Source organism: Asterias rubens, chromosome 13, assembly GCF_902459465.1.
Source record: "Asterias rubens chromosome 13, eAstRub1.3, whole genome shotgun sequence".
In the NCBI taxonomy this organism is placed as follows: Eukaryota; Metazoa; Echinodermata; class Asteroidea; order Forcipulatida; family Asteriidae; genus Asterias; species Asterias rubens.
Window position 1 is genome coordinate 1,271,371 of NC_047074.1, and position 108,659 is coordinate 1,380,029.

Here is a 108,659-nt window from a genome sequence, read left to right on the forward strand (position 1 = left end):
GTAATTTTCCTCAATCATTCCGCGAGCGTTCAGCTTGCCTCTGTGCCTTGCCGAAATCATTTACACCGGCTAACTAATTAGGAATACCGTCCCCAGGTGTTGGCAAAATGGGTTAAGTACAGTGTGCCTCCAGACTAGATTCAACAGAACGAGGTTACGTTTACGCCAATCTAAAGGAATTCTATAATATTTCAAAACCGCTCGTCCGTTAAATGATACCTGTGATCAAAAAATATATAGTTGTTAAACCTTGGAAACAATTGTTTTTTTAACTAGAGAATGATATTGTTAAAGTTGTTCTGAAAAGGTGAACAAATTTAACCAAAGGCACTGGATACCTTCGGTATTGTCAAATATGAGTATTCTCACCTGGTGTTATGCCAACGAAACAGAACATGCCTGTGCAAAGTTAAACTCAATTGGGCATCAAAGTTGCGAGAGAATAAAATGAAAGAAAAAACACTATTGTTGCACAAATTTGTGTGCTTTCAGTTGCTAAGAAAGGCTTTAGGCCTGAAGTATTTTTTAAGCGACAAAATTATCTCTTTCTCAAAACTATGTTTCTTCAGAGGGAGCCGTTTCTCACACCGTGTTATACTAGTATCAGCAGCTCTCTATTGCTTGTTACAAAGTAAGTTATAATGCTAACAATTATTTTGAGTAGTTCATAGTGTCACGTGCCTTTAACTAATACCTGATACACTGAAGGTACAATAATTTCACGGGCGGTATCTGGGTTGGCTCTAAACAGCAACCAACCATAAATAATCATGTATCAATTAAGGAGGATAACACTCTGATAAAAAAACAAGATAAACCGTTTTTACTTGAGGGAGGTTCGATTGCTAGCAATCTTGTTACTGCCTTATGTGGGACCGCTACGATGATGCTTAATGGGTTTGCCCTACGGGCATCAGAATTAAAGGAAGGGGAAATATATTTCTACGGTTGACTGTCTTTACCTGACATCGCTGAGAAGTGTCACTTAGTGCAATAACGATTACCCCGCCCGTGATACGTTTACTTAAAATTACAAACCGTCAGATAGAAATTATGAAATAATTATTGTTAGTGAAGATTGTATTTCCTAACAATTGTTACATCGAAGCTTTGTCTATGTGGTGTTATGTTTATATATTAACATGATATTATCAAACTCTATTCTTCATTATTTTTAAAGTTATTGTTACTTTTGATTGTTTGTATTATTTATTTACTTATCTTTCTTTCATTGAAGTTTTCTGGCTTGTAAACAGTGCACTGGTGGGGGCCAATTGATAAAAACCACATCCCAGTTTGTAGATAATGCTAGGCAGTGGACACTATTGGTAATTACTCAAAATAATTATTAGCATAAAACCTTACTTGGTAACGAGTAATGAGGAGAGGTTGATAGTATAAAATATTGTGAGAAACGGCTCTCTCTGTAGTGACGTAGTTTTCAAGAAAGAAGTAATTTTCCACGAATTTCATTTCGATACCTCAGATTTAGAACTTGAGGTCTCGAAATCAACCATCTAAACACACACACCTTCGTGTGACAAGGGTGTTTTTTTTTTTCTTTCATTCATATCTCGCAAGTTCGATGACCGATTGAGCTTAAATTTTCACAGGTTCATTACTTTATGCATATGTTGAGATACACCAACTGTGTAGGCTAGTCTTTGACAATTGCCAATAGTGTCCACGGCCTTTAAGCGGATTGTCCTCTTTACTTGATAACAAATTTACGTATATCGTGAGATGTGATTGTAACTAATCCTGCAAGATGCTGTTACACAAACAGTCACTCATAATTACACAAGATCCTCACCACGCTTACACTTCCACAGACTAACTCAAGTGAACACAAACAACAAGGAAGAGTCATACGTTGTCATCACAGTTCCTTACCAAATGATTAATAATGTTTAGGAACAAGTGCCGCTGTACAAGGCTGTTTGACAATTGTTTATATGTATTTCATATTCAGAACCAAAACCAACAACCTGAAATCCGAAATACATGCACACTTTTGCAAGATGATGTTTATTCTTAGTGATTAAAGGGGTTGTATACTTTTGGTAATTGGAACTCAATAATGGTTTTACTCATAAAGTGTTTTAGACAATAGTATACCATAAAACTAACCTGTGGACATTTTATGTCAAAGGGTGGTAGCGGTTTTGAGATATTGCCGTAAATCTGGACCTCAACGCAGGAATAGTTCTCGATAATAAGTATACACTATCTGAGAAGCATAACCGCGGTAACGCTTCTTACATTCAAATGTTAGGGGATAAAACTGATACATGTGGTCCAATACTGCAATAGGCCTATTTTGAAGTAAAGTTTTGTTAAAAAACGCATGAAAATATCCAAAGCTCGAACTTCATACAACCTAAGTTTCTTTTGGCCTTAATTTTCAGAGTAATTTCCAAACGAAACAGACCCTTTAACAACTTATAAAATGCTTTTTAACAAATTTAAACCAAACCATCGAAGCGTAATAGACAATCTTGTTAATTTGTTCATCTTCTTCTACCCGGATCTTCCGTGTCGCTCCGGGTAGGTCCTTCAATCAAGCACGGCGTAATTTCTCAGAGGGGAACGGCGGAACGTTTAACGGGGACGGATATTTGTGGTTTAGGCCGCTATTTGGCTATTGGGCACGACCCCTCCGACACCTCCCTGGACCCTTGGGTTAACATTTTGTAGTTTGTTATAAATATGAATATAGAGAATTATTTCAATAATACGTTACTCACAAGTGGTTCTACATGAAATATCAACGTACATATTAAAACCTGTGTGAAAAGCTGTCGTTGCGAACAATAACTGAAGTCATGTATACTAACATGACTAACAAATAAATTATTGTTGCATCAAGTGTGTTAATACATTAGCTAAAGCTTAAAAAAATTGCTGTTGATGTATTTGATTTAAGAGAGTTATAGCAGCTTCAATATTGCTTTAAAATATCATTTATGTTGATCTTATGTTAGGTATACACTTCACACAAACTGTGTTGAAATTGACACCAATAATGATGTATCTAAGTGATGAAATACCTAAGTGAGAGAATCAAAAGTAAAAACATATGGTGTTAAAATAACCCAAGTATATCTTTGGCGGATTTATAAAACCAGCAACTGCATCATTATGGTGTCATTTAGCCTTTAAACGCTTTCGGGTCTCATTGTCAATTGCATTCTTAAGTAAACCAATGCATATTTATGTTACCTACACTCAAACCAACATGCATACAGTGAAATGTAATCACATTATTCAAGTTTCTAATCGCAACTCGAATCGAGCTCCCTAACGCTGACCAGTCAAGTTGATCTTTTAATTCTGATTTATGTGTGGACCAGAACCTGCCACTTACAGACGGCATCGATATCAATAGCTCCAAGGAAAACAACAAAAACACAAATGAATAAACATTGAGTCAACTGATCTTACGATTCTAAAAGACCGTGGGTGAAATTTCAAGAAGCGCAATCTCAGCTTTTGAGAAAACACAGTTGGCAAGAAAGTAGGCAGATTCGTTTCGAATCAAGTCATTCGGTCTCTGTCAACCGTGTAAGATTAAAAGCATGCAGATTGAATCGGGACCACGTTGCTATTCTCTCGTATTTCACATTAGTTCTTCGTTAAAACATGATAAATCTAGTGGAAGACGTGTTACTCTATATAAAGCACTGCTTTTTTTCTCTCTCTCTTGTTTTCTCTTTTGTTTTCTCTTTTTTTTCAAAGCAGCGATAGCCATGAATAAAATGTCTGTCCGTGTAAATTCATCCAGTGTCACAGAGTGAGACCGACTCCACTCAAATCGCTTCACGCGCTGTCTGGCTAAGCAAACGCCGCGGGGCAAATTTATAGCTTTTAAAAATAAGAGTAAAAATACATTGTACTTAACGATTTCTTTATTATTATTTAAAAAAGAAATCCTGTTTTTGTTGTTATTACCTTGATGTGTGTATGCGTATGCAACTCGTGTGAAAATAAATGAGGGTAACTATTAAGTCCTCACACGTGACTGGTTTAAGTGATCACGTGATTGGATACGTTGTTGACATAATAAAAAAAGGTCGTCGAATTTATGCATAACTGTTTCTTGGTCTCAAGTTGAAAGGGTAAATACGGTTCGGCGGCCTCATCAGACTTCAGGTTTTTTGTGAAGTTTCTAAAGACACCGACACACATGCAGATTGAGCAGTATATCTCATCTATCAAAATGAACTAACTGTATAAGAATATTATGTTTCAAGTGTATAAAACCTAGTAATGGAGATGGCCATAGCTTTCGATCCGAACCGGACCTTCGTCGGCGGCATAACAACAAATTGATTTGGTATCAGTTATTTTGGCTGAAGTATTAATGACCGAGTATGAACGGAAGACAAAATTGCAATATTAATAATGACAAAAAATAAGCAAGTAATAGAACAAATTAGGAATCAAAAGATACAAGTGCACCAGGTAAAACTCAATCCCCTCTATTTTCGGCACTGCCTCGATTCTTGGTCAAGGTATATGAAGATAACACAAAATAAACTTTAGGAAATATAATTAGCAATTTTACACTGCTATCTTACAAAAAGGACCTACGGTATAAGTGAAAACAAAATGGTTGACGTCTCAACCTTTCTATATCATCTCAAACATTACGAAAACATGTATAATTCGTAGTGATATGAAGGTATGCCTCGTCCTAATTCTGCACTCAAAACAATCCCTGACAGTCTTAATTAAATAATTGATAATTTCCGATGAGCATCACGGTTTATTGCTTTAAGTTGTCAATTAGTAGACAATCGCCAGCTCAATCATTCATGTTTTCATATCAACTGTTTAGGGTATAACAAGTAGATTGATTGCAAGCTTGACTTCGATATTTGTTCATCACTGTCAAATTCTCTGGAGAAATTCAGAAGGAATTGACATTCTTTGACGTCTTGTCAGACGGTAATGATTTCGCTCTCTGATTTAATCTCTGCCCACAGTGATTTAATTAATTAAGCTGATGGCTGCAATGCTCGGGTAAATTTAACGATTTTGGGGATGTTAATGTCAATTTTGGAAGGGCTGTCAGTTCCAGTTGAATGAAAGGCTTTATTAATTGCATCAGAGACAAAGAATGTTTGGTTTTAACATTAAACTAATATCTATCAATAACACTGTATACAACAAGCTTGTCAGTATAAAGTCATGTTGTTATGACTAAAGAACGGTGTAATTGATTGGGATTCGAACCCGCGACATTTGCGGATTTTGTGCTCGAAGCTGACAGTAACAAATCTTCGGTTTTGCATTGATGCGCGACAACAATGCTACTGTCCTGTTATTTGCAGTGGTGTCAAAATAGTAGGCCCATAATTAATATTTAAATTAGTAGGGGGATAGCCCTAGCTTTCGTTCCAAACTGGACCTTCGCCAGAGGCATAAACAAGTACAAGCAAACACATATCCATAGTACGAAGATAAAAAGGCTCTGCCGTACAATGATTATATTTTATGATATTTTTGTGCTCAATGTATGTTTCGTCTAAATGTAGACAAAATATGGAAATCAAGTTTCAAACAACCTGACGCGAGGTTAAACAAACTAGAGCTATTATGTTTAATTGAACAAACTGTATACGAGTTTTAGTTGTTGTGGTTCAGAAGCAGTTACCTAAAGTGCCCATTCCATTTTGAAAGTCCAGTCCTACAAAACCTTTTTTTTTAGCAATGTGTGCCAAACCAACGCAAAGCGCAACCGGTACTGGTCGTCGGTCACTAAATTGTTCTTTGCAATGCTTGACGCATATAGTGCCAGCAACACCAAGCTTTATATCGGGTGATTAATGATGTTTAATTGCGATGCCATGATTGCCCCAGATACACAAATGGCGCAAACACAGAATAAAAAAAAAACTCTTCCGCAAACATTTTAGGACATACGAGGCTGACACGTATACTCAAAGCCCCCCCCCCCCTCTCCGGGTCGTCTCAACAAGTAGCCATTACAGGAGTTTATGGTTGAAGTTTGTTCCCTTCCCGTCCAGTAAAGAGGGATCCTGTTGTCATACACACGTTTCGTCATCAAGGGGGGTAGTATGTCTTCATACGGGCGCAAAGACGTAGCACAGCGGGCCTCGTCGCACGTTACAAGTGGTGTCCTCCGACTGTTTGCTCTTTCACCGACCCTCGCCTCGACGGCAGTGCATTTTAGCTGTTAGCGCGTCAAGAGCAGACACTACAAAAGGCTTTTAAAGAAATTGATAAGAAACAAAATGAGACAGAGGAGGAAAACAAGGACAGGGAGACATCTCGGTTAGCTCTGGCCATTTCGATAAATTAGAACCCAGGTAGTCCGTATTTGGTGAAGAATTCGTCTGACGCAGCCGTTCAATTACGACAGGCACGTCAGATGCTGTCGCCAGGGTTTGGTTATAAACCAAAACCAAACGTGGTCGTTCGTGTTTCTGCTACACCTTTGCGTTCACCAGAAGGGGGGTGAACGGTTTTGAATTTCATGGAAGCCTATTTCTTTCTTCTTTATGTTGGTGATAGATTTAGTTATCAAACCAGCGGTTGCGCTTGAGGCGTCCATCATCACCACAGCCAATTCATGGTACAGATTGAGGGCATGGCACCTGTCTAATCACAGTTAGTCCATACACGGAAAATCGTGTTTGGTGCCTAATGATAAATATCACTCCACCAGAGTGCTCACCAAGAGCAATAGCTTCCCTCGATTGTAAGTGATGACAAATCATAATCTTCCATAACTCAATTATTGGTCTGTGTTAAAGACACTGGACCCCAATAGTAATTGTTCAAATTATTTATTAGAATAAAAAAACATATGTGGAAACGAGCAATGGGGAGTTATTCATAGTTAGAGCACTGTGAGAAACGGCTACCTCTGAAGTAGTGTAGTTTTTGAGAAAGAGGTAATTACTACTCCCATTTCAATATGATAAGACTTCAGCCCCTTTTAAGGCACCTGTAAGCACACAAACTGTGCAGCGAGTTTGGTTTTTCTTTCATTATTATCTTGCAACTTCGATAACCAATTGATTCAAAACTGTAACAGATTTGTTAGTTGTATCATAATTATGTTGGGTAACATCAAGTGAGGATACTGGTAGTTGACAATTTTTTTCCTAAGCTGTCCCGTGCCTTTAAAGTAATAAATATAAATGGACGGTCATTGCGAGTGATGACATATCATAACCGCACCATGTTTTAATTATTGAAACTGTTTAGTAGTAATAAATATAAGTGGACGGTCATCGAGCCACTGTTTTTTGAAGGATTAGATGTATCTATTATTTATTTTCTTCATTTGTTATTTAATCTGTATAGACCTTGAGTTTAATTGAAGTTTGCCTTTTCACTGAACGCAGAGAAACGCACGTTTATAAAAAACAAATTTAATCCACGCTCAATGACGCATTGGCTTTTTAATTTTGAATAGTAGTTTTTCTCTATTTTCAAATTCATTTAATAGTTTATAACAAAAATTGATTGATTCAGTTTTACATTTTTAGAGTAGTAAGGAATGTCGTTTTTCTCCGATTAGTGACTGATTGTCTTGCGGTTAGCGGAGAGGTAACTTTAACATTGTTTTCTTTTAAAAATACTATACAACTGTTATTCAATACTTTACTTGACTACTTAATGCAAATCACTTATCTGAAACAAAAACAATTTCATTTCTCCTACGCATCTTAACGTCAGGCCTATGCATCAATTTAATAACGAAGTAAAAGATGATGCTTTTTTGTTAAAAAAAAAGATATTTTTATAAAATCCTCGAACAATAATCCGCACACAATAATAATAATAATAATAAGACATTTGTAAAGCGCCTAATGCAAAAGCCTCTACGCACAATGGTGGGACGCGATGTACATCAATGAATACTTAATTTATTTCCGTTACCACGGTTACCAAACTGTTTCGCTAAAAATAAAAAAATAAAATAATGCATTATCTAAATTTGGGAATCGTGAAATCCTTATCCTCCGCTCGTGGGCTTGAAATTGAAAACCTTAAACCTCGTTGGGAATTCGAACTAAATACTTGACGCGTGACGTAGGTTTTAGGAGTTTGTAGTTTAGTCGGTTGAATTTTATTTGGTAACTTAAACTAGTTGCGACCTAGGGGTACTTGGAAGAGCACCACGATTACGAAAGCTGTAGGGGGACAACATTATAGATAAGAATGTAAGTCATTAATGTTTCATTTGTGTGTATCATCCCCAATCTAGTGGCATGTGGGCGTTCTTAATACAGTATGTTGAACCTGGAGGAAACCGCAAAGCTTTGGTAGCAACTCGATACGCCCGAATGGGGAACAATCAACTAATGAGTAATGTGAAACCACAAAGCACTTCATCATCCCCGACCTAATAAACAACAAATCCATGTCAAACTAAGTAAAATATTACAGAGTATTAAAGACACATGGACACCTACGGTAACTGTAATAGACCAGTCTTCCCACTTGGTGTATCTCAACATATGCACAAAATAAAAAACCTGTGAAAATTTGAACATAATTGGACGTCGAAGTTGTAGGATAGTAATGGAAGAAAAACCTACCTTGTTACACGAAGTTGTGTTTCAGATGCTTGAATTCAAGACATCAAAATCAAATTCTGAGGGCTCGAAATCAAATTTAAATATTTTAGAGAGAAATTACTTCTTTCTCTAAAACGACGTTACTTCAGAGGGAGACGTTTTTCACAATGTTGTATGATATCAACATCTCTACATTGATCGCTAACAAGTAAGTTTTTATGTTAACAATTATTTTGAGCGATTACCAATAGTATTTAGTGCCTTTAAAGAGACGCAGACTCTCAAAAAACAAAAATTTAAATTGAGTTTAAAATAATGTTGAAGCCATCATCAGTTCGCTAATAATACAGTAGTGCTCATGTTGAACTAGATGTGAACAATGCGAGGCTTGTGTAGCAATTTGATATGCCCCGATGACATCCATCACATGAGTAATGTGAAACCACAAACCACTTCAATCTCTGACCTAATTAATAACAGATAAAAATCAACAAAACCATAAAAATAACACTTAATATTAAGGCGTCATTACCGAACCGTTGAGAGTTGTTTCTCGTTAACTCTAAAAACCCACAAATTAAAATTAAAATAATGTTCAGGCCATAATCATTTTCATTGCTAATTAATCAGCGGATCCCTTTGTTCCTCGCCACAGCAGAAACTCCGGTACAAATTTAGGGGGAACCAAGAGATATCAGAATTAGTCTAGGGTCAACTTCATGCAAACAACACTGTAAGTTGAGTTTGCATTTCTTCTAAAAGAACTCATTTCAGCTCTCTTTTTATAGCATTCCATATGTTTTGTAAGACGATCTGACTTAAGCGTAAAAACTACATTGTCTGCATGGAAATCGAGAGATAAAAAAAAAAAAAAACGTTGACGAAATCAAATTAAAGCTTATAATAATTTACATTTTCTCTGCTGAGTTTTGTAAAAAGTCTTATTTGAAATTGGGGCAACCGATAGGGCACGGTCAGTGGGGTAGGGGCACGTGCTCCCAACCCGCTAGTTTACGCCACTAATGATATAGCCATCACAGATAATACACCCTCACATAACGGCAGTCGTTCCATAAACTCAGACGTCCAAATCACCAGAGTTTCTTTTGTAGCTTCATTTAATCAAATCTAGGTATGAAACCGACGGGGATCTTTCAAAGTGATCGGTGCTGTACCCCGCGGCCTGGACTTCATGTCTAAAGTCAAAGACGAAGACGGCAAAATGAAATCAGGAAGGAAGGAAAATCCTTAACAGGGATAAAGCCACGTAATCAGGGAGTAGAGACTGAAAGCTTCAATCCAAGCGGGAAGTCTTTGATCTGACAAGGGATTCGAACCGGGGTTCACAGAGGTGAGAGGCAGGTCATTACACCATGAAGCCAACCTCTTGAAGTGGAATAAACTGCTGCGTGAACATTTCACGATGCATTTTGTTTTTGAATAAGAGTACTGTCCGAAAACGAAGACAGTCATGCATACATTAATTAATAATTACGGCTTCTTATATAGTGCTCATATTCGCCACTCAGTGAAACTCAAGGCGCTTTAATATTCAGTATTTTCATAAACAAGTTTTGTGGAAATACGCTATTGAAGTTTGAACCCTATTATTTTACTCAGCACCATGTTTTACAAGGTGCTGTGGTGCTGCCGATCGAACCAGGAACACCTGGGCGAACCAGGAACACCTGGGCGAACCAGGAACACCTGGGCGAACCTCTTCTCTTATCTTATCAATGTAAGTGCACGGTTTGTGTTTACCTGCATAACAAAACACACGGGACCAACGGCTTTACGTCCCACGCGAAGGACGCAGCAGTATTGAATATGTGTCTTGCTCAAAGACACAAGTGTCCAATTGAAATTAGACGATGTTCCTTTTGTTTACCATACTCATGTTGAATGAATGAGGTGGGTAGAGTAACACGTTGAAGTGATACGGCCCTCACGATGTAACATGTTCCCTGTCAAACACATTTCATTCATGATCTTACATGCATGTATATTCATGACCCTGAACAGCACCAGAGACTGTAACTGATACGCATACGCTCATCACCATCTGAATTACACTTAAAGGGGCACGTCGTCGTTAATATGCCAGCTATCTCACATTGGCGTACTTTCCTTTGCCTATAGTTGTATATATTAATGTAGTTTAAGTAGTTTTCTTTGTATGGTTGTTATCATGCCTGTACAGCGTATTGGGGTCTGTCTTTGACGGAATACGCTCTACAAGAGTGATTTATTATTGTTATTATGTCTGTATGTGGCTGGGCATTGAAAACGTGACCCCTGACCTACTTAATTCACGCGCACGCACTGACCATCACTTCAGAAACATAAGCTGTTATTAAGGGCGCCTTCATTATTATCGTGCGCAAACGAGCGTTGGACGATCAGTTTGGAAACGACCCTATGGTGGGACCAGTAACTATTTCGGACTCTTACTATGAATTTGTGGAGCGACGCGACGCGTACAATTAGTAAAGATAATTATGGTCAAATAACGGACGGCACGTGACGCGTGTAACAATCAAATAACAAGGTTTTGTGTATGGGGTAGAGAGATTAGGTCACCCACCCTGTGACAATCGTCTTTTAGTTTTATGTTGATTACTGAAATATTTGAAATTATTCCTCAATGTCCAGGCATTTTGTTCCTCAAGCCCTTTTGGTCTCTGCTCAAAACATTTAACCTCCAGTTCTGGTAAACCCACAGTTTGCAACATTTTCAATCCTGAATATGCCAAACTTGTAACTGCATATGGTTACCTTTTTCTTCTGAATGAATTGTACTTTTGTACATTGTTTTGACTAGCAACAACGAATTATTCTTTCATATTGTTAACTCTCCTCTATACAAGTGTCTCCAGGCAAATAATTTGACACCAGAAATAGAGAAACTTAAGGGAAAAGAATCTAGCGTATCTTTAATTTAATGATCGCCAGCATTGAGCTCCAAAATGTCATCACATCCGCAGGGAATAAAAACGGGTAAATCGCCACAGTCAACACTAATATCAGACAATTTCATGCATTATGCGCAAGGCTTAATCAGACAAAAAGACCTGACATGAACAGGGAGAGTGGTGTAGTTTGCTTAACCACCTTAAGTCCACAACGTTCAATTCTCCTCGACAAATATGCGTGTCGTATTCTTGTCGCTCAGGTTGCTTGAGAGTCTTCGCAGACGGTATCGTTCCTGCATCTTGTGTTTCCCGCGCGGAATACCAATCTGTTTTCTGACCCCCCCCCCCCCTGTGTGTCCCCTTTTCTTCGTTTTTGTTCGCGTCGGGATATCGATTGCATGAGAAACACATGGGCACTAATATACGGCTAGGGTTTTTGCTACACACCTAGGCAGGGTGTCCCCAATTGTAGCCAACGGTTTGTTTGCATAAGGACATTCATAGAACGGATCCACCGTAGGGTGAAAACTATTAGCAAAAGGGAAATGACCGGATATTCTGAACATTATGTCTCAGTGTGACTAAGGCTCAAAAATCAGCAGAAGCAGCAGCAGCTTGAACAGTACAGAAACAGCAGCATCAACAGCAGAAGCAGCAGCAACAACAACAACAGCAGCAGCAGCACAGCAGCAGCAACAACACCAACAACAACAACAACAACAAAACGACAACAACAACAACGACAACAACAACAACAACAACAACAACAACAACAACAACAACAACAACAACAACAACAACAACAACAACAACAACAACACCGACGACGACGACGACGACGACGACGACGACGACGACGACGACGACGACGACGACGACGACGACGACGACAACGACGAAGACGAAGACGACGACGACGAAGACGACGACAACAACAACAACAACAACAGCAGCAACAGCAACCACAACAAAAAACAACATAAAAAGCAGCGGCAGCAGAAGAAGCAGCAGCAGCAGCATCAACAACAACAACAGCAACAACAACAGCAGCATCAACAACAAAAACAGCAACAACAACAGCAGCATCAACAACAACAGCAACAGCAGCAGCAACAACAACAACAAAACCAAAGAAACAAAGAGAGGGTGAGAATCATATGGGTGGAGATTTACTTTACATCCCAAACATCCTGGCGAAATGATCCTGCTGATAATGATGCACAACACGTATTATTACGCAAACTACTAAAACGCCTGAACGTTTACATTGGGGGCGTGACTGCAGCTGCAGACAAATGCAAAACACTGCTTTAAACAATCTTTGAAAAAATTGTAATTTGAAATACAAAAAACTAAAACTTAGCGATCAATCAAAGATGTAAATACAGTCTATCTGCCAGCACTCTTTCCGTAATGTTTTTTCGGTTAATTCGTTTTTCCAAAAGTAGTGTTTCTGGTGACAATTTTGCTCTAAAACCGTTGATCAAACACTTATAGCCAAGTGCTTTCTGTTTCCACCGTTCATTTCAACCATTACTTTCAATTTTCACAGAGAGAGAATATTCCCTGAAACCTTGTATAGTCCGTTATTCCCAATTCCTTTAGGATACCCTTGTGATTTATTACACACCACGATAAAAGATGATATCTCAAAAGGAAGATTATGAAAACTGATTGGAGACAAGGGTTTATATGTCTTGGGATAAAAACAACAGCACTAGCTGCCCTTCATGTCCGTCTTATATAGTTGCTAACCACCCCCTAGCTAGCAGAGCAAAGTCATTATCCATCTTCCCTAGCTACACGGTGAAACAAATTGAGTAAGTGTGAAGAAAGAAAATGAGAAAAAACACCGTAGGCGCTATGAGGATTAGATATCCACAAGAAATCATTTCTGATTCCTCTTTCATCAACACTGGTATTATGCTAACCACGAGGGGACGTTGAAAAACAAATGAATGGCTACATATAGAGAGAGTAGATTCAAAGGGCTACATTTGCTGGGCCCAATTTCATAGAGCTGCTTAGCACAAAAATTCGCTTAGCATAAAATGTATTCCTTGACGAAAACAGGATTACCAACCAAATTTCCATTTGTTGTATATTGCTTGTTGCTGGTACTCAGCTGTTGTTTGCGTACCGGGAAAACCACGTGGAGGTTTGTTTGGTATCCTGTTTTTATCTCAGCAAACATTTCATGCTTAGCAAAACAAATTGTGCTTAGCAGCTCCATGAAATTGAGTCCTGGTCTGATAAACGACTATTTACATAGGTCGTTGATCAAGGTACATTGATTGGGTGAAGTGTAGTTAGAATTGGGTGAGGAGTAGGTATGGCTACACACACTACACCCTGCACGTAAGATGCGTGGGTGTGTTGAGATCAATATGAGGTCTTGTTCAGAAAATGGCGGTCTTGGGTTTCGATGTGGCAGGGACACAAGATGGGACTCATTACAACTGACATTACGACGTATTTGGTACAATGAATAGCCTTAAAGGCACTGGACACTATTAGTAATTACTCAAAATAGTTGTGAGCATACAAACTTGTTGGTAAACGAGCGATGGGGGGGGAGGCATAAATGAATACGAGCAAGCATCTGAAAGCACTCAACTTCGTGCGACATGGGTGGTTTTTCTTCCATTATTCTCTCGCAACTTCGACGACCAACTGAGTTCAAATTTTAACAGGTTTGTTATTTTGAGACACACCAAGTGAGGAGACTGGTCTTTGACAATTGCCAAAAGTGACCAGTGCCTTTACGACAGTAAATTATTCATCGGGCTCATGACTTTGTAATAGCAAGACGATCCACCGTAAAGAAGAGGGTATACCCTACAAATTAAGTCATTTCTAGTGGGTAAAAAGTAAATTGAAATGGACTCGCTGACGCATTCTGAGCGGGCGCTGATCAGCGATCGTACCGGGTGATCTGATCAAATATCCGGGCGTGATTTGGGGCAACGCACGTGAGCAGGCATTTTTAACGTGGTGCAAATTTGGGCAATTTATCACAGCAATTTGAAGAAAATAAGGGCTTACAATGCTTGTGGAGGTCATGATTAAATCGGGTGGACTAACTCGGCTTTGGGTACTACGTGGGTTTGTTTTGCAGCAAGTCGCTTGAAATTGCTTCTGTATATATTGGAAAATAGGTACAACGAAATTATTTATATTTGAATCAAGGGGTATCGCGATGACGCTCGATGTGGGGGTCGGGAAGGTTGTTATACTATTTTGTTTACGATGTTTATTTTAACTGATCGAGAATAAAACACAAGGCCGATAAACATTATAAATCAGTTCACTTAAAAGGCAGCTCAAATAAATAATAGTTCACAGAACTCCAGAAAGTACTGAGCATACTGTTCTGAAAGCACATCGGTGTAACTAATATTCTTGATCCAGAATGCAAAAGTAACATCTATTAAACATTTTAGTAGCCCACAAATTAGCTAGGGACTGGTATAAATGCAAAAGAAAATAGTTATTGGTCTGACGTTCAAACCCTGACAGAGTCTTCATTTAACACAGACTCTACTAGGGTCGAGACATCAGGCCATCTATAGTGTGTTTTATGGTATTAACAGCAGCGTTGTTATAGTATTTGACTTTTTAAAGACATTTCTTAGAATAACACAACTCCACGACAATTCCCGGTGTCACCTTGTATCCAAAAGACTGCGAGGTGTACTCCTACATCCTCGATGGACACAAATAATTATTGTTCTATAGCTACTTGCCCTTTGAAGAAGCCCAGCAGTTTGAATGCCCTGTATGCTAATTTGGGATCCTATGGCCACTACAGAACATGGAAGGACCTCAGGCGAATTCTAACGAGGTAGACTATTGGCCTTTTTCTACCGTATTTAGAAAAGGTTCGGGGCCGTTGATGAGTGTACGATTCCCCGGTGGATAATTTTACTCGAAGTCAGTTTTGGCGAGATACCAAAGTCATCAACGCCCGTCTGTTGGGAAAACAACGATCGACTGTACAGTGTATAGTTACGTGGGTTCTCGCGTCAGGGGAACGCAGATAGTTTCCGTTTTTAAAATAACGCCGTGTAGCAGGGACCATTGCCTGTGCCCACTCGTCCACCCTCCCACCATGATTGCCACTACTAGGGTCCGTGTTTTTGTTGTTCTAGAAAGAAGAATTCAAAATGTGGAGCGATATCTATAGATCAGAACTTGAAACTGTTTTAACCTCAAGGGAAACTAAGAAAATTACTACGCCATGAATTTATAATGTGATGATTTAGCACGTGTTTGTAGTTAGCAGAGATTAAATTACTTGGTTGAATTAAGAGCATGAACGAGAAGAACATGGTCATATCATTATCTTTCAAATGAGCAGTGATTTACACTAGTTGAACAGTGATTAATAACTGTTTAACATGGTCAAGGTCTCACAGTACAACCAAAATGAACAAGACTCATCTGGTTTGTACTTTTTTTTCAACACCTTTCGTTACAGTGAAAAAAAGTAAAATTACTGGGACCTTTTAATTTGTTATTTTCTTATATATTTTTGTACGTCACCTGTTTCAGTCGTGTATACCTTCACATGACAGCTTTACCCTTGGACTGGGCTTATAATAATATTAAGAGCTTATCGTGACGTACCCATGTGATCAAAATGAAATAAGATCTCCCCCAAAAACAGAATCTTAATACCGAGGATAATTACCCAAGGTTGGGAGGGGTTTTCGGTTACATTGGTAACGCAAAGTTCTTCTGCCGAAGAATGCACGTGTTGTATTCAATATGTTCGTTTGAAAATTTCTTTGCACAAACATTCGTTTAAGTCAGAGAAATGGCTATTCAAAAGTAGCTCTGAAGAACACAATCATGTTGATGGACCCAAGACAAAATTATAAAGGCTGGAGACCAGTCATTCTCATGCACTGCTCCTACACTCTGGAACTCAATACCTCGTTCTATGGCCAATGTGACATGCACTTACCAATTCGAAAAGCATCGTTTATGAAGAGATGCGTGTTTTTGTGTGTGTTTTTTTTCTATCGCTTTGCAACCGCTGGAAAAGGTGCTTTACTACTAAATACGGCCAATGACAATAATTATTTTGTTTGCTGATTCAGTTCTAGGTCACCGTCGTTTGTGGTTGACACGTTGTAATTCATAATAAATAAGTCACCATAAATAAATACATTATAAATTTACATGATTAGGACTAAAATTACATAAACGAAATAGACATGCCTCGAACTCCTATACGCATGGGTTTTTGATTAGTAGGGGGCTTGTACACGAAAATCACCGCGCCTCGCAAACCATGTCTTTATATCTTTGCCACCATTTTGTTCTCGGACATTTATTTTTGTTCTCTTTCAATGAAAATAAGATTTATTTCCATTGAAATTGTTTGGCTTCAATTGTGTCGTGTTGTGAAACAATTGATTGATTGATTTTTGTTACATTTTCCCCAGTAAACCAAATCCCTCATTTACCCAACTATTGCAATCATGCATCGGAGTGGCCCATTACTCTGGTATCAACTTTGTTGGATTGTATTATGGCCCAGCTTTAGGTACCACCAAGTGGTAATGCTATAAGTCCAATCCGATGCATGTTCAAAAGTGAGTTCGACACTCATCCGTTTGCTTAAATCCACGCTTCATGTTTGATTCAACGGGTTGGTTCAGTTAGGGTGTTCCCTGGGGTGACATCGGCCTTGCGTTCACACGAGCAAGTCCACAGTGAAATTCACCTGTGTGTGTTTTCACGGCAGTTATGTTATCCTTGCTCCTAGTTGTTTACTATTATATTAGTTACCACGGGCTGGTAAACAAAAACGTACTGTGAATTACGTGGTGTGTCACATTTTGCTTTTATCTGACCGACCGGGGGCAGGACTGTGGGTTAGGAGTCTATGAATGATGTGTGAAAGGAAAATAGATGTGGCACATTTTGAATTGGAAATTAAGCTTGTGATGTTATGGAAATCGATGGGCGAATGAATGGGGGTGGGTGAGATGGGTTGAGATTTGCTTCGACCGTCAATCTATTAAACATTGACGCCATGGTTTTACTGCGTTGAGCCACTATGATTGATCGATGTCTTGTAACCTCGAGGGACCCACCATATCAAATCAGTAACAGAAAAACAGGTGTCAATGTAACAGTTATATATGTATCTGTAATAATTGGGTTTTATGAGTTCACCGGAAAAGACTGTTTGAATCTTACCATAAGATAGCCCAGGGAGATTTAAGAGGTGACAGCGATTTTTATTTACCAATCTTTATTAAATCCTGACAAGACTAAAAATGGTGGATAAAAAAGTTGGACTTACGTCACTTTGGTGTACACATCACGCATGTCGTCATTTGTGACGTCATCGCTCGACTCGTCCGTCGCGTTTGTGTGAAGTCCAGACCGGGTGCAGTGGATACAATATTACGAGAGTGTAAAACCTGCAGTAGTGTCAAAAAAAAAATCAATTTGAAATGGTGAAACAATTTTTTAGCTCTGAAATAAATCGAAATTTCATACAGGCCTGTTTTATTTAGAGAACACCAACCTACACGTCTTATTTGATAAACATCAAAGCCACATATGTGTCATCGACGATTGGGGGCGAGTGGCAAAGTAAAAATCCAATCAACTCATTTTGCCCCAAACTTAATTCACCAAAGGATACAAGAATGTTACCTTATATTATGGGATCGACGCGTGGCTTGTCGTGGGCGAGCGTTCAAGCGTATACGTACTCAAGATCAGGCCCAATTTCTTAGAGCTGCTTTTAAAAGCAACAATTTTGCTTAACAACTCTCTCTGTTAAGTAGAAATAAACACGGATAACAATCAGAAATAATACATGTGACATGATAGTTTGGCTGGTAACCTTATTCTGGTAACCTTATTTTTGTTGTGCTTAGCATATTTTTAAAATTTGGCCATTGTGTTTCTGATCAGTAGAGTGTGGGTTCGAGTCCCAACCTTTGTGCCTAAGTAAATTTAAACACCTTACCATCACTGCAACTTCCATAAGGGCCCATTTTCATAAAGCTTGTTAGCACAACGGTTTGCTTAGCATGAAACAAAAGAACAGGATTACCAACCAAATTTCCACGTGATCTTCAGGATAAGCAAACAACAGCTGAATGCCAGTAACAAGCAATATGCAAGCATTTAAAATTTGGTTGGTAATCTTGTTTTCATCGAGGGAGAAATTTCATTCTAAGCAAATTTTGGGGCTTTCAGGTTTTTTTTAAATTGGGCCCAGATTGGACGTGAAGTCGTCCAGTGTAAACCAACTATTCTTAGAGTGCTATAAGTTCGCCCTTGGGTGTTCCCTCGTATTGGCTGCTTTAAGTTGGCGCTGAAGCAACTTTATATAATTTTACATGGTGATGAAAATCTTATAACTTTATTATTCTTATAACTTTCAAACATCGCTCCATTTACCTGTATAATTGAACTATCACTTAGGCGCGCCGCGCCCTCTGGGTTTGAACACAGGGGTATATGATTCGAGTATTATTAATATTGTGTAAAACGATGTTAGACACCAACAAGTAAAACCAGTAAAAGTGGTAAAAAGAGTTAAAAACCGAGTTTTATTTTCATGTTGCGTAATGTTACACATCACCAACAAGTAAAGATAGTAAAAGTGGTAGAAAGAAACATGATTTGTGAAGTTTACTTTTGATGCAATCGCAAACACCTCATTGCAATGGTTTATTAATGAGCGTATGTTCAACCAGGGAACGTTCCACGGTGTTTAGACGTCGCTCAAGCCGTTCACGTTCTCATTATTTGACAACCTTTTCTCCCGCGTCATTAGACGTGTCACAAAGTCGTGGTGCGTGACATAAAGGTTGTCTAGAGACTGAACAAGTGTTTGTTTTAAGACTAATTCCGTGTCGGGGGAATGTCACCGATCCATGTGTTCGTTTTTGAGTTCATGGCGAACGTTGGTCCCTCGCCGTGACCACCACCAAGTCGAGACAGTGTGTCTAAGGGCTTCTTTTACTGCCATGATAGTTAGAGCTTAATCACAGGCAGAACTTGTCAAACTGAGTATGACGGCGCTAAGATCAAATCGAGAGAAAAGAAGGTCTTAAAGGAATCATACCTTTATTTAAAAGTAATCATCCAATATTGAAATTGCACCCCGTGTGTTGAGCCCATGATCCTGCCTCCATTTGATCCAGTATTAGATTGTGGGAATCGGCTGCTCGGGCAGACGGCTATTTTGTGTATGGCTGTTGAGGTAGTTTTGCAAGGCAGCAGTGTGTCTCTTCTAGTGTAAATTAATCATTGAATGGTTCAATTAAACATTCTGTGAGCTTGAACTAAAGTTGTGAGCACTTATCACTAGTCAGCAATGAGGTGTTAATTGTAAGAGTTGAAACGTTGCAAGGTGGGAGTATTTGTTGGTGGTTTGCGGTAGCACCGTGTGTATACTCTCCTTTGAGTAGTGTTAGTAAGGTGAGACAAGCTAGTGTTCGACAACTCGACGTTTCGATCAGTATGCTCTAATCGTCTTCAGGAGAATGATACTCGATTGATTGCATTATTGACATGCGTATCTCGTCTGTATTGAAACTATTTGATTTTTTTTTAATTATGCAAATTACTTGGTACTATGTGATCGACAGACGAGTGGATACTTTTGGTTTTGCTGTTCCTGTTAAATACCTCCTGGACAAACAAAAATCGTGATCCAGAATATGGGATCCATGTTCGGTCAGTGACATTTCACAACCCGGACATTAAACAAGGGATCAACGTGAACAAAAAGTTGTAAACTCTGTGTATTTTTCGACAGGATTTCTGTCCCATCGGGTATCCTCAATACGTGGGTAAATTTTGATTGAAATTGGAGGTTATACCCCCCTCTCCAGGGGTGGATTTCACGAACAGTTGAGACTATTCTTATCTCGAGTTTCCTAATATAGGACTAGACTTAACTTTGTAATAACTCCTAAAGAGTATAGGGCTAGGACTAAGCCTAAGTTAGGACTGTCTTTGTGAAATCGACTCAGGATACGTCTATACCCCTGGGTCTAGGATTCACGTAGGGATCTGTGGGGATCGTTTTCCTTGGAGCCCTAGGGAAATATTAAATTCATTTTTCAATTTAGTTTAACGTTTATTCCAAACTCTTCTTTTTGGGGGAAAATAGATCAAAATGAGAATTAATCAGTACACAGAAGGGTAAATCAAAAGCGCATTATAAGTATATATACAATTGATATTGTTAAAGCAAATAATAAATGAATAACTAGGAATTAAGTTTGTAGGCCTATATACAAGAGGGGAACGGGAGCATGGGGATTTTAAAGTAAACCGAGGCTTGTAGAAAACATTCTGTTCACAGACAGACAAACAGAGAATCACAAAACAAGGACAAGTTCGAACAATGACATAATAATACATACAACTAAATAAAACAGTGAGATAAAACAGTCGTCGGATCTGAAGGGCAGCATAGACACTCACAGGTACACTGTAATTCAACAGGTAGCTGGATTAGGACGGGGAAAGCCATCCACGAGAAGAAGCAGTCAAACTGTAACATGCCATTAACTGTTTACCATCCAATGTTCCCAAATTTGATCAAGAGTGGGATGTGGATCGCTCAGCTTGCGGCAATGTGGATTCAAGATGCTTTTTTCTGACAGAAGATGACACAATTTGATTGTTTCTTACACCTCTGCCTCCCTCCTCCTCCATCATTCTTCTTTGCATAGGTCTATTAACTGATGTTATGTGCCAAGGATGTCCAATGACACCGATTGCTCTAAGCGAGAGCGGGAAGTTTGCCTCTTCTTAGGAACTGTGGGGAGGTCTTTGAACTTGGTCCGAACAATTATGATACATTGAGACTGGGGACATAAAGTCAAATGTTAACAACAAACTTAAATTGAAAACCGGTTAATTTTACTTTATTGATTTATGGAGATTCTTTGGTTATTGGTCTCTTGGAAGGAAGCAACCATCATTATGACTGTGACTCACTAACAAAGCGCCGTGCGTCCCTTTTTCGGGCAGCGCTTACAATACACTATAACAACGTCATAAACAACAAAAACAACAGCAACGAAACCAACAACAAAAACAACAACAACAACAACAACAACAACAACAACAACAACAACAACAACAACAACAACAACAATAACAACAACAACAACAACAACAACAACAACAACAACAACAACAACAGCAACAGCAACAGCAGCAGCAGCAGCAGCAGCAGCAGCAGCAGCAGCAGCAGCAGCAGCAGCAGCAGCAGCAGCAACAGCAACAGCAACAACAGCAACAGCAACAGCAACAGCAACAGCAACAGCAACAACAACAACAACAACAACAACAACAACAACCACATGAACAACAGCAGCAAAAACAACAACGACAATAACGACATCGACATCAGCAGCAAAAACAACGAAGACAAAAAACAACAACAACATTAACAACAGCAGCATCATCAGCAGTAACAGCAACAACAAGAGACAACAACAAAAACAACAACAACGCCAACATCGACAACAATCAAGACAACGACAAACAGACAACCAATCCAACAATACAAACACACAATAATCACCCTTTACCGTTCAACTACACCGTGAAACATTCGGGTTACCAAAGCACAGAGTCAAACCTTTACAGCATTACTACAATAATTATATTATAGTTCACTCATACGCAGTTTGCATTCACAACGAGCAGTTGATGTTCCATTAAGAGATGTAAATCTACCGTGTTTCGCACAAACTTTCCCTCCGAGGCAAGATTGAGACTTCCTGTCAGAGAATATAAACGCCCCGTGAGGAGAAATGAAAGTGAGAAGGGCTGGTGTGTGGACGGCGTGGAAGGGCATTCCGGATAGATATCATTCACTACTTAATCTAATTCTCCCATGGTATTATCGGTGTGAAAGATCACTCCGTGTCACTGCTTAAAGATGCGATATAAGTAATTTTTATCTTATAAAATCCTAATATTAATAATAGATAAGTTCAGTTCAAAAATTAGTTAATGAATTAAATACACAACCAAAAATTGTTCGACCCTAGTGGAGTATTTCTCGAAGGCTAAATAAATGACAACACAACAAACATGAACAGGTAACTATTAGTAACATAGCGAATGCAAGGGCTCAACATAAATCATGCTCTCATGAACAAATAAGAATAAGTTACAGGAAGTTACCCCCCAAAAAACTACATTGATTTCGTTTTGGTGTGTGGCGTAACTTTGCCTCCCCTAATATTCTCAGTGACATGGATTCAAATAGTCGAATACCAGAACAACTTTCTAAAACAACCATGATATATTGATTTGAGGTAAAAAAAATTAAAAAGAAAAAACATACACCGTACACCATACATAAGGTTTATAATATTAATTAGGATTTCATATTTTGTTATATACCGGTAGATCTTGCAGATTCAACACACAAAAAAAAAATGGTATCCTCTTAACTCAACATTTAAACCAACTTTTTAAAACCCTTCCTTAACTTGGCCGAAACTTCAAATATATAAGGAGTCCGAAATGTACTTCTTTCACGTGCGCTTAATACGAAGATGACTGATCACTTGTCTAATTTAATATTTTCACAACCGCTCCATGCTCACATAGCGAACAAACAACGGATGAATGACTGGGATTTTTTAGTGGTGCTTTCTTTAGACTTTTGATACAACAACAATCTCTCAATGGATGCCGTGGTTTGAATTAACTTCTCTCTTCTTCCGTCAACATTCGAAAGCACCACAATCCTATTCCCATCCCAATTGACGTCACCATGACGTCATTATTGTTTTGAGAAGATATACTGTTACTTAACAAGGCTATATTATGTGTAAGCTTTGTTTTCGGAGCCTATTGTCAGAAAAGCAAACAACTGTCGTGTCTGTAATTTCAGTGCGCCCCTTATAGACTGACTTGTAATCACCAATTCCTGCATGCGCATGTTTTTTTTTTCTTTCTTACAAGCCCTGCGGGAAAAATACAATGAGGGAATTCGAAACGCAAACCCACTTCATTATGGAACAGTTGTAATGACCAAGGCAAGTGCCGCAGTGGTCTTAAGTGACGTATGGTATACCCGTAAATTGACTTGAAACAGGCGGCATGTTTATTTATTTATTGTATTTTTAGATTAACCTTACACAGTTTGAAGATAATGATATTAGAAGACCTTATTTGAAATATTACTTGCCGAGGCTGCAGTTTTTAGAAACTTTTTTTTTCAAGGGCCCATTTTCAATAATGTCCGGTGGAGTATAATGTAAATTGATGTCCACAATCAAATGTTTTTTTGTGTAACACATCGGGGAAAATTAGTCGAGTGACTGACCGTTTCTGTTATTGGATTTAGTGTCCAAAAAGTCTAAAAACCACTCGTATGGATTCCCGTGAGCAGCGGTGTGGCGTTTGAATATAAATTGAAACTGCGAATTTATTTTCTCAGAACAAATTATGTTCTGAATAAATACCCCAAAGTGACATTTATTGGTGGCTTGGATATTTTAGGTTAAGCAAACTTTAGGAAATCTCGGACAATTTACACTGGAAAAAAAAATGACAGTTTTAATAAATCTGTAAGTGCTGTATGACTATTGGATTCGATGATATTTAATATTGCATGACTCCGTACGTTTTAAGGGAAGGGAAAACAGTTTTGTCATCAAGGACGATGAACCAGTGTTTCATTTTCACAAACTGCACTTTCGAACTGCACTCATTTCCAATACCGAGAGTAACCGTTTTCTCAGGTTTTTTTTTTTTTTTATCAACTGAGCTGGTGATGGTGTCTCGACACGGCGTGATCGAAAAGATGGTAGGAGCCCTAAACAAAATTAACTATGTTAATGTTTAATAACTTGCATCTCACCGCATGAGAACAAACCAAAAGCCTAACATTGAGTGTGAAAAACATTTGGTTTATACAGTATGCCCAGTGAAGTATTGAAATTACTTGTCGCTTGTAGTTAAACTACCCTGACGCGGTGAACGACTTGCGATGGCTCTGTGCCATTTTCAAATGCCGTTGAATTTTACAAAAATATGACTGACTACCAAAAAGGTAGCTAGCGAATAGAACAATGCTTTTGTCTGACGTGTGTGATGTGATATCATGCACTATTAGCAAGCCATAAAACTGACAGTATAAGTCACTACCCATACAAACAATGCAGCAACACTTAGCCATCTGTGTAGGGCGTTGATGTATTATTATGTCTTTTAACATCTCGAATGAAGCGCCAAAACTGTACGCAGCGTTACAAAGCAAGAACCGTAATTTGATCAAGATGAGACGTTGTTGTTGCTGCTTTCAAGCTCAGAAACGCAGTCAAACGAGCCTTCCGCAGGGATACCGTTTCTGAATCGATTATTTTTGTTATTCTGATTTTTGTTTTCATCATTAAAAAGAGCGTTGGTCCCATACAATTCTTCCCGACACAAACGTGTTTTTCCCACAGGAAACAACAGGCAATGAGCAGTCAAAATGACTCCTAAGAAAATAATATGATACTCCTGTAACATTTGTGTTGCTATAGAATTACGTTTTCAAATTCCCTTGAATTCAATCTTTATATAAGGACTTGTGATAAGCAGAAAACTGATCATACTTTTCAGCTCAGTTCTATCAAATGAAATTGCCACATTAGGTAAGGCACTAATTGCTTCTCTTCACCCAGGAGTACAAATGGGTACATGTAAGGGTAAAGACGGTTTATGTGAATGATTAGCAACATGCGAACCAATGTGGCTACCGGTGCAGCATACTCCAAAGGAGTTGATATGTATCAGAAAATATTAAGGCCGAATAAACAGGGATGGTAATAGTATAAAGCCCGGTTCATACTTCCTGCGAGTGCAGATGCGACACGAATTTTGACGTCATTAATTTGCATGAATAATTGACTTGTACCGATCTCCTGCGAAACATTCGCTTCGAAAACAGCTCTGTGAAGTCAAACTCGCTTCACATTTGTAAGAAGTATGAACTGGGCTTTAGGCACTTCGATAATGTTTCAAAGCGCCTAATAATAATTTATTACTATTAACATTCACCCATGGTAATACAATAATAATCCACAGAAATTCATGAGGCATAACAAAACCCCGTGAGACACAATTCGTTCTTTCATTTTCGTGCTCACCCTCAACCCTTCGTTTGTAATTCGGTAAAAGATCTCATGAAAGTAGGTCTTAAAAGTCACTCTAAATTCGGTCATTTTTAAAGTCGTTGGCAATGTGTAGTCATGCTTAGTTTTCCCTAGGGACTAAGAAAGTACGAAATCCACATGACTGGGGTTCCCATGTGTAGTTCCACGAGGAGCATTCGGAATTAAGTCAGCTTTAAAAAATAATGAACGAAACAATCGTGATTTCACGAAGCATCGCTTTTAAAACAAAACACTACTCCTTGTGTCCTTTGAGAGTGGAAATATGAACCAGTCGTTGCAGATTCATAACACTGCAGAACATATCCGGAACATTTTCAATTCTGACTTCGCAGCGAGAAGCTTTGTCTGTGGTATACCGAGAGAGATAAAAGGCACTGGACACTATTGGTAGTAACTGAAAATAATTGTTAGCATAAAAACTTCAACTTGGTAACGAGCAATGGAGAGCTGTTGATAGTGTGAAACATTTTTTTTCTGGCATTATTCCCCTGGAACCAATGACCAATTGACCGATGACAAATTGAGTCAAAATTTTCACAGGCTTGTAAATGTATGCATAGGTTGGGATACACCAAGTGAAATTACTGGTCTTTGACACGTACCAAAGGTGTTAAGCGCCTTTAAGCACAAATTTAATCTGTTTGACTTACACGATTGGCCGATGCCTTTCCATTCAGCAAAACAAAAGAGGGAAAACTGAGGAGGCGTGTTGTGGCTTGTCTGAGGAGGGGGGGCATCGGCAAATCTTTTAAATTCAATAATATTGTGTGTTTTTGAGCGACGTGTACTCCAATGAGCGTATCTTTGATTTATATTATTTACACGTTTTATTTATTAGATACTTTCCGTCTCTCGATTTATCCAAAATCATTAATTGTGTTCTTACGTACATATACCTAAGGCTTATCATGTACAGTAAATAAATGGAGGATTTAAACTTTAATTGGACAACTTAAATTGCAACGTCCGGAAGGTGAACTGTGGAATGGCTTGGGTCACAAGATCTGGAGTATTGAAGTGACAATCATTTGGCCGTAAAGACAGGCTTCTCAAAGTGACGAATATTGTTTCGAAGTTACATCATTACAGAATCAGGAACGTGGCCGACCTATATAGCTATGCGTGTTAATAACCATGCATAGGCGACAACATTGTGGCAGGTTTACGAGCAAGAGTGTTGGTTGTAGAAAAAAAAAAGACCTATGTAACAAATGTTCTATAATAATGACCAATTGGAGATATCACGTTGGCGTAGTGGTATCTTTCCTTTTTTTCCACTTCTATAACCCCGGTTCAAATCCCACCGAGGGCACTAGGTGAATTGGGTTTTCAATCCGTACATAATTGCGTGGACTTGTCTTTGTATAATTCACGGGGGGTTACCTCCAACATCTTAAATGGGAACTTCCTTAAGTTCATTGTCTTCTCTCCATTTGGGTTACAGTGATTTTCGCTCTTCAGAGAGTCCTTGTCTTCACAACCAGAAGTAATAAATGCAATGAAACTACCAGATGCAAAAACAGCAATTGTTCGAGTAAAAACCAACATCCATACAGAAAGAATCGTACAAGATTACAAGTGAAACAACACTCTTGTACTTTTGACACATAATATTCCTAGAAGGAGAGAGAAGGGCATCAGTATTCAGTTACCTTCAGAATTCTAAAAGGTTTGTTTCGTGTTTTGTTCCTGTTTCAGACGGGAGCCAAGCGACCGGCTGGTGCCCCAGCGTTCCACTCCGCTCTGTCGTACGGCAAACGAGGCGACGATGACAGCGCCGAAGTAGAGCGCCGAGCCTACCACTCGGCCCTGCCCTTCGGCAAGAGAACACCCATCGAGAAACGCGCCTACCACACAGGTCTCCCCTTCGGAAAGAGGGACGACGAAGCCGCCGAACAAGACGCCATGATGGAGAGGCGTGGCTTCAACTCGGCCCTGATGTTCGGTAAACGACTACACAGTGCTCTACCGTTCGGTAAGCGCGGCTACCACAGTGCTCTGCCGTTCGGGAAGAGATTGGATACCACTGATGAAGGAGATATCATCGAGAGAAGAGGTTACCATAGCGGGCTACCGTTCGGCAAGCGCGCTACTGACGATGAAGCCGTTAATGACATACTAGACCAATTAAGAAGCGAAGAGAATTGACTTTTATAAAGAACTGTAATCCTTAAAAATCAGCTTATATACTAATCTAACAGTGCTTAGGATACGACAATATCGGTTGGTGATCAGTTTAGTTACCTTACAAAACCCTCTCTCAACTAGTCATATCAACCTTAGCGAGGACAACGCGGGTTACACAATGTTTCGCATACTTAAAAAAAGTTATTAAATACCTAATTTACCATTAACAGTACTGTCATAGTGTTAACACTGCTTTAATTTGAGTGTAATTACTTATTTTCTAAAATGCTTCTAAAACGGCCAACTTGTACGTCACAGGACAAAACATTAAAGGTATTAGGTTAAATAAAGTTCGTAGCCGTAGCAAGTTTATCTATTTCAACAGTTGGGCGAAATCGACACTATCGAGTAACTGCTTTTAAGTTTGATATGAAAACAAAATATTCGTGTAGTCACATTTTGTTTAAGGCACTTTTAGGCAAAATCTGCTTTGGATTAAAACTCAAATGTATAGCTGGAATGATGGCTAGGGTTAAAATGGTTGCAAAGTGTTCATAACCAACCACTATCTGGTTTCAAGCCAATAAATTCAAAAAGAGGAAGTGTTCATAATCCCTCTTTAGAGCATTTAAACACAGAGGAATGGTGTTTGTTTTCGTGGTAAAAAAACAACGAGAAAACCAACCTACGCAAGTTTTTTTTTAAACATCCCAGTAAACTAAACACAGGCAATAAAGAACCCTCTTAAAAACAGAGTTTCCTGGCCTAGTCCTTGTTTCTATAAATAACAGAAGAACTGGAGTCGGGGCCCGTCATAATATTTGTTCCTAAAAATTGTGGTTGGGTATTAGCTCTGCTCAGAAACATGGTAAAAGCAAACTCTACCATGGTGTTAAAACTCCGATCAATCCCAAGGGATTAGAGATTTCAAACTATTATTGCCAGGTTTGGTCGGATGGAGAGTGTTCTTAGCATGTATCATTACCTCTGGAGACAGTCTAATGTGTGAACAGTCAGACACAGCCATAAGGCATTCCCGATTAAAACACACTGTACCTCATTTTCCCATTCCGATGGGGTTTCACTTCAAATCCTATTGGCTAATTTATCATTAAAGTGCTGAGAGTGAAAAAAACACCCTGGAACCCACTTCCCTTAAAGGATTTGGGAACTTTTTCAAAATGTCCATAGATTTACATTAAACTTACAGGGTTTGAAGATAATGATAGTGGAAAGCTTCCCTTCAAATCTTACTTACTGAGGTGCTGTAGTTTTTGAGAAATGAGTAAAACAATGTCATGAAAATACGTTTGTAAATGCTTAAAATAATTTTCGTCTCATGAGACGAAAATTATTTTCATGTCATTGTTTTACTCACCTCCCAACAATTACACCACCTCAGCACGTAGTATTTACAGGGAAGCTTTCTACTATCATTATCTTCAAACTGTGTAAGTTTAGAGTAAATCTGTGCACATTGTGTTTTCTGTGCTACAAAAGTTATATAAGGAAGGTGATCGTCATGAAAGCAAAGTTTGATCCTAATGCTGTGCTAGCTTGACCAGTAACGTTATTTGATCATAACTGTTTATCAGGTTGACCAGTTTCGTTATGGTTTCCCTTCTTGACATGGTCAGACTGCAGCCTTTTCGAGATTATGGCGGACACTATAGGAATGCATTGTTTGGTTTGGGTGTATAATACAGACAAATTTACCCAAACCTTACGTGTCGTATCGTGTCCACCATACCTCACAAAGGCTTAAATACTATATACACCTTTATCATGGTGCAGCAATCTTCGGAATTTATTCCTTTGATATCAACATCACCTAACTGAGGTTGGCAGAACAAAATAGTCTGGTTCCCATTTGCAAAATGATATTAGCATCCATTAGTGTTATTCGATACAAGGAACATGACCAAGATGGAGTTAAACATGATAAAGGTCTACTGCTCAAACAGACCCCAACACCTCGAAAACTGACCCGGTTTCCATTCATACAAGCTAGATCCGTTAAGGTCACCAGCATACTGCCACTCTCCAGCTCAGATATGACGGGGGATTTTTAGAGTGTGGACCGTGGGCTACTCTGTACGATCGATCCTCCATCTGCCACTTAACCCGTAAAACTAACCATTACTCAAACACATTTTGGCCTGGCTACGCAAACACATTGAATCCTATCTACTTGGAAATGAATGCGTACGAACTACTCTGGAAAGTTCTAAATAATTTACAGGTTTTTTCTCTAGACGCTAAGTGGGTGTGGTGAAGACGACATCATCCAAAATTTAAGTTGCTTTTAAGTCAGTTTTTCGTAGAAGCATATTGTAAATAATTATCCGCAAATTAAAATAACATATATATATGTTTATTTCGATAATGTAGGCATTGCACCCTAATTACACGGTCCTATTTATAAATGCACTGCGCCCTAAGAAAACCCTCTAAAACTTATAAGTTCGGTCAAGACGTTGGAATTATTTCCATAAGTTTAAAATAAGTCTCTTTTTATTGAGACATTTGTGCAGATTGCACATTACAGATAAAGTTATGAAACCAGAAAACATTCCAGTGAATTAAGTATAGGTTTAATAGTGTAATTAGAAATTAAATGTTTTGCTTCAATTTCAAGACAATGGGTTTGTATTAATTAACAGCGGATAGAAACAATTGAATATTTCAATAAACATATATAAAATAATCAAATGCTTAAACTTAATTATATATTTTGTTTAGAAGCAACAACGGGCAAACGAACGTCTAAACATTGGAAACAATTAGTTTATGGATGCGTACAAACTATCTATGATTTTGAAGAAAATATTAAATTTGGTTAATAAAATAAAACATTGTTATGAATGGTCTATGGTAATTTTAGCCACTGTTTTCGATTGTTTAGTTTGTGGATTTCATTTTTTTTTTTTTTTTTTTTCTTAAACTGTCGCGGGGGTGTCGTGGCCGAATGGTCTAGGGTGGTGGACTCAAAATCTATAATTTCTAGAATGAGAGTTCGAATCATGGCCTGCTCAGTGGCGACACTTGTGTTCTTGAGCATAATTGCTTCTCTCCGCTCAGGAGTGCAAACGGGTACCGGTGAGAGCTTAGGAGTAACCTGCAACGGACTGACATCCTGACCATGGAGAATACTGACAAGGAAACCGGATATAAACGCAGGCTTGGTGAGCTATAATGGCTCGGGACGGACTTTGTTCTACTGTTCGAAAATTATGGCGAATGCACTCGTTATCGATTACATAACTTCTTCCTAATCAAATGCTAGTAATGTTTGAAGTTTTGCATGGTGTGCAGGAGAGTTAGGGAAAAACCTCTGCTCGTCTTCTCCTGAAGACGAGCAGAATATACTGTTCGAAGCGTCGAGACCAAACCGGTTCTTCTCGGAGCCAACACTCACAAGAGACTAACTCATGGTTGTACCCGCTAAGTTTACTATTTATTTATAGTTTCTCCCTGGTCAAACGTTGTTTAGTTACAGCTGAGTTTGAGAGGGGGAGACCCACGTGGTGTTGTCTTGTAATTCTTGTTTCAAAATTGCTGTCATTAATTTGCCACAAAAATTACCACCAGCAACTCCACACCAAAGAAATAAATTGCATATTTATTGCAATCTGTTTATGTTGGTATTTTGGGGGTGGGAAAGAAAGTTGAAACAAACCTCAAAAACAACAAACAAAATGGAATGAGTGGATGTTTTTATGGTTTGAAAACCAGCGCCGTTGGCAATTACTCCAAAACGAACAGCTGTTTTTAAACTGCGAGAAAAATTCAGACAACCCAGCAATCGCGAAAAGAAAAAAAAAAAAAAACCACGGATAGCTGTCAGGAGCAACAAGAGGCAGTTTGCGAAGTGAAAGGAAGAAGACGCTGGATAAAAAGTAAAAACAACAGCGTCTCTGTGACAGCATTAAAGTCTTACCAATCTCTGATTAGGTTCACAGTGAGATGCAAAATGACTGATTAGGTTCACAGTGAGAAGCAAAATGACTGACGTGTGTCTGGATTGCTGGTGTTGATCACATCTTTCTCGTTCGTGGATGAATTGGTCTCAAGTCCTATATCCGCAAAGGCAAACCACTGATCCGATCGTCTGCTAGAAGAAAAATAAAAGAGACGAAATAAACGTGAAAAACAAAACAACACAATTACAGACAGCTGTGTTAGGGGGGATAAAAGATAGATATGTGTTTACGCCTAAAATCCTAAAGATACCAACTTAATACATTCCAGTTATATACTCCGTCAGTGACTAGGTTTTGTTTTCAAATTGGAAAGCTGGAGTTGGATTGGTTGTATAATTGCAATCTCTGGCGTCATTGCTAGATGGGAATACAGATATACTCAAAACCTTTGGGCAAAATTCCAATGCTCGACTTGATTAAAACGAGAAGAAGTGAAAGTAGTTGTAAATAAATATCCCACCCTGTTCGGTTTTTAGAGACAAGGAGGTTTTCAAAGCAAAGAACATCCACCTCGGCACTCCATACCTCGCCGAACATTCAGACTTAATTTCAAGAGAAAATATATCCCCATCGTTTTTGGAACCAATTGTTTTCGTAGGTTCGACCCCAACGCTAAGAAATAGGTCATGCTTCATGTTATTTCAGTCACAAGCTGTCTCGACTATATTATCATACACATCATCGGGTCATTTATTCCAATTTTGTTGCAGTCTTTCATAACTGGTACGTGCTCCGCGCACCCCTCATAGAGATATAATTGATAATTCGCAATTTCAATTGTTGAATGACCATAGGCTTCCAAACTCTTTAAAGGGAAGCTGTACGTTAGGTAATCACTCTTACAAATAATACCAATAACAGTCATGGTTAGAAGTCGACAGCAGCGTTTTGTTAAAAGCATTTTGAGAACCTTTTATTTCGAAGTAATATGGTTATGTAAGAAGACCAGTTGTTGTGCTCCAATACTTCCATCTGAACGCTTCGCAGATTGTGTATTTCTGCCAGGGATTAATCTTCCTATCTGGACATTCGCAAAATCTCTAAAACGTGACATCCTTTTGAAAACGATTTGTCAGAGGTTAGTTTCATTGTATACATCTACATTTATGAGTTAAAACACTCAAACCGTTACAAATTATAAAGGTATATTTGGTCTTTAAGTTGAAACTGAGACTCCACCAGTGAAAGAGCCATTATAGTCGAAATGAAAGGAGAAGGGCTAATTTGGGGAAATGTTGCCTTCGATCATACAAGCGATAAAGGCATAGTCGGAGTAAGTCATGGAACAAAAATTAGCAAAGAGGCCATCGCAATTTAAATTGCTTGCAAATATTCAATTCAATTCAATTCAATTCAATTCAATTCAATTCAATTCAATTCAATTCAATTCAATTCAATTCAATTCAATTCAATTCAATTCAATTCACATTTATTTCCACAAACACATTTCCAAAAATTACAGAATTACATGCATACATGTATAATAGACAGGAAAAGCGGGAAAGCGCGTTAAGACAATGCCCAAAATAAGCCATGTAGCTTGTAGCGGCTTGCCTTTTCATAACAAAATACATTAAACTATTCTACACCATTATTTTATTAATGTATTCTTTCGTCAACAGCACTTATCTGTAATGGCGCAGTATACAGATTTTCTAATGATATAATCAATTCAATTCACATTCTAATTCAATAATACATTTATTTCCATACTCTCAGAAAATAATAACGACAGTTATATGTATTACGGAGTAAAGCAAAATTAATATCGTTAAGTAAATAGTGTCTGTGCACCAAACTCCATGCTTATAATCAAGGGCACAATCCCTACACCAACCTAACGTACAGGGTATCACGAGTTGATATTGATTACGGTTTTAAGGTCTTTTTTTCATCCTCCTCCACGCCTCCATAAAATACAAAAAAAACTTGACTCTCTATGGAGAAAGATTGGTATCGATTCCCTTAATCTGACGTGCTGTCAGCCTGCACAGACACCTTAAAGAGGCGGTGCTCCTTAAAATAGACATGATGCAATGACGTCATACAGCCGCCATTTTGTAAACTCGATGATGAAACGATGAAAAAGCAATATATATAACTCTATGTGAAAAGGCAATTTTCACACGGCACACAAGACTTTCCAACGAACAATGCCCCGTTTAGCCTGGTGCCCTGCCCTTAACCGCATATTGTATTAAGGGACAGGTATTTATTTATACTATAACTATACGCATGTAAGTATACTTTCTCTGCGAATCTCCAGAACCATGTCATGTGAAATGACGCGAGGTCAAAGGTGAGTATGGACGTTGGCTTAACGGAAGATATCTTGCGCAGTTAACGAGCCTCGAAGTGTGACGTCATATCTGAAAGCAACTAGTACTAAGTATACAGTGCTTATCACACATTGGTGTATAGGTAAAACACTAACTGTCAATCTTAAATTGTGAACATTGTTTGCAGCGAGTATTCATGTGCACGAACGTTTGATCGTGTTGTATATTTCTTGGGTTAAAAGTACGTAAATAAAAATGTATAAAAATATTTATTTACTCGCTAAAAGCACAAGTTGCATAGAAAATATGCGTTTCTATGTGATCCAAAGATAACTTAAGAGCATAAAACATACCAAGATAACCCTACAGTTTATATCTTTAGATAAATATTAATAGTAAAACTGAGATTGATACACAACACAATACCGTCCCCCATATTGACTAATTGGCAATGCGTCTTCTGGAGATATAAAACAGTTACTTAATATCAATCACGAGAACTGGCTGGAAATAAAACCCGTTCGCGACTATGAAGAGGACGGTAAACAAAAGACCCGGCCCTGGACACTTGCACGAACCTGTAGGCGTGTTATAGACTCGCCTCGCTCGCCGGAATTTTTGTTCTACTTTTTCAGAATTTCGAATCCTTCTCCAGAATCGATAAAACGTGAATGGAATGTGATTGTTTGGCGACAACAAGCGTGCAGTTTTTTTAAATTGTGATCACAGAGAGTTTTTGTTTTTTTGCTGGCAAAAACAAAACTAACAGAAGAAGCCAAAGATGCGAGTTAATACATGGCCAAATTTTATAGAGCTGCTTTTATAATAGCACAAAAATAAGCTAAGCGAAACAATAGTTTGCTTACAAGAATAAGGTTACCAGCCATTACCGTGTCACGTGTACAATTTGGTATCCAGCTCCTTATTGCTTAGCAGATGTTTCTCAGCAGAATATTTTGCTTAAGCAGCTCTTTCTAATTGGGGCCTGATCATCGTTGGCCTATATTGGAATCAATCGAGCTCGACTATACGGCTAGCTATGTTTATGGCTGCAACGGTAGCGTACAGTGTTGTGCAACTTGTCTTCATAAAAAACCTCCCTGGCATCGAGATCCTCCGAGTAAACAATAAGACATGACATCTTCTTCTTACTGTAAACAACACCATTTTAATGCTCGAACAGTGACGGAATGTCCTTACGGGAAATTGGACATCTCTGAGCCTGTCAGTTACATTTCACACACCATGGAGACTCACAGTATCAACAACTCTGTCATTTTGAACAATATTTCTTATTGTGGAATAATATTTTGTTTAACACCCTTCAAAAATATCTGAAAGGGACCTGTTTTTGACTATAAACAAAACCAAATTAAAGCTAGACATGTTTGGTTATTGTCAAAGACCAGATTTCACACTGGGTGTATCCCAATAATTATAACAAACCTTTGTAAATTTGGGCTCAATTGGTCATCGAAGATGCAAGAAAGTTATTAATGGAAAAAACACCCTTGTTGCACAAAATAGGAGTGTTTTCAGGTTTATGAGAAAAGCTTCATGCTAAAGTCTTTCTCAGATTCAAATATTTGAGAGAGAAATTATTACAGCATTCTGAAAAAAAAAATATATGCTAATGTTAAAGGTTTCTTTTAATGCTATTAAAATCATTAAGATCTTTTTTTCTAACTGACATTCCTCAAAAAAGCAACACAAAAAATGTGTGTCTTTAATTTAGACAACTGTTTTGAACGAAAGCATGTCATGGAGTCAACGTGGGATTCGGTTGATTGAAAAGGAAAACCTTCTGTTATAATTTTTAATATAACTAAGTGTTCTCTAAACCAGAACAAAGACCCGGTATCAGCCCGCTTTCAAAGTATCATTTTAATATGCATTAGACAATATTTATTTTCATTTCATTTATTAATTTCTCAGAATATAAATACGTGACAAGATAAAAATAGGTGCGTAAAATATCAAGTAATAAAGTACTCGGGAAAACTGACTGCGGTTAGGCCTACATTTATTAATAACATAACAAGAAATGTCAAACAAACAAAGGGAAGATGAATTAAGTAAGACTTGATTGATGAAATCTTTGATTTCATTTGATTTGGGACAACGGGAACCGGTGATTCTTACCCAGGTAATATGGTTAATACTTCAATAATTCACAACAAAATACTTTACGAAAGGGTATGGCCTACACCTTTGGTGTTTAAGCAGACAAATTTGTGACTGTGAAATATTATGTGGTAAGGAGCAGTGGGGGCTGCTGATAATGTAAAAAAAACGTGTAAGAAACAACACCCTTTGAAGTAAATACACTTTTAGAAAAAAGAGGCAATCTCTCACCAATTTAAATTGAATCTCGGAAACTCTTTATGCATGAAAGGATACTGGTCGTTGACGTCGCAATTTAATCAATTACTCCTGCGTTATAGCCATGTTGCTCTTGTTTTAGTAAGTATTATTAGATGCAGAGTCATTACCAAACGTATACAGACCATTAAAGGCACTGAACACGTTTGCTAATTGTCAAGGACCAGTCTTCTCACTCAGTGTATCCCTAACCACGCAAAAAATGACAAGCCTGTGAACAAGTATACTGGTCATTGAAGTGGCAAGAAAATTATGAAAGAAAAACACCCTAGTTGTACATAATAGTGTGCTTTCAGATAGGAATAAAAGGCTTCTGGCCAGAAGTATGTCATTATTTTAGTGAGAAATTACCACTTTCTCAAAAACTAGGTTACTTCAGAGGGAGTCGTTTCTCACAATATTTTATACTATCAACAGCTCCCCATTACTCGTTACCAAGTAAGGTTTTACGATAATAACTATTTCGAGTAATTACCAAACGTGTACAATGCCTTTAAACACCATGCACGTTAACTCATCTCATGACGGCCGGCACATTTCTTTCATGTCTGTAAAAACAATATCTAGATGTCTCAGCGGACGCTTCACCCCTCCTGCTAAGACGTGTCTGCGACTATAGTTTCCCAAAGTCTCATCTGATGATTGTTTATCCTGTCAACCTTAAAGTGCCAGTACAACGCTGGCAAAAACCGTTTTTTTTGTCAATCACTGGTTGCAATAATTATACAGAGAATTTGGCAGAGTAATATGCGTCCTTATCATGGATGCTTACACTCAAAGCACCACGGACAGACATGGGCTGTTTTTTTTCAAAAACGCACCTACTTATGACAAACTATTGAGGGCGGTTGCTATTCTGTTAACATTTGAAGATCAGGTAGCACACATTCTCAAGAAATGCATCCCTGTGAAAGACTTCTTATGTCATTTCCTTTGTCCCTGAACTATAAACCATCTTCCTATAGACTTTGTACACAGAATTCCTTGTGGCGCATCCCAGTCTTTAAAGTTGCACTTAATGTAGAAATGCTCTTTCGTTGTCCTTATGGTTAAACAACCTTACGGATTGGGTATGTGTAGTCCTAAATATTCCCTTGTGGGATACAGTTTGAACAATTGACTCCCTTGTGGGGACCATTGTTTCATTGGTGTATACGACCCCACAAGGGCGCTGTCATAAGCCCCCAAACATCCCTGCGTGGACTTCCAACGTTATTTCCTTTGTCCCTGTACTTAACCAGCTTCCCATTGACTTCGTACACAACATTATTTGTGAAGCACTCTTTAGAAACACCCGATGGAGACAGTCCTTGGTCTCCATCATGAAATGAATAATTATGAGCACTACATGGCAGACCACCACGCTTTATAACACTCGAGTTTACCAAATCAAAGTTTACCGAACAGAAAAATAAAATCCTATATGAAGGACGGTTATGAAGTTGGCACTTTAAGACCACGAGGAGTGTTAATTCCCTTCCCGGTCCAGCCTTCCCGGTCCAGCCTTCACGGTCTCCCGTAGGATCAGCAGGACACATGGCAGATTTAATGGCTACAGGCAACAATCTTATTACCATAAGTACGTTTAATTAGTTTTAACAATTCTTCATCCAGTTCTTGATGTGGAGGGTTTCGTCGAGGGGGTGGTGGGGGTAAACATATTGTGTGTGATTTTATTAAAGGGTGGTGCAAAGGGGCCTTTCTCGGGAGTAAACTTGCTTTGTCTGTTGCCCTGTGTACACTTAACAACAGCAACAAAAAACAAAACAAAAAAAACAGCAACAACACAACGACAACGACGACGACGACGACGACGACGGCGACGACGAGGTCGACGACGACGACGTCGACGACGACGACAACGACGAGGTCGACGACGACGACGACGACGACAACAACAACAACAACAACAACAAACAGCAGCACCATAAATGCCTGCATTTACACCCTCTCTAAAAGCCAATAGTATATAGCATCATATCCAACGGTTTGGCTCAGTCCTTTTGCGGCACTCTCTTCAAATCTAGTTTCTTATTCATACCCAAAACATTCAATTATTTATTTAACAAAATCAAAAACAAAGCTGCAACATATTTACACTCGATAAATCCCCAGCTATCAAAACGAATCTTCAACACTGATTTGTCTAAAAACAACTCAGTAGATATTTTAACTAGGTAAAACGGACCGTTTGAAATCTCACAAAAGAAAAACAGGAAAAAAATACGGGAGAGGGGTGCGTCGCATACTCTGACTAAAAAGGTCACGAAACTTCGACCCTGTATATATCACGTTTTTAATAACCATTTTTCTTGATACTATAAGATGCATATTGGAACAAGCAGTTTGGCCCGTGGGCATCAGCTACTACCGAGGATTGCATGTGACATAAAACCCGTTTTATTGCTTACCAAGATAAAACAAAAAGCCGATAAAATATGCCTGTGAAAATAAAACAGTTTAGGATGAGGCAGTGCCGTAAGCGAAGATGCTTAATATTGTTAAGATCCCGTTGAGGATATCATTCATAGTTTGCATGCGAGAAACGTATAGCTGGTGCTTTCTTAGTGTTTTTGACGATTCGTGTAAAGAATTACGTTGTTTGGGTATGTGAGTGCGCCCTCTAAATCGTCCAACTCTCGCGTAACAGACTTTGCATTGGCCAACCACAACCGTTTTTTTTTAGATCGCCGAATTTTTGATTGCAAGGTGAAACGTTTCTCAAAATGCAATATCGTTTATACACCGCTTCTGTACTTCTAACGAAGTAAGTTAATTTATTGCTATAAATTTTTCAGTAATTTTTTTTCAAACGTATACACTAGACCCTTAAGCATACCCATAGAGTGGCCACAAATCATGTTTTTACCAGCTGAAAATTGAGTTGGTTTAGAGGTAGATAATTGCTTTGTCACCTTTTAGGCTTGACCCTGGCTTTTTAAATACAATCTCAGATACAGTTGAAAGCTCTCAACCCCAGCCTTATCTATTCAATACACAGTTGCCCCCCCCCCCCCCCCCACTGGACGTTTCATAATCAAATTACCCATTACAATTAAAGTGAAAGTACATGAATTATGAAAAGTAAAAATGATAATAAATTAATAACAAATCCTTCAAATTATTATATATCTAAATTATGTAATTTCGTGTTGCATCAAAATGAAGTAATATTATTTTATAGGGTAAAATTACTTCCATTATCTGTATGATGTTCATAATTTTTTTCAAACGATTCATGCCCACCCATCGCTATTGTTACAACTACCACTAGTCTCCGACACCAAAAACAAATCCGTAATGATCCGCCCGGACGGACACCATATTGGACCAACATAAAAAAAAAACACTAGCCCAAAGTCTCCCCGGTGGGTATAAAGCAGGATTATATTCCGGAACCCCCCGGCCATCACCTGTAGTTCCGACCCCCCCGTGCACGCAGCCAACTCGTCCCCACAGGAACAATTTTTACTACCTTTCGTGTTGTTATATTGAGGGAGAGAATGGTGGAGCACGCATTGGGCTCGAGGGGGTTATCGAACGTGGAGGGGGGTTTTAATTCATCAGGTGAGGGAGGAGGTGTCGGGGTCGAAAAATACCGTACTATTTAAAGGGACTAAACATGTTTGGTAATAGTCAAAGACCAGTGTGCTTACTTGGTGTATCACAACATATGCACAAAATAACAAACCTTTTAGAAGTATAGGCTTAATTGATCATCGAATTTGCAAGAGAATAGTGAAAGAAAAAACCACCAATTTGTATTTCTTTATGTGCTTTTTATATGCATAATGAAAGGCTTCAACTGATGGTAACTTACGCTATACAGAGTGAGTAATTACCTCGCTTACGTTACTTCAGAGGGAGCCGTTTCTCACAATGTTTAATACTATCAACAGCTCTCCATTGCTCGTTACCAAGTAAGTTTTATGCTAGCAATTATTTCGGGAAATTACCAAAAGTGTCCAGTGCCTTTTTAAAGGGTTTGGGTACTTTAATACAACACAAAACACAAATGTCCACAGATTTGCATTAAACATTACAAGGTCTAACGATAATGGTGTTAGAAAGCTTCCCTTTAAATATGAGGTGTTGTAGTTTTTAAATAAAACGAGTAGCACAATTTCACGAAGAAAACAATCGTCTCAAAGAGACAAACAATTTTTAGCATCCAACGGATTTACGAGACTCTCCTGAAAACATTTCTGTGATTTTTATGGTTTTCTTCTTAACAACGTGACGACTAATGAAACTGCAACTTCTACATGTAAACTTTAATGCATACCTCTCCATTCACAGTGAGTATGGATTCAGGTTATAGCCACAAACTTAACTACAAAAGGATATCAGCAGCCGATTTCACGAAACTTTACGCAACTGCGTAAGTCCACTTGCGCAACGTGCGCCATAAACGTTGCGCAAGTGGACTTACGCAGTTACGTACAGTTTCGTGAAATCGGCTACTGAACCCTTTAAAGGGGACGGTTTCTGAAAGAGGACACTCAAACGATTTTGATCGTGAGTTACAAACTGAAGGAGTTTTATCCAATTTGAATAGATTAACAGGTAAGTGGACAAGTACCAAGTATTTCGAGGGTGGGAGCTCGGAGAGCAATGGGGCGAGGTTTACGTTGAGATGGGTGAAACATTTCTCATGAATACAACTTGACACAAAAATAAGCAACACTACCACTACCAGGCCAACAACCAACAACAAACACCCACACCGTGGTCCAGTGGTTAGACTGCTGGGCTTGTATGTACAAGGTTGAGGGCTCAAATCCTACCAATCTAACCGCTGATTACACAATGACTAGAATAAGTATTGTCTTCATAGTTACTGATTGAATCACAATTTATCGATTTGCGCAATCATAATCATGTTTGTATGAGAGAGATTGGCTTTTGCCACTTTGGTTAGACTGCTGGACTTGCAATCACAAGGTTGTGGGTTCGATTCCTACCAAACTAACGGCTGACTTCACAAATAAGTAGTGTCTTATAGTTACTGAATCACAAGTGTTCGTATGTGAGAGAGCGGCTGTTGTTGCCAACTTGGTGTTTGAATCTTGTTGGAGTTTGCCGAGTTCCCTTGAAGGGAAGATCATCTAAACAAACAAACAAACGAACGAACGAACGAACGAACGAACGAACGAACAAACAAACAAACAACCAAACAAACAAACAAACGAACAAACAAACTCCAAAGAGGACAAACAAACGAATGTCTCACAATATCTCTCACAAAGAGCCAAACCAAACCAAGTCATATTTAATAATAATAATAATAAAAAGATATTTATAAAGCGCCAAATTGCCAAAAAGGCCTCAAAGCGCTAGATACAAAGGAAAAAAGCAGTTTGCAAAATACAAGATTACAATACAGAGGGTTTCCGATAAAAAAACCATTTAAAAAGACAATTACAAAAAGAGCTACAAGGCAGTTTATGAAAAAAAACAAATCTGGACCAGCCAGTGAGAAAAAATAGAAACAACTCTACAAAAACAGTTAAAAAGGAAACAAAATACAATTAATTAAAATAATATTGCCTAAAAAGGTATGTCTTCAGATGACGCCTAAAAATGTCAATACATAATACTGTTATTCGACGTTTCGATCTGTTGTGAACTGACCGTCTTCAGGGAAAAAATAAAATGAACCTTTTATATTTCACCCACGGACATGGTTGAGAAGAGTATCAAAATAAATAACCATAATATATTAGGCCTAAAGGAGCATTTTCTGGTCTCAGCTGTTGAGCAAAATAATCACAAGGACCAGCCCCGCATCACAGAGAAGGTTGTCAAACTGTTTTTGTATCTCTAATCATTTCTAGTAATTATACCGACATATGATTTTGAAGCCCGGAAATTAAGTTCATGACAAACGCCCTAACCATGATCAGCTGCGTAAAGGGAATAATTGCCAAATTTGGTCCGTCATTAGCGCAAAGCTAGACAAGAATAACAACCGGAAAGAGTGTTCATTGAAATCATGTTTATTTGTTTGTTTTATTCCAATGTGCACCGAGGTATCAATGGGAAAACAAATGTATTTTGACAAATCAACTATTATCAAATAAAAACCACAAGGGAAACTGATTTGGATAAATTTTACAGAGGGAGACCGCCGTTATATGGATAGATAGCTTAGTTGGTAGAGCGCCGGGACTTTGATCAATATCGGAGGTCGTTGGTTCGAGTTCCACTCTGATCAAGTTGTCTTTATTCAACCACAAATCCGATATGTTAACATTAAATTAATAAGACTCGTCTGGCTAAAATCAGAGGTTTTCTACAGCAAGACATGATTTGCAGTAATTTTCGGTAACGAACCGCTTCTTGGCGGCGGCGAAATGAGTGGGCTACATTGCTAACTATATGCTTTCATCACAGTTGCTACGAAAAAAAAGAAAAAAAAAAAAAGGAGAAACAAACAAAGAGGACACAAAACCGTTGGGGAATTAGAAAAACTGTGCCGTAATTAACACCTCGTATCATTGATTAAAATTGAGGCTTTAGGGACAAAATGCACTCTTGAAAAATAAACAAAATTCATGATTTAAAAAACATTTATCGGTGGTTTTACATTTCATTACCAAGTATAACTCGTTATTTGAATACTTAAAAACAAAAAGAAAAAGGACCGACGTCTTTTAGCTTATAGTATGATAATGTCGCATATGTTTTGTATCAAATCCGAGCTCATAAATAATTATAAACACAGAGGTCAGGACTTGGCCTGTATTACAAGCAAATGTATCAGACAGTTTACAGTAAGGCCAAAGTTAAATCTGACATTATTGTTTTGCTGCAAACATTATTATAAGATATAAGAACCAGTGAATCTAAATCACACAATAAAAAGTTCCCCAAAATGTGAGTACAAGTATAATGATAGTTAAAAAACAAAATTATGTGGCGATTATAATAATTATTTGCTGCCATTGGAGTAAACATAACAACACCACTTGCTGGATTTACCCACTAATAATTTGTGTTTTCTCTCAATATGGTTATTTACTAGTATTGAGCCAGTATACAAGTTCCAATCATCGGATGTATTTTTTTTACACCATTTTTAACAATTACAGCGGTCTATCCAATTAGGGAAACTGGGGATTACTGAGGACATTGTGCCCCGGTGTGGGGTCTGCTCTCCCAGCCTTCAAGAACTCACTCCCACGTCGAATGTCATTCGATAGCCCCCCTGTTGTAGTTTTTTACTTTAGAAAAAAGTGAAAGCCAATTTGGCGGCAAATTGGGTTGTTAGTTTCCGATTGGCATGATGGTGCGGCGTAATGCTAGACGATACACTCTCCCTTTGGGACAAGGAGTGCCTATTTCTCCCAGGAGTTTTCTAGAATTATTTCCATACGGCTGGGCATTGCAATCAGTAAACATTTTTTTTCTGCGGCTCATTTCTGTTTTGTTTTTGTTTCAAAAGGCTCGAGTGAATAAACTCATTCAGATTCCACAGGGGAGAGTGTTAAACAAATCGACAATTATGAACGTAGATCAATAGAGGGCGCTACGTTCTGCAGTGCACTATAAGTAGACGATAAAATAAAGAGAACATCTTGCCACAAATTTTATGATACAGGTTTTGCTTCTGTGAATCAAACTATTCAATAGGCACGGTTTATAATGAATTGTTGATAATGCTAAAAAATTAGGCCCTGGAATTGTTGACTTTCAACCGAAAGAGTTGTTCGTATCCTTGTCCCTAAAAATAGCCATATTTTGCTGAAGAGAGATTATTGTTCGGGCCAGTTTATTTGTCCGGAGATGTTTTTATTTTGGAGTAATATACTGAAGAAAAAATAAACAAAAAACCGAAGTTTATCGTTATTTTGATTATTTTTCAGGAGACTGGCTCTCCTACAGGTGTTTTTGAATAAGTGCCGTTCGTTGCTCTTCTGAGCGTCTGTGTGTGCGGTGAACCTATGCCTGTTATGTTTTGCAGTTGACAAGCTTTAAAACAAAAAATACGGAGAACGGAAACAAAAGAGGGCGCCCTATGAATTTATTGTCTTCTGTATCTCACTATTAACTTAGCATAATATTGTGTTGGTAATAAACAAAAATAATAATAGCAGCACATGTGAGATATTAAACTATACACCAAGAGGGCGCTGAATACGACAATAACACCACGGGTGCCATGGATTACCACAGGTATGGGTGCGTTCGTTAAGCTTCCCTGGGTCGACCCCGGTCTGCCCCGGTACGTTCGAATAGCTTTGACGGGGCTCACCCGGGTCAGCCCCCAGTACCCTGCTTGTGGAGTGGGTCACTTGGGGGTGACCTGAGGTGCATGCCGTCACCACGAGAAGGCGAGTGTGATCATTCCATTAGCTCTTGTAAAGGGCTCACCCGAGTGAGCACCGCGGGGGAAGACCCAGGGAAGCTAAACGAAGTTCCCTAAAACAATAATGACAATTCAAATTTAATAGTTACGAGTATGATGCGCAACTGATAACTATGAAATTGGTGAGGTAGGTTGATTAACATACCAGAGTGGAGCTGTAATGCTGGTGGAAGGGAAGTTAAGATTCTGGCCACAAACCATCTTAGCTTGTTTTGTGTATAGCAATCAGACTGCGCTTGCCATCGATGATAGTAGCACAAAAAAGGCACTTCGTAGCATCACGTCGCCCGGGCATTTAGACCCTAACCACGGCGGAGTACACTGCCCCTGCAGCCCAGCTTAGACAACTACTCCCATAATCACTTTGTGGAATGTTCGACTGGGTAGATCGATGTACTTATGGAAAGACCAACAAGTACCAACTGTGTTATTGTTCACAATTATAGCTACATGAAAAGGTTATGCAAGACCAAGAAAGGGGGGGGGGGGGGTGGGTATTGTGCTCTCTTTAGCCATTGCGTTCTGGTCACAATCCATAAGAATAACAATTTAAAAAAACGAGAAAAAAAACAGTTTATTTACACTCTCTTTCTCAGCAATGTGAACATTATTTACAGTCGGCCTATTACTTTTTTTTCAAGTGTCATGGGTGGTTAGTTTTATATAAATTGCGTAAAAAAACATAACCAAACTTGTTTCATTGATTTGTTGCAGTGGATAACGTGTATGAATGGGTCCAGGTGGGAAATTCAAATGAGTCCCTGAATAAAAACGAGTCATGATATCGACGTGATTTGAACTTTTTGTACGGTTCATCCCCTGATTTTATTCAATAACCGCAATGTTTGAAAAGAGATCAGGACCAAATTTCATAAAGCCACTGAAGTAGAAAATGTTGCTGGCAAACTCCGTGCTCAGCAAAAATTAATTTATAGAATACCAGCCCGAAGTGGTGCATGGACGTGATCTTTTGGATGGAAATCTAATTCCAGTAAGTTGTGCTTAGCTACGTATTGTGCTTAAATGAAATTGGGCACTGGTTCCTCTGAAAGTATACAATCCTTCTATACCCATCTAAATTTTTTGTTACGATCTTGTTTTGATGATATCAATTTTCACCTTTTAAATAATAGGTTGCATAAACCCACTAAGTACTCTTCAGGTTTTGCGAAAGACTTGAGATTTGATTTTCAACAAGAAAATGAAGGGAAGGATTTCCCAATTTCCAATCCCCCAAGCAACAAACGAAAGCTCCAATAAATTTAAATGACGGCAAAACATACCAGCGTTAATAATGTTGCGTGTGTAACGTACCGTTCGAAACATTTACTGCATCGCTAGATATGGGCGGGCACATCCACTTCATATGACGTAGGGACGATAATAAAAAAAGGAGGGAACAGTTTCCAGCTAAGCACAATTTCGAGTTTGGGTCATAACTTGTGGATTTCGGCGTGAAATTTTGACAGGTGGTGGGTTATTCAAGGATGAAAAGAGCTAGGGATATAAATCGGTGTTGATGGGGGAAAAAATCATGTTTACTTTAAGGTGTTTATAAGTCTTCAATAACACAATTTACATCGGATTTCTTTGTCTGAAGGTAAAAATCTATTTCATAGTGAAATCGTTGTTTATTTTGAAAGGTTCATCTTTCAGGGTTCTGTTCCTTTTACTTGTTTATGTAAATATCTCGTGCTGTTACGTTTCAATAAGATATGGATGCCGTGATTGGGTCATAGAGAACTGTATATTATGTCGGCCTTTTCAAGGTAATAATTTGGGGGGCTAATCATTCTTACTCGCAGCTAAGAGCTGAGTTGCGAAGGCTACAACGTGTTCGAGAAGCAGGCATGCAAGGGCGCCTTTGGCTGCCAGCCACACCGACCCATTATGACCACGGAGCACAGCCAAGATCAAAAGTGTTTTATTTTTACCGAGGGAGGAAAACCGGATGGTCTTGAAAACCCTCGTGGCACAGCAGAGAACCAACGCACAACTCAACTCACATATGGCCCTAGCCTGGAATCGAACCGGGGTCACCTTGGCGAGAGGCGAGCGCTTTACGCACAAGCCGACCGTGCCACCCTTATATCTTATTGTTTTAGTAAACACACGTCAGAATCAATCAACCAGAATTATGTTTAACGTAGCTTATAAGAACTAAGTAAGAAAAAGCAGGTTTTCGACATCGTGACGTCATCAGGTTTATCGAATAAAATAAATACAATACTATAGCATTAATACAATAAAGTTCTGTGACGTCAGAAACTGACCAAGACGACGACTCTCATTGATCCTCAACAATTCCTGCCTGACTCGGTCTAGCGAATACCAAGTAGTAAGTTGTTTACAAATGAGCATTCGTTATATAAAAACAGAGAAACGTCTACTGCAAACAGAATACATTTCCCTTTAGGAATATAAGAATTATTTATCAGATTTCCAAATCAATATTCAAGCCAGTCCCTTCGAAAGTTGCGCTTATTTTTGACTTTATTTCGTCAAGTTGTTTGTCGGTGTACTTCCCTTTCCAAGTGCCGACTTTACCTGAGGAAGGACATTAAACAAAGAAATACATGAATAAATAAACACATAGTTACACTTCCATTGTCATTTTAAATTGGGGACTTTTGGTACGCTAGGTGGCAGCAGATTTACATGGTAAAATTAATTGCTGTCAATATGTACGCATGCTCTGAATTACGTGCACATTAATTACCTTTACCTGGCAAGTCTGCTGCCACCTAGCGTTCCAATATCTCCCGTTCATCCAACTTGTTTATTTATTTATTTATTTGGTTTAATTTATTCATTCACTATTTTGTTTACTGCGTTTTATTAATTATTTTGTGTTCATTTATTCACTGCATCATGTATTCGAATAATTTATTCAGATAGTTATTTTTATTGATTATAGGTAGTTTTTTGTTTTTTGTATACCTTTATCGAGGAAATGTTTGATGCCATGTATTCGTGTACGAAACTTATTGTCAGGCTCAGACTCCTCCAGTTGTTGGTACGTTTGCACCATTCCTCCGAAGGCAGTCAACTCGACTATGCGATTGACTTGCTCCACCGACAGAGGGCGCTGTAAGAACGCAGCAATCGCCTGGACGGTCGCTCGAAGATCCTGCATTATTTGAAAGAAACCATTTTGTGTCAAATGACTTTTATAGTTTCTCCATATTTCATAACAATAATAAAGTGGCTTCCTAATAATGAAACTTATATCGGTGCCTCAATGACGGTTAGCAGAGATATGAAATTGTACCCCGGTTACTTACCCGATGTGCATCTTCGTATTTCAATAGCAGCACATTTTCTTTAAACTGCTGCTGTTTCGTCCAGTAGCTCAAAACATGACGGAACCAAGTGCCACCTGTGACTGTAACAATGAAGGAGAAATAGGGTGGGGTGCAATAACGTCTAGAAACGCCAATAGAAAAGTCTTATTAGGCAGTGAAAGCTCAAACATTTTGTGCAACAAGGGTGCTTTTCCTTGTATTATTCTCTTGCAACCTCGATGACCAATTGAGTCCAAGTTTACACGGATTTGGTATTTTATGCATTGGGGATATTTTATGTAATGAAAAAAAAGGACGAACAATCTTACCATCATCAGTCATACTGTACTGTATAAAATCAGGCCAAGCTTGAACTAATTCAGGTAACATATTCCCATACAATGTGTGCTGGGAAGCAAAAACATCCAGTGGATTTCGTACCATACTCAACACCTATGGAATAACAAAAAAGGTCAATTTGTACCTTCCATGACCCTCTGGCAGGCAAGATACTGCACTGGTCATAGTGAGCAAATTTACATCTTCACCAACATTTCCACTAAATTAAAAGGTAACAAAGGGTAACAGGTGAGCTCTTTTTTAATGTGCCCCAAAAGTAATGAACAACAACTTTTTAAAAAACCAAAATAGGCTTGTGCAGTCCTAAAAGATCAATATTCACCTTGATGTCTTTCGTGTGCCAAACCTGCGATGGCAAAAACTCAGCAGCCATATGAGTAACAATAACCCTCGGGCAACTCGATGGCCATTTCTCAATCACTTTGTACCCAGCTACTGCTGGTAACTTAGGGTTAGATCGAAAGTTCATCTCAAAGACCTGATCCTGGGTGACCCTGTTAGCCTTGGTAGGGTCTGCGTCTGCGACTATCAGCAAGGCTATCTCGATTAACCAATGGGTACCTTTGATAAAGGAGATAAAAAATGCGTTAGTCACTACTGCACATCACCAAAAACCTTCAGGGTGCCACCATATTATACCTTTGTTGAAAATTAAACATGAAACATAAATAATAAAAAAATAAAATAAAAAAAATGATAAATAAATAACAGAGAGACAAAAAAAACAAAAAAACAAAAAACAAGCAGCTTTAGGGGACGGAGTGCACAATAGTTTCATCACATGGGTGCCACAGAACATGTTACCATTGTTTACACAGGACAGAGGCACTTGTACAGCCCCCCCCCCCCCTCTGCTGAAAATATGCTGTGATGACCAACGAGAAAATAATTTTAAAAAAATTGCGTTTTTAGTGTTTGTAGTGCATGTGTGTATTAAATGTGTAATAAATAGAACATAATTGTATTTGTTTTCATTTATTAAAATAAGTAACAGTTAAATAAACACAAGTTATATTAGAACAAAATAAATAAGTTGCTCCCATATTATGGCAAACTTCAATGACCAGGCCTATCCGGTTGGTGTATGGTTTTGTGTCAAAGCAACCTTAGGCAAAGTGTTTGACCCTCAGGCATCGGCTATGTCATTGTGTCTGTGCATAAACATGACCCTGTGTTCAATACACGTGGGGTGTTTGAATGGCGCACCCGTTGGTTGACCCTAAAAGAGAATTGACCTTGCAACTACAAGATTGTTCCCGAAAGCACAGTCAGTCTTGGCTATAGGTAGACCATTACAGCCATGTACCTTATGTGTACTAGACTATTAGTAGTAGTGTTTGGGCTCGAATAAGCTCCAAATAATAATAACTTGAAATCTTGTAAAGCGCTCATGTGGCGCTATTTATGAATACAAACAATAACAATACACCATGTACAATAGCCAACATTGAAACGTTAGCCTAAGCTAAGAAGAAGATCACATCATGTGTTAGTTCGAGAAATGCAATACAAATACTAAAGAGTCTGATTTCCCCTGCTTGTTAACACTTCCCTCATGTATAAAAACAAAGTGTGCTGTAAGGGAGTTTGAGGGACTTGCACAAAATCGTCAAACGCATTTCATATTAAGCAATAAAAAGTATTTTGAACATTCGAGCTATAGCTACCGCCCGCGTGTACACAATATTGACTCACCACTACGTGGTACAGTTGCAAGGAAAATGTCATCGTGTCTGACCTCGAAGTTCTCAATATCGACCAAAGTCTTCTCATCTGTGATCGTGGAATCGAATACAACCCCCTTTCGTCTGTAGTAAATATCCTTTCCAGTAGGACCGAAGGGAGCACATCTTTCCTCAGTTTGATTACCAGACATCTTTCTTATAGAACTGTAGACTTGATTTCAAGTCTAAGATCGCGGTTATATCAGCACCAGCCACGCAAAACTCTCACACAGATTAGCTATTAAGCCCCAACTCGCAATACGTAGGCTATTATGATGGAGGTTAATCCACAAGAGGGCGCTACCTGTTGCTTGAGTTGCCTTTATAATGAAAATCAGATGCGACTTTTTTATTCAGATATCAATATAAACCACAAGGGACACTGATGGGTAAATTGTAATTGTTGGGGTTGAACAAAGAATTGACTGGAGTGGGATTCGAACCAACGACTTCCGGATTAACGTGCTTTTGAAAGGCGGCAGGTTTTCTCATAATTATTTATAATGGGATGAGGTCAAATTTTTAAGATTTCTTTCTTCAGTCTACAAAAGATACTATGTTCAGCACTTTGGAAATCACTCGATAAAAACACGCAAAACTCACAAGCACTCGACAAACAAAAATTAATAATTGTACATTTTTGCCATTTTGGTCGACTAAATAATAATAAAAAATAAAAAAAAGCGTGAAGGACACATATCGGTATGGAATAATTTAAAGGAAAATAACACTTAAAATATTATATGGAATTACCTCTTCTTTCGATATGATTGGTCAAGCCGTTGGAACAAGGGCGTGTCTTATCTGCACGTGATTCCAGGTGTGCACGCACGATGTCGTTGGTCCTCAGTGCACTAGAAAGTGTTACACATAATTCAAGCGAAGCTTCTGACATTTCAGTCTGACATCTTAGTGTTTATCTGCATCAGCAACACAAATCGCACATCGATTGGACTAGTAACACGCTTAAAATGCCGATTTCTATGGTCGCCCCCTCCGGTGCCGGCCGCGAGAGGCACTATGGACTGTACAAGTCTCGGGCGTATAGACCTTTTCGCAAATACCGGGGCGCGCGCGTAAAGCTAGGAATTAGGTGCATTGTGGTCTAGCTGGTATCCAAATTTGATCCATATATATCCCACAATGCACCTCATTCAACAGTCTGCGCGTGCGCATTGGTATTTGCGATAAGGTCTATTGGACGAGAAAACACGTCAAACGGAGAACATTATCAATTGTTATTCTCAAGATTTATTGTTTTCTATCGAGAAAAACAATGCACAACACACAATATTCATTAAAGATTTTATAAAATCCGGCGTACAGTACGCTTGACGCATTTCATAGAGTTTTATTGTCGTTTTTCTTTTTTCCTTTTTTTTTTTTTTTTGGGGGGGGGGTAATAAATAAGTTTTTTTTTCATATTATGTTATCACTAAGTTTTACATTTCAAACAATCTATATATTATAGTTTCATGGTCATAAACTACGTTGAACTAAAATAATCAAAGAAACAAAATCTCGCCCACGGAAACTCCAGAATGATTGGGACCACAACCAATGGTCCCGGCGACACGTGAATAATAAAATATTGAAACTTCATTAACTGAAGATTTCTTAAAATAAGGATGCGTCAAGTTGCATATTTTTTATCATCTCTAACCAGACATCACCTGGACACAGTGTTGCTGGTATCCTGCCACTCGAAAGAACGAATGATAATGAAAGACACTTCAACTTTTTTTCATTAGAATTCCTCAAAATAGACACCGGATTAGTTTCAAGTGCTCTGTGCGTAAAGTATAAGAAAACTTCAAAGCGAATAAAACTTAATTTCATCAGAAAACAACAACCTCGAGGTGAAGTGTTGCTTTAAACCTCTAGTTCATCACAGGTATCCATAAAGTAGTTACTTTATTAAAATTATAATTATGTCGAAGAGTCATCTGTTTCAATCTTGAAGCTTTAGCATTATGGAGTGAAGGATTTAAGAATATAAACTATAAAAGTACACTAAGTAATAGTACACTTGAGAGTTTAGCAACCATGTAATAATTCTCTTTTTTGCTCTGAAAACCCTTTTTTGTCTCGACATTTCGAACCGTAGGCCTGTACTCTGCTTGTCTTCAAGAAAAGAGCAGAGTACACTGTTCGAAACGTCAAGACCAAAACTGACTCTTTTCTTTCAGAGCCCACAAAGTACCCGTAAGTTTGTAAATGATTTAGTTTAAGTTCTCAAATCTGTTGAAAAAAATAAACTTACAAACTTTCAATTAAATAAAAGATAGCCTCTCTCATAATTGGTTGGTTTTTTTTTTCGTTTTTTGTACTGTGTGATAAGGCCATTTGTTTTTGTTCTGCATTTATTTAAAGTTTTACAACCTCTTAAGTGACGCGACGTACAACGCGACAGAAAAGTCTATCCTTGCAGAAGGACTAGGGACCAGTCTAGATTTCTGCCTGGTGTGAGGGTGGACGTTGAGGGCGCATTCATAAGATAAGTGTGCAAAATTTGACACATTTTTCGTGGTTTTCGTCGTGATTCACAGTCACCGTTCGGTATGTAAAACAGCTGTTATTGTTAACTTATGATCGTATTGTTAGCACACATGGTTTGAGATAAACGCACAGCCTTGTTTCTTGCTTTTATCCAACTGAACTAGGCTTTCTTTTTCAGGGGAGGGGAAAAAAACATTATTACTCACCCATCCATTTTTTTCTTCTTGCCGCCTGCGTGTGCGTAGAAAGTTTGACTCGGAGAAGAACAGTAATCTGTCATCGTAATCTGTCATCTGTCTCGCTACCTCGACATGGTGTGACTTTACTATAATTAGAGAGTGAATATCATCTACGTACATGTATCGTTGTTGTAGAGTCGTTATATCTACTCCGTTCATTTCGCATGCTTTACTTTTTTTTGTAGAGAAACTCAGCACAGTAAAGCATGTTGATGTAAACCATACATTACATGGTCCCTAGAGGGCGCTTTTCTACTCAACAACAAACAAATACAGTTATTTTCTCTTCATCATCAAAAAGTCATTACACAAGCAAAAAGAGTAGTTTGTTGACTTTGGTAATTTTAAAAGAAATTTTATACACTGTTTTTAAAATCCCATTTATTTAAAATAGTTGATAGCGTCATTTTTTTGTTCCAAAAAAGTTGTGAAAGTAGAAACACCAGAAAGTTCGAGAGATGGAATTGAGAATTTTTTTCTTTTAATCAAAGTCAAGTTTTAATTAATTTTATAACTTATATTTGGGACAATTATCTTTCAATGCAACATGTAATTTTAACCTTTTTTAATTTATTTTTTCTTTAGGAAGGAAGGTGCCAACTGCCAATATATATCGAGATGATGGTGTAGGACTTTAATAACCAAGCATGGAGCTCAACACTTTGTGGACGCAAGGCCATACCCAGTCAATACTCTGTGTAGATGCTAACAAAGATGGTCACGTGGCATCCGGGGGCGACTGTGGGGAGATTTGCCTCTGGAGTCCCGACGGAAAAATCGTCTCGAAGCGGACTTTTCAATCTGAGTCGTGTGTCAACAGCATGTGTTTCTCCCCTGCTCAGCCCTCGTTACTTTATATCTCAGTGGGGGAAGTCGTCCAATTGTTTGATATCCGCTGTCCGATGGATTCCTCGATGGCTCGATTTGCGTACAATAAGGATGATATTAACCAGCTCGCCATCGATCCCAAAGATACTTTTCTAGCGGCATGCGACGACGACGGGGTAGTGAAAATCATCGACGTTCAAAATCGTAAAGTGTTCAAGACGTTAAAGGGGCACGATAACATCTGCTCCAGTGTTGCGTTTCATCCACAGGTGCCCCGCGAGATGGCAACCGGTGGATTCGATTGCCTCGTGAACACCTGGGACATCTCTAAAGGGCGCCCTCTGGTGTCCTTAAACATGCAAGAGATGATTTCGGCCGAGGAGAGTGCCGATGAAGCAGCTAGCCCGTACACCATCAACCCACCATTCATTCATTCCGTCAAGTTCTCTAGGGACGGTGGTCTGCTTGTTTGCGGGCTGGAGAATGGACAAGTGCAACTCCTTGATAGAAAGGGACGGCGAAACTTGCAGCCGAGACAAGCTTTGGTTGGACACAGCCTTGGCGTGACACAAGTTTGCTTCTTGCCGGAAGCTCCAGGGCAAAGTAAAGACTTGCTCTTATCGGCAGGAAACGATTGCAAGTTGCTTGTTTGGGATCTGAACGTCAACCCCGAACAAAAACATTCTCAAGATATCACAGCGGAAAAACCTTCAGAGAGCACCGGCGGAGGTCAGACGTCTAATAATCCTGACGTCATTTTGGAAGCTGAAACTGTGGATTCGAGAACTGACAAGTTAAGCGACAGTTCTCATGATGACTGTACGCCAGACTCGCCAAGTAAAAGATCGCCGATTATTAGCCTTGAACACAAGGAGAAGATTAACTGGGTCAGACCAGTACAGTCATCAGGTGGCAAAAGTATGGTTTTTGTGGCGGATGTTTCAAAAAATCTTTCGGTATACCAATGGTAGCGTTAAAGTTATATTAACCCCCCTCCCCCCAGTGCCTAACGGTTAAACCAGCTAGGAGAAAAATCCTTGTGACTAAACCATGTAAGGTTTTACTTATGAAAATCGTGTTGGTAATTGATCAACTGTGACGTGTCATTTAAAAGCACCGAGTTCAAACTCTGGTGATTCTGATCAGCAGAGTATAGGTTCAAGTCCCTGACATGATATCTGTGTCCTTTAAACGCAAGACACTTAACCATGATGCTTCGTACTTCAGATGGGAAGTAAAGTCATTGTTCCCAGGTGTTGTGTACCGCCTGTAAAAGAACCCACTTCACTTGTTCGAAAATAGAAGGGCTTCGCCCCGGTGTTCCTGGTTTGATTGCGCCACATTAACTTGTTAACCATACATAGTGCTATACATGTATGATGTAGTCCGACATACCTTGCAGGAAAATACTTGTTTAAAGCGCCTTGAGCGTCACTAAGTGCATTAAAGTTCACCGAGGGCATTTATGCGTTTATTATATTAATATCTTTTTAACATTTTATCACAACTCTTGAACACAGGTTTTACTTTGTAAATCACCGATTCTTTATTTTTGTCCTATCAAGCTAGCATAATTATTTTTTTCTCGTATATTTGTTTCATTTGTTTACACAATTCTTAGATACAAAGGAAACCCAAAACTAACATACCTTTCTTTAAGCTGCAAGACGAAAAAAAAAATAAAAATATATATATATATAAATCATGCTGTCGTGTTACTTTGTGCCTTTTTTTTCTTTGGTAAAAGGCACTTCTCTGTGAGAGAAATATCAATTTATATTGAAACATTTCAATGTTAAAAGAGGCACCAAAACAAAATCACCAAAACAAAATGACTAGGGGTGGATTTCACAAAGAGTTACTCGTCCTAAGCCTTGGAGGTCTACCTCCATGTCCTTGGGACTTGCCATACATTTTTAATATCTCTTATAGTACAAGTCCTAAGTTAGGACTAGTCATAACTCTTTGTGCAATCGACCCCTGGGCAAAATTTCATAGAGCTGATAAGCACAAAAATTTGCTTGGCATGAAACTTCTTCCTCGATAAAAAAAAGGGATTACCAACCAAATTTAATTTTGTTACACATATATAGCTTGTTGATGGTATTTAGCTGTTGTTTGCTAAATCCTGAAAATCACAAGGAAATTTGGTTGGTAATCCTGTTTTTATCAAGGCAAAAAGTTTCATGCTATGCAATTTTTTTTCAATTAAGCTTTCTTTTCAAATACAGAAAAGATTAAATGAAATATATACGCATTGTTAATGAGGGTACAGAAGAGGAATGTTTGTTAAATATTTACAGTACTTTAAATAGAAAAAGGAAAAACAGTACTGACTCCTAAAAAAAAAAACGGGTAAGCTGGTCAACCTAGTATAATACTGATAAAATAAATGCCTTAAAGGAACATTACAGAATTGGTAGGAAAAAACTTGTCTTAGTTCACAGATTTACATGAAACTGTACACGGTCTAAAGATGATGATAGTAGAAACACCCCTTGAAATATTTCTGTTTGAAATGTGATATTTTGATGAGAAATAAATAAAACTAATTGTCCGTTTAAAGTATATCGCATAGTGAGTGTTTTACTGTTTTTTTTTCTTTTTTTTAATGGATGTCATGCAAAAAATATGTTATAAGTTTTTGCACTACAGTATAATAAAAACTTGTTATTATTGGCTTATTATTTTGACTAAAAATTACGTCCAGCAAACCAAAGAATACTGGTCCCTCCATGTCCAAAAAGTCCTAAATAACAGCTCTGGTCCAAACCAGACTCGTAAGTTGTTTTATGTTAAAGCCATTATACACTTACGGTACAGAAAAGAAGAAAAACAAGTTTACAGATTTACAAATAATTTACAGGGCTTACAGAAGTTACTGGTGAAAGACTTCTCTTGAAATATTGTTCCATGAAATGCTTTACTTTTTGGGAAAACATTAAAACAATATCAATTCTCGATAGCGAGAATTACAGATTTATTTTAAACATTATGTCATGACACAACGAAACGCGCGGAAACAAGAGTGGGTTTTCCTGTTATTTTCTCCCGACTCCGATGACCGATTGAGCCTAAATTTTCACAGGTTTGGTTATTTTAAATGCAAGTTGTGACACACGAAGTGTTGGACTTGGACAATTCTGTTTACCGAAAGTGTACAATGGCTTTAAATAGTTTACAAAAATATAAACCATCATCTTAGTTTTTTAAGTTTTGCATTGAGCCCTGTTCTGTTACCACGGTAACATGTATGCACATGTAGTAGCACCATTCCACACCTAACAAAGTCTGTAAAGAATAGATTTAAACATAACTTTAAAAACAAAAACATTCTCAAATACTATATATTTGGATCACCATATATAGTTTCAGAACACAACTCAACAAAATGAAAGACAGAGTTATAACATTAAAGTACTTGTAAAACATTGCTATATTAAGTATTAGGTCCTATATTTCAAACATAGTTCCACATCTTGCAGGAAATACTGTATGTCACCTGCTAGCACTTCACTGAGTGACGGACATGCGCACTATATAAGAAGCCACTATTATTATCATTAGCATAGGGCTTCAGGTTGCTGTTTAAGCTACGCAAGCTTTTAAATGGCGAGAACCCTGAGCACAGGGTGTACAGCGCTTACCACAGGGTGTACAGCGCTTACCACATGTTAGCGCAAACCAAATAATATTTACAAGTACTAACTTCGAGGATTCGATAGTTCCAAACAAGAACCAGACAGAAAATTTAGAGAAAAAAAAAACAATCTTCTTAAAACTGGCCTTTGAGAGACCACATAAATTTGAACAGAGATTTTTAGAAGTCAGTTGCACTTAAAAAAAGGAAAACAAAAAAACAAACCCAAAAATCAGTTGACTGGCTTCAGAGGCAATAGCATTGTAGCGAGGTACCAATGTTTTGGTGAGGTACCACTTCAATGCTGTTATGATACCGCAGACTCCTTTGCCCTGACTTCACAACGTGGCATCTGTCCATCAGTGGTCTGCTATTTTGCATGCATGAAAAGGTATGATGTACATCTAATGCCTGGGTGGGGCTTCAATGAGGCTTCACAAGCGAGGTTCTGACGTCTGAGGCTTAAATGCGTCTTCTTGAGTGTGATTCTGTCCTTCCAAGGCTTTAGTGAGATGTAGGGCTTAAAGAGGCTTCACAAGTGAGGTTCGGACTTCCGAGGCTTCATAGAGGTTCTTATTCTATAATGAGGTTTCTATACTGATTGTTCTCCTTCCTCCCGGTGAAGCATACAACGAGTGTTTCTTCTCAGGGTCGGACAGTCCGTAAGGGTCGGAGGGATTCCTCTCGTTGTATTTATCTTTGGCAACCTCGACGAGTTTAGCCTCTTCTGCTTTGCCCGATTCCTGAACCATCATCGTGAAGAGGCTATCTTCCTTTTGGAGCAGAATGTAGGGTTCGTCGAATTCTACTAACCTCCCAGCATCGAGGACCTGTAGGATCATAAGAATGGAACTCAACTTGCTTAATGGGGTAAGGTCTCCATTTGGTGGTTTTATTAATGTAAGGAGCACAAGTGCGCCCTCAGTGTTGAAGTTTTTGGAATTAACATTATACGTGTGAGGTTCTTAAACTGAAGACCTGGGCCAAATTTCATAACACTTGTAAGCCGCCGTTTTGCATGCTTACGGAGCGTCCCTTAGTAGAATTTCTATTTCATAAAGCTGTTTACTGTAAGCCAGTATAAATGCTGTCTAACCTGCAGTTCGCACATGAGTGACGTAACAATGCAAATCTGTGGTGATTGGCATGCGCACCTAGAAATGTTCTGCTAACTTGAGAAATCATGGTGAAATACGATTATGCTCATGCACACTTATCTGCTACAGTAAGCACACAAATTTGCTTACCAGTAAACAGCTTAATGAAATAGGGTCTTGAGCACAAGCTCAATGCATAAAATGAAGCGACTTACCAAGACTCTATCCGAGTCCATAATGGTGTTGAGTCGATGGGCGATGGTCAAGACAGTGCAGTGCTTAAAGCGCTCTCGAATGGTACTTTGTATTAAACGGTCCGTCCTAAACAAAATTCAAAGTAAAAAACAATTGTTTTTATTTCATTTATTAATTCTGGTTGTGAAGCCAAGAATTCCCAGAAACTCTAACTTTCTTCATTATACTATAATGAACATACTACTACTAGAAGCTTTATTTAATGACGGTAACTAGGTCACCTAAAAAGATGATTTTCAATGGGCCACCCTTAACAAGTACAATCAATATACATCAAATGAGTACACAATAAGATATGATACTACAAGAAGACAATAACAAGTTGGAGTGAAATTGCAAAGAACAAGCATTAAAAAGGCAACCAATAGTTTTTACTCATTTCTCAAAAATTACAGCACCTATGAGTCAGTAAGTAAAATGTTAAGGAAAGTCTGTGGACATCTGGTGTTTAAGGCAAGTTGACTGAGATTTGTGTTAAGGAAAACTTGTATTAAAATTTGTAAGAAAGAAGGGGGGGTGTTTTACCTGACATCTACGTTAGCAGTTGCTTCATCCACAATCAGGATCTTGTTCTTCCTCAGGATCGCCCTGGCCAGGCAGAGGAGTTGTCTTTGTCCAACGCTGAAGTTTGTTCCTCCCTCCGTTAGGATTGCCTCCAGCTTCTCTGGTAACTCTTCCACTGCCGGCTTCAACTCAACCTAAAAGAAACGACAAGCGCTTGTTTTACAAACTACCACATAATAATTTGGGGGGCTAATCGTCCTTACTCGCAGCTAAGAGCTGAATTGCGAAGGACGCGGCTACAACGTGTTCGAGAAAAAGGCATGCCCGCCACATCAACCCATTATGACCACGGAGCACAGCCAAGATCGAAGTGTTTGATTTTTCCCGAGGGAGGCCCTGGCCGGGAATCGAACCGGGGTCACCTTAGTGAGAGGCGAGCGCTTTACGCACAAGCCCACCCCAATGCATCATGTGCGACTGTATACCAAGGTGTAGGCCTTTTCTGTTTCAGAGGGCGGCTGTGAACAACTTGACTTGTATGTAGTCTATTTAGGAACTTCCATGCTCTCCAGTCCAGCCTATGTCCAGGGGTCAACCAACTAAAGCACAGTTATCCATTGGACATAGGCAAGACTGGAGAACAGGGATGTCCCTCAATAGACTAAGTACAGAGATGGGACGATGCAAGACAACCATGAAGAAATGGGGGTAACAGTATTCAAAATTTTTCACAGAGGAAAAACTGTGAATAATATACGGATTAATGCCAGCAATGTACCTCTTCTATAGCTCTCCATATGTTTGCATCCGAGTGCTCATTAAATGGATCGAGGTTTCGTCTCAGGGTTCCACTGAACAACACTGGGTCCTGGTGACATAGAAACAAAATAATAAATAAATAAATTCTCATAGCTTAATCAACTTTGATATTAAGGGTTTTGTTAACTTTGTGTAGGACACAAAACACAAACGTCCACAGATTGACATTAAACTTACAGGGCTTAAAGATAATGATAGAAGAAAGCTTCCCTGAAAATATTACTTGCCGAGGTGTTGTAGTTTTTGAAAAATGAGTTCCACAATCTAGCCTTTTGAATATGCACAGGAATACTATTCAAAAGAAACGGTGCAGCGCATGAAAATGATCTGTGACCATAACAAATGAAGTTTCGAACAATCTGTGTGCCACTGCAATTTCATTATTCATGTTAGTACTGGTGTAATATGGTGAGAATGAGGCAGACAAGAATGTCTGGCAACGGACTCCTACCTGTGGAATGAAGGAGACTTTCTTGCGTAGATCATGCAGACCAATCTTGGCTATATCGATTCCGTCGATCTTGATGGTACCCGTCGGCTCAGCTAGTCGCATTAAGATGGTCATTAAGGAACTTTTGCCTGCTCCGGTTCGACCAACGATCCCAACCTATAAGACGAACAGTTCAAAACAAATTTAAAATTCTTCACATTTCTCTTGAACCTTGGCCTGTTTCTACAAAGCACTGGAAATCGACAAACAGTGGGACGATCAACGTAATGTATACTGGTTAATAAAACTCAAGTTACCTTCTGCGCTGTGTGTTACGCGTAGTGCCTAACCTGAGCCATGTAACCTTGTATCGCATCACGTGGTAGGTTCTTGACCAATAAAACTTCACAATCTGTTACCACTACAAAACTGTATGCCAAGAAGTTCTTCTTCTATAAAAAAATACAGACTTTCTTAAGAAGCAAAATACATACAAAAGCTCCTCTTTTTTTTTGGGGGGGGGGGTTAACAAAAAAACAGAATTTCCGGTTAAAGGATTTGGGTAATTTTTGTAAACACAAGACACAATGTCACGAAAATATGTTTTACATGCTAAAATAATTTTTGTGACTTGTTTTACTCATTTTTCAAAAAAACTACAGCACCTCATTAAGTTATATTATTAATAAGGGAAAGTTTCTACCATTATTATCTTCATATCATGTAAGTTTAATGTAAATCTGTGGACATTAATTATGTTTAGTGTCCTACAAAAAGTACCCAGATTTAAGGAGCAAAACATACAGTTAATTTTTTTGGGGGGGGGGGGTGGTGGAGGTAAACCAAATTGCTAAGTCTGTTGTCCTTTGGTACTCTGATTACCTTCTCCTTTGCTCTGATGGAGCAGTAGATTCTCTTGATGACTTGCGGTCCATCCTCGCCGTACCTTAATGAAGCGCCCTCTAGTGTTATTAGACCATACTTGGGCCACTCCGGTGGCGGTTTGAGTTCCATCTCTAATGGCGCCTCTGGTTCAATATCGATGTATTGGCAGACTCGCTCCACTGACGTCATCTGAAAAGGGAAAATTTAAACTTAACGCTGTACACTCTTGGTAATTGTTGGCATAAAAACGTTCTTGGTTAAGAGCAATGGAGAGCTGTTGATAGTGCAAAACATTGTAAAAAACAATTTCCTCTATTAAAGTAACATAGTTTTTGAGGCATCTGAAATCATACAAATTTAATGCAACAAGGGCGTTTTGTCTTTCATTATTCTCTTGCAACTTCGGTGAACAATTGCGTAAAAATGTTCACAGGTTTGTTATGCTGTGCATATGTTGAGATAAACCAAGTGAGAACACCGGTCTTTGACAATTACCAGGTGTGTCCAGTGCCTTTTAAGGGTTTTGATACCTTTTGACCATGGCATGAATACCACTCACTGTGCAAGAAGATGTAGATAATATAATTTACTTGTAGAAGTTTCAGCTTCATTGGTCGTCAAGTTTTTGAGAAAAATGTGAAAATCAGATGTTTTCAGGAGAGTCGCGAATGTTCATGTTTGGAAATAAATGCGAGTTTTGAATTTAATTTAATTTAACTTTTCATTTTTATGGAAGCAGGACTTGAACCCACACTCAGATGACCACACCACAAATATCAGCAAAACTGCTTGCGGTTGCCACGTTGATGTTTACTGACCTGATTCTCAACCTCTGCACTTTGTCTTACTCCCCACTGAAAAGCTCCCATCAGATTGATTGCATACGTCAGTGACAGGCCAATCACACCAGAGCTCAGACTTAGAACTGCAACAAAAGAACAAAACCACAGGGTTAGGAGTGCAGGCGTGATGCTTCACAGAGGCAACGATGACGATTGCCTCCATGCCCCCTGGTCATTGCCTTGGTGCCCTTGAAATAGAAGTAGGAATTTAAAATTTCCTCATAGGGTGCCCTTAACAGTTAAGTGGGGAAAATACAATAGGTGTCATTGCCATTTCAAAAATGAAGCATACAGGACTGTGAGTATCTGGAACTTTGGCACTTGCCCTTTAAGCAAAGAATGGTCAAAGAATTTTGACGTAGAAATTTGGCGGTTAGCAGAGCCAAGACAGTGGGCCCTGGGTCTATTACCATAAAGCTTGTAAGCACAAAATAAAATGCTAGGCAAAGGAACAGGTTAGCTTACATTCCATTAATTTTGCATTGCTACAACTGATGGTTCTGCTCAGAAAATAATTTGTTTAAAGGCAGTGGACACTATCGGTAATTCTCAAAATAATTATTAGCATAAAACCTAACGAGTAATAGGGAGCTGTTGATAGTTAAAACTTTGTGAGAAACGGCTCCCTCTGAAGTGGAATAGTTTTCGCGAAAGAAGTAATTTTCAACAAATTTGATTTTGAAACTTCAGAATTAGATTTTGAGGTCTCGAAATCAAGCATCTGAAAGCACACAACTTCGTGTGACAAGGGTGTTTTCCTGTCATTATTATATCTTTATTATAACTTTGACGATTAATTGAGCTCAAATATTCACAGGTTTGTTATTTTATGCATATGTTGAGATACATGTACACCAAGTGAGAAGACTTGTCTTTGACAGTTACAAATAGTGTTAGGTGTCTTTAAGCATTTTTTTCCGAGATGCCCTATTGGAGTTCAAAATACCAGTGACTTACAGTCGGCAGCGAGAACGCTCGAGAAACACACACCACAGATGAACATCATGCTGAAGAAATCCAGCTGGACGCCGAACCATCTAGAGGTGGCCAGAAACATGAACCAGGCCTCAGTGTGTCGATCCTGGTATTCGTCGAATGCGTTAATGAAGCGCTGCTGGGACTTAAAGGCCCTGACCGTACTCAGCCCCGTCAGTGATGCAGACAGGTGAGAGAAGACTGGACTCCGTGCTGTGGAGAGAAGAAGAGCAATTTTACTTTTCATTTATTTTTATTTTTTATGCAAGTCGCCAGACACACAAGGCCTGAAGGCCACTTCAAGGTGTGGGCTACAATTGATTTTTCCAGAGGCCGTTGCCACGTACTCCTAGGGCTGAAACAGGGTTAACCTCTTCCCCAGTCCATAAGGATGTAGGCTTGGGTATCATCAATCAGAAGCCTGGCCGGTAGAGCAGAAAGCACTACCTCCCCAATTTTCAAAGCAAGTGTCACAATCGGAATTCGAACCAACACTCTGTTGATCAAACACCAAAGCTTGAAGCTCTTAACAGCTCAGCCATGACACGCCACAAATAATAATAATAATAATTTTAGGGGGCTAATCGTCCTTACTCGCAGCTAGAGCTGAATTGCGAAGGACCCGGCTACAACGTGTTCGAGAAGCAGGCATGCAAGGGCGCATTCAGCTGCCAGCCACATCAACCCATTATGACCACGGAGCACAGTCAAGATCGAAAGTGTTTGATTTTTTTCCTGAGGGAGGAAAACCGGATAGTCTGGAAAACCTCTGTGGCACAAGCCAACCGTGCCACCATAACTAGATATTAGAAGAGGCAGTGCATGGAAGGACGTGTTGCTGGTTGCGCTGGGAGAGAGAGGCCGAAGGCTTGGTGGACTGACAACATTCAAGCACTCAAAAGAATAACTATGTTGGTTAATTTGCTCTGTATCCATTATATTTTCTTTCATATCATTTTCAATAACCATTTTCCTGACCAATTCTTGATTGTCTTTGACTTTAAATAATTGTACTTCATATTTGTATTGATGTCCTTTCTTTTTACTAATATGGAAATAAATGTTGATTGCATTGAAGTGACTCACCATTTCCCTCTAATCTCTTGACGCTTCTTGAGGAGGCGAGGTAGAATTTCCTGACGCAGTAGAAGATTAAAAAGAGCGGCAGAGTAAAGGCCAAACAGAACGGATTGAAGATTGAGATGACGACAACGACGGATATGGTGAAAACGGTAATCTGCGCAAACAAGAAAAGCATCATTACCAAAGGATATTTATTTTGGTTTTACCCAAACACCGATGTGTGTTAGCACTGTATACTCGGTACTTTCCCAGAGTCCTTTGAAAAATGTCACAGGCATGTTACTCGGGTGGGATTCGAACCCACAACCCTTGCAATACTAGAGCAGTGTCTTACCAACAATACTACCGAGATTGCCCGGCAGCTACAGGCATTTTGAATCCAGTTTTGAGTCACAAAATGGCGTGCCGTGTTTAGTTCACGACTTACGGAAAACCATGCAATTTCAAGGCAAAGTTGTGTGGATCGTTATATTCCACTTTTAAAACATCTCTCTAACCATATGAATTATATAGCAAACGGTTTTAAATGCTTTTCTGAGACCAACTCGCCCCTTCCAAGGCACTGTGTCCCTTTAATATTATAGCATTGATATCGCTCAACATGGACTTCTCTTTCTTGTTATAGTTTCGTACCTGAAGGAAGTCGGTGAGTGTAGGTGGTAGGAGCTCATCCATGTAGCCAGTATCTTTTGCAAAACGGTTCAGAATTCGACCTGGTGGCATAAAAATAGCGAGTTTTTATAAATAAAATTTAAAAAGAAGAAAAAGTTTTTGCTCTTTAGGGTCTTGTATAAACACGAGGCAACTTTTCTAAGCAACTTGGAGTCAACGAACTGTGTGCAAGCTATAGGACCACCTTGGTAGCACAGAAGTAATTTTTCTAACATTGTCTTTCGAGCCGTAAGAAAAATAGGCGAACATTGAAATGTGAATGGTTTTTCTTCTTGGAAATTGCTGAGAGCTGGTTGCCTGTACATTGCCTTGTGTCACACAGCCCTTAGGCTTTTCTCTCACTCTTAAAAAGAGATATAGGTAAAAAAAAATAATAAAATAATTTCCCTGATCATGTTCATTTTCTATGTTATTTTATACAACATCCAAAAGCGCAAGCGCCAATTACAGGACGGATAAAAATATTAAACGTTATAAAACTTTTTCCGTACCAACTGGATTGGTATCGTAAAACTGCATTGGTGCTCTGATGACAGCGGCGAACATTCGGTTATGCAGCACTCTGGCCGCTGTGATGAAGATGATAAAAGTAAGGAAACTACGAAGGAAGAGAGCTGCGATGGTCACGCCGCACAAGATGGCGTAGATCTTGATGTAGCCGAGTTGTTCCTCGTATACTTCGAAGATGAAGTCGTCCTGTACCGCCAAAAAAGGTAGAGTAGATGTTAATAAGAATAATAATAATAATATAGAATCACTATAAATAGGCCAACTATAATAATAATATAGAATCACTATAAATAGGCCAACTATAATAATAATATAGAATCACTATAAATAGGCCAACTATAATAATAATATAGGATCACTATAAATAGGCCAACTATAATAATAATATAGAATCACTATAAATAGGCCAACTATAATAATAATATAGAATCACTATAAATAGGCCAACTATAATAATAATATAGAATCACTATAAATAGGCCAACTATAATAATAATATAGAATCACTATAAATAGGTCTTATCTCTTCAGTCTCCCGACGATGCCTAGAGCAAGCTTGTAGAAACGTTGACACCAATTTAAGAACAGACTCCGCAGTAGTGCATTTAATAAAGGGCCGTTGAGCTAAATTAGTAGTCTCAGCTAATTTTGTATACCTTCTGACCAGGTAGTAGCCAAAAAGCAGGACAGTTCTTTTCAGAAATGAGAAGTCTCACGAACAACCCGATAATAAATCTACTCCGCAGTAGTCAATACAAGACAGTTCTCTAAAGAACAAACTCTACCTGGCAAGTAGATACACACATGGTGTTATGGTGTTGATCTCTTTTTTGTATAGCACCTCATAAATAATTGGTATTAATATATATTTTACTGATAAAAAGTGGAATCACAACAATTAAAAAAAAAAGCATAAATCTCACAAACCTGACTGGTGTTGTTCTTTGCTGCCAGAGACTGATCTTCGGCTGTTGCCCACTGAGATAACCACCACTCCGTCACGGCAAACATGGCCTAGGAAAAAGCACAAAGAGAAACTATTTCATTTATAGATCCAAAGTTTTCCTCCCAATAATTCAAACCTTTAAACCTCAACTAATAATTATAGACAATAAAAGAAGTGCCTCGTATTTATAACAAGAAAGAGCTGCCATAAGAGCACTAAACTCATGCTCTGGTGATTCTGTTCAGCAGAGTGTGGGTTCGAATCCCGGTCGTGACACTTGTGTCCCTGAACAAGACATTTCACTATAACTGTTTCTCTCCACCCAGGGGTAAATGTGTACCTGTGAAGGCAGAGATGGTTCTTGTGATTGATTTAGCCGCATATTTGTTGGACAAGGCTGTATGCTCCCCAGGGAGCTGAGATGGTTTAAGGAATTATTTAAGGCCCAGTGACCAAGGGTAGTAATGTTGGAGCGCCATGAGCGTCACTGCGTGACGGACCTGAGCCCTATATAAGAAGCCGTTATTATTATTAATATTATATTTAGATTGTACTGGGATGAGCTACTCGTTGTGTAGTCGAGCCTCATTTGAATGTTCATGTGCACACAGAATGGGTCCGTTTTGAATTGTACCCAAACTTTTGGATCCAGCTTACCTGGGCACCGACCATGAGAAGGAAGAAACAGAAGAGAAGGAGTTTACCGGCGCCAGCTGTGTAGTACCTCCAGTACACTCTCCAGTCTACGGTCCCGAGGGCTACCTCTTCAGGAACTATGGCCACTGGCTCCTCAACCTAAACAAAAAATAAATAGTATTAAAAAATACTTGAGACAGTTTATCCATTCTGATTGGTCGAGGGGGCAGTTGCCATGTTTAAACGTGCAATATAAACACGGCTGAAAGTTAGGACCAGTAACTCATCCTAACTTAGGAATGGTCCTATCTCTTAGCATTGCCTAGGACTAGTCCTAAGTTAGGACTACCTTTGTGAAATCGCAAAGAGAATGCGTTCCATTGGTTGAAACGCTCATTCAACCAATCGAGGGTGTGCATCTGTATTACATTTGCACTTTCAGCAATGCCCTTCTAAACTTACCTCGTAATGGCCAACAGAGGAACAAAGAGAACTCTTCGAGGTTGTGGACATCTGTCTCTGCAACGACCTGAGCTCTTCTCCCTCCCCATCGTAATCGCCCTCCAAGGATTTCTTCTTGAGGAGCGACGCAAAGTCCACACCGTGCTCTTGTAAGTCCTGATAAGTTCCGTAGCCAGCTACTTTACCCTGCAGTCAGAAAAAATTTACTAAATTGTATGCATTGTTCACAGGTTATCAAGAAAATTAGGCGGTCGGATTGCACAATCATAGTGGGTTTGCATTGTGACTTTGTTAATTGTCGTTTCGGTTTGGGTACTGTTTTGTTGGTGCACAGATTGACAATAAAGTACACAATGTAAAGATAATGATGGTGGATGGCTTCCCTTAAAATACTACTTACTAAGGAGCTACAGTGTTTGTGAAATGACTAAAAAAAATCTTGACAAAAATAATTTTCACCTCAGCACAAACCAAAGATCCCCGCTAATCTGTGAAATACACTTAGCATAAGTGCAGATTTCCCTGCTTTTGCAAGTGCCTTTTCTTTCCCACCATGCAAAGTTTCTAATCCATGACTTGGGTCAGAACAAAACACAATTTGGAGCTTTGGGTTTGGTTAGTTCTCACTACCGTGCGGGTCTTACCTGGTCAAGAATAAGTATTTTATCGGCCAAATCCAAGAATTGCAGTTGATGGGTCACCAAGATCCTTGGCTTAGTTTTCAGAAACTTCAAGATACACCTGCAAATTAATAATATTAGTAGTTACACTTAAATAAATAAGACACTCAGGTCGGATACGCCTGCCTTTTGGGGGGGGGATATGAAGTAAAGTTTTGAAGGTATAGCTGGTATCAACTCATCAACCACCTTGTACATTAAATTAAGACATTTATTACTTGGAAATTGTCAAACGTCTTACTTTTCAAAGAGATGTCTTCCAACAGCTGGATCCACAGCACTGAGGGGGTCGTCAAGTAAATACACATCAGCGTCGCTGTAGACTGCCCTGGCAAGGCTGACCCTTGCCCTTTGACCTCCACTGAGGGTCACACCACGTTCACCGACAAGGGTCTGGTCACCGTGAGGTAATAACTCAATATCCTAGAATAAATGACATAATAATAACAGCTAGTTCTTTAACATCACATTTATTTTTAAAACTAATTCTCAATGCCGTTTATATTATCATTGGGCCAACAACATTACTGTAATCTTTCTCAGCTCCCTGCTTTACTTCTTCAAAACAAATTTCATACTCAAGGAGATTTTGAGATAAATCCTGAAATCAAACAAAAAATCCTGAAAAATCATTGTACAAGCAGATGCACCTACGCCTAACACCCAAATAATAAAAAAATAAATAGAGCCCAAAAAATCAAATAAAAAAAATTAAAAATTAAACTCACTTAAAAAAAAAAAAAGAATTATTCAAATCAATGAAAATCAATATTTTCCTCATTTTGAGTTTGGATGGGTAAGCATAACACACAAGAACGTCCCAACGTGTAACGAAAACTCAACGAAGACTAACCCGTCTGAGAGCACACTGCCTGATAATGCGATGGTACCTCACCGGCTCATAAGGGCTTCCAAAGAGGATGTTGTCTTTGAGTGATCCGGACAGGATCCAGGGTTGTTGGGCTGTGTACCCGACCTTCCCTTGCAGGCTGACGACCCCAGATATAGAAGGAAGCTCACCGAGTAATGCCATGAGAAGGGAAGACTGTAGCCAAATCAATCAATCAAATCAATCAATCAATCAAATCAATTATTCAGTCAATCAATCAATCAAGTCACTTAAATCATCCAATCAAACAATCAATCATACAATCAATCAATCCATCAATCAATTAATTAATCAATCAATCAAACAATCAAGACAATCAATCGAATGAATCAAATCCATCAATTAATCAATCAAATCAAATAAACCAATCAAATCCATCAAATCAATCAATTAATAAATCAATCAGTCAATCAGACATTCAATCAAATCATTCAATAAATCAATCAATCAATCAATCAATACAATTAATTTATAAATCCATCAAATAGTAAAATAGTCAATCAATCATTTAATCAACCAATCATCAGGCAGTTCATCAAGCAATAAATCCTTCGTCAGGCATTTCAATCATCTGAGCTGCTCAAGAAGAAAACATTGCTTTTCATTTTTCTGTGAAGCAAAACTAAGCAGGATACCAGTCCCATTTTGTACCAGACAGTTTGTATTTTAGCTGGTAACCTTATTCTGGAAAGGAAATATTTGTTGTGCTTAGCAACTGTTTATGGTTAACAAGCAGCTACATATGAAATCGGACCAAGACTGCATGCATATATGTCCAAAGAATTTATTGCAAAGACTACAAAATAAAATCTTTACCTTTCCGCAACCAACAGGGCCGATGACGGCTAGCAGCTCTCCGGGTTCCACACTGAAGCTGACGTTTTCAAGAGTACCTCCATCAACATCCTAAGTGAAAATCACAAAGAATAAGAACACCATTCAGGTCTGATTCTGTAATGCTGTGAGAGCAAAGTAGATTTTTTCTCTAATGAAGAGAACGTCTCTATTTAGCCCTTTTGTAGAATGGTAGGCACAATACTACAGCAATAATAGGTTTGGGAAAATCAGTCCGTATACACCCAAACCAAACAGTGCACTCATAGTGTGTCCACCATACATGTATTCAAAAAGGCTAATGAGGTGAAAGTTTACTCTTTTGGGGAGAACTAGGAAAGGCACAGTCCAAGAGCGTGAAGACAATTGACTTCATATCAGGCCGAGTAGATTCAACAGCATGTAAATCTACAGAATATAAAACTCAAAATAAAAATGTATAGAATAAAAAAAGTACAGAGTAAAAATATACAGAATTTTAATCTACAGAATGCAAATCTACAAAGTAATAAAATTACAGAGTAAAAGTTTACGGAATGTTAAGTTATAGGTTATTGTAATGATTTACCCAACTTCAAAAGGTGCCTAAAACTAATTTTCCGTACCTTGGTCCATGAGCCGTTTAAATTATCCACAACAACTGTTGACGAGCCCCCAGCCACTAGGTGATTACCACAGGCATCGGGCCTAGGTTTCTGCATCTCATAGGTGAAAAATTGCTCTTCTTTCTCAGTGGGTATCGGACTGTTATGGGTTAGGAACGCAGTACTCGGCAAGGGCGACTCTACAGTTTCATCGGAGACGCTTTTTGTTGGATCCCTTGCATCCGCCTCGACATGATTCAACGCTGATGTCTTGTTTTCGTCTGCGGTTACCTGTAGGTCGTCTAATCGGACAGGAGAGTTCTTGAATTCCACCTCCGGGAGAGCTTGACCGTTTTCTGTTACCCTAGGTTGAGTCACTATCTCATCCATGAGGAGAAATTTCTGAGAAACAAAAAATAAATTCTAGGTTTGTTGGGTCTGATTTCTTAAAGCTGCTGAAGGAAGTTGTGGTTTAATGATAACTCAGAAAGCCAGAAATGAGATAGGCTGGACTTTTTGTGGTACTCTGGCCAGACGGACAACTGTGCAAAGCTTCTAATATTACTAAGACGGGAACCATTCACAACCCAACCAACAACAGGGGTGTGATAGTCTGTTGAGAAAAAAAAATGAACTCTGAGCGCAAAGTGCAAAAGCATGGAAGCTCAAAAACTAGCAAGCATGAAGTCCAACTATTATTAACATTGTATCCTAAAAGTAATCTGCTTCCTCTGTGCTACATGTAGGACAAGGCAACTGGTACTGACCTTGATTCGTCGAATAGAGACCAGACCTTCCGTGCCGTTCATAATCGCATACGGCAGAAAGAGAGCCGTGCAGAGCCTCGCTGCGTAAAACAGCGGCAGTACGGCGTAAACTTTGGCCGACACGACGGGGTTGCCGAGTATGGCATACATGACAAAAGTGGAGAAAACCATGAGCAATGGAGCCATGAAGAAGAACCCTAGGGTAAAGGCACGAAGGTACGATGTGTGCATTATCTTACGGATCTCTTTCCTAAACAAACAAATAAGACAAGTACATACATGTATAAGCAGATTTTAGCAGAAATTTTCACTTTGACTTCAAGGCACTGGACACTATTGGAAATTACTCAAAATAATTATTGGCACAAAACCTTACTTGGTAACGAGTAATGGGGAGAGGTTGACAGTATAAAACATTGTGAAAAACGGCTCCCTCTGAAGTAACGTAGTTTTTGAGAAAGATTCATTTTGAACGAAATTGATTTCGAGACCTCAGAATTAGATTTTGATGTCGTGAAATCAAGCAAATGAGAGCACACAACTTCATGTGACAAGGGTGTTTTTTCCTTTCAATATTATCTCGCAACTTCAACGAACAATTGAGTTCAAATTTTCACAGGTTTGTTATTTTATGCATATATTGAGATACACAATGTGAGAAGACTGGTCTTTGACAATTACCAATAGTGTCCAGTGTCTTTAAAGGCACTGGACACTATTGGTAATAATATTTGTAGTCACTTCAGGGGGTATACGCGATTTGTTTGCACTATCAACGGCAGTCTGTCACTTCTTTGCGGCGTAGATTTAAGTTGCTTTAAAGGTGGGTTGTATGGGCTCCTGTAAAGGTCTTATTTTCCGTGGTGGAAATGATGTCTGTGGAGGAAATGTGTTCCAGTCTTTAATAACTGTTTAGGGTATGAATGAATCTACCCTGGAAGTGATCCAGCACCCTGAAGCAGTAAAAAATATGGCGCATTGAATGAATTAAAAAGTTTGCAAACATTTATAAGAAAGTACTGAGTATACAGTGCTTACACACATCGGTGTATGGGTAAAAACCAAAATTAATATTTGTTTACTCGTCAAGTACATGTACACACCTTCTGGCCTCTGAGACCAAGCTTCCAAACGATTTCTCCCAAGCGTAGATCTTGATGACTCTAATTCCTGATATGATCTCGTTCATGATTCGTATTCTTGAGTCCGACAATAAGGCTGTCTTTGCTCTGCAAAAAAATACATTCAAAGGACAGTTGTTGGATGTTTGGTTTCTTAATTTTCAACTCAAGTAAATAGCATGTCATCAAACAATGGTTTAAAAAAAACTTGGGTGTAGCAGTAGAAAGCAGGGCCTGCATTGTTTTGGATCACCGGCCCGAGGCCAGTGGTTTGGTGTTTGGGCCAGTAAACTCAAGACAGGACAAGTCCGTTGGTCTTGTTTTTTTTTTTTCAACTTAACATCTTTGTCTCAAAGAATGACGTCCAAATGTTGAATTTGAGTCTCACAAATGTCTTTCAATATAAAAGAGTATCAATACAAAAAACAGAAGAGATATATCTTCTCTAAGTATTTACTTAAAAAAAAAACAGTTTAGTTGATAAAAGTGTGTTCTCATTTTGATTCTAGTCTCTTCTTATTTTGAATCTGGCCTTAAAACCCTGGTCCAGAGAAGATTAGGAGCTACACTGTCCTGCGGCCTCGTGGAATTCCCCCCACAAATCGAGCCCTGCAGCCGGTTTCACGAAACGCTAGGATTACTCCTATCTCGAGTTAGGACAAGTAACTAGTCCTAACTTAGTATTAATCTTGTTACAATGCAAGGCTTGGACTCATCTTAAGTCCTTAGATTAATCCCAAGTTAGGAAGAGTTTGGTGAAATCGATGGCTGGAAAGGTTGGAGAAGGCTTTACCTGAACTTTGAAAAGAGTTTGCCCATGTAAGCCTGCAGAGGGGAGAGCAATAAGAGAATGGACAGCCCTGCTAAGCATGACGGGCCAATCTGCCACCACATCAGGACTGTGACGACCGCCAGCTGGATAGGACCTATCCATAAATAGTGTAGGAAGTTAAACGCCTGTGTGGAAAGAAAGAAAAATAATCATAATATCCATGCTCCAAAGAAAAACGCAGAGATCGACCAGGTCAAGATCCTCTAAACATAGGTGTCCGGATGTTGTAGTCGAGATCGACCAGGTCAAGATCCTCTAAACATAGGTGTCCGGATGTTGTAGTCTTAGATAAGACAATGAAGGTGTTTCATCTAATTGACATCGCTGTACCGGGAGACAGCTTCGAAGAAGACGAAAAAAAAAGATCAACAAGTACCAAGACCTAACTAGGGAACGTAAGATTTGGCAGGTGAAAGTGAAAGTGGAAGTAGTCCCTGTTGTGGTGGGCACCATTCTAAAAGCACTGGGGAAACATCTAGATGAAACAGGGACAAATGTGAGGATAGATCTGTTACAGAAGGCGGGGCTTTGGGAGCAGCGAGGATCCTGAGAAAAACCCTGAGATCTAAAGGCTACTGGACGTAGCCTGACGTAAAACTAGTGGGGGTGGGGGTGGACATGGGTACCACTTACCAGATCGAACCTATTGACATCGTTGGACAAAATATTGACGAGTTGGCCAATGGTAGTTTCCCCGAGCGCCAAATGACTCAGTCTTAACGACTAGAATAAAATTAAAAAACACACCATCATTTAATCAGAGATTGATGTACATACTAAGAGGACCACTAAAGGGCATCCAGTGTTTCTCTTCTTATCATTTGAGAAAGACTCCACTGAGGAAGAAACGGGAAGACAGTTACAAGTTGTTTATGTGACTTTTGTATTTAAAGGGTTTGGGTATTTTTTTGTATTGTCCAAATATTTTTTATAAAACTGACACGATTTAAAGATAACGATGGCAGAAAGCTTCCCTGAAAATATTAGTTTGCTCATTTCTCATTAAAATTACTAACCTTTCATTTTGTAACTGAATAAAGTAAGTGATGTCTTTAAACCGAATAATCGGTGAACAGTTTGAATTAAAATGTTTGCCAACACCTTTGAAAGAAATAAAAAAGAAAAAAATACAAAGGTCCAGTCCTCTTCTTTATGGATCAACTGGTCTTTTTTTTTTTACTTGGCCTAAGTGCACTAGGCTCTTTTACGTGAGTTACACAACACACGGGACCAACGACTATAAATGAGACTAGAACATGGTGTACCTTTCTATAGATGAGACTAGAACAGGCAACTCTGACCCTCATTCCGACCCGACCGAAGCCGAAGAATGCGATGTGATGACACATTAAAATCCCGAAGGCACTCAACGAGATTCCAGCAGCACAGAGATAAGCTTCTAAAGGAGATATGATGTCCGTCGAGAAATAAAGGACCAGGCGACTTAAGAGCACAGGTTGGGCGATCTTGAAGACAACTTCCTACATACAAATATTAACATTAATAACAAGAAGGATGATATTCTCGAGGAGTTGCTGGCACGAATGAAACTGTTATCTTTCATTTGCATGCTGTGATACAGGTACTGTAGGTAAGATGAATTAATAATAGTCAGTTTTTATGTACAGCGCTTTACATGTTCACAGCCAAAGGGCATCTCAAAGCGCTTCCGACATTATTACACCATGTCACTGGGTCATACACTTCATTCCTTTAAACCATCTCAGCTCCCTGGGGAGAATACAGCCCAAATTTGCGCTACTCTGCTAAATCAATCACAAGAACCATCTCTGCCCTAACAGGTACCCATTTACCCCTGGGTGGAGAGAAGCAATTATAGTCATGGTGTAGGTTTGCACAGGGTCAAACAATGGTTTCAAAAGTGCTTTTGCGCAAAATGCTGCCAATCAAACCAGGAACGCCTTGGTTCTTTTACATGCTTTAAAAGTAAAAACACAAAGCCACGGCTTGAAGTCCCATCCAAAGGTACAATACGTATAAAAGCGAAGTTACCTCAAAAAATGCAGGTAGTCCATACCACATGAAACTCCAGCCGAACGTCTTCAGCAACGCTTGTGTGAGTGACGGAGGTTTACCTGTCTTTGTGCTCTTTATCAATTCTTTGTCCCACTCTCTAGAAAAATTAATCGAGTCAACAAATAAATCAATATATAACAAATCAACAACAGAAATCCCCACAGATAAGATGGAAGTGCGAAACAGTGTTCTCCTTTAAAGGTTTTTTTTTTTGTAAGATACAATTGCTCTGTGAACTTTTTTCTTAACAACTTGATTACTAATGAAGCTAAAACTTCTACACCTGTGTACACGTACATCTTCATTCACAGTGAGTAGGGATTCATGTCATAGCCAAAAACTTGCTGTTCAAAAGGTATCAAAACCCTTCCAGTGGTCTGCTGGCCAAATACTATGAAAGCCTAGCCTATAGATCCGTAGTAAACACCCCAGGACCAGTCAAAATTCACTTCAACTGGTCCTACTCGCTTGTTTAGCGTTTGAAAATCTTCCCTAATTCTTCAGATCGGACTTTTGGAAAAAAAGCTGACGGACCAGTGAAATGACTAGCTAGCTGGGCATGTTGGCTAGCAAAGTTAAGAGGGTGATGAGTCAATTCAAGTTGGGCCGACCAACCCCAGTCTTTCTGCATGCTTTATTTTGGCAATCAGACGCAAAAGGAATAGGGATTGTACATGTCGGCCTAAGGGTTAGAGTGCACTCTGAATTACATGTAACACTGGCCATTTTCTACTTAAGCAACTTGTACATAAAAAATGTAGACAAACAACTGTAACTACACTGTAGGCCTAGATGCACAAGGAACACTTCTGCAGCACTCAGCACTTGGGGGCAAGAAGGTGACTGCCTCCTTGCCCCCTGGTCATTGCCTTGGTGCCCTTGAGTTGCTCTACAGCAGAAATTTGCAATTTCCCCATACATCTAGGGTGCCCATTACCACCGAAAAAATGCCTTGGTGCCCTTGCCCTATTCAGAAATGTAGCATGCAGGCCTGAAGAGCTATCTTCTACTTTACCTTTGTACCGCAATACCCCAAGAACATACTGAGAAAAAATGAAATGTTAGGTAATGTAGAGTTGTTGTACCGCCCTCTATTGACTGTAGTTGTTAAGTCTATTAGTTGCAATCCAAGATGTCTGACCAATAATAAACGTATCATCATGAACCAGTCCAATCAAACATGTCTAAGTGTCTCAGTGGTTAAAGCCTAAACACCACAGGTATATTTCTTATTAGAGATTGCCTGCCAAAACTGGTTGTCTGTCCAATGTAAATCACTTCCTGTGACTTAAGCCTTAATTTAAGCACTAGACACCCTGCCCTCCCACTAACCCTAAAACTGTAACCTTACCAAAATGTGCTTTTGGCACCTCCCATCCCCCCCCCCCCCCCTGAATCATGCAACATCACACCATTTGAAAGGAAATGGGAAGTAAAACATGCTAGAATCACATGATTTCAGGAAATGAAATCATTCTGGCTGCTACACGTATGTCAGTGGCTCAAAGGTTACTTAATGGCCAAAATGTTAAAGAGATGCATAAAGGAACAGTACATTATTATTGGTTTTTGCTAACAAAACATTTACTGGAAATGGTGCCAGCACTTGTATGTCATTCACCACATTTAAACTGAAACCTATAGACAATGTGACCTATGTTTACATTCAAACCGCCCTCTGTTGACAGAACACTGTTCACGTCATGTTTTGCCGGGCAAAAAGACGCGCAGTCATGGTAAGACTGCATACACTTTCTAGCTGGCTGCCAAAACACAAAGGTTTTGCCCAGCGGTATGTGCGAATGATGTTATGGTTTTCGAGTGACGTCAGAGGTCTCTTTACCAAATAAGTTTTTAAGAAAATTCATTTGTTGAGTAATGACCAAAAAGGATATACCCTGCCTTTTAGCCGCTTTGTGAAATTTTTCCCAGTTTCTTTGAGTAAAACCTAAGGAATTAAAAAGACAGTTTTAATGTTACAAGACATAAAAACACTAATATATCAGGAAATATCATCAGTTTTTTTTACATCATACCTTTCTAGTTTTTCAGCGAGAATCTTTGACGAGTCTTCTGCTAAGACTTCGTATAAATCCTCTTCTTCTATTGGCTTTCTGTAACCTTTCTTGAAGAATGAGAACATCCAACTGTTTGGGAAAAAAATGCAAAATGCAACAAAAAAAATAATAAATAAATTTAGATGGCTGGAATTATAAACATAACCCTCAGAGGCCTGGTCTTGTAATTTTGGCGTCTTTAAAACTACCGACTTAATTTTAAAAGACACTGGACACTATTGGTAATTGTCAAAGACCAGTCTTCTCACTTGGGGTATCTCAACATTATGTAAAAAATAACAAACCTGTGAAAATTTGAGCTCGATTGTTGGTCGGAGTTGAGAGATAACTACGTGTATGAAAGAAAAAAACACCCTTGTCACACGAAGTTGTGTGCGTTTAGATGGTTGATTTCGAGACCTCAAATTCTAAACTTGAGGTCTCGAAATCAAATTTGTGGAAAATTACTCCTTTCTCGAAAACTATGTCACTTCAGAGGGAGCCGTTTCTCACAATGTTTTATACCATCAATCTCTCCCCATTACTCGTTACCAAGTAAGGTTTTATGCTAATAATTGTTTTGAGTAATTACCAATAGTGTCCACTGCCTTTAAAACTATCGACTTAATTTTTAAATAAAAAGAACTGCCATATTTTATCAGTTTGTACAATATGGGCAGGACTGTATGCTTCGTCTATGGAGGGCGAGGGCAAGGCATTTTCCGCCTGGTAAAGGGCACCTTACACTACAGGCTACAATGTATGACTATGAGAAAAATTTTAATTTCCGCTGTTTTTAAGAGCATTTTAAGGGCACCATAGACCAAGGCAATGACCAAGGGCATGGAGGCAATTACCTTTGTTGCCTACATTTCAATTAAGTATCATTTCTGTACGGTAAATACGAGGCTGAAATAGGCACAAAGGCTTAGCAGGGACAGGGTTGAATTCCCGTGTGATAAAGGCCCTCATCACACAGCAATTCGAACCTGCCTGTTTCAAACGGCCGTGAAAGAAAGTAGTTGTTACCCTTTTGATTCCCTTATTTTTAACTTTAGTTAATGGACAAACATTAAATTAATTGAAATTTGAACAATTATTTTTTATCTGCATACGGTACAGTTATAACGGTTCTGGGAGAATCATTCCAATAATTAAACTCTAAATTCCATCCTGCAATTAGTTACCACCTGCGACTTATCGACACCCATATAAATAACGAACCAGCAAAACAAATTAATAGGCCTACTTTGTATTTTAATTACATCAAGGAGAAATATTGGACTACCTCCAAGATTAATTCTGTTAATCCTGCGGAGCCTGTAGGCCTATCTTTTAATAACACAAATTAACTCACAAACACATTGTAACTTGTATTCATACAAAATAATATTCACAAGTTCTTCATGTAGTGCAGCCACTGATGATGTATTGTAGTGACACCTATTTATTTTTTCTTTCATTATTATCTCGCAACTTCGACGATCCAGTGAGCTCAAATTTTCACTGGTTTGTTATTTAATGCATATGTTGAGCACACAAACTTAAAGTGAGAAGATTGGTCTTTGGAAACTAAAATCAGGGCCCTACTGTTAATTAAAATGAACTGTTACTCATTTTACTGTTGTGTTGCATAAAAACAATAACACAATAGAATAATATAGTTTTTATAGGGCAAGCTAACCATCCTTACCAAAAGAAAAGTTTTGAGAAAACACCAGCCCGTTTCAGTGGATTCTCAATCCTTTGTTGTACATGATCAATAACTCCAGGTTTCACTCCATCATCAATTTGCTTCACTCGCTTGGAAAACTCCTCGGCATCACCGCAAACCGTGGTGTCATCCGCCATGTCTAGGCCCGTGTCTTCACCCATGCTCTCGGTCGGTGTGTCTGTCCCTTCGTCATCGTCACTTTCGTGTTGTGGAAGTGGGGCTGACCCCTTTCTTATCGCCTCGATGGACTCCTTTTGTGACATTGTTGTTTACTTTGGGTCGTTGAACGACCTTTCCTTTTGAACCACACTGAGCTTAAAACAATTTGGGGCACGTGACGGAAAACGTCTATAGAACTTATTGACCCATCAAAGTATGCCGCATGCAAAGTGCGGGTACGGGTTTTGTTGTTGCACAACTGTTAAAATCGCACATCAGTCACTTTTGCTGGAGGGCGCCCTTGCGATAGACCTTATCGCAAATACCAATGCGCAAGCGCAGACTGTTGAATGAGGTGCATTGTGGGATATATATGGATCAAATTTGGATACCAGCAAGACCACAATGTACCTAATTCCAAGCTTTACGCGCGCGCCCCGGTATTTGCGAAAAGGTCTATTACTAATGTAATAATAAACTCCCATAGCATACAGTGCAAATAAAACAAAAACACTTGGAAATCTCAAATCTGTTTATCAATTTACTCAATTCGTTTTAATCCTCTGCTTAAATATGCCGCATGGTCCGGATTTTTTTAGAAGTGTTATCACACAGTACGCCAGGGTTCACTTTTGCTGGAGGGCGCCCTTCAAAGGTTATGCAGGCTGCTGATGAAGGGTGCACCTATGCAAAATAATGCTAACAAAAATTCAATAATACACGTACTGGAAAAAAGTATTCATTGACTCTTGAACTTGAATCATCTGCACACTTTTATTTTTTATATCACTGGGGACCGTTGAATACTCCCCGGCTACAAAAGATCATTTTCATTCCTTCTGATCTTTATTGGTTTAAAAGTTGTGAAAGTTAGAAGACCAAGATATGCGAGAGAACGAAACTGAGAAAATAAGTTAAAAGTCAAAATGTTTTATTGGACATAAATATAATGATTGGTACATTTCACTAAATTCTATCTATTCTTAACCGTTGTAATGCTATCATTTTAAGAAAGGGAGTCAGCAATAAAAACGAGTTAATTTGGCAATGAAATCTAAATTAAATTTTCCAAATTAATACAACTCATGTTGATGAGATCACTGGGTGTAGGGGCATACTCGCTCATTGTAACAAACTGATCATCTTTGTATGCCCTCAAACTATTTTGAAGAATAACGTATTTGGGCCATGCAACTATGGCAAGTTACCTATAAAGCCTGTTATATTAGAGTAGAAAACACTTTATCTATAAGAAAAATAAAGGAAAAAAATAAAAAGGCGAACACCTTTTTGGAATTAAAAAATTAACAGGTTAGTTTTCTAATACATTCGTATAGGATTAAAACAATTCTACAGCTCACAATTCCAATAGTTTTGATTTGAAACAGGACTTCACGAGAAATAAGATGGAAGCCAATCAACAAATGGGGGTAGAATACACCATAGAAGAAAGGCTTTGTATATCATTATTAGATGCCTACTAAGAGTAATTACACTACTGGTTATAAAGCACTTATCACACCCTATAGAGAAGTATGGAAGGGACAATTTTGTGATCCCCTACTCCACACACCCCCCCCCCCCCCAAAAAAAAAATAGCAAAATTTAACACCGGGGCCAATTTCACAAAGAACTAAGATTAATCTGAACTGCAAGTATAGTTGCTAAGTAGTGATGTCATAACACAAATCACTCCGTTAATAACGATGAAATTAATTGTCTTGCGGTGAGCTTTATTGCTTTGTGAAATCAGCCCCTGTAGTTAAGAGGTTGGGTACAAAACAAAAGGAAATCTTATTGAACTTTTTCAACCACGAAGTCACTGTAAAACCAGGTACGATCTGCCTTGTAAAGATCTCGACTGAGGTCCATTTGTGGCACAAGACGATCGGCCAGCGAGTCCGGGCGATGTCTGCAGTTCAAGAAAGTCCAGTATGCGAGTCTGGCTCCCGGGTTAGACACCTGTTTGACCAAAAAATTGATTAAGAAAAGCTCAAGTTTGAATACAAACCTTAGAAGCTCCTAACAATGTGCAGTGGCGTAATTAGAGAGTGGGAACTTTTGAACGCTATGTGGCAGCACTGAGCAGACGCACCAGGTAGTATGTCTTTCTGAGATTGCTCACAGTCATTTCCAAGAACAGTGAGTTAAAAATGGTAACTGCGGCCGTCTGAGTCCCATGCACAAAGTTTTTCATTGCATGGGGGCGAAACATTTTTTTATGATTCAGTTTGCTTGTTTGTTTGTCTGCTTCTCGTTTTTTGGGTGCTTTTTAGTTTATTTTGTGGGAAGAAGGTTTCTGAGCGACGGGGTGGGGGAGAGAGAGCGCAACTGGTTATTCCAATGAATGTGAGAATCAGAGCATGAACAGTGCCGGTGTCGCATGCAATTGTATCCTCTATGCACTATCCAGAGGACATTATTGCATGCAATTATGTCCGCCGGACGGCTTTGCATATGCAATCGTGTCCGCCTGGACGCTGCTGCATAATGCAATTGTGTCCGCCCGGACACATTTGCATATGCAGTTGTGTCCGGCCGCGCAAAACCGTCCTTGCATTGCAGTAAATTAAACGCGTTCTCCATTTGTTTACAAGCTACTAAGTGCATGTCATGAAAGACATGGGAAATGTTCGGCCGCGGTACAATGTATTCGCAATCATAAAGTAGAATACGTGAAAATTCATGCTGCATAATTACACGCTGGTTCAGTACATACAGTGTACAATCATGTCCATGTCCACCGGACGGTTTTTGCATAGCCCCGGACACCCGCGCATATTATGCAAAAGTGTCCGGAGCGGACAGTATTGCATGGCGGACACAATTGCATCTGACACCGGTGTAATCGACATTCAAAACGTGCAGCTAAATTGTTTGCCCTTTTCGAAACCACGGCTTTGAATTGAATTCGTCTTCAGGCTCCGTCCGCAGCCAGGAGTGCGTACGCAAAGCACGCGGAATTATTGTCACAACAACCGCGGCCTGAGCCGAATCCTGAGCCGAAGGGGAGTGGATTCGGAAAGGGCATATTATGTTCCTGTAGGACGCCGATTGCAAGAAGCAAGCGTCAAATTAATAATATCCCTTGAGGGCGCTGTACATCATGTAAAGAACTTACTCGAATCAAAGACTTGTACAAGTTTTCTGCTACGTCTAAAGGAAACCACTCAAACAGATCAGATAGATTGAACGCGTCAAAACGCAGATCACTGCGATCTGCGACTTCATCCAGATACACAAATAAATCGGCATGCAGTAACTGTATTCGGTCAACCCGCTGTCGCAAGAGGGTGTAGTTCTCTCTCTTCAGGTAGTCGGGGAGGCCGTTTTTCCCTGTGATTTGTCCTGTCAGTACATATTCTTCGAAGAAGTTGTCAGATATGGGCAACTGTAGGGTCAGAGTGGACACAAAGAAGAGAAAAACATACACATGAATGTTAAATTTCGAAAGTTTCAATGAGTTTCAGATTGTTGTAACCTACTAGCCAGAGTTTTGTATCAGAGAGAGATAATAGGTTTGGCTCTGCAGGAGTTTCTAAATTTCCGTCCTCCCATTAATAATAGGGACTTTTCGTTTTCGACGACGGATGGTTCTGCGACGGTTGTTCACCTAAACGTTGTCGTTTTCAGCACAACGAAGAATCATCCAAAGTACTGTCGTAGAAATTGAGGGACGACCGTCCTCAAAGCCGACGCATGCGCAGATGACGCCAAATGTCATCTTACCCGTCGCAGAACCATCCGTCGTCGAAAACGAAAAGTCCCTAATGGCAAACTGTGTACACACTTCTTCTGACGGCGACCTCTTTTGAATCATCCTTTTACAGCCCATGTTAATTTTCCCATGAGGCGGACAGAATCTTCGGCGGACAGAATTCCCTTGGACCTAGGCTAAGCCATTCTATTGGTATAGTAAACAAAACGCATTTCACAATTTCACAGATGTGTTATTTTATCCATATGATTGTTGGGATGCACCAATTCCCAAGTGAGAATACTGGTTTTTGACAAAATTACCAAAGGTGTTAAGTGTCATTTAAGGTCTAAAATGCTTTTTTGGACTATTCAACTTTCAGCCCTGAACCGTTTCTGCAAGGGCAGGGGGGGGGGGGCACCAAGGCATTTTCCCAGGTTTAGAGGGCACCCTATGAGGAAATGTCATTTTCTACCGGAGCCTTTCAGAGTAGGGGGCATCGTTAAGTACCAGCCCTGAACTTAAAGGGGAAGTCTCACCTCCTGCAAACATGTTGCATGCTTTTCAAGGAGAAACTCTGACACGTCTTTGACCGTGGTGTGGTCTACCAGAGACGGGTCTCGAGCCCGACCCAACATCATTCGAGAGAAGACCAAACGGTGAATAAATCGCCACAACGCGGTGTCCCAAACATTCATAAAGAAACTTCGCTGGTCCTTCACTTTGGGGATTCCAAGCAACTACAAAACAAACAAACTAGACATTAGTTTTTTAATAAAAGGTGAAAGGAAGACTAGTGAAGCATAATATTCGTAGGAAAGTAAAGTAGTGAAGTTAATAATGAAAATTCCCATAAGGATTCTTTTTTTAAAGTGCATTCTTAAAGGCACTGCACACGTTTGGTAATAAAATTGTCATAATACCAGTATTCTCCCTTGGTATCCCAACAAATGCATACAAAAACCTGGGCTAAATTGGTCATTAAAGTTGCAAGAGAATAATGAAAGAAAAACAATTACTTTGTGTGCTTTCAGGGATGCATAGTAAAATGCTTTAGCTGAAGTATTTTACTATTTAAGTGGGAAAATATCTCTTTCTCAAAAACTACGTTCAGAGAGAGCCGTTTCGCACAATGTTTTTGAATGGGAGACTTTTGGGACGCTTGGTGGCAGCTGACTTACCACGTAAAATCCGTTGTTCTCGGTCATGTGCGCACGCTCAGAATTACGTAAACAATGGAAATTTAGCTGGTTAGTCTGCTGCCACCTAGCGTCTCAAAGTCTCCCATTAGCTCTCCGTTGCTCGTTACCAAGAAAGTTTTTATGCCAACGAGTATTTTGAGTAATTTGCAATAGTGCCCAGTGCCTTTAGTGCCGACAAACACATGGAATTCACCATTACCTTTGAAATTGTTTCCTTGGAGTGGACAAATGCACTGACACATGTTCGAAACAATTCAAAAAACGTCTCAATCTTCCCACAATGCATCACGCCCGAGTCTATGAAGGCCGCCCTGGCATCCCAGAATTCCCTGGTATCATCCGGTAGGAATGGCCGCAATTTATTGTATATCTGACCTCGGGTCAACAAACCGGATGTCGACGAACTCATGACGTCATCAAGTTGGAATCCCAGAAGCTGAGTGAATTCTTCGTATGGTAGATGCTTGATAGCGTGAATCTGAAAATAAAGGTAAACATTTTATGGATTTTATTATGAAAATTAATAGTCGTACTTAAATGACCTCTGGAAAATGCAGCAGTAACAGAGTTTCTCACACTAAGTTTAGAATATGGCGCAGATACTTTGGAGGGATATCAATTTATGTATTGTGGCATTAATTCCTAATTATTTTGAACCAACCTTCAGCGAGACGAGAGCTATCTGGGCGGGTGATATATCCACTGCAACAACCTTACTCGGGTTGTCCAAGAGTAAACCTATGGCGTTATCGCCAGCAGCGGCAATCGACAGGACCACCTCGCCGTCTTGAACGCCGAGTCCTCGGCGGAGAGTTCGGCCATCTTCCCACAACTACACGGAGAATGGTCATTGAAGTTGCATGAGAATAATGAAAGAAAAAACACATGTGTTGCATTACTTTGTGTGCTTTCAGATGCATAGTAAAAGGCTTCAGCTGAAGTATTTTAATTGTTTGAGTGAGAAATAACCTCTTTCGCAAAAACTATACTTCGTAGGGAGCCGTTTCTCAAAATGTTGTATACTATCAACTGCTCTCCGTTGCTTTTCATCAAGTAAGTTTTTTTGCTGATTGTTATTTTGAGTAATAACCAATAGTGTCCTGTGCCTTTATCGTGAGCCTTTTAATACCTGGGAATATCGGACAATGGTGAAGTCTAGGTGCCGAGCGCTGGTTACTTTATTCGTGAAAAAGGCTCCAAGAATCAAATTTTTGTATGTAGAGATGAAGCTGTTAGAATGAGAAAAGAAACACAATGAAAATGCATTTAGAATTTTATAAGCAGGAAGTTTTATTGTCTATAACAATACTAATATAAGAACTGCTCTTGAACGTCTTAGGCAAAGACAAACTTGTTATTCCATCTTCCATTCTTAACTCGCAGCTTCGATGACCAATTGAGTCCAAATTTTCACAGGTTTGTTATTTAATACATGTATAGATACACTAAGTGAGAAGACTGGTCTCTAATAAATATATATTACCAATAGTGTCCTGTGCCTTTAAACAAAATCACACCCACGAAAACCCCATAAACACCCACATAAATACGTCAAGAACAGAGGTCATGGAGAAGGTTGATGTATAAAAAAAACTGCCGACAACTCGGGCCGTGTATACTCCCAAGGGAGCTGAGAAAAATTACAGGGATGTTTATATTGGCCCAGTGACCATGAAACTAAATAATAAAACACGTTTGGCGTCCCAGCCCGCTTTATTTTCTATAAACAAAGGAAACATTTTAATGCTCCACGATAATGTTTTAAAGCACACAGTCGGCTATTTTAAAATACAATGTCGAGCTGTCATTTAGGGGGGGGGGGGACCTCTCTTTTATACAGGCATGCAACTGCCCGTTGAAAAAAAAGGAACATTTTTAAAGGCACAACGCAAGTGCGGAGCGAGGCAGACGAAACGCCACGGGACATGATACCCACAATGGTACCCTAGAAAATGTTGAGGTTTATTATGCTCTTAGGTGCATTTTTAGCATGTACTAGGCTTTTACATGATTGTAGCTGTACACTGTTAATGCCAGGCATATATTAGGCTAACAACGGCATTTCGAAACAGGTATTGTTTCGAAACAGGTATTGTTTGCGGCTCCGAGTAGTTTGCAGATTTCATTACTCATTTTTTGTTCCCGTAATTTTTCTTCTTGCGGCTCCGAGTAGTTTGCAGATTTCATTACTCATTTTTTGTTCCCGTAATTTTTCTTCTAATAAAGAACATTTTTATTTTTGTAAACAATTCAATTCAATTAGTTTTAATTGGTCGTTAACCACGGAGGAAAATTTCTTTGCATAAACGCAAAACATGAAATAATTACTAACATGTTAGTAACAATCAAAATAATATAGGCCTACACCAAAATAAGTTAGATAGACTACACAATAGTAATATACTCGAGTTTCTCCACAAAATAAAACCAAGAAAATCAAAATAAAGTTTACCTTTTACAAATCGTCCATAAGGCTGTAGTAGTCTTCATAGTTGGTGGCCACTCGGACGTGCAGCATAGGGTTATGCTTCTGTCGATATTCAGGTCCGCTCACCAAGCACCAATGTCCACCAGTGCACCTGTTCACCAAGCTTGGTCACTAGGGCGCTCTTTGACCTCAAAAACAGCAATTGGGCTTTACAGAACCTGTTATCACGAATAGCGTCGTCATACGTTGATTTCATTTGGTACAATGGAAATACTGCTTAAAGGCGTCTGTATGCAGTATTCACACAGTGTTAGTGTCGATTTTCTTTGTGTAGAACTTGAACAATGGATTGATCTGGAGCCTCTCTCCGGTGTTATTCACGAGCATCGTGTGACGTCAGATTCAGGCTATATGACTCCTCAATTATTATGATAAAAAGGTCGCAGCCAGCACACATACCAAGGAAGACTCATCACCCCTGCCCAACAAAATTAACTATAGGTGCTCAACAACTGGACACTACTTGAATTGCCCGACCTTATAGTTTGCTTTGTTTATCACAATATATAATCTTAAAACCTTGGGTTTTTTACGTCAAACTTTATGTGTTTAAGATGACATAGGCCCTACAAAAAAATGGTTATATTTGCTGATTTGGTGTACATGTACAGAGTTTCAAGATTGATACTCGGACATTTTGGGAAATTACACTGGTGAAGGGGTGTTTTGACTTGGATGGTGACAGGCCCAGTGACTTCCCATTATATTAGATTAGGGAAGGATTAAAGTTCAAGAGTCAATGCATAACTTTCCATTTAATGTAAACAGTATTTTTTCGTGTATTTACTTTGCACTGAATGCTATGGGAGTTTATTAAGTGGGGTGCACTCTATCGACCTTATAATTAATATCACGCTGTCACCATCTTAGTCATGTCCCCTGTTTCCGTAACAGTAGTGAATGCTGACATTCATTGTGCAAACATGGCACCATACTATTATTTCGTCCAGCCTCAGTTTGGGTACAATGAGTTGGAATGAAGTTAAATCAAGGTGGCCACACTGTGATAAAGGTCTATAACCAATGGAGGTAGAAATAATTTATATACAATCGTACTCGTGTCACGGTAAAAGGGATTGCGGCGTATGTGTGTAAACATTGGGTGTGTTCGATTAGCTTCCCCGTGTCGACCCCGCGGTGCTCGTTCGGGTGAGCCGCCCCTGACAAGAGCTAATCGAACGATCACACTCGCACTCTCGTGGTGACGTCAGCCTCAAGTGACCCGTTCCACAAGCAGGGCACTGGGGCTGACCCGGGTGAGCCCCTGGAATGACGTCCAAGCTATTCGAACGCACCGTGGCAGACCGGGGTCGACATGGGGAAGATAATCGAACTCGCCCATTATCAGCCAACATCTGCCCTAATCCTAGACTTGTCCCATGTCTTTAGCTGCATGGATGTACTTGGTTTTCAGAACCAGTCATTTCATCGGATATAATTAGTTCATTGGATAAACGTGCAGTGACTTAAGCTTTTTATATTTTTGATTGGTCCGAGGTGACGTTTGGCAGGTGCACTTTCGGTCGTCTGCATGTGAGTCTAGGTGAAAGGTGAAGATGGACGGGGGTTGACTTAAGGCGTTATTCACGAGCCTCGAAGTGTGCCATCAGATGTGCAGGCTATCCTTACACTTGCGGAGAAGGTCAGATGACCAGTCTAGGTTAAACATGAAAGAAGTTTATTCAAAAGAGGGCGCTATATCATGAGCCGAACTTTTAACACAAACGTTGCCGATGCGGGCGGAGGCCAGATTCTTCGAGTGGAAAGAATATCCTCACACCGGTTTAGGAAACTGTTAGTATAAACCCATGTCAAGTGAACTGCCAAAGATCAGATTTATGATTGAAAGTGGTAAGTAAATCAACAGACTAGAGCAAGCTAGTCGAAACGTTGAGACCAATTCAGAACTGACTCCGCGGCAGTACACAAGCTAAAGTAGTAGTTCAAGTCTATTTTCTATACCATCCGCCCTGGTTAAAAGCAGGACAGTTCTTTTCAGAACTGAGAAGTCTCCCGAACCCCCTATTATCTACTCCGCGGCAGTAGAATAAATGCAAGACAGTTCTCTAAGAACAAACTCTACCTGGCAAGTAGATACACACATGGTGTTACCGCAAACCAAATATATATTGATACCTCACCATGCAATGCCCCAAATCCTATACAAAACAACAGTGTTTTTACTATGCTTTTAATATACCTCATCTTAGATAGTATCGCAAGACTATTTTAAACTCATAGACATCAAAACTCTTACGACAGAGTAAGTATTGTGTCGTCACCGCAGTCATAATATTAAGTCATTCACATCTGTACGGACGTTGCAACTAGATTTCTACATACCTCTATTTAATAATAGAATTATTATTGTTTCTTTTTAAATTCATTCTAACTGCTCATTTCCATAAACAAATGTTTTTGTGTACCTTACATTATCAGCGTATGTGTTATGTTGGTGCGGTTAAGTATCGAAATAAAGGTACTCGACACCTTTGCTAATAATATTGTTGTCATAGACTAGTATTCTCAGTTTATCACAACATAAAATAGCAAACTTGAACTTGAGAAAAAAAGTGGACTAAATTGGTTAACATCGTGCGAAAGAGTAATGAAATAAAACACATGATTTCTGCACAAATTTATGTGCTTTCAAATGTCCGCCCTGAAGTAATTTTTGAGTATAAACTACAATACTTCAGAGGGAGCCGTTACTCACAATGTGTTATACTACACAGCTCTTCATTGCTCGTAAGTTTTATGCTAAAACAATTATTTTGAGCAATAAACAAAAGTATCCGATGCCTTTTCAAAGTAATGACAGATGAATGAAGTAAAGTAGCCACCAACAGATTGACACTTCCGTTTACGTCTTGAAGACCTTTACGGCTTCGTTGCCGTAATCGACAACAACAACCTTGCCGTGTTCCGTAACGGCAACCCCGATGGGATACTGAAGCGCGTCCGCATCACTGTCCAACCTCCGTAAAAAGCATCCCTGTTGGTCAAACATTAAAACCCTGTTGTTCCAGTCATTGCAGACGATGATGTTGTCATGAGTGTCGACCGTTAGTCCCGTGAGATACTTCAATTGCCCCTCTCCCTCTCCCGTCGAGCTGAAAGCTGCCAGGAAGTCACCCTCGGCGTTGAAGATTTGCACGCGATGGTTCTCCCTGTCAGAGACGATGATTTCATCTGTACTGTTCACGTCGATGGCGATGGGGCAGCGGAACTCCCCAGTGGCCTTACCGTAACAACCGATGTCTTTACGATAACGGAGGTCACTGTTGTTTGCCAAAAGAAATTAAACATTATTGTACGATTTGGTTCACTATATAGTGCGCCACCAACAGCTTATATAACAATTAAAACTAACACACGTAAGTCCAAGTAAACACACGTACCTACATTGACAAAATATCCCTTTATCAAGCATCACTATTCAATGTGAATTCGAACTGATGGTTAAATATCCATGATGCACTTTCAAAAAAGCTATCTTAAAGACAAACGCTTGATGGCGCTCTATGTTGTATTTAGCGTCCCAGTAATAGACCCCCTGCACTGGTCGACATATTTAATGAAATGCAAAAGGCTATGGCTGAGGTCGTGCTCATCTGTAGCGCATTATCCTTCGTTAAGGAAATTGTTTTTAAAGATTGTTTTTAATTGATTGGTTCATGAGATCGTGCGCAGTGCGAACACGCGTGCACTTTTCACCAAAGTTCAACACCAAAGATGGCGGTCAATGACGTCATGTGAAATAAATGGTGCATATCATGTGTAAAGTACATTATAAAAGTTATGTTGAAAAATTTATTTGTCTACAAGTTCATGTACCTGTCATACATATGGACTCGGTGTGTTCCATGGTCCGCAATGAAGATATTGCCAGCACTATTGACTGCCACACCACAAGGCCGACGTAACTCCGTAGTGCCAAAACGTCTTAAAAGTTGTCCGTCTCGCGAGCATAGAAGAACCTGGCACATACAAAAACAAAATCAGATGTTCATATTTCTGTTGAACTAGTTTTTTGTAGCGCTTTATCGCACCATAAGTGCGCATCAAAGAGCTCAGCAACCGATTTCACGAAACGCTAGGAATAATCTTATCTCGAGTTAGGATGAGTAACCCGTCCTAACGTCTATGGTTTGAACTTAACTCGTCCTAAGTCCTAAGATTAATCCTAAGTTAGGAAGAGTTTGGTGAAATCGACGGCAGGATTGTCCCAGCAAGGTGTATGTGGTGCTTTTAGAAGTATGAAACATTATCCCATGCTTTAGCACCATGTAACGGTTCTCAAGGTGCTGTGGTGCACTATGCTGCCTATAAAACTGGAAACACCGGGGCGAACTTCTCTTTTAGATAGTGCACTGGGTTCTTTTACATGCGTTACACAACACACGGAACCCTTACGGCTTTACGCCCCACCCGTAGGACGCAACAAGTGTCTTGCTTTAATAATGACACAAGTACGTGTCACGACTGGGACATTGATCGTGGAGAAGGAATGGACTGAAAACCAATCACATGTATTGTCCCGGTGGGATTCGAACCAGGGCCCAAGAGGTGGAATGTGAGGAAAGATACCACCTCGCCAACCCGAACCCAATCGGAGTTCTTTTGTTAAAATTAAGTTAAAGCTTAAACAAATTATGAACAAAATGTTTGTACATACTTGCTTGTTTATGTGGTCCGTTACAAGAATGTTTTCCTCATCGCCAACTAATGTGAGACCCAGAGGTTCGAACTTGCTCGGGAAGTTAGGAAAGTTCAACTGTTTCCGGTGGTTGCCGTTAAGATCAAAGATCCTAATGCAATTGTTTCCGGTATCAGCAACGAAGACATCACCATTTCTCCGTGACACAGCCACGCCCCACGGCTCCCGTAGCTTCGTGATGCAGCCTCCAGCTCCAAACTCCAAAACCCTCCGGGCTGTCTTGACGACGGCGATATCGAACGGGCTACCGGTGACTTGCCGTCCGAAGACGGCAACGGACAGGCGATGTCGGCCTTTGCAGTTGGACCTGAAAACAATATCGTAGGTACCGTCCTCATTGTCTTTCACTCTCGCGATCCCCACCTCACCAGACGGGGAACACAGTTTAGCACTGACTGCGGCGCCCCCGGCTACCACTGCATTACCCGCTGCGTCTTTGGTCTCCAGGCAGATTCGTACGTCTTCACCCACTAAAACCTCAGAGGGAAGCACCACCTCAGATTTCAGACCGGACTGTGATGCAACGGCTTGGTGACAAAATAAATGACCTAGGACTAAACATCTGTTCATGTCTGCTTGTCCGTTTACAAACCCGATGTGGCCGTTTTCTTCTAGTTTGGAGGTGACTTCGGTGTCGATTGTGTCTTTCATTTTCTTGGTCGTTTCTTTGTTGACGAAGAGCAGTGCAGTGTCGTTTCCTTCGGAGAGTAGATTTTCTGTTACGCTACACACGCTGCTCGTCTTGTCAAGAACCTGTCAGGGCAAAAACACATTCAAGTCTATATTATACGCTAAAACAGCGCCCTCATTTGGGGTCAAACAACTTACGTTGACGAATAAGGACACCAAAAATGCATTTGATAAATCAATAGTGTGTTGTCTCACTATGTTAAACATAGCCATTTCTCTTCGTCACTACTAATCTATTTTTTGCTTGTGTCGTCCTCAGTTTAATAGCCTGGTACTTTTTTACCTTTTTACTGAATCTTTACTGAAGTGTTATATTGGACACTCCTAATAAATCTATTTAATAACTAGTATTCTTACTTGTTGGACGAGTTCTGTCTCTGCGTTGAGTGCATCTCTCCTTGCAGTGAAACACTGGTCCAGTTCATCCACGGCTTCCTGCTCGTACCTCTCCAGAATCTCAGCCAGCCCCTCGGTTCTCTCCCTGATCTGCAACTCAGCACGGTTACGGTTGAGCAAGAGTTGTCTGTTGGTCTCCTTCAATACACCCAAGTTGTCTCTTAAGGTGTCCACGCGGCACTTCGCTCGCTCTACGAGGCTGGTGAGGACGCCACGCCGTTGCTCAGCCGCCTCGTGCCGCTTGCGGTGTTTGTGCCGCGGCGGTCGGTGGATGGTCGCACGGCATCTGTAGCAAATCGGCACATCACACGTCTCGCAGTACAGCTCAAACTGCTCCCCGTCGTGTGCAGTGCACAGTTTCGCCGACTTGTCTAAGGAGTCCAGACGCACCAGCATCCCGCTAGTATGGTATTCATCCACCGTCGTGAGGCGGTGGCTGCGCGTCATGCGCAGCCTACGGTGCGCGTTAGCACAATCCACACACAAAAACTCGTTGCAATCGAAGCAGTGGTATGCAGCCTCATTGTCACATCCGTGACACGTGGGGGCGCTCGACGACACACGTCGTTTCTGTTTGATGAAATCTATGATACCATTCACAAAGAAGTTATCTGCTAAGGAAGCCACGCCCCCTTCCCCCATGGTGTATTCCTTACGGCAAATAGGGCATGATAGTTTACCATCATTCTTGCTCACCCAAAGTTGTAAACAGTTTGCGCAGAACGTATGCTGACACGCAAGAACCTTGGGTTCTTTTAGGCGATCAATGCATAGAGGGCACTGCAGGAATTGCCTGTCTAGTTCCTCAGCTCTGAGTACGTTGGTGGCCATTTCAGATTGACGAGTTCACTGGGTCCACCAAGCCCGGTTGACAGACTCTATAACCTAGCTAGGAACCGTGGACAGATATCAAGACCACAGCTCCCTACGCTGTCTGACTAGTGATTTCACTATCATCTAAGTACGTTTGTGGCCAGTTCAGATTGACGAGTTCATACATACAGAATACATTATTTTACATAGTACAAGTGCCACTACATCAAGAACACATCGCATTACATTGGGTTCAAAAACTGTTTGATACACTTCTTGAATTTGTATGAAGAGTTAGATTTTCTGATGGATGTAGTGAGCGCATTCCAGGTATGAGAAGCGAAATGAAAAAAAGGTGCGGCTTGATGCTGACTTGAGAAGCTTGACAGAGTAAAGTTCCATGAGGCGAGTAGATTTCACTATCATCTATTTTAAAATAGAAAAAACACAAAATGGTTAATTACATTAAAGGCAGTGGACACTATTGGTAATTACTCAAAATAATTATTAGCATAAAACCTTACTTAATAATGAGTAATAGGGAGAGGTTGACGATATAAAACAATGTGAGAAATAGCTCCCTCAGAAGTGACGTAGTTCTCGAGAAAAATGTAATTTTCCATGCATTTGATTTTGAGACCTCAAGTTTAGAATTTGTGGTTTCAAAATCAAGCATCTGAACGCACACATTTTCTTGAGACAAGGGTGTTTTTTTTTCTTTCATTATTATCTCGCAACTTCGACAACCAATTTAGCTCAACTTTTCACAGGTTTGTTATTTTATGCATATGTTGAGATACACCAAGTGAGAAGACTGGTCTTTGACAATTACCAATAGTGTCCAGTGTCTTTAAGGACAGTGAGTCTTAACCCATGAACTAATTCGGGAACTTTGGATCCATAGCGTTGGCATAGACGGAGAAACAAATCGTCAACGGATTTCGCTATAAGCATTTTATGCAACAAAATGAATTTCAGATGTGTTTCGCGCATGATGTCAAACTGTTTTTCATTGCACTGTCCCATTTCTATTTTTTACTAGAACTAGATTAAGAGCAATGATGTGAACGGTGAAGTATTTTGATGGGCTCCAGAGGTTTGACTCATCATAAAAAGCTGCACTGAAAACTTTAGAACTGTAACATTAAACTCTGATTCACCACAGTATTAAAGGCTTTGTATCAACAGTATCAAATGTTTGCCCATACTCAACGAATGAATATTTTCATAATAATTATAATAACCAGTTGAAGTTTCAGCTTCATTTGTCGTCAATTGTTTGGTAAAAATTTGAAAATGATTTAGCCATAAAATGTGATTAATTTATTCATTTATTTTCAATTATGTACACTTTCTATTCATTTATCGTTTTATTTTGATTATTATTAATAACATTTATATTATAACTTTAATTTGATACACAAACATAATATAACTCTCTATTTCATTAATATCTTTATGTAATTAAACTCAGCCTGTCTGATCTTTACTTAGCCATAGTCTTTCCTTGACACTGAATCTAAAGTTCGTTTGCGTCTAAACATACTCCAAGTATAACGACAAACACCCATAGAGATATTATGTTCCACACAGCGACATAGCAAGGAATTCCAAGATTGCGCGGAACGCAAACTATGCACAAGCCTATGCTATGGGATGAGCCATGTTGACGTACATGTTGTATCATGTCGAATGTTAAAGGGTGCTTCAGCAAAATGTAAATGGGTTGAGCTGCCAAAAATACCTTCGATCGATGATCTATTCAAGGCAATATAATAATGCCTTTGGTTGCTGGAACCGTTTGAGTATTTTAATCATGAGAATATATTGATGCACACAACAATCAAACATTCAGATATCACCAAAAAAAACGAAAAGAATATATCCACGCAGGAAGACAAACCCACAATAGGATTACAAAGTGCAATCCGAGAAGCAATACTGTAGTAAGACTTCAAGACAGTGGACACTATTGGTAATTGTCAAAGACCAGTCTTCCCACCACTTGGTGTATGTACGTATCTCAACATATGCATCAAATAACAAACCTGTGAAAATTTGAGCTCAATTGGTCGTCGGAGTTGCGAGATAATAATGAAAGAATAACCACCCTTGTCACACGAAGTTGTGTACATTAAGATCGTTGATTTCGATACCTCAAAATTCTAAATCTGCGGGTCTCGAAATCAAATTCGTGGACATTACTTCTTGCTCGAAAACTATGGCACTTCAGAGGGAGCTGTTTCTCACAATGTTTTATACCATCAACCTCTTCTCATTACTCGTCACCATGTAAGGTTTTATGCTAACAATTATTTTGAGTAATTACCAATAGTGTCCACTGCCTTTAAATGTTGGGGCATAAAACTGATAAGTTTGTACATTATAGCAACAACCTTCGAAGTGCTTAAAATCCTTTATACTATCGAAATCTGCTGTTTAGGCCTCCCACTCATCAGTTTTTGTTGTCGTTAATTTTAAGAGTGATTACTAAATTTAAACCTGATCCCTTTCACTCTGTCAAAATCCATTTCTTTTAATTCGTGTTGAACTTTGACCCGGACATGGTTTCTATATGAACGACGTCATAAGCCAAATTTTTAGGCAATAAAGCGAGAATAAAGAAATCCAACGGAAGCTTGTATATAACATCAGCCATACCATGCAACAAGTATATTATGTGACTGAGTATCCTGCTCGTTTCTGCTTAGCAGAGAAATGTTAATCAGTACTTTCTGCTAAAGCAGCTCTTTGAAAATGGGCCCAGGACTCGAATGCAAAGACCTCCTTTGCAGCAAATAAACCCTTAAAACAGTCTGTGAATGCACGGCATCTCAAGAACTTCATAATACCAACATCTGGTGCTGTTATAACTATACTATACAATGAACATCTATTGCAAAAACTTACCAATAGCTATCATAGGCGACCGTAGAAAGCCATATCGGTGTGTGTCTAATGTAAAGCCAACACATTTAACTCCTCATATCGTATTGATAAACGCAGTGTATGAAAAACTAAAGATCGTCCACGCTCAAGCTGCACGTCTTCCATTGCAGACAGACCAACTGCAAACCAGTGCACGTTGCACTACAGAACCCCACGGCTGTTTTATGAAGTGTAAATTCTCTAGACTAAGTATTTCCATTCAATCACCACAACACATCTCTTCTTCATTTTTGAAATCGTTTGCAGACTAGACTCAGTACTGATCGTAAGATGTTATCATGTTATTCCCGACTCCTATAAAAACCTGCCCTTTAAAGGCACTGGACACGTTTTGGTAATTGTCAAAGACCAGTATTCTCTCTTTGATGTTTCCCAATAATTATGCATAAAAACAAAATGTGAACAATGTTACTCAATCGGTCGAAGTTGAACTAGATAATGCAAAAACAAATACCTAGTTGCTTTAATTTGTGTGCTTTCAGATCCCTGATAAAAGGCTTTAGGCCTGAAGTCTGTTATTATTTGAGGACGAAATTATCTCTTACTTCAGCGGGAGCCGTTTCTAATATTTTGTATTATACTATATCAACAGCTCCCCATTAATCGTTTTATGCTGACAACATTCATATTGAGTAACTACCAAAAGTGTCCAGGGCCTTTAAACTTCGCTGGTATTAATAGGTTTGTGTAATGATCCCTAAACGATACGTCTTCGTCTGTTGTTGTTTCGCTGGTATCTTGCACAGAGTTATCAAAATATTTGGACTACATTTTATCAGGAAATTGTTTGTAAACACATTTTATTTGCGTGATTTCTGAGATAACCCAAGTTTACATAAAATAAAAACAATATTGCTTGCTTACATTAAAGCTATCATACATGCAGTATATTCGTGTAATACTAAATCCCATTGATGACGTCAGAGCCCATTATTAATGACAGACTAAAGATAGTTAATGTTCGAACCTCTGCCAATGAGGGCACATTCGATCTTAATGTCGCACTTTGTTTTCTAATGTTTAGCCAATTGAAAAGAAAAGAACATTTTGAGAATTCTTTGTCAGCAGAACGGGTATGAAAAGAATGCTACTGGATTGTGGAATTTTAAAAGGCAGCCCCCACCCTTGGGTCTCCGTTTTGCACGTAATCGGTTGATCGCTTAAAATGGTGCTGTTTAAAGCCATTGGACCCTTTCGGTAAACAGTATTGTCCAAGGCCCACACTTCGTGTATCACAATTTCTACATAAAATAACAAACATGTGAAAATTAAAGCTCAATCGGTCATCGGAGTCGGGAGAAAATAACGGGAAAACCCACCCTTGTATCCACACGTTTCGCCGTGTCCATAATTCTCGACATCGAGAATTGATATTGTTTTACTGTTTTCTCAAAAAGTCAAACATTTCATGGAATAATATTTCAAGAGAAGTCTTTCACCATTACCTTCTGTAAACCCTGTAAGTTATTTGTAAATCTGTGAACTTTTTTTTCTGTACCGAAACGGTCCAATGGCTTTAAACTGACAAGAATGCATCCATTATTACTTGATAATGTTTTCAAGAACGTCAAACCACAATTTTGATATCAAGTTAGGTTTTGTCAAGTATTCTTTTTTCGTCAGCTTTTCAAGTTTTCAGTGTGGCAATCTAGAAAAGCAGCGATGATTTTTTTATTTAAATGCTATTTTCTCGACTTCAGACGGGATTAATATCTTGTTTCTTTATGACTGATGAGTTTTCGCATTGATTGTCCTGAGACTCTACTATAAAGCGATCACAAAAAAAAACAAGTTCTATTCTACAATGCAAAGTTTACAATATTGTACGTTATAAAATAACAGAGTTGACGGTTGAAACTTAATAAACTGTTTTCTGTGTCCAGAAAGCCACGATCCATATTTCCCATATTTATTAAAGGGTCTGTATATGTTTGGGTGACTCTGTGAATTAATGGCAATAAAACCCAGTAAGAAGTACAACAGCTTTTAGATAATATAATGGCATTTTGAGAAACATTTCACTCAAAGTACTGCGGTTATGGAAAAGTATGTCCCTTTTTATCCCCAACATTATATTATTTGAAATGAAAATTACAGAGATAATTTGCTTCATGGTATCTACAACTGTATAAGAGTTAAACAATGGTCGCGACCTTTTGTTTAGGAACTCGCTTCCAATTACCAAACATACAATTCCTTTAAGATTGAGTAAAATGATCCACCACTTCGGAGGCTAATTTCTCAGCATGGTTCACACACCACCGAGTGAGATCCAAGACGCCATAAGACTCCGTGGTGTTTGTTCCTTTCTCGATGGATACCGTGTCTTTGATGATTCCTCTTGACCGATCATCGAGGAACTTTCGCATTGCTAGGAAATGGTAGTTAACCTCATTGGAACACGGCTGTGCCTGTCGAAAAAGAAAAAAAAACACAAACATGTGCGCTATACGTAGGAAGTATGGACCCGGCAAAAATAACAAAGGAGGTCACAATCTTTTCTTTGCGGTTAAAAAGACATCTTATGAGATCCATTTCAAGTGTGATCGCTAGCTAGACCAGCATGCACCTCATTCAAGCGCTTGCGCAATGGGTATTGCGTAAAGGTCGATGGAGTTCCTTGTACCAATTATTTTAGAATCGTCTTTTGATTTTTCCGGAACCTACCTCCAAAATGATGCCAAGCAAATTGCGGTCGTCGGAGATTTTCTGAGACTTAAGAACTTTTTTGAGTTGCTTTTTCACGTTTCCTTTCCAAGAAGGTGTGTTCGTGCCAGGGCAATTGTCTGGAAATGGAAACGTTGGGTTCTGGTTTTCCTGAAAAGGGAGAAATTACAAGAATATGAGTCAAAACTATAAAGTATGACTATTATTCAAAGTTTATTAAAATACTGCATTACAGCGGCAAAAAGCTGAAATTTACAGTCTACCAAAACAGTCATTAAAAACAGTACTTATTATATTTACTAAAAAGAATCACTCTAAAATCACCGGGTCAGAATTGACCTGGATCCCGTGTCCCAAGGAGCCTCACCAATTTTGAGTTAAGCGGACCCGGAAAGTTATGAGTGAGTCAAGAGTAGCCCAGTGTTTGGGTCCCATAGAGCATGACTCCTCTGGAGGTCAGGCAGACCAAGAAAATGGTTAATACATGGGATTCTAACTCGGATTCGGCTTCATTTTGATCCATTTCTGAGTAATCTTGACATGTTTTTTCGGATTAGCGACACATATATGGGTCTAATGAAACACGGGACGCGGAAATGTAAAGAGTGACGCTATAAAGAGGAAGTTTTTTTCTGCCAAAGTTATCTGACTATAGGAAAGACAGCCAAAGACACCCAGCTCTATATCTGGACCCGGGTAAATTCTAGCACGGAAGTTTTTAGAGTATAAAGAGTAGTCAAATAATCAGAAAAGTCTTTCTCCCAAGTTGTTTTTGATGAAAGTCGGTCAAAAACATCTAGCTCTAACTATAGTTTATGTCAAGCAATATACCTCACTCTGCAGTGACTTGTTTATGAGTTTGTCAGCCTCTAAGCACGTCTTGTGACACTCCTCCGGAACCGAGCTTTGATCGTCACTATTGGTCAAGAGTGCAGCTTCGACCTCTAGATAACCCTTACGGAGATCTTGACTAAACCTACTGTTCCGTTCGGACAGCTCGACCCACATAGTTAAGTCAATATCGGTACCAGCTTCCAGTCTGCAGTGATTTATCAATGCGAGCATCTGAAACAAGAAAACAAAGTTTTTATTATCAAAAGAAGTTTGTTTTGGTTATCTTTATTTTTCAGCACGTTGCAATGTTTGGGTAACTTCTTACCGCCAATAACTCAAAGCACTTGACACTATACTCAATATAATATTGTTAGCATAAAAACTTATACTTGTAACGAGCAATAGAGAGCTTTATTGTAATACCAAGAGCTCCCTCTAAAGTTAAACGTAGATTTAGAGCGATAGGTTATTTCTTTACATTTTGTGCTAGAGTGTTTTTTTTTCCATTATTCTCTTGCTTGAGTAAAAATCTTCACAGGTTTGTTAATTCATGCATACGTTGGGATACACCAAGTGAGAATACCGGTCTTTAACAATATTACCAAAGGTGTACAGTGCATTAAAAGGTATGCCTGTTGCAGTATAACTACGAATATTATAAAAACAAAAACGTTGTTTTAAACTCACCTCAAGAAACTCGCATGTATTATCCATTCTGATAACGAAGTCTTCGTTCTTCATCAGTATTCCGAAAAGTTCATCTGCCTTCTCAACCTCTTCACCACCGCCTTGTCTAATGGCTGATACCAAATCTTTCACCCTCATCCCCAAAGCCTTCGCCTCTTTCATGGTGTCGAAGAAGACGTTGCATATCTCTTCGACTTTGTCGATGGACTGTCGAGCCAGTTTGACCGGATTGGGTTCGATGTCCAGAACGTCCGCACTGCTGTGTTTTGTCATGTTCACGATGGTACAGAAGTTCTTTATGAATGTGTTTTCTGGACTGATCTTTGGCTGCAGCTGTTAAAGTTTTGTGAGCACAAAAAAGACACAAGAAAAAGCAAGTGTTTATTTTACCTTAACTCTAAAGAAATGTGGACCTGACATCAAACTTGTAAGCATAATTTTCGACATAATATAGAAATGAACGCAAAAACCAAATAACCTTTAGTATACACTCATAGATCTTCGGATAGTGCGTCTCCATGTCGATGTTAGTTAGTAGCTTTAGCTTTTTCTTGAGTTCACCCTTTAATGTTTCTGGAGTCAGTTTCTCATCTTTTAGTATCAGAGGGAAGTAGTTCCCCTGCTCTTCTTCCATTTCTAGCTCCTCTTTCTATAACAATAAAGCACACAAAAAAGAAAACTATTTATTTTCTAAAAAATAATCTGAATCCGGTAACACACGTGCTTCCTGATTATTTACAACAAACACCGGGAAAGGGATTATACCCATTTCTGAATTTGTTTGACTTAATTTTGGCGGCTCGAAATGACAGAAACATACAAGTGGCACAAGGTCTATGTCAGTGTAATTTTTTTTTTTTCTTCTTTTTTTCTTTTTTTTCCCCAAAAAATAAAGTGTATTGGTGACAAAAAAGTATGGGGCTGTCATATTAAGCCAATGCTTGTAGAAGACAGCCAAACAGACGCATTAGAACAAAGGGACAAGACAAACAGGTAACAAGAAAACATTTACACAAAAAGAGTGTTTGCCTTAGAATTTCTAACAAGATACGAGCAAGATATAAATTTAATACCTGGAATAGTTCCATGATACGGTCAAGCAGAGGTCTAGTCTCCCGACAGCAGAGTACAGCCTTGTTCTTCATGTTCCTACTGACGTCTTCCAACGGACCTTCTTCTCGCCCATCTAAGAGTAGACCATCCTCACCCTTAATGGCTACTTTATGGGACGATGAACATTGTAAAAATAAAAGCAACAATTTTCAACATCAGTAATGAACATAACTCTAGTATTTTTGACGGTAAAAATACACTAAACGTTATTACCTGTATTTTGTTGCCATTATCTAATCGGTCCAGCCGACGGCTAGGAAAAGTGAACGGCGGTACCACTATAAACCATTTTTACCATCACAAAGGAGCAGATATAGCAGACTTGCAAAGAGCAAGGGCGTAATTCAAAGAGCAGCTTATGCACATGAAACAGCTAAGCACAACACAATTATGCTTACCATGATAAGGGTACCAGTCAAGCTAGCCACATAGACATTTGTGACTGGTATCCTGCTCATTTCTGCTAAGCAGAAAGTGTCATGCCATAGTATCTTCTGCTTCAGCTCTGTGATATGAGCCCATGTGGGAATTCAACGAACATCTGTGACTTTGTCACCTACCGCATGAGTAACACAATACTGCTCAGTAACGACATCTAATTAATATTTTGCCAGTCTTAAAAAAGCCTCCGCATTTAGCTGATGCTTTGTCAGGACCTTGTGACCCCTCGCGAAAGATGTGAGTTTGTGAGGGAAAAAAAAACAAAATGTGAGAATACTTCAGTTCGAAATGGGCACATTTGGTACTGTTATCAGATTATAGAATATTATACAAAACTTGACATACAGAAATAAGATTTTTTTTTTTTGTATTCATTCAGCTTCATTACCTTTAAACCTTTCCGCGAGTAGCGGTACCTCCATGTTAAATAGCGCCTCCCTTGACTCCCAGAAAAACGTTTCCTTTGACAGGATTCCCTTGATATCTGCTTTGATCTTGGTGCGATTTCTCAGCATGCAAGGTTCGATATCAGTTTCCTTGGATCTCAGGCCTCCTTCGAACGTCAGGGGCTTAGATTCACCATGTAGGGCGTCAGATTGGGACTGTGAACAACACACCTCTATTTCTGCCAGCATCTAGCATTTGCAATAAGTTAAAAAGCAAAACCCAACTTACAACATTTGTCTCGACTGAATTAAAGGCTGTTAGAATCTGTCAATTTATTTGGCTTCATGCTTTTTGTTTTGAAGATAAGTTTATAACAGCAAACCTTTGGGATAACTTATTTGTCGGAACTTGAACACCCTGATATTAAACTGCCTCGGCTATAGGCTTGCAATGCTGATTTTGTCTCTGCTCTGTACTTGTTTTCAAATAATTGTATACGTCGTCAACGAATGTTAATTCATCTGTGGCACTGCTTTTTAAATTAACCACCTTTAACCTCCGGACGACCGCCAGATAGAATGGTAGAAATGTTACAAAGCTGAGTTACCATTGTGACAAATGGTTTTGCTTAAACAATGAACAGTATAGTTCATGCATGCAACCCAAACAATTTAAATGAACAGTTTAACAGACTCACCTGGATGAAGCTTGAACTCGGGGTGATTTTGATGAGGCCCTTCTCAACCAGCTTCATCAGCTCCAAAACGGCAACCAGGCTTCCACATCTGACTGCCTGGCGATATGACGTCACACACCTGTCTTCCAGTTGAATGACGTCATTTGCGGTGGCCTGAAGTTCGTTCTGTGCGATTGCCAGAGCTATGTCCGCTAGAACTTCTCGAACCTTTTCTTGTTCCAGTTTCGACTCTCGTGCCAACTCCACATTCTCTCGAGCCCTTGTGAAATCCTCAGCTGCTTCTGCAGGTTTTGCTTGATTGCCAACAGTTTTCTCTTGACCCATTTTTAGGTAAGACTTTGCAACGTAGTACGGCACTTCGGCGTTTGTTTGATCCACTGTGGCCAACATGTCGATGGCTTGATCAAACTCAAAGTTCTGGTAGAATAGAATTCCAAGCTTCAGATTATTTTTTTTAGACTTATACTGCTTCTTCAGTGTGTTATATGCCATTCCTTTATAACTGGTTACCTGTGTCCTTATTTCCCATTTACCTGTGATATCGTTTTGATGTTCAAAAGATTCATCAGTACATGTGTCCATAACTTTCTGTGACATATCCAACGCAGTGAATTTGGGCGTTGACTTTGTTTTTTTACGGTATAGGTATGAAGCATAGCTGTTGTAAAGTTGAATACTCTTCATTGGCATGAACTCCTTCGACAGTGGCATCATATCTATATAGCAATCTTCTGGGCTCTCATCAGATAGTCCGAGCTTTTTTAAGATTCTCACTTGTTGTGCCTTTTTCAGTAAAGCATAGACATGTGAACCATCCAACTTCAGACATTCATTTAGTTGTTCAAGTGCCCTTTTTGTCCATTCTATTGCTTCATCTTGGCGTTCTTTATTCATTTTTGCCTTTTCAATGTAGCACATGGCAAGTTGGTGATGGTTTTCGGTTCGATCGTGCTGATTGGCAATGGCGGTCTCCAGTATGGATACACACCGATCAAGATCTGTTTTCTTTAACATTCGCATGAGATTTCTGCAAACCTCCTGTAATTCTGGAGCATCGTCATAAGCTTCGTTTAGCAGCTCACTTGCCTTCTCTTTGTCATGTGATCCGTCTCGCCGATACAAGTTCAATCCAAGCATTGACTTAGCATAGTGGTAACCTCGGTGGTCAGGTTTCAGCTCAATTAGTTTTTCCCAATACTCCTTCTCTTCATCCATCATGTTTTTTAACAATGGGTCCAAGCTTTCGTGACTAGAGGGGATTGGTTTCATGAATCTCATCTTCTGCCCAGTGACGAGTGCAACCCCAAAGAGAAAGTCTGGATTTGAAGGGAATGCTTGGTGGGCTGCCTTGAAGAGTGCTAAGTTAGTGTTAAACATAACCGGACCGAGTCGCGTGAGGGCCGCTGCTCTGATTGCACCAACAACCCGCAAATCTTTCTCCTCTAACTGTATGGATTTTAGTTTTTCGTGTAACTCAGGCAAAATCTTGTTGCTGGATAAAATGTTCTCTTCAATCCACATGCGATTTAGGATTTCAACGCTCTTGTAACCTTTGTAAACATCTTTGTTTCTTAGATGTTCAATTTCCCGCTTTGCTTCGTCAAGAGAAGCAAGTGCGTTGACACTCTGATCTTTGAACCGTGACTGAAGACACGCCTTGAATAGAAGATTCTCGATCTTGAGGAAAGGTGTTTCTTTCAAGTTGTTCTCTACTTTACGCAGTATTTTATCTTTGTATTTGTTCACTTTTTTGTCTTCCTCGAGGTTCCAGGTGAAATGGCAATCTCTTTTTTTCCAGGAGGAATCCATTTTGTGATCACGAAATAATGTCTCCTTCAAAGTTTAGTAAGTTTTCTGGGAAAAAACGTATACACAAAGTTCATCATAAAAGTTTATTGTGTTTACAACAATTAACTGAATCCGAACTGTTAAGTTTTCATGTTTGCTTATATACATCACCATCACCGCCAGCCATGAGGACCCACCGATTAAACCGGAATCCGAAGTCGTAGAAATGATGTTTAAAACTCATTAATTACCAGCAATCGATATGGGCCAAAAGACTGACTAATCACAGAGCTTCCCATCACAAATTAAAACAAAATTGAAAGGAAACATTGATTGTTCAAAATTGAAAGGAAACATTGATTGTTTTGTTTGCAGACTCATGTAACAGAACATGTAACAAAGAATAAACAAAACACATTAAAGCTTGTCACGAGAGGGCACTGTTGAAATGCAATGACATCATTTTGAATAGTGTTGGGGTTAAATATTATTTCTCTCAGGGCACTGGTGAAATGCAATGACATCATTTGAAAGGTGTTGGGGTTGAATATTATTTCCTAAAGAGATAATGTCTGAATGTCAGTGCATACTATTGTCAGATCTCAAAACGAGGTATAATAACTGTGTACATTTAAAGAGTTAAAAAGAAACATTGCGAAACCTTTGACCAAACCAGACCAATGGCTCGTCGATCCCTTTGTAATTGTCTAGCCCGCATCCTTGCTGCCGTGAGCAGCAACAAATCTTATATCACGACCAGTGTACGTTTGATGTGACAGATATAAACCCAAAACAAAGTAGCTTCGTCGGACTAAGAGATGCAGTTGTGTGTATATAGGCCTGACTGAAATTATTTAGTTGGTTGTTTGCACAAGAATTTCTGCTGGTTGTGTATCCAGACTGGATCTTCACCTCTCCACAATCATAATATTTACAAAAGTTGAGCACTAGTCTAGTTTGTGCAACATGTCACGAAAAGGTAGGTTTGACGCTAGAAACGGCTGTAGACGCGTCTACGCTGCATGACCTTTGACCAATTTCGTTTTAGTTTTTCGAACATTAATCGGTAATTTGCATGACATTTATTTTTTACTTTTGTTTTAAAAACATTTATTGTCTTTGATTCGTCATCAGTAAATTACTTGAACGGTGAACCGGTTATGTATGTAATCATTTAACAGATTAATATAATCAGAGAAAACTTATCACAAGATAAATTGATATATCACGTAGAGGTCTATCGATCCCCAACCAGCCGAGAGAAAAAAAAAGATTTTGATACTTTACGACAATCCCTTACACACTGAAACACTATGTCCACATCCAATGGAGTTAGAATCGCAAAGGTCCCGTCAGGTCAAACCTGCCAGACAGCAAACATACCCTTTGAGTTGTTTTGCATCCCTGCCATAGACTTGTGGACGAGTCGTTAAATGTCCGTCGCGGTGATATCATTACGGCTCTCTCTTAACATCTCGCGAGACTGCTGCTCTTTGCGAGACTGTTGCTATGACAATTGCTCTCATTTTAAGAGCAGTAATCGTGAGATATGCAGCAGACTTGCGCAGAGTAGCAGTCTCGCGAGATAGTTGCGAGATCAGACGCAACAGATATTTAACGACGCGTACACAAGTCTATTGGTGACGATGCGTAAGCTTCATTCCATGGCCAACAAGTCGATTTTATGCTTATGATTAAAGGCACCGACTCTTTTGGTAATTACTCGAAATAATTGTGGCGAAAAACGTACTTGTTAAACGAGCAATGGAGAGCTGTTGATAGAATAAAATATTGTGAGAAACAGCTCCCTCTGAAGTAACGTAGTTTTTTAGAAAGAGGTATTTCTCAAAATTATAAAAGACTTTATCAGCTGATGGAAGTATTTTATTATGCATCTGTAAGCAAACAAAGTAATGCATTAAATGACCAATTGAGCCCAAATTTTCACAGATTTGTTATTTTATTTATATATTGTTAAGAGAATACTGGTATTTGAAAGTTACCAAACGTGTCCAGTGCCTTTATACCAAGTGGTGAGTTAATAGGCCTGGGAAATCTTTAACTTTACTATAAACACATCAGTCATATTGTAGTTTACCTGTGTTCGGCTCAGATCCAGCGCCCTTAAGCGGAACACTTCTCGTCTTTGTTAGAAAATCCGAGCCTTGTGTCCCTGTTCCGGATTTTTTAAAAAAAGAACTACACAATGGACGTAGGAAATGCTTAACACACGCACCCACGCAATAACCATGACGAAATTGTGAAATGCACCGCAACAACAAACAAGTATTGCAATCCAAGGGGGATTTCCCGGATTAAGAATCGATTTTGTAGAACACACTTCGTCGGTCGGCTATCTAGTATCGATACTCAGTGAGCGCTACTGAACACTATATTATCACCTTGACTACAATGATGTTTAAAATCATTATTTGTTCGTATCAATAAATGTTTTATAATGACATTAAGTAAGGGAATCTTAACAGAGTGGGGCCGCGAGGTCTTAGACTTGCCGCTTGAAACCGGCGTCCATGGGAAATGTTGTCCCTGGGGTTCTCTCCCCCGTTACGAAACCTTAACATGGGCTGAAATTGAGGATGTTACGTTTAAAGAAGGGCGCAATGAGAAGATTTTGTACACAGTTTGCCGTAAGTGGGGAATCTCCGGGTGGAAATGGGGGGCGGGGCGGGGCAGAGTCTCCTGCCGCACCTTCGGGACAAAGTATCATATGAAGCAGTTGTTTGAGCTATGATCCATACAAAATATTACGCGTATACTTTCCTGAAAAACATGTCTAAGACCAGGGCTCAAGTTCATAGAGCTGCTTAAGCAGGAAAAAATTGCGTAAACATCTCTCTGCAAAGCAGAAATGAGCAGGATACCAGTCACTAATGGAACATGTAACATGGTAGTTTGGCTTTTTTATGCTAAAGGTACTTGTTGTGCTGAAGAAGCTCTATGATTTTGGGCACTGGTTTTTCTTCAGAGTCTTAGGGCAATGCCCACATCAACCACGCACAGCACCCCCCCCCCTCTCTCTATCTCTCCTCCTAATATCATAGTCATGTTTAATCTTGAAGAAAACGTGTACATTAAGGAAATTCTGAAGCTGTTTAATGGTGAGTTGGCAAACATAATTTGAGACATAAAACTTTGGCATTGTCGTTCAGAAACTAAAACCCGGGGCACAAAACAAACCGAATGCGGTTATTATAAGTGACTACACTTTGAGGTGTAGTCGCGATTTAAGAGTCTATTATCCAGCATACTACTTTGACTTTTAAAAACTCATTTCGGCATATTTTATGTGCCTTTTTTTAAATCATGCAAAAATGAATCGCTGCTGTTTATCAATGTGTTTACTACAACCAAACCTGTTCAACAAAGAAACGACAGTATGTGCGTTTGTTTGCCTTTGTATATAGGAAAACGCTTCAAGGTTGCATATTGAACATGGCAACTCATACGTGCAATTGACTAAATCATAATGAGTACAATGTTAGTTTTGGATAAAATAACATGACAGAGTGTACTCTGTTGCAAACAGCGCGTGGATTATTTGAAATGACATTCGCAAAATCTCCTCTAAATGTAATAAATTGACATTAAAAAATATTAAAAACAATTAAAATACATAAGTAACCTTTACCTTTATTCGATACCGAATAACCGTTTTTACACATTAAATATCGATTACTGAATCGTAGAATTGTCAAAAATATGGAGGTCGTCCGTGTTGACGGTTACTCAGTGTCGATACTCGATGAGCACTGCACCAGTGTTCAATGAGCGTCGATACTGAGAAAGCCATTAAAAACAGTAGAGTGTTCTTGAGTATGCCCTGAAACCTGACCACCGAGAATACCACATGCTATGTCAATGCTTGGATTGAACATCTCGGCGAGACGGATCAGATGACAAAAAGAAGGCA

At 39.2% G+C, this 108,659-nt stretch overlaps 7 protein-coding genes across 8 annotated transcripts; 2 read left to right on the plus strand and 5 right to left on the minus strand.

Annotated features, from left to right (window-relative positions):
* Positions 1 to 24,266: 24,266 nt before the first annotated feature.
* On the plus strand, positions 24,267 to 28,784 carry LOC117298607 (FMRFamide-like neuropeptide 18). Its single transcript, XM_033781926.1, has 2 exons — positions 24,267 to 24,299; positions 27,352 to 28,784. Exons 1-2 carry the CDS (start codon positions 24,267 to 24,269, stop codon positions 27,799 to 27,801), a joined length of 483 nt encoding a protein of 160 aa, XP_033637817.1. The 3' UTR covers positions 27,802 to 28,784.
* An 18,027-nt stretch (positions 28,785 to 46,811) lies between these two features.
* On the minus strand, positions 46,812 to 50,380 carry LOC117298341 (sulfotransferase family cytosolic 1B member 1-like). The gene is made up of 6 exons (XM_033781545.1): positions 50,135 to 50,380; positions 48,762 to 49,000; positions 48,409 to 48,532; positions 48,080 to 48,180; positions 47,736 to 47,925; positions 46,812 to 47,342 (listed from the first exon to the last, which is right to left on the minus strand). The coding sequence occupies exons 1-6, from the start codon at positions 50,313 to 50,315 to the stop codon at positions 47,230 to 47,232; spliced, it is 948 nt and encodes a 315-aa protein (XP_033637436.1). The 5' UTR covers positions 50,316 to 50,380; the 3' UTR covers positions 46,812 to 47,229.
* A 2,256-nt stretch (positions 50,381 to 52,636) lies between these two features.
* Positions 52,637 to 55,415, plus strand: LOC117298340 (WD repeat-containing protein 53-like). Its single transcript, XM_033781544.1, has 2 exons — positions 52,637 to 52,722; positions 53,487 to 55,415. Exon 2 carries the CDS (start codon positions 53,549 to 53,551, stop codon positions 54,698 to 54,700), a length of 1,152 nt encoding a protein of 383 aa, XP_033637435.1. The 5' UTR covers positions 52,637 to 52,722; positions 53,487 to 53,548; the 3' UTR covers positions 54,701 to 55,415.
* A 2,412-nt stretch (positions 55,416 to 57,827) lies between these two features.
* Positions 57,828 to 79,372, minus strand: LOC117298415 (multidrug resistance-associated protein 4-like). Its single transcript, XM_033781666.1, has 27 exons — positions 78,980 to 79,372; positions 77,266 to 77,376; positions 75,206 to 75,326; positions 74,458 to 74,673; positions 73,826 to 73,915; positions 73,154 to 73,317; positions 72,343 to 72,468; positions 71,240 to 71,489; positions 70,494 to 70,874; positions 69,871 to 69,960; positions 69,019 to 69,210; positions 68,407 to 68,588; positions 68,130 to 68,226; positions 67,486 to 67,671; positions 67,045 to 67,182; positions 66,369 to 66,455; positions 65,423 to 65,627; positions 64,893 to 64,972; positions 64,263 to 64,413; positions 63,159 to 63,389; positions 62,178 to 62,284; positions 61,357 to 61,548; positions 60,496 to 60,651; positions 60,004 to 60,093; positions 59,247 to 59,419; positions 58,682 to 58,787; positions 57,828 to 58,199 (listed from the first exon to the last, which is right to left on the minus strand). The coding sequence occupies exons 1-27, from the start codon at positions 79,261 to 79,263 to the stop codon at positions 57,948 to 57,950; spliced, it is 4,458 nt and encodes a 1,485-aa protein (XP_033637557.1). The 5' UTR covers positions 79,264 to 79,372; the 3' UTR covers positions 57,828 to 57,947.
* Positions 79,373 to 80,755: 1,383 nt separating this feature from the next.
* On the minus strand, positions 80,756 to 86,948 carry LOC117298866. Its single transcript, XM_033782222.1, has 7 exons — positions 86,511 to 86,948; positions 85,188 to 85,287; positions 84,720 to 84,890; positions 84,258 to 84,536; positions 83,396 to 83,596; positions 82,281 to 82,550; positions 80,756 to 81,121 (listed from the first exon to the last, which is right to left on the minus strand). The coding sequence occupies exons 1-7, from the start codon at positions 86,546 to 86,548 to the stop codon at positions 80,954 to 80,956; spliced, it is 1,227 nt and encodes a 408-aa protein (XP_033638113.1). The 5' UTR covers positions 86,549 to 86,948; the 3' UTR covers positions 80,756 to 80,953.
* Positions 86,949 to 88,721: 1,773 nt separating this feature from the next.
* Positions 88,722 to 96,362, minus strand: LOC117298867 (E3 ubiquitin-protein ligase TRIM71-like). The gene is made up of 5 exons (XM_033782223.1): positions 96,076 to 96,362; positions 92,314 to 93,591; positions 91,225 to 92,019; positions 90,384 to 90,526; positions 88,722 to 89,827 (listed from the first exon to the last, which is right to left on the minus strand). Exons 2-5 carry the CDS (start codon positions 93,181 to 93,183, stop codon positions 89,410 to 89,412), a joined length of 2,226 nt encoding a protein of 741 aa, XP_033638114.1. The 5' UTR covers positions 93,184 to 93,591; positions 96,076 to 96,362; the 3' UTR covers positions 88,722 to 89,409.
* A 1,203-nt stretch (positions 96,363 to 97,565) lies between these two features.
* Positions 97,566 to 106,960, minus strand: LOC117298856. 2 transcript variants are annotated; one of them, XM_033782212.1, is made up of 9 exons: positions 106,827 to 106,960; positions 102,941 to 104,794; positions 102,245 to 102,491; positions 101,376 to 101,518; positions 100,781 to 100,951; positions 100,303 to 100,635; positions 99,613 to 99,846; positions 98,782 to 98,931; positions 97,566 to 98,525 (listed from the first exon to the last, which is right to left on the minus strand). In XM_033782212.1, exons 2-9 carry the CDS (start codon positions 104,747 to 104,749, stop codon positions 98,313 to 98,315), a joined length of 3,300 nt encoding a protein of 1,099 aa, XP_033638103.1. In that variant the 5' UTR covers positions 104,750 to 104,794; positions 106,827 to 106,960; the 3' UTR covers positions 97,566 to 98,312. The 2 variants fall into 2 exon arrangements, with proteins under 2 accessions (XP_033638103.1, XP_033638102.1); XM_033782211.1 differs by having other exon boundaries at positions 101,376 to 101,521.
* Between the last annotated feature and the right edge of the window lie 1,699 nt (positions 106,961 to 108,659).

What these genes read in the sequence shown, in the direction of transcription:
- LOC117298866 (XM_033782222.1), bottom strand. Translation starts at nt 86,548, where the DNA reads ATGAAGACTACTACAGCCTTATGGACGATTTGTAAAAG. An exon ending in TAGCTCTCGTCTCGCTGAAG is followed by an intron (nt 84,537 to 84,719) that starts GTTGGTTCAAAA and finishes CTTTATTTTCAG; the next exon opens with ATTCACGCTATCAAGCATCT. An exon ending in TGTACAAGTCTTTGATTCGA is followed by an intron (nt 81,122 to 82,280) that starts GTAAGTTCTTTA and finishes TTGGTCAAACAG; the next exon opens with GTGTCTAACCCGGGAGCCAG.
- LOC117298415 (XM_033781666.1), bottom strand. Translation starts at nt 79,263, where the DNA reads ATGTCACAAAAGGAGTCCATCGAGGCGATAAGAAAGGGGTCAGCCCCA. An exon ending in AAATACTTATTCTTGACCAG is followed by an intron (nt 67,672 to 68,129) that starts GTAAGACCCGCA and finishes TTCTGACTGCAG; the next exon opens with GGTAAAGTAGCTGGCTACGG. An exon ending in ACTGCTAACGTAGATGTCAG is followed by an intron (nt 58,788 to 59,246) that starts GTAAAACACCCC and finishes AATTTTGTTTAG; the next exon opens with GACGGACCGTTTAATACAAA.
- LOC117298856 (XM_033782211.1), bottom strand. Translation starts at nt 104,749, where the DNA reads ATGGATTCCTCCTGGAAAAAAAGAGATTGCCATTTCACCTGGAACCTC. An exon ending in CGAGTTCAAGCTTCATCCAG is followed by an intron (nt 102,492 to 102,940) that starts GTGAGTCTGTTA and finishes TGCAAATGCTAG; the next exon opens with ATGCTGGCAGAAATAGAGGT. An exon ending in GTATCATGGAACTATTCCAG is followed by an intron (nt 100,952 to 101,375) that starts GTATTAAATTTA and finishes TTATTGTTATAG; the next exon opens with AAAGAGGAGCTAGAAATGGA.
- LOC117298607 (XM_033781926.1), top strand. Translation starts at nt 24,267, where the DNA reads ATGGTGTCTCGACACGGCGTGATCGAAAAGATG. An exon ending in ACGGCGTGATCGAAAAGATG is followed by an intron (nt 24,300 to 27,351) that starts GTAGGAGCCCTA and finishes TTCCTGTTTCAG; the next exon opens with ACGGGAGCCAAGCGACCGGC.
- LOC117298340 (XM_033781544.1), top strand. Translation starts at nt 53,549, where the DNA reads ATGGAGCTCAACACTTTGTGGACGCAAGGCCATACCCAGTCAATACTC.
- LOC117298341 (XM_033781545.1), bottom strand. Translation starts at nt 50,315, where the DNA reads ATGTCTGGTAATCAAACTGAGGAAAGATGTGCTCCCTTCGGTCCTACT. An exon ending in GTACAGTATGACTGATGATG is followed by an intron (nt 48,181 to 48,408) that starts GTAAGATTGTTC and finishes TCATTGTTACAG; the next exon opens with TCACAGGTGGCACTTGGTTC. An exon ending in AATACGAAGATGCACATCGG is followed by an intron (nt 47,926 to 48,079) that starts GTAAGTAACCGG and finishes CAAATAATGCAG; the next exon opens with GATCTTCGAGCGACCGTCCA.
- LOC117298867 (XM_033782223.1), bottom strand. Translation starts at nt 93,183, where the DNA reads ATGGCCACCAACGTACTCAGAGCTGAGGAACTAGACAGGCAATTCCTG. An exon ending in AGACAGAACTCGTCCAACAA is followed by an intron (nt 92,020 to 92,313) that starts GTAAGAATACTA and finishes TTGCCCTGACAG; the next exon opens with GTTCTTGACAAGACGAGCAG. An exon ending in CGGACCACATAAACAAGCAA is followed by an intron (nt 90,527 to 91,224) that starts GTATGTACAAAC and finishes TGTATGTGCCAG; the next exon opens with GTTCTTCTATGCTCGCGAGA.